Genomic DNA, 144,179 nt, shown 5'->3' on the forward strand with positions numbered 1-144,179 from the left:
TGGTAAAAAAAAAAAAAAAAAAAAAAAAAAAAAAGAATATGTTGAAGATAACTGCTCCATGATCAAACAAAAGGGGAGGAAGTGCCACTACCTCCTTTTTAATTTGAGTTTCTGTAAGCGCTGCCACATTAATTATTCACTAGCTGAGCTATCTTTTTTAAACCTAGTTAACAGCAAGTGGCGGTGGATAATGGAGGTAGTTAGCGCTTACACCGGGGTTTTACAAACCCTGCGGGGGCTGTTTAAGGGTTCCCGGTGAGCGGGCTGCGGCTGGAGCTCGGGTCGGAGCGCTCCCACAGCGCAGGCACTGCCAGGGCGCCCCGGTTACAATCTTTCCTCCCGCCGCTAGTCTATGCTGTTGTATAAAGTTCGAGCTGGCTGGGGAAACTCGCTCCAAATGCTGGGATGATCACTTTTGTCTCATAGTCTTCTGAATTCAATTTCAGAACGGTTGCTCCATTGTTCTGTTCTGTAAAGTATATTTAGCTTGCTTAATTAACCTATATTTCAGACAAGTCATGCAGGCATTCACCTAACTCCGTATATGCCTTTGTGATTAAACTTTAATGAAAGGGAGTCTAAAGTAAATTCCTCCATGCTGTGGTTCGGAAACAGACACACAAAAAAATCAAAATACTTCTGTCAGATAAATTATTATTATTATTATTATTGTTATTAGTCTGAATTTTATCTGCAAAAGAGAAAAGAATATGGATCAGAATGAACACAGGGCTGAGAGGAAAAGGTATTTCTGATTATGCTTAATAAAGGCTACTTCAACTGAAGATAGGTACGGAGATGTAAAAGTGTTCGATGTGAAATCTGGATGGGGTGCAGAGCACAAGGGCTGCTACACAGCTGTCAGAAGAAAGTTTCTATTTCTCTGTGAAATGTGTGAAAACCCACATAATTCTATATATGTACATTTTCTCCTAAACAAATACACAGTAGTGCTATTCCTAAATAAGAAAAAAAATCAATGCCAGGCAGACGAGCGCTCATAAGCAGCCTTACAATGGCAAAGCAATATGTGTCCATGAAGGAAGAAAAAGGGAATAGATAAAAAAATAGATTTCACTTTCAAGCCTCTAGTGGATTCTTAAAAACAACTGAAGGAAAAGATCATTTTATCCACTGTTGGGAGAAAAATGCTTTGCCCGGTGTCCTTTAAACTTTCAATTAGAGCAGCTTGAGGATCACAAAATAGACATTTTTATGCTCCTCTGTTTTATATTAAAAATATTTTTTAAAGATATTTATTACTAGAATGTGATGAAGGTTGGTCTGATGAAACACTGGCATTATTATGATCTTAGTACATATTAATGAACTTTTAAAATGCAAATCATTGACCCACTAGGTGGTCTCGTGGTCTCATAAATAGCAATCTTTTGCATTCCAGCATCCAAATACCTAGTTAGGAGCTTTCCAGAATGCACATTATAGGTGATACAGACCATAACAAGTACTTTGGCAAGGGAAAAAAAAGCCATTCCAGCCTATTGTGTCAATTAAAATGAAGGGATTTTTATGTTATGAACCATATGTTCAAAGAACATTACATGTAAAATTACATACAATCCTTCTGACTCTGAAGAACACAATAATCCTGGGACATCAGTGGAATGATTCTGGTGAAATTTGATACTGGTGGTGGTTTTTACTGGTGGTGGTTTTACTGGTGTGTCAAACAATCATTTGAATGGCAGCCATTCCTTCCCCTGTGCTGTGATGCCACCAAACCTCCAGGGTAGGATTAGTTGGGAGAGCAGAGCAGGGGTGAGATCCTTCTGGAAGGGACCACTCCCTTTTAGCCATGAATGAACAATTCCATTGGTGCTTCAGAGCTGGGGTTTAATGACAGGAAAAGACCCAGGTGGGCACACACAGCCTGAGCCTGGCACTGAGCAGAGATGCTCAACTCCAGGGTAGCTGCTGCAGTGGGAGCAGCCACAGTTTTAAGGAAACATTTCAACACAGTTAGTGTTAAACTACAGAAAATGTTTACTAGTTTGTAAAATTATTAATTCAGTTTTTACTGATCTACTTACCAAATTAAGCTAATATATCAAAACTAATGTCTTCCCTCTCTAATTGTTATTAATAAAGATTGCCTATTTCACCTTAACAAGAATTCATTTTCTGTCTTCAAATTAATAACAGTCTGAGGTAACTCAAGCACCACAGGGCCCGATTCCAGGCTTATTTTCAGACAAGTTAACCTGGAGTAGCTCCAGAGCTTTCATGTAGCAAGAATTACAACTCAGAGGGGGGCAGAATCTATCCCTTCACCTGTGGGCTCTTTCTTGAAAATTCTTCTGGTCTGAACTCCAAGTCAAATTCTCCCACAGTATTGAAGAAATTAAAACTATCACAGCACTATCTTAGCTTGTGCTTCTGGAGCCCATGCAGCTACAAATGCTGATTTTCACCACCTGAGCATCTGGCTTGGACATGGTCATTAGAAAATTATTCCATGCACTGAAGTAGATGCAGAATTATCAAGAAAGGGCAGAAACAAAAAAGGTCACCCTGGGAACGCTGTCTAGATTCCAGTGGATCTCAGGATCTCAGAAGGTTTGTGTGAATGTCCTGGATCCAGCCATGGGGCTGGCCTGGGATCACTGCAGCTCTGGTGGGGACTGGCACAGCCTGTGAGAGCACAGCAAGGGCAGTTCACAACCTGAAACCTCAGCTTTCTGCAGCCCTGGTGGGGACTGCACAAGCACAGCCTGTGAGAGCACAGCAAGGGCAGTTCACAACCTCTGGGCAAGGGGAAGCTGCCTGAAACCAGAGGTTTTACAGGCACAGAGCAGGGGAGACTGAAGCTCCCTGCCTGGATCCTGCCTTCACTCCTGTCACCAGCACAGTGTGCCTGGCAAACTGGGCACTGCTGCTGGGGGGCCAGAGGAGTCCTGACTCCCACCAGTCTTTTCACAACTTTCTGCCCCAGTTTGATGCAATTATTTGGCTTCTGTCCATGCCTTTGAGTGGAACAGAGCCTAAGATGAACTGCAAAGGAACAGGTTCTTTGCCATTTTGTTTGGCTGTTTTCCCTTTCCAAAGCTCTGGCTGTTGCTTTATAAATGCCCTTCTGACACACACTTGTGCTCGAGGAGGTCAAGGAACTTTTGCCTCTCAGAAATTATGTCCTCAGTTTATCCACAACCTCAGTACAGTGAAAGCAGCTGCAATCAAATACCCTCCTGTTACCCAGCATTTAGCACAGCCCTGACCTGACAGTGCCATCCTCTCTAGGGAGGAGAGGTAATTTAGACTCCCCGACAGCTTTCTGCTGCCCAACTCTATAGTACTGGATGTTGCCTAATTATATGTGGGCTGTGTTTGCTTTGTGCTTTTTTCCAAATTAAAGCTCCCCTCATCATTTTAGCACAGCTTTTGTACTCCTGCTTTGGCATCCCAAAGCTGCATCTGTACAGCATCTTCACCCGAGCATCATAAAAAATGCTAAATGACTTATGTAGGTCTTCTCACTTAAGGTCATTTCAATTATGGCAATATCAACAGATGTATATGTTCATTAATAAAAGTGTGATATGTGTTTGTGTCCCTCTGAAAGTTCAGTCAGAAAATTATAGATTATACTGAGACACTCCAGGAATTGCTGCTCTGTAAGTCAAATGCTCTATTATTAAAAATGTCATCCCATATGAATTTCATAAATAGCAAAGCCAAGAACAGAGTAACCATTTTAAAAAGTCTAGAGGGGATTCCATAACAACATTTAAATGCATTACTACTCAAACAATTTGATTGGATTATAAAATATTTAAAACTGCAGCTGTACTTGTGGTGTTTAATGTTGACTATTTTGATTTCTGGAATATCTTACCTAAGAAGTACAAATTTACAAAACTAGTTATATAATTAGACTATAAATATATAAGAAAATCTATAACCCATGAAAACACAGAGTTTCAAGACTACTGTGTATAGCTGGATTGTTCTACATACACAAATAGAAGAAAACTGAAAAAAGGACATTAAGCATTAAAGTTCATTTAAGACATGCCCCTGGAATTAAGCAGGAGCTTATTTTGCCAGAGGTATCCCAATGACTAAAAATAAATACCACAAGAGATGTAGGACAGTGTGTGCTAAATAGATATTATTGGCCAGATTCTCAGGTGGTGTAAACTGGCACTGATCCATTGTAGTTAGTGATTACACTGACAAGTTTTGGCTTTAATTTCTTCCTGTGTCCTCTAACATTTTTTCCCCAGGATCTCTCTTACATATGTATTAGGTATGTTTGGGTTTATAATTAAATCTTCATTGACATTTTAAGCAGAAAGGACAATTTAAAAACCTATTTTTCAGGAGAATAGCTATGTATTAATCCACAAATATATACTGATGCCCATATGTTATAGATATCCTTTCATATGCTGACTGTACCCCTTCTGCCAAACTATCTGTCATCTGCGCTGCTTTACCTGGACCAGTGTCAAGACATAATTCATCCACCAAAGTCATGTTATTGGTCACTGAACCTGCACAAAAAGCAGCCTCATTTCAGGAGCACGGTGACTACCCTGAGTCCCTTTAGTAATGGCTGCTCTTTTGGCTGGGGCTTCCTGCGTTAGGCTGGGGTTAGAAGCCCAAAGCTTTGCAGCTCTGGGATCTGTTCTGTAGCAAGTGTTAAAACACACCCACATTCTTTGTGCCTGTACGGGACATAGTGTGGGGTACCTTGGTTTTGCCACAGCTGTGCAAGGAATACTCTACTGTGGAGGTTGCCACAGGGACTTTGTTGCTAGTGTCCACATGTCTCCTGCAGGACAGCCCAGCTCAGGAACTCTGGCAGTGCCCAGCCCTGTTTGTCCTGCAGCAGGGGACAGTGGATGGAGCCTTCTCTGCTTGGCACTACTGCAGAGGGACAGGCTGGAGGTGCACACATCTCACCAAGCCACAGGGAATGTCAGAGCTGTAGGGATTACCCAGCAGGCTCATCCCAAAGCACATTCCTCAGGTGTATGTTTTAAACAGCAGCCCATTTTTGGCCAGAAGGGCACAGCTGTGACACAACACTTCAACTTGAAGAGGCACAGGGACATTGTCCCACACTCTCCATTCCTTTATGTGACTCTCATTTCTCAAGACATTTTGGTTTAGGCTGTCTGATCTGCACATACACAAATTCCAAATGCCCTTCTGAAACTTCTCTAATTGCGCCCACCATTTAGGCTTGGCACAGAAACATCCACACGGCTCAGCAAGCCAAACGACCTTGCAGCCCCTGTTTTCCTGAGGGAGAGTCACCTGTATTTATTTCTATTAAACAGAAATTAACTCGGACCTCCATATGCAACCTCATTTGGCATAGTTAATTCCAGATTCCAGAGTTACCATTAAAACAAAAAGCCCTTCTTAGCCATTGAAATCAGCGGGAATTAGGCTTCAGTAAAGTGCACAAGGCTATAACAAAGATAATCAAATGGCATAAGGATAATCCACTAATTGTTGAAATGAGGCGGAACATCTCCCTGGCTTCTCAACAGCTCGCCCTGGGCTGAGCTGTGTTTGGAGCTCAGGAAGTTTTTATCATTTTAAAGTATGTCAAGCCTGTGCACTTGAGGGCACAGCAGGGAGCGGAGGGAGGGCTCTGCCTGCCCTGAGGTTGGCAGTTCTACTCAAGGAAATGAAGATCACCCAGTTCCAGGCGAGCAAGGGAACGCTCCTCGCTCCAGATGAGGGCATGCAAATCCACCTGGCCTTCAAAACCAGGCCAGTGCCTAACTGGTGCACATTCTGCTTCCTCACATGGCTTCTGAAAAACTATCCAGTCTTTAAAACGACCACAAACTTGAAGTTTCTGTGATTTCCTTGGTTTCTATGAGATACAGAGGCCAAAGGCTGCTGAAGCAAATTAGGATCATGCTCTCAGTATATCTTTAAAACTATTTTGTTCTCAGCCTGAAAGCAGAATTTGACATTCAGTAACCTCTGTAAGTCCAAAGAAATGCTATTGACTTCACTGCAACTACTATAAATTTACACTCAATAGAAGTGACAGTGGAACTGTGCCACAATTTGGTCATTACTCTATGAATTCATATGACCCAGAACAAGCCCAGAAATTATTTGTGGTGTTTGTATTTTAAATGCCTGGCTTCTTGGCACATGGTCATTTTCATGAGTGGTCCCTGCCCTTGATCATTTCAAATAATGTTTGAAGCATTTGGATCTTAAAATTCTCACTGACTTGTAGAAATATCACCTTTCCTCTGGCTGATTCTGAAGTTAGAGCTGAGCCACTCAAGAGAGAAGTTCAGAAAAAGTTGCACTGTAAATTTGTGCACAGAACTATGTCCATAGGTGAAAACATCACAAAATTCAAGAAAATGTAATGCTAACAGAGCTCTTAACTTTTGGCTGCCTTTACTCCTCACACTCTACCTATGTGTGGTCTTCTTGGAAAAATAACTAGTTATTTGAAAAATACATGAGCAAACATTTACTTTCAGGTGTAGCAAGACAGAACCTGCAATACTTTTCTCCCTTACTACAATTGTTAGGAGGATCTGCCAGCTTGTGGCACAGGGTGGGCAGTTACACCTGGAGTAAGGTCAGTGCCCTTCTGCATTTATTATAATATTTAGGATATAATGGACAGACATCTCTCAACATTACATACTTAAAAGTCTACTATACTATTGCAGATGATCCTGTAAATCTAAATTAGTCCAAAGACTATTTGAGAGACAAAAGGATCAGATACAAAAAGGCACCCAGCTTAACTCTTCACCATTAAAGAAGGGTTTAAGACTCAAGTGTTAGAGTGGAAGGGCTCTATTTTACCTCAGTGGAGTTATTCTTGATTTACACCAGCTTAGAAATAGTCCTCACAACTGGAAAAATTTATTCTACCAGGCTGGTGATGGAGGCATTGATCCCAAACAAATAAAATGACCTTCTCCTTCAATTACTTTGGTCTTCACTAATTAAAATAATTTTGCTAATGAAAGCTGCGAAAATATTCACACAATCTCATGCAGTCAGTCTGACCTTCTGCTGATGCTTCTGATGATGGCAAATACTTTACCCACCAGAAAATGTAAAACCTGTAGAGCCTCCTCTACAATGTAAGAAGACAGAAAATCTGAAAATAATTGTTCATTAAATACTTCAGTATCAGTGGCAGTTTCTGGGGACCTGTGCATGGTGACTTCAAGGTGCCAACACATCCTCTGACCCCACGGCTTCATTATTTCTCCTGACCTATGGATGCAGTCCATGGGTATGATTTGCAAACCACACCTGCAGATCCTCTGCAAATACAGGCTATTTTTGTTGACAAAGTGTTCTTAGGGATGAAACCACTCACTCAAACAGGCAGACAGAATTTATGCAGAATCTCTTTTGAAATCAAAATATTGAAATCAGAGTACTGAGTGAAAATTGGTTTTTTGAGAGATGTATTAATACAAGTATCTGTAATGTATGGCTTAATGCTGGAAAATAATGCCAGTCACATGCTTGTTCACTTTATACTGATAAAATGTAAACGTTTCCATACATTCTTAAGAGTTACAAATGGTAAGATCTCTTTTATCAGCACTAGCACAGATTGCAATGATGTTCTAAACAAAAGAGAGCATTTTGTTCGAGTGGACTTCACCATTCCACACTGGTGAGCAAGAGAAGCACAGAGATCATTACAGAATTCTCACACTGGTCATTTCAGCATCTGTGTTCTACAGGTATCTCATTCCAAGTCCTGAGGAAATACTGTCATACTAAAGAAATTGTGTTAGTCGAGCAGCTCTTCCAATACTCAGTTCCTATTATGATATTTCAAGTGTTCTGACTCACTGACATGCCCCTTTTATTTTCAGCCTAAGGTCCACAGCTTCCCCTTAGGGTTCTTCCAAGACAAAGCCAACCAGCTGCTGGTTAAACCATGCACATGGAAGTTCTTCCCAAAGTCAAAGGAAGGAAGACACAATGGAGGGGACTAGAGGTGAGGAAGTCTTTGCAACACAGAAAAATGCCAATCCCCACAACACTTTACATGCTGGAAGCAACAGTTAAAAGTGCTTCAAAAATAAAGTTGGAATTAAAGAGAGGATCACTGAAGGGATCAGCACTGACTCCAGAGTTATCAATGCCCTCCCTACAGCTTTGGTTACATTTCACATGAATCTATACCTTCCAAAGATTTAGCTGTATGTTTATCACTATCCAGAATGAAAAATGTGTGCTATACACCCTGTTCCACTTTGAGAATTTCAACCTCTTACTTTGTGCAAATTCAGCAATCACAATATTGTATTTTAACAAACTTCTCCCCAGAAAAGTTCAGATTCCCCTCAAACTTGGCACCACTTGCCTTGCAATAGGGAGCAAGGATCACAGCCTTCAAAGTGCCAGGATTTATTACAGAGTGCATAGAAATGCATGCATAAAATTCTTGTGGTCAAGAGACATTGACACATGGTCTGGTTGGCAAGGTGGTGATCCATCAAAGGTTGGACTTGGTGATCTCAGAGGTCTGTTCCAACCTAACTGATTCTGTTATTCCGTAATTTTTCTTCTCCATTTACCAAAGTGAAGAAAAATGAAAAATATGTAAGATTGGGAAGATCAAGGGTGCTGGTGTACTTATTATCTCCTAATTTTTTATTGACAAAGGCTGTCACCAATTGCTGCAGGCAGAGCTGCAGTCAGACCCCTCCCAGGGGTGATCATGCATATTTTCTCCCCAGCCCATGTTAAGTAATGTCTGGCATATGCTTTGAAGCAAGATGGTTTATTTCCCTACAAAATTTTTTCCTCCTGTCTTTAAATATTTGCCATTAGAAATCTGGATAGTTTTGTTATATTTATATAAATGCCAGTCCTTAGACTTCGCTGATATCTTCTGGCAATGAATTATTTATTCTACGATCTCACTGTATACTCGTTTTTAATGTACAACCCTTCAATTCCATTGCAAGTTCCTTTTGCTCACATTATAAACACTGCGTGGCTGAAAATCAGCAGGGAAGAATCCCAGAAACCCCAATCCTAATAGATGCAATATTAACTACACATCCCTGAACAAGTGTGTGGTTTCATACAGTGGGGTGTGTATTTTATCCCTATTTACTATTTGTACAGCTGCAGCATGCAGAGAACCACACAACAGCGGATGAGGGTGATGTTGTTCCAGGTACTCTGCAAAGAGATCCACCTTGCTAAGGGCCTGGTGCAGCACAGGACAACAGAAAGTCCAGGAGATTGGCCAGATGTGCTGTCGTTTACAGCGCCCCTTCCAATGGCCTTATGCTGCCATTGCTGTGGGAATTCATATTTTGAGTCTCACTTCTCTCCCTGCAGATGCTGAACTGCTTTGATTCAGAGGCAACAGGGCAGCTGTTATTTGGCTAAATTCCCTGTAAACTGGTGTGCAAGGAAGAGGAATACAGTGAAGGCAGAGGAATGCAGGATGAGCTTCCAGCAAGGCTCCTCTGGTCCTTCCCTCTTTCACAGGAGCCCACTAGGAGCACAAAGGCTGAGGGAGTACCCTCATTTTCCAGGGGCAGGGCTCTCATCCACTCGCATTCAGGTGTTGGGGCTGAGGGGAAGAAAGGGGTTTTGTTTGGGATACCCCTCCGTGTTTTAAATAGGAAAGTACAGGAATTGCTACCTCTCTCCAACTGGCTCTACATAGCCCCACCGTTTTCTGCCTTTCTGGCATTTACAAAGAAAGGATTGTGTGAGGCTACATCCTCCCTAAGCAAAGCCTTAATCAGTTTTCAGTCAGCCACTTTTTTTTTTCCTGGCAGCAGATATAAGGCCACACAGTCAAATAATGAACTTGTCTTTCATTTGGATATAGTTTATTAATGACAAAAACACTAATCCATTAATCAATTTAAAGCAAGTTGGTAAATGAAAAAAATTCTCCGTCTCCTTTAGTAAGAGGATCACATGCATCTTAAAAGGGGGCCATTATCTCCATGGGTTTCTCAGCTGAAGTTAAAAATCTAAAAATGATTTTCATTCATTTCTCATTAATATGCAAAATTATTCAAATTAGATAGTAATTAACCATCTACTCAGTAGAAAACCTTTTCATGATAATTTATGATAAACTCAGTAGCAGCTTTGATTGAGATTGATTTTTGGTGTTGAGAAGCTATCGTGAATACAAAAAAGCACCTGAAAAAATATTTTTAAACACCTAACTTACAGCTCAGCTAATTATATGGGAACCATGTTCACAGATTATTTCAAAGGAAGGCCTATAGGCAAGATACTAATGCTGAATGAAACGGGCAAAACATCCTTTGGAGTTTGTCCTACATTTCATCTTAAAGCTCAGCTTTCTTCACATCTCCCAGCCTAATTCATTTAGAATGTTAAATGTTTAGCGCTGTTTAATTCAGCAAACGGCTACAGTGGAGCCAGGGCTTTGCTTGATAAGGCTTACAGGATTGCTTTCAAGATAAAACTGGTTTGAAAATCAAAATGCATTCAAGACAAACTGTTGTTTTACAACACAGTGTTCCTGGGAATACCACAATGATTTGTAAACAGACTCCAGGTCTGGTTTTGCAGATGGTGACAGGAGGTCAGTGGGTTATGGGGAGAATATGGTTTTGTTCTCACTAGCAAAGATGAGCTGCAGGACTGGGGACTTGGTAGCTCTAAACACTGGGGACTGGTGTGCAGTAATGTGATTCTCCTGAGGTGGGAAAACCAGAGGGAAAGCAGCAGTGACCTTGTGCTGCTGAAGTGGTGTTCAGGGACAGAAAAAACCCCATTCAATACCTACTGCTCCTAGTGGGAATTGCTGCAAGCACCCATGCCAAAGAGGCAGGACTACAGAGGCAAGGAAAAACTGATATTCCTAAAGGCTTTTCCTCTGAACTTGATCACAGAACTAATGCAACCAACAACTGACGATCTCATAATTCACATTCGGGGGATTTTGTGTTATTCAAACAATTACCAACAATAATGGGAGAAATGGGAACCTTGATGCCAAACCTCTTGAACTCTGTCATCAGGGAGAAGGAGGAGGGGAAGGATCAGGTTTCAGTTATGAGTTCTGGGACTGTCCCCGAGGTTTAGCTCCAGCCCAGATCCAGAGCTGTCTGCTCTCCAGGGTGAAATCAAGGCCATGTGTAAGCTGTATCTCACCTCAGGTAAATCTTTCCAGTCCTTAAACCAAGACTCGGAACTGAGTAAACAAGTAACTGGCAGCAATAATAAACATGTAACTAGCAGAGAGAGGAAAGCTGTGAGCAAATCTCCACTCCTTTAAGTACAATGGCACCAGCATCCACACAATAGGTCTTGGCTGAGTTTTATTTACTGCCCCACTGCAACCCCCCAAACTCCTTTTCTCCATCAGTGCACTCTATAAACGTCCTGGTTCATCAATAATCCCCAAGTGGGTTTCTCAGCCCTGCATCACTTTTCACACTGCACTGTATTTGCCATCTCCTGACCTGGTACCTACACAAGCCAAAGCACACTGGGGTCTGCCTGCATTGTTCCTCGTTATTCCTCCTGCCTGCAATTGCTTCCAGATGGCGCCGTGCTACAATGGCTCCATTCATTCCTCCCTAGAAGGTCCAGCGGGTGCCAATGGAGAACCTTTCCCAAGAGCCCTCCTTTCTGCAGGCATGGAAGGGACCACATTCATCCTGATCACATTCATCCATGCTCCTGACATGGGAATGTTTTCAAAGGGCAATAAAAAACTCTGTCAAGAAGTTACTGATGACACCCAAGTTAGTATTTCCTCTTTCAGGGAAATGGTGAGAGTCAGCTCAGATGTGGAACAATGGTTTTAGGATGTTGAAACCAACATTCCTGCTCAGGTGACATGTCACAGATGGGCCTAAAAAAAAACCATTCTAGGGAAGAAAATATCACCTCTCAGCTGACACATTTAACTACTGGATCAAAGAGAGGGGAGTAACACAGGGAAAGATGATAAAGAAGAATTTCAGAGGGACTGATGCAGTTAACTGTGCTTTCTGAGACAGCAGAGACTAAAAGGAACAACAAATTTGTTCCAAACTTCCACATCCATTGCATTTCAATGATCTATTTTTCATACATTTTGAGATTCGAATAAATTGAAGGTAGGCATATTTTTGACAAAAGCAGAAATAATAACAATTCTCTAAGCCCTTATAAACCTCTTATTTTTTCCCTTCCATTGTAGTATCTTAGGGGATTTCATAAGTATGAACTTCTCATGTGCTGAACTACTGTTCAGCTTATTTTACTGCTGGGGAAATTGCAGCAAAGGACAGGTTTGGTTATGTGTCCAATAGGTCACACAAGAAGCTTTTGTCAGAAGTAGAAACACTTACTTAACATTAACCTGCAGCCCTCAGCATTGGTCACTGGATGTTTTTTGTGGTTAGGAGGGAACAGATGCCAGCAGAGTTTAGCCAATGAGTCTGGAATGAAACAAACCCTGATAAGCAGTGCTGATAGGCCATGGTGAACCACAGGAGCAGTAACACCACACTTCAATGGGATGTGCACTTTGTAATCTGACAGACAAGAGCTGAACAACATCCAGTGGATGGCAACAGCTCCTGAGGTCCAGCTGGAAACCAAGTGGGATCTCTGTGATCACTTTGCACCACTTGAACGAGACCAAAGCTACCCAAGCCAGCAAGGCAAAGCCATCAGACCAAAAAGAATCCAGCTCAGAAATGTTCTGCCTCCTCAGGAGTGCTGGAACAGCCCTTTCCCACAAAATGCTGCACAGATCCTGGTGCTCAGTTTCCCCAGTCAAAGAGGACTCAAATGAAGTGGGATTGTGCACGGCCCAGCTGTGAAACTGGGCAGCAGGGACACCCCAGTAGCTACACTGGGCAAAACCCCCTCAATGTCAGCCTATTTACTCCCTGCCAGTGAATGAAGCTGGAGCTTTGTCCTTGTGGGTTTCCAGCTTCATTTCTTTCTGCTGCTTGTGGAAATGTGAAACAGTTAACAACCTTGTTTCAATAATATCCAATTCTGAGGGAGGAAAAATTGGGACCTAAGGAACCTGGCTTTTTTTCCTACCCTTATTATAAAGTCATTTTTCAAATCACCTTTCTGACACATTTGTCCATATTGATTAGCTGCTTTTAGAATGACATTGTCTGACCTGTCTAAATCCATCAATTGCTCTCCTGCTGATGCTTCACTCCCAGGCTACTTTAGCTTCTAATGGTATGGTATGAATATTATTCATAAAGTCTTTTTGCTGAAAAGATCAATAATCACATACATCTTAGGTTTGCATTCTGGGTGTTGTTCAAGAAGCCCTTTAACTGGCCACAGACTCCTCTATTTCCCTTTTATCACCATAGACTGTAAATGTTTCATTAGTAGCATTTAGAGAGTACATACTTGATACTATATCCCCAGGAGTTTCAAGTGAGTTATTAGGAACTTGTTCAGCATTAGGATTAATGCATATTCCCAGTAGTTTTCACTGCATTTCCATTCTGTGTGCCACAAACTCTCCAGTTAAGTATGTTTTGTCCACTTAGAAACTGTTTGGTAGGGAAGGCATGCCTTAATTGTTCCCAAGACATTGGGTAATGCTCCACTGATGGGCCTAAGGTTGAACTAATAGGCAAGTAAGATGCAGTTTAGCTTCAGCAGGTTTTAAAGTACTAATGAGGCACAATATAATGAAGTTAAGAACTTGTCAAGACAGGCAGTTCATATAAAAAGTTGAAATAACTTTTACATATTTTTTTCTTAAAAAAAAAAATCAAGATTACTCCATCACTGAGAGGATTTATTCCACTAAAATATTTTCTGGACTAATAGAATTTCTAGAAAAGGCTTTTTAAAACTAAATGCTCTGGTTGGGCAAGGGGCAAACTGTGTCTGCCTAAATATCAATAGCTCAAATATACTTGCAAAATACAGAGTTTTTTGCTTGAAGAAAGAGTGGGCTGGATCTCCTGTATTCCAAGCTGCTTTTTATGCAACTGCTTGTCTATATTTAGCAGCTTTGCAGGCTGGGAAATTTTAGAGCTTTAAAAGAACAAATACTGACTAGTCACCATTTTAACTTTATGACATTTTCCTGGAAGCCCTCTCAGAACAAAATCACAACATTCTAGGTATTTTAGTAACTACAGGATTGATTGGAACTTCATTGGATTTTAACTACTGCATGCCAGGCTGTTGTGCTCAGCGACATAAAATATTTCATTTTCATTTTCTGACATAAAAGTCTAAGTGTCCTGCTGCTGAGATGTATCAATCAAATCAGAGGTTCAAACAGAATATTATCTTTATGCTGGTATGAGAGGGAAAATGATGCTTTAGTTCCCAGTCAATCGGTACCAAATGTCTTCACAGTCACTAACAGACTTCTGCACACACTTGTGCAGAGCCATTACTTCAGGGTTCATAAAGTGGAACACGGCATTTCTGACAAAGCTGTAGCTTTTTTTTTTTATTTTTAGAACATAAAAATCTTGCTTGCATCAAAAAGGAAAATCCAAACTCATTTTTTGAAGGTTCATTTTAAGACAGGCATTGCAAACAATTAAAGCCCAAGTGTTTTGTGGAGAGAGATATTTCAGAGATGTTTGAAGAATGGTTATAATCTGCCCAAGTCCATTTTTTATGAAGACCAGTGGAGAGCTGCAGCAATAGGCAGGGACACTGTAGGCTACAGAATTTTTTATTTTGTTTAATGTGACCACCTCTCTGGCCATGATGCACGATTGCTGTGGATAGGTGGAATGAAGTATTCCCTGCACTTAAAAAGCCCAAAGTATTTTAACGCAGAATGATGAACAGAAATGTTTAATTAGTAAGTATTTTGGCTTATATTACATTTACACCCTAAGTGTGATTTTTCCTTCTAGCTTAGCTCACTACTCAATCTTAGCACAGGCTTTACAAATTTAATTTAAGACTGTACACCAAATACCCCTTCTAGTGGCTCACTGAACAGTGGCTCACAGACACTTTTCTTTCATGAGACCTATCCAGCAACATGTTAAATTTCCTGTCAGCTGAAATATTTAAATGAAAGTTGCTGCTGCAATTAGAGGAAAAGAGGAGTTTGGATTTGGTTGGGGCTTTTTCATGTCTTTCTGGTAGTAAAAGAATAAAAAGCTGGCTTAAGTGCTTAAATGTTAGAAAAAGAAAGTATGACCTGCAGGTAGAAACCAGGCCTGGGAGAAAGAGAAAGAAAAGAGCAGCTCCAGAAGATGAAGTGCTCAGCCTCCAGGCTAGTCATGATTTCCCATGACTTGGTGTGGGAATGAGCACACACCTAAAGGCCTCTGTCAGACAACCAACTCAAATTTGACTTTTTTCACCTCTCAGTACCAGAATCCTTCAGTTCCATGCTGTAGACAAGCAAATCCTCAATTCTGTAGGAATTCAGCATCTTCTTGAGTGACTCTCCCAATATTGAGAAGACCCTGGCTCAGCACTCTGTGCTCCTGAATAAAATCAGTCTGGTTTTATTTAATCAGTCCTGGAGCACAGTGGGGCACAGGCAGCTTTTTGCACCTGGAAGCCACAGAGATCATTTCTGGCCATGCTTTTGCTGCTTCTCCAGGCACAACGCCAGCTCTTCTCCATCCCTGCATACAGCCAGGCTGGGTAGGATGCCTCAATTTTCACAGACCAGACATCTGAGACTGCTCTGCAGGGAGGCATCAGGGAGCAACACCCACCCAGTGAAAATGTGCAAACTTTTGATGGCATCAATTGCTTCTTATTGTTCCTTAACAAGTTGTCCTTTTCTAAGGCAGATGTGAATCAGAAACTTGAAGAGGCACAAATGATGCTCCCCAGGACTGGACACTAATTGTTAGTCTGGAGAATATTCCCCTTGGTACCTCCAAGATGTGAAACATTTCCCTCCCACACACAGAGATAACAATAACACTTCACTTCTGCTGACCCCTCACAAGATCATCTTCTCTGCAGCTTCTCCTACTCACAAGTCAGTTTGAAAGTGCTGCTGGCCTGTGCTTAACCCTGACCCAAAGGACAAAAATCACTGCACTGCAAGGAATGCTGCAGCACTTGTGCTCACTTCCTCCTTATTCCTCACTTCTGCCGCCACATCATGGAGCTTTTCTATGAAGCACCAAGGAAAAGAGGGAGAAATCCAAGTAAAGGAGTTGTTCTGAAGCTTTGCTGCAATAGAATTTATGATGTCTCCTTAGCAAATAACTGAGTAAGGCTTCATTAAATGTTATTGTCGAGATTTTCACAGTAATATCCTTTTTCATCTGAGGTAGATAATATTGACAGTGTTGCCAAGTAATTACACCAACAGAGCAAATATATGGCACTGTGCCCTTACAATTCCTCTTCTGGCTGCCCAGCATGCAGCTCAGCAAGCAAGGCTACAGGCCACTGACAGTAGAAGAAATTGTTTTATTTCTTAATTGTGAAGCTCCAGGTTACAGAAATGCCACTCAGACTTGCTAAGCCTCTCAAATAAATAATTGATTATTTCATAGCTCAGTACAGTTACTGTACAAGCCCTAATGCAGAGAGGAACTGGCATTTGTTGGCACTTCAGAGTGTGTTGGCAATCCAGAGGAAGCCAGACTAAATTTGTTCATGTGGTTCCTTTTTTCCCCAAACATTTGATCAGAGCACAGGCTCAGTGTGGTTGTGGGAGCTGCCAGTCCAATCAAAACCCACCTGTAGAACACACCAGCACATCCTTTGCAAGATCATCTTGCTCTATCATTGCCAGTATCTTGGAAATCTGTGGAACTCATGAATGTCCCTTCAAATGGTGAACACCTTGTCCCACCTTGAAGGTCAATCAGCCACATATAGAAATCTTAGTCCCCAGATTCTGTGCAATGTCAAACCAATTTCCAATTGGAAGAACAAAGAGCATTCCTCAACATGAGACACTTTTTTAAGATCCTTCATCTCAAATAACATGACAATTTACTCTGGTTAGAAAAGGTAAGGATTTTTTACTGTTTACTCTGGAAAAAACCCAAAATTACAGTTATCTGCTCAGTGGATCAGCTACTTGGGTGATTTCTCCCACATGTGAAAACTGCCAAGCTGACAGCATGGAAGTCTAAATCCCCTATAAGACACACTTGTACAGTAAAGGAACCAGCAAGTTATGTCTCCCCAGTGCTGAACCCCAGTGTTTCAAGGCTCCTTTGGAAGGACAAGCACAGAGAGCTAGGATATAAATCCCTGCAGTGCCATTCCATGCCTGGTCTGAGGCTCTCACTGCTAAGCAGTGTCCATTAGTCCAGCTGTAGCAGAGGATTTGCACTACAAACATTCTTAGCTGGGAACTGGACTGCAAACCCATCCTCTCATTTCCCACTGCAAATCAAAACAGTCATCATGCAGCAATAACTTTGGTCACTGCCAACCCATACCCCATCAAAGCAGTGACCTTGAAATGAAAAGGTCTCATCTCACTCCCCCTCCTTCCATTTCTCCAGCAGAACAGCAACACCAAGAGTTCTTAGGATTGGAAGGAATCCAAATGCAATGAGTATGTCATTGAACCTTGAGCTCTAAACTGGAAGCCAATGAGAATTATTCCCTACTATTCTTCTCCAGGAAGATTAAAAATAACCCAAAAAATCAAACCCCCAAGGATTTTGTTTTCAGCAACAGGTCAGGACTGAGCAATACCTATGAAAATCATCATCCCTGACCTCAGGACATCTCTCACCACCAGCTGATAACATCCAACATTTCCTTATGGCAACCCCCTTTGCTACATTCTGATTTATACGTAGAACATTGTAGATTTTGGAATCGGTCCACTGCAACTGACCACCTAAATTATTGGGCCCTTATTTATTTGAATTATTAGTTCAAATTAATTGAAGAGGTTTGTTCCTGAGCCAATGCTGCTCTGTTGGCCCTGTACAACTTGAGTCAAGGCAAGGTTGTTTGGAATAGCAGAGATGAAATTTTGGTTTGGTTTTTTTCATGTCTTTAATTTTTACTTTTAGAAGTTATAAATATTGCATTAACTGGGTTATAATACAGATAGTGATCTCTTTAATTTCCACTCCTTATGGTCTGGTTTTTGGTTGGCTTTTTTGGTACAACACTTGCTGCCTTTTCACTTTCAGAAAATCAAGCCCGAGAATTTAAAGTGAGATCTGTATATAACTATATATACATATATATATAGATGCTATAAAAATTACAGCACAAATATCTACATATGTTGTGGGTTTTAAACACATTAATCTAAGGCTCTGAAAATATCCAGTATGTGAGCATTCTACTTTTAGGTCCATGGTATTTAAAATGGCCAAGGCGGGTTTTTGCATTGCACATAAGGCTTTTTTCTGTTAAAAAATAATAACTATAAATCTGTTTTCTCATGCCCAAGTAGTCCTTGATGAGACATGTGAGGAAATGCAGTGTGGATTGTCATGAACGGAGCAATAATCATAAAATTAGAAACAAAAGAATGAGACAGAACAAAGCTTTCTTTTTTTTAAGATTCTAAATCACACACAAAACATTTGTTCTGCTCCAGCTCTTTGTGAACTAATTGGCTCTCCTGGAGGGACAGGTAATTGTACTTGACTACACAAGCTGTCCTGAAGCTCCCTTGGAAAGCTCCAGTAAGCTTCCAGTGTTAGCAGCCATCAAGGATTTCACAGGTCAGGCATCGGATCGATACAGCTAAAAGCAGCAGGGACTGTAATGTCGACAGCAGGTTTCAGAAAACGCTGCAAGTGCCAGTTTGTTCCCCTTCATGCAGAAGCTCAAGACAGCTTAATTAACCCTTGGAAAATACAATTTATCCAGAGGCTCTGCAGGTCTGTACTGGGCCTTATTGGTGAGCTGCTGGCAGAGATAGTGTAGCTGGCAGCTCTGAATTCCCATTTCCCCCTTTCATGCTGTTCAGTTAGGATGCAAACAAGCCGTGATTTTGGGAGGAGGTGCCCGCCCTGTCCTGGGGAGCGGCTGCTTTGTTAGAACTGCCTGTGCTTGCAGCAGGAGCGGGGCCCAGCAGGAGCATTGATCACTCACCTGCGTGTGCAGCTCTGTGTGTGTGTGAGGAAAAAAGAGAGAGGGGGAAAGAGTCATCTCCCACAGGTCTAAATGCTTCTTTGCCCTCTTGTAAAGATGTTCCCTTGTTAGTTGTCTACTTTTACTGTCTTTTAATACCACATGGCCATGAAAAGTACAGACAAGGTAATTTTCCACATCCCAAAACACCTACATTTTAGAAGACAAAGAACTTGCCAGGGGTGACAGACCAGTAAGAAGTTAGCTCGTCTGATGTGATATTCAAATTTGTGTCTCCAATGTCAAGCCAACAGGCTGAAGGGTTTTCCTTCCACAGCTCTTTTCAAGCTAAGGAAATCTTCTAAGACATGCACAGAACAACTGTGAAAAAATACTCGAATTTCTGAGGTTGGCAGTTTTAACAAAGAAATCTGCCTGTGAACTCAGTTAAATTATTTATAATATAATCTACTTTAAAACATTAACTATACTTTGATTATTTGTGGGTTTAATGTCTATAATTTCAATTAAATCATGTAAATGTATCTTGTTCAGTTTATATTTACTTCCTTTAATGAATGTAAACCTGCTGCTTTTGTTCTGGAACAGTGAACTCTCACAGGAGAAAACAAGGTAGACACCACTTTCTGTCTACTGGTTTGTTCCTGTTTCTGATGGTAAAATACTACCTGAGTTGAGTAGGATGAGGGAGATAAAATCAAATTAGAAATTTGATTTTTTTACATGAGTGCACACAGATCATCACACAGACTCACTCAGAGACTTGTGGCATTAACTATGCAACTCTGAATCCATATTTTCATCTTCAATAACCATTAAAGACATCAGAATTTACGATAAAATACAAAAATTATGAACAACAAGCAACAAGGATTCTAAAAAAAGCCAAAGCAGCCCAGACTATATCCGTGCTTGTTGTATTAACACCCTCACAAAAATGGCACACTAAAAGAACTTGATAGAATTATTTAATACATCTATGTCACAGTCCCCCTGTCCAAGAAACTAGATATTAATTTTTCAGGATACCTTGTGAGAAACACTCTGCCAGAGGTAGTGAAAGATGCTGCTTGAAGGTCTGCAAGCAAAGGGGAATGACAGATACTTGACACATTTCAACCTGGCATATTGCTACCTACTGGGGAGCCAGAAGGTTCTCAGGTGGGCCCACACTCATCCACATTTGTATTAATGACAGGCAGGAAAAAATAAACCAGTGCTGGAATGACATATGCAGGAGTGAGGAAGGGCTGGGCTGTGCCCAACAGAAGTGTACAAAAGCAGAGGAAGAACTTGGGTTTATTCTTGCAAAGGGTGGTTTCACATGAGTATCTTAAATACAGGCACATTGCACTCTCCTTGAGAAGAGGGGCTTGCAGAACAATCAGCAACAAAAAAAGACAGAAATAGGTGACAGAAAAGAAGTTTTATGGCTGCTTACACCAACCGTGAGTCTGTCTCCAGAACTGGAGAAAGAAATCCATCATACTGTTTTCAAGTCTTTACTTGCAGTTTGGACTACAAGCAGCATGTGCTTGAAAAGACCACAGAATCCAGCTGGCTATCTCTGATTTGTGAGATGGAGCAGGATAAAAGAAGCATTGCTAAACACCTTGCCCCAGTTCTCAGGACGGCTTGAAATTGGAATGAAAAATGTGCAAGATTTTGGTAGATGGTACTAAGGGAAGGAAATGTGATTACTGCTAGAATATCAATTAAATAACAGAACCTTTCTGACTCCACAGCACTGGAGTCCATGGAAAGATGCTGAGGTACACAGATATGAAAAAAAGAGCTGAATGATTTTACCTGTGTCACTATTCTCCTGCAGTTTCTGTTTTTCCTGTTACTGTATCTTTTTATTTTTTTATCTGCACTTACACTTCTGTTTTTACTGGTCTGGGGTTGAGGTTCTTATGCAATATTACCACTGTAAGGGCCTGACCTGTACTGGAGCTCCTTGGTGCCACCAGCAACATCTGACCAGCTGAGCAGTGTGGGAGAGCAAAGCAAGAAAAATAACATGATGGAAACATTTTCTTCAGGAAATGCAAATGATTTCTGGTGAAACTGAAGTGCATCTTAGCATTTTCTGACAGTTCCAGAATATGGGAGGTAAAGATCCTTAAGGAGGGCTCTGCTCTGATATATTCTAAGCAGGGTTATTCATTAGGACCTGGAAGAGCAAAATCTAAATCTGACACAACTCAGGAATTCAATTTTAATAATATCAACAAAGAGCTTTTACATTCCCACAATACAATTTAAAACCAAAATCCTCCTGTTAATTATCAGGGAGTGCAGGCTCTCCAAGGTTGAGTACCTATCTCTGTTTAAAGGTCGGCACTTTAAGTGCTCTAAATAAAATCCACATACTTGCTCAAATTGCCTTGAAATTTGGTGTGTCTCATGGGGAGCCAAGGGAAGGTTGGAGTCGTATGCTGAGGGTCACATTTTCCTGGGCTTTTCAAGATATGCTCGAAAAAGCAGCTTTTTCGAAGTGATAAAATTCTGCTAAACTCTTTTTTTTTCTATTCTTGCATATCATTAGTGGATCAAACCACAGTTCTATACAACCTTTAAATGGTTGTAACATTCAACATTTGTCACCCTGAACAGGGAAGTGTCCAACTTCCTGATCCGAAGAGACTACAGAGCATCAGTATTCTGAAATCAATGGCTCCCACCTCACTGGCCAACTTCCAAATGAGCTGGAGAGTACAGGAGGATGTGTGATATTAACCTGCTCTGTGCCTGGTGGCAGTTTGCACTTGGTCCTCCAAAGGAATTCTGAAACCAGCTGAGCTGATATTATGAGTGATGGAAAAATCAAAGACATTTTATCATGTGGGGTAAATACAATTAAAATAGGTTTTTTTTTTTTTTAAAGCAAGTTACACATATGAATTATTGGCTTAATGAGACAGGAGAAAATGCTTGGAAATAGTGACTGGGGAGACTTCACTGTTTTTAGGAAAGTTACAGAAGACAAACTCACTCATTAGTCTTATATGACACATTTAAAATTCCTGTAGCCATCCCACAAAAAAAAAAAAAAAAAAAAAAGCCCAAATGTTGGGCAATGTGGCATATTTGTGATTTCCCTGTTAGTAAGCAGGAATTTCTGATTACATAAAGCATCTGCTTGCTCATGGTGTTGTGAGGAAAATATGGTAGGAGCTGCTGACCATACGCTTCGTTATTCCTGCAACAATTTGGTGAGGGGCTGTCTCAGCTCAGGGCATGCGGTGTCAGCCTCACCAGGAGACTGCAAACTTCAGCTTTAGTGCTGCTTAAGCTCAGAAATCTTAGATTATACATAAAAGGCGGGCTTTGTTCCTGCTCCATGCCCTGGGATCTCTTTGTTTTTACTGAGAGCTTTGGAATGGCAGTTTGGAAAAGGCATTTATAGTCCAGTATCTTGGGCCTCTCCTTTTCCACTCTAACATGCCTGTAATTTTTGAGGCGGGCAATGCTACCACAAAAAAAAACCCCAAAATCTTTAAAGACCTTCTACAATCTATGTAGAACAGGACCTCTATTTATGTTTTATTGTGATTAATCAGTAAAATGTTCTGAATAGTAATTGGCTAAATAATAAATGTGGTTTAAATTATCTCCAACCTGTCAGTGTAGTCAGGGTGAATTAACTTAGAAGTTCAGGTGAAAAAAGTACTTGAAGAGAAAATTCTTATTGTGGTATTTTCCAAGAGGAAACTTGGCTAACACCAAAAATGGGTTGTTTGAGGTTGTGCTTGTACAAAATTTAGTCTAAGAAACTCCTGATAGGGGTATCACTTTATTATGTGATTTTTTTCTGTCACCGTTTTAGAGAACAAACTTTGAAACTATAACCTTTTGGATTTGGTCTAATTAGATTTTTAGTACTTCATTCATTTATTTCCCTGATGTATCACATAAAAATCATGCAAAATACAAGCTTATCATGTCACAAATTTCTTCCTTTTACATTTTTCCTTTTTTAAGTTTAGTGATTTAACTCCTCTCACCCCTCATCACTATCACTTACATAAGGCCAAATGATTTTGGAATGCCAAAAGGAAGATCACCAGAGCCATGAAAACTGACAGCCATTGCTCTGTCCCAGAATCAGGAGACATAGAGGAATGGTTCAGAATTCCTCTATGCACAAATTCAGGTCAAGAAAATTCACCCTACTGCTCCTTTTGCTCACAGAGAAAGAGAAAGAGAGAAAGAGAGAAAGAGAGAAAGAGAGAAGAGAGAGAGAAGAGAAAGAGAGAAAGAGAAAGAGAAAGAGAAAGAGAAAGAGAAAGAGAAAGAGAAAGAGAAAGAGAAAGAGAAAGAGAAAGAGAAAGAGAAAGAGAAAGAGAAAGAGAAAGAGAAAGAGAAAGAGAAAGAGAAAGAGAAAGAGAAAGAGAAAGAGAATTTTGGTACTTTTGAAAGGAACAATGGCCCTTTGCAGCAGTTTAGGAAATCTGGCCTAAATACTCCAGGTGAACTAACTTTTCAAATTTCACAAAGATATTCCTGAGAAGTGAAATGGCACAACATAAAGCTGTCTTTAGGCTTCCCTTCATTGCAATGGGGTGGCTCAGGCAGTCTCTGACAGAAGGTCAAGGAATAAAAAAATGATGATAATGGGATGATCAGCAGTCCGCTGGAGAAGTGACCAACACATTTCTGTAGGGACAGAAGAGGTCACAAAACAAGAAGTCTCTGCTTACCACAGAAATGTGTTACTCTAGGTAACCACCCACAGGTGAAGTTAGTCCCAGTTTTCTTTTTAGAGGTGTTGTGGCTCCATTCTGTGACATTTTCCAGGCTGCCCCTGTGAAAGCCATCCTGGGAAACAAGCATATGTAAGAGGGGTTTTTTGCCTTGCTAGAAAGAACATAAGTACCATATGGTTAGAAAGGGACAGGCTTCAGTTTCTTTGTCAGCATGAGGACTGTGCACACTCCAGAACAGAATAAAGCTTCTGAAAGCTGTGGGAGAAAATGGTTACTGTTAGCTATTAACTCTGTAATTTTCTACATGTGCTGGGCAAGGATCCTGTGAAATAGCAGGAGTCTCTCTGCGGTCACAGGGACTATAAAGCAACCCTCAACAACTGTTTAGAGAGGAACCTGGTTTAAATCTTGAAAGCCTGGAATCACTTTATTTAGTCAGCAGTGGGGCAAAAGATGATTTAGAAATAGCTTCCTGGTGTGTCTGGAAAAACATCTGTATTTCATCATATAATGGAACAAACATGGTGCAGTTCAAATACAGGAATGGGTTATATAGATGATGTGTTCATTATAGGTACAAATTAGGAAGCTCCTTTGGGAAGATCAGTCTATTCTGAAGGTCACTGTCAGGTCAGATTTATTCCAAAGCAGCTTCTTTTTTACAGAACCTGGAACTAACATGCTTCTTTAATAGACTCAGCTTTTGTTCAGCTGAGTTTTTATTTGTGTTTTGCTTTCTAAGCTCAGAAAAGCTCTAAACTCAGATATTGCTGCTGTCTTTCCAGCATGGAGAGGCTTCATGCTGCAGTGTTGCACCTGGTGAGAGCCAACACTTACTGTGCTCCTGCTGCTGCTCCTGAGCCTGCACTGAATCCTCTATCCCTGCAGCTCTGCTCCAGCCACAGGGGACATTTGGGAGCGCAGCAGGAGCAGCACATCTGTCCCCAGCTGGATCTCACAGCACAACAAAGCAGCACCACAACTTACAAAAGAGCTAATGCTCAGCATGAGATGGGACTGCAGAGCTTTCCTGCAATGAAGCGAGAGTGTGAGTGGTCTAAATAAAGAATAACTGAGAGGCAAGGAGGGGCTTTTCCAAGAAGAGGGGAGTGCAATGGAAGGGAAAAGCAAGGGAAGCAGAGGGTGAACATGCTGGCAGAAAGACACACATGGAAGGGAAGGTCCATACATTTCTGGCTGTCCATACACATCTGTTGGACTTTGATATTGGTTTCCTGTGGGACCCTGGAAGAGCGCAGCTCCCTGTGCACACAGAAAGTGAAGACAGGGATTCTTCTGCCCCACAAGGGACTGGCAGGAATTTCAGCTCCTTGGCAGGAAACTTGGCTGCTTATGTGGGCACAAACCCCAATGCTTCCGTGCTAAAATCAGGGAGTGAAAGTAATCCATGCAAAGTTGAAATACTGCATTGTGGCAAGCTAGGCTGAGGAAAACTATACAAAATCCAATCTTTCCTTCTTTGAGCATTTACCCAAAAGCTCAGAAGTCTTAAGAGTTTATTCTGTCTAGAAGGCACAACTGGCAATGGAGCTGTGCTCTGCCTCCAAGAAATTCTGTTCATCTGCAGAGCCTGGAATGCTCCATGTCCATGAAGGTGGCAGGACTCAACAAGAAGCACTATTTTTTCTCAAATTCTCTAAGTCCATAAAACAGGCAGTAAGTTTTATGGCATGGTCACAGAAGATCTTTAGACTAACAAATATAAGACATTGGAACATGGCAAGAAGCTGTGGACACCTTCAGCTCACACTTCTGTTAGGATTAGAATTTAAAAATTCTGATTTTCAAACCTGCTCTTGTGGATGACTGCCTATCATATGAATGTATAATAAAAAAGTCTTGTTGGCATAAATGCTTGGAAGAATCTTTGAAACCTTTCACAAGAATAAGTTGTGCAGGAAAGCTTCCTTTTGTTTAATAAACTAAGCTTTCATAATACTGGGCTGAACAGATTCTTTAGATATCACACAAACATTAACTAAATTCAAATTATTCTAGATATTCTCTTCTAGATGTTACAATTTACTCTGTGTCTTTGTCATAGAAAAATGACAAATCAATGATAATTGTAATCCTTACATGACAAGTTAACAAGGGGTAAAAACCAGAAAAGAAAGCAAAATGGTTGAAAGAATTTTCACTTGATTTTAACAAATTAAACTCTATCTAAAAAGTTGGTTTTGTAGTGGGTTGGAATATTACATATCTGTCACAGAAGATACACTTCCATGAATTAAAATATGAAAATATAATTTTTAATTATATTTTAAACACTTTTGTTGTTATCTAGAAATCATCTGATACATCCCTACTTTCTTGAACGACTGATAGCACTGACTATTTCAAAACCACAAAGCAAATGCACTTTAAGACAGGCTTCTGGTTTGCTGCTTTTCTTGGAAATCAATGGTTTAATTTCAACAAAGCAAAACAAAAACTACAACAACAAAACCCCACACATACAAATGTCCTGTGAAAAAACCTGAATTCTTACAAATGGTTATTATGTACCTTGGATAGGCATCTGTGAAACAGATACAAGGTTCATGAAAAGCTAAATACTGATAAAGGTGAGTTTGTTTGGTTCTCTTTGCTACACTGCCAAATATTCATTAATTATGTCATCAGAGTAATTTGTCTCTGGTACCTGAATGAAGCAGATACCTGTGTTTGAATTACACTCAAGCCCTGGGAGTAACCAGTACTGTGATCACACCACAAAAAGCACATGCTTGTACTCTCCCTTTAACTGCTTCCTCTTGCAAAAGTCCTTTACCAGGATTTTCCCCTCCTTTTTCTGATAATCCATAATCTTCAGCCTGCTGCAGACAAAAGACTTGCACCTCTGTAGTTTGATGCCTAAACTACAAAGCTTTTGCTTCTTTTGCAAAGCTGCAAAACCTTCAAATGACTTCATATATGAGCATCGTGTGTCACTTGGGACAGTCCATCCCATACCAGTCCACAGCACATTACAACACAGGAGTTGTTTTTTAAAAATCAAAAACCCCAAACTTGAAAGCCTGTTGTGTGCTTTAACAGAAGAATAAAATTCTGAAGAGTACCAGAAGGATAATGCACTTGGACTTTTAAATGTTTTGCCTACATTTCTATTTCATCTGCTTGTGTTCTTTGACTCATTCAAATATCAGCAAGAAAATGGCACTGATAAACACAGCCCTTTCTTTAAGCATTTATGGGTCTTACTGTGCATTTTGAACAAGGATTTTGATATTTTCATTTTGCAACCAATTAATAAAAGCCCACTCAGCTATAAAGAGAAAATAATGCCACGTTCTGAAAGATGTTTTACACACATTCTGCATTTATCACAGCGTTTTCACTTTAAAGCTGGAAAGAGTGACTGCAAAGCAGATTTTGTTTATGCATTGCACCTTAAAAATACATCTTGGGGAGCCCTCAGGAAAATAAATCAATATCATCCCAAGACACTGAAAACAAAGTTCCTGGAAGGTACAGAAGTCTGCAGCATTCCTGCCCAATAGGATATAAGCAGTGAGTATAAGTTCTTTCCTGATCCTCTTTTACTTCTCTTTTTACAATGTCTTTAAACCTGCGATGTAAAATATCTGTTACCCTTTTCCCACTTACTACACTTGGATGTCCTTTGCCTTCTGTTCCCTGGATTTCACAGCAGGAATCAGGAGGTGGATGACTGTCACCAGAACCTTCTCCAGAGGCTCAGCCTGTGTCTTTATCCCCGTGATTATTGCTTGCAATACTCATTAAGCTGTTTTGTCCCCAACTACAGAGTTCAATTGAAAGGTGGCTTTTATGCTTTCTCTGTTTAGAAATAGCCTCTTGTCTAATCCATAAAACTCCTCCTTCCCTTAAAAGTTCTTTTTTTTAAAAAGCTATTATCATTCCAGTAATTCTTGGAAAAAGATCTCTCTTTGCTATCACAACAAAACTTTAAAAATCAAGTTACCCTTGAACTTTCCCAAATGGCCTTGTACAAAACGTCCCGGGCTGGCTGATGAAAAGAACATAAATCTTTTAACACTCAGACACTTGAGTTGTGCCTTTCCCAGCTGAAATGAGAATGACTTTCCCACCGCCGTGCCTGGGAGTGCTGCATTACAGCGCCACACAGCCGCAGTGTCACCGAGGGCAGCGCGGCTCCAGGAGGACACAGCTCAGCTGAGGGATTCCTTGGGGAGCTGCAGAGCAGTCCCTGGTGCAGCTCATCAGCAATCCCAGGCACAGCTCCATTAGGGCTCTCTGCACTGACAGCAGCTGCCTGCTGAAGGAGATGAGCACAGCCACGGGAGCAGGAGGGTTCCACAGGGCAAGGCAGCCTCTCTGCTATGGGCTGACACCAAGATTTTGCTCAGTGCTGCCAAGAGCCTCTAGAGAGGCCCTTCTCAAACAAGATCAAAGGTGATCTGGGCAGTAACCAAGCTCTCACTCTCCTTTAATCAGGAAGGATGCACAGGAACACTGATAAAATTAAACCCTTGCATTAGACAAATACAAAGGCATGACAGTGTTGAGGAGTGCTCAGACAGGGTGGTTGGAATTACCTTACTCTCCCTTTTGCCAAAAAATTAAGCCTGTAATAGTACAGAATAACTGGGGACAATAAATACCTCACGAGAACTAGAAATGAACCTCACTCCCTTGTGCATTTAGCTATTAAAAAAGAGATTTAAAAGCCACAGTGAAACTCCACTATAGAGTCAAGGAACAAAGCACATGAGAGCTAGAGAATGACAAGATCATTGATAGCTTGAGGGAAGCCTTGAGAACTTAGAAACAAAGTGAAAATTAAGCAATTCCAATTCACCCAATTGTAGGGAACAAGTACCTTCTTGCAGGGCAGCAATACAGACTGAACTGATTTCTTTTTGGATTACAAAATTATGTTAAACTACAGAGCACAACTGCTGTGAACCCAAAAACAATGCATATTTCTGATTAACAATACAATGTGTGAAAGGTGTAGAAATTCCAGAGAGATGTGAAGGTTGTGACAGCCAGCGTGATCATCCATTGTAATAATCACAAGTTATAAAACCCTCTAATGTCCACGCCAAACCTACTTAATGAGGCCAAATTTGTGGCCTGTCAAAACTTGGTAGGATGGAAGAGCCGACAGGAATTGACTTGAAACAAGATTACTTTTATAGTTGGAGAGAAAAACATTCATTTCACAAGACCCCTGCAAATTTCCCATACTTCATATTTAACAGTCACCACACACAGCAAACCAAAATGATTTAATGACATTTTAAAGTCAACCCAGTTTTGGAATGCTGAGGTATAGATCTGCTTCCTAGGACTTGAATTTCATCTGGAATGGCCTTTTTCTGGCTGTGGTGCTCCTTATCCATATGTTCCTAGCATACTGCACAGTACACACAGCCCTTCTCTGATGTTAGTACTCTGCAGGCTCCTCTGCTGTGAGGGTAACATTTACCTTGGTTGCATTATTGCTCCTTTACTCACTTTGGGAACACACTTACAAAGAGCTTCTTTATAGATTTTCTGCCACCTATTAGAATAGGGAATGTGAGTCCATTTTCTTTATGCAGATTGCCCCTCTCATTTGGATTCAGGTGCCCTTCACTCTGAAAGAGTAGGGTCAGCTCTTTAACACAAAGTGCAAGGCTGTTCTCCTCAATCCAGACTGGATGAGATCTGGGCTGCACCAGGGGAGGTTTCCATTGGATATTGGGGAAAATTTCATCACTGAAAGGGTTGTCAAGCACTGAACAGGCTGCCCTGGAATGGTGGATTCACCATCCCTGAAGGGGTTTGACCCTGTAAATGTGGAGCTCAGGGATGTGGTTTAGCAGTGAATTTGGCAGTGCTGTGGAAATGGTCAGACTTGATGATCTTGAGGGTCTTTTCCAACCTAAATGATTCTGTGATTCTATTCTGTGTGAACAAGGGGATGGACTGGGATAGATCATTAGAGCTTAATGACCCCTTGATTAATTTGTTGTTGACATTTACTCAGAGGAAGCAGCAGAACAGAGAAGAGAGCCATAATCAAGGGGAAGGGAGTCTCTGGAGACTGTCTGGGGCTTGGTGTGCATAAACAAAGTTAGTCCAAGCTTTCAATGGTTACACTAAACAGCTGCTTCATTATTTATGTAAAAGTAGTAGCGTATGACGACTCGGATTCTTGGAAGGAAATCTTTTTTCTTTTCCTAAAGACATGCCTCTGGATTCCTGCAAGTGATATTTATATCCTTAAGGGGTTTCCTCAAATGCCTTCCCATGGCAATCTACTTTCCATAAAGGCTCGATCTGATGAACCACTCAATTACAGTAGGTCACTGTAGTGATGTAATGACAATGTCAGGCACAGACACACGAGGCAGTTTCATCTCAGACAAGTAGAAAAATTATAATCATATGAGCTGAATTTCCACTTATTTCAGTCACAGTGCTTAATTCTGGAGTCTCTTTTATCCTCTTGGTGAAATTTTCTAGGTGGAGCTTGACACAGTTGCAAACAGTGCAGTCAGCACCAGGGTCTGTGCACCACTGGTAGAGCTGCTGGAAAGTTCCCTGCACTACTGAAGATTTCCAAGATGGTCTAAACAACATCTGCTTCCCAAATTTGTCTGCTCCCAATGCCAGCAGCAAGCCCCTTCCTACCCAACCCACTGTGGGTACCCCCCAGGCTACTCTGTGACCATGGCTGCAAGGTGAGCAACACAAAGCCTTGAGCACCTGCTCCCTGTGTCTGCCCCTGGCCAGGAGAGAGTTGTGTAATCCACACACTTACGATGCCTCTTGGGATTTGGGCACAGTCTGTAAAACTACATTGAGCTCTCCTTTGCTCCCTTGCTGCCAACTCTCCCCATTCTCATCTTTGGGAATGTTGCTGCCATTAGGACTCTTTTCTGAGTATCTGATTGCTCAAGTCCCCTTTGACCTCACACATCAAACATTTTTGCTTCATTCCTGCACTTCAGAATGTATGGGAGACCTCAGAGAAATGTCCAGAGCTGCCAGAATTATGGACAGAGAGCCACAGAATGGCCATCACAGCTCCTTATTGACCCTCAAACACATGGCAGTGTCTAAAGAAACAGTCACACAACTTTCTCCTGCTCAGTAATTCCATGGCAAGGTGGCCTCAGAGTTAATAACTGCTTTGCTTTTCCATGGGAGCAAAATTCATTAGCATAAAAAAAAGACTGCCAGACAAACAGCCCCTCAACACTTACTGCCCCTGGCACTAAATTTTGTAGTCCATTCATTAGCAGGTACAGATGAGTTATGAATCCAGAATGCAGAGATTGTCTATGAGGTGCTGCACAAAAAAAGCAACAGAAAGGTGTCTTCTACTGCCCTGAAACATCCCTGCCTAGTGATCATAAACTACATTCCAGATAGCTGACACTTCCCCCTCCGTGTTTCTGCCATGTTTGCTCTAGGAAAGATCCAGCCCTCACAAAGACCTGGGGATGCCACCATAACATACATCTGTTATTAGTGCAGATGAAAGCAATCAGGAAAAATGTAAATTGTTATAAAGCTGCCAGACATTCAATAACAAACTGTTACAGCACTCAAATGACAGGAAAGCTCTGGCCTTGAGCAATCTGATTGAGCTTTGAAGACTAATAAAGCTTCAGAACTGGTCCTGCTTTGTGTACTGGTGTTGGAACAGATGACCTCAAGAGATTTTTCTTGGCCTAACTTACACAATTTTATGAAATTGTAGTTAGCAAAGTGAAATATAAATAGTCTTGAACTTTTACACAGTATTAATTTACTCTTTTGAACTGTTACTTGTATATATGATACAATTAATTCCATGAGCAATGTAAAAGCCTTCATTAGATGTGCTGCATCACAAAAATTTATGTATCATCTAAGGAATCAAATCCCCAATAAAGAAATTAATATAGCCCATTACACCCTAAAGCACAAAGAAATCAGATATTTCATCCGAAATCTTTATAACCACAGTCTTTTTATCATCATGTACAACTCACAGACTCTCCTGTCTGGAGATGGTGGTTTAATAGTAATTCTTGGATCTGGACCTGTTCTTGCTTCTCTGGACCTTGCTTTCTTCTGAACTAGGGATGCATCTCCACCAGTATTTGGGTTATACCTTCAAAACAAAGCTCCTGATTGTCTCCCTTACCATGCTTTGCTTTGTGGTACAAACAAGTTGTGGAGCAGCAGAAGTAACTCCATTTGGAGTGAGTGAAGCCATGTGAAATTTGGAGTGAACATTCCTAGAAAGGCATTTCCTGGTGAGCTCTAGAGCACTGATGCTGTACAGCTGAGCTGTCTTTTTCAACATCGCACATCAAGCAGTACTGAAAAATACTCCTGTGCTTTACCTAAAGGGTGAGTAAATCTGATCCATATAATACTGAGGATGGGCAGAGAAGCTGAATGTCATGGCCCACCCAGCTAACAGCAGAGCACTGGCACAGCAGCTGACAGAAAGCCCAACTCCCTCCTCCCCTCCCTCCTTAGGCATCAAGATGGAACTGGAATGTCAGTGAATGAGAACTAATGCAAGCTCCTGCTCAGGGGCCCAGGAGTTCTCTGAGTGCCCCAGCACAGAAGGAAGAGTTTATGGCTTTCTTACAACCTCTGACACCCTATCTGCAACTTTGAGAGATGACTGCTGTAACTTGTCCTAATGCCCACCCCCTGGCTTGCTCAGGAATTCACAGTTTCACTGCTGGGTCTATATAATACCTTAAATATTGGCAATCCAGTCTCCATCCAGCAGTTACAGCAAGTCTGGAGTGTACTGTAGTAAAGCAAACAGCTGCACCCCACACAGAACAGTCCAGGCCTTCAAATGAAGCACTGAAATGAATCTCTCCAGTGCATTTTACTGCACAGGGGGATGGCTCCAGGAAGACTCAATACACAGAAGCATTATTTTTTGATGGAAGGATCATACTCAGCTTTTAGAAAAGCAGTGCTAACTGGTTTTCCTGTGCTCCACCACTTGTAAGCACCATGGGCCCAGCTGTCCCTCCCACACAGCTTTATGTAGCATTCTATGTATTATTTATCCTTGGAAGATGCAGAGCCACACAGAAGTCAAAACTTGTTTGCATTTCAGTTATGGAATAAGCTATTGATTCTATTGCATCAAAGTTATTTCTGTTTTTTCAGCAGTACTATGATCCACACACAATGAAAATAAATTTTAAAAATAAAAAATGAAGTTCCAATTAAAATAGAGTTAAGATAGTTCCCCTAAAATGTATCAGAGTTCTGTATTGATTTCATGGCCTGTTACTTTTAAAGTGACTGCTTTTAAAACTTTTGCACACAGTTGACTTCACATTACAAAAGCACTGCCAAGTGTAGAAGTATGGAATTAGTGTACTTATGCTAAAGAAAATTAAGGCATGTTCTTAACTTTATGTTTCTTTAACAGACACTCATTCTTTATATTTTCCTTTCAAATGTAAGAAAGCTTGAAAGCTTTAAACCAGGTTTCATTTAATAAGAGAAAATAAGAAGCCTGCCACACAGAAAATTACTAAATTACGCTCAGTTTAGGGGTTCCACTCTTCTCTTTTGCCTCAGGCTTTTGGGACATTAAGGCCATGAGATAAATCCTGGTCAGTGCTTTTTTCTAAGTAGCAGAAATGAGAGTTTATTAGCATCACAGTGGTTGCCTCAATAATGACAAAACAGTTGCTCATTACTGCTCATTAGATTCATATTAGATTCATTTGCAATAGCAATACATCTTCTATTCATACTGGATTGCAAAACAACAGATATGATTTGACACCTGCTGTAGTACAGAATTCATTAGAAAGTAATAATACAAATAGGATGGACTTAGTCTTATGTCTCTGATGGGTCTAAAATTTGTCATTTAATGTAGAATTTATATAGGATAAATATCACAGCAGGCAGTCAGCTTCTCCAAATCATGTGCTCCAATAAAATATCACACACAGAAGCAGGGAAGCAAAGAGCAGACAGACACACAAACAAGCACATTAACAGTACCATATGCAGGAACAGACATTAACTGTTTCTTTTGATATCCCTAATAGATACATGTAGTTACTAATTTCTAGAGTCACAGAGAAGTGCAGAAACCTGCATTTTCATCAAAAGATTAAGTCAACAAGTAAACATGTTCGATTTTCCCTTGAAAACTTCTGGGACAAAGAGCCCAGGATGCTCCTGAAACACTTGTTAAGTGCCATTGTCTTAATTTATTTGCATAGTGCAAAACTATTATTGTGTCTCTATGCCTTGGAAGCACCAAACTAATAACAGTGTTTAAATGAGCTGAAAATCTCTTTTTTTTCCTAGAAAATCCTATCAGGAAAAGACAAAATTATCTCCAAACTCATCAGTTCTTGCCTCCTTTTTTTCCTGTGCAAGGCATGAAAGTATATGGAAGTAAAAGGTCTCCACATCATGAAGCAGAGAGAGACAGGCTGATTGCACAATGTAGCACTGCATATCATAAAATAATTCATATTATAATAAATTCTGCCTCATTATTACCTTTCCTGGTATTTCTGAAGGTACAAAACAAATATCCTGTTTTTGTCTTCTGCCCAGCTCTTAATTCAACTATCAAGTTAATTAATTCCCTACTATTTACAGCTTATGCAAAGGAGTGTGTTCCTATCCCCCAGCACACCTAACATCTGAAAAAAACCCATAATTTTGCTTATTCTGCCTCTGGCAAGAAACTTCTTCACAACTCCTTATCAAATCTGTTTCTTACACGAACTGCTTCCCAGCAGATGGGTTCCTTTTCCACTCAATCCAGCTCTGCTCTCCACAGAAAAACTGGGTTTGGCCATTGCCCTCTGCATTGTTTGACATAAATCTCACGATTTAACCCTAAAGGACTGTAAAGATGAATTCTCAATTGAAGGCTACCACACAGGTATTGTGAATTTCATAATAAAACACTTCATCTGATACAATCTAGAATCAGACCTGCCCTTTCTACACTTCTAAAATCACATTACCAGCCCATGGTCCTCCTGTGCTTCTCCTCTTTTTCCTCCAAACCAGCAGTTTCCAAAGGCACAGACTTATATTTTGTACCCTAAAATTCTGTTTTATTTCTCTAACCAATACCCCAGTACCTCACAACTTCATATTTTTCAGCAAATTGTTTAAGGACACTTCTCTTTTGGTTTTGTTGCTCATGAAATTGGTAATACTGAATTAAACAGGGTTTCAATAGGCCCAGTTTTCTCAGGACCTATAGAAAATGTACAGTACCATTTAAAGGTTATTTCAATGTATAACCTCTTATCCCTGCTCCTTTTAAAGCAGAATTTATAGAAAATTCACCTACAATTACTCTGTGAGGAGTATTAAAAACTAACAGACTTGTCTTGGTTCAGCCAACCGTTAGAACAAGCATTTCCAAGCCTGGATTTTCAAGAGTCACTATAAACACAAAAGAGAAGGAGGGAAAAATAAATAAAGTCACACACATAGGGTAAACCTCACTTGAATAAAGCAACTGCTTTTAAAAATCAGCTGCTAAGAAAATGACCAGCCTGATTATTGAAATGACAGCCACAAACCATCAAATGATCCCATTTCTCGTCCTAGAACTGTGATTCTGCACAAGGAGTTGACAGCACGGCAGTGGGAAGTGGAGCATGGTCAGGTTCAGACAGTGCCTTGCTTTCCTGGACAGGCTGGAAACACATCCCAACACATCCCATCCCCATCCCCATCCCATCCCCATCCCATCCCCATCCCCATCCCATCCCATTCCACTCCAGTTTTATCTGATCTTTTATACACTCTGTTTGTCACTTCACCACTGGTTTTAGTTTTTTAATTGAAAAAAAACCCAAAACACACCTCAAACCAAAAAACCAGAACACAACAACATATAGAAAGGAGTCTCAACAATCAGGACAGCCAATGGCTCCCTGATTTCTCCTGGGAAAGAAGGCATTGGCACCTTGCCTCTTTTTTCTGGTTGGGATTTGAGAAATAACAATGCAAATATATTAATATTGCATGGTCAGGGCTACTTTCTATTAATATGCCATTAATGTAACCACCTTTGCACTACATTTAAAGATCATGAAGATCAATATTTATACTGAGGTCAGGGAAAAAAAAAATCAATCTTGCAGTAAAATGAGTCATATTTAATATATCCTATCAGCATAATTAAGTTTATATATAAAAAGTAGCATTGATATGTGAATAAAGAATGCCATGACAGATGAGTTTCCCTTCTTGAACAACTTCATGTGGATAATCTCAGAAATGGAATGATTTCCATGGATAAAATGAAAGAAATAGGAAATTATTCCTATAAGGTTAGGCAGTGGCCAAACCAGGATTAGGATCCCAGGAATTACTCCCAGGAGGGGAATCTTCCTGATCCCCTTCTCTGCTCTGAGCACTACACAGTCTGTTCTCCCTGCAAACACAACCCATTCCCACAACACCTATAAACTTACATTACCTCTTCACATATTTCTGAAAGAAAATAAAAATCGGTAAGAAAACACTTTTTCTTCAGTGCTCAGCAATAATTGCTTTCTAAAGGCACGAGCAATAAAACCTCTGACATCCAAGAGATGAGAACATGCCCAGGCTCTGACCACCTCTGCAGTTCTAGTGACAGGAGCAGGGAGTACCAGCTCATCCCAACAGCCATGAAAATGATGAGAGAGCAGCATTTTAAAATTAAAATAATTCCTCAGTGAGAAGAATCCTGACCCTGACTGGGCACATTCTGTGGCTCATTCAAGAGCCAGGCATTCCTTCTTACCTTTCTCAGGGCTTTTGGGTGCTTTTGTTGCCAGGAAGTTTGCCTTCCTTGTAATGGTTTCCTGAGTGAGTTCAGGGTGTAGAACTGAGTTCAGGGTGTAGAACTGGCTCACAACTCCATGGGATGGGTAGCAAGGGGAGTGTTAAAGGAAGGTGAGTTCCAGGGGCTAAAGTGACCCCTCTGGAAGTGTGGGAGTCATTCATTCAGGCTACTTTACACTAAAGCAAATGTCACCTATTGCCACTGTCACTGTACTTTAACAGCACTTCTCAAATAATCTTTGTTTATTTCAAATGAAAGTTCCCAGATCTCCAATCTTTTGTATTTTCTTTAAAAAGAGAACTAATTTCTTACCTGCCTTTTTCAAGTCTCTGCTTCTTTCTTCTGATCTTCTGAACACGTAAACACCTCTAATAGGTTGAACTTACCGTGAGATGCAAAGTACAAGAACTGTCTGAATGAAAAGCCTTAATCAGTCATGGATTTGGTAAATGATGTCTCCATGCCATCCATATTGAGTGTCCATTACTGCTGGACATAGCACATTAACTGACTCATTAGCTACTGCAAACCATATGGACATAGGTTTGGGTGGGTTGCTCTGAGGTGAGCTTGCTAATTATTGTAATTATGTGATCTCAACCATGGGGCCAGCCACACAAAATAGAGTCAGGAGGCTCTGAAATGGGTGTCAGTGCACCCAGCAGTGACTGAGCTGAGCAACACGGCCCCTGGGTGCTGGAGCTGCCCAGATACTGCAGGAAGAAATTTCTCCCAAAGTTCTGAGGACCTGGCAGGGAGCAGCAACAATGGAGCGAGCCCAGCAGGAGCCCGGGATCTGCACAGGGACACAAACAGATCTCCCAGCACAAACTGGGAAGCACTTCTGAAACTTGATGCCTTCTGTCAATGCTCTTGATATCGAGTTGTTACATGTCTGGAGTAAATTTAGCCATGATATTTTAAGCATCAGTGAGATGTGGAGCAAAGCAGGGAAATTGAATGTGGGAGTGCTAAAATGTCAGTGTTAAATACCACAAAAGCATCACAATGCAGTGGTGAGAGAAGCTACAAGTGCTCACCTGCTGTAGGAAATTTAAGGGGCTTTGTGCATGTGACACTGCAAGATTTCATATAATTGACTGCAATCTTTTGTATTCAAGCTTAGGTTTGAGCAAGGAGTAGAAAAAATTAAAATAAATGGAAGATGGACCAAATGTTTAATTTACGGTGCTTTAAGACAAAGACAGAAACAAATACAGCTTCAGGACAGGTTTGCTGTCTTATTAAACACTTAAAACACTGCCTCCCTGAGAATCTTTAAATGAAGCCCATGATAAGCCAGCACAGCTGATTGTTACTCTCCAGAATATGTGCTTGAAAGAATTTGATACTGGTAGGATTTGTGCATTTTTACTCTTATTATTCATTCACATTTCTCCTACCAGGATTTTTGAATTTGGCAGTAGTGGTAGCTGTACCACCTTGAAGGGAAATCGCTTCCATGATATTTAGGCTTTCCTGAAAAACCCAAACCCCCACATCTGTAGTTGTTATGGTCATTCATCCCCTTTATCACCTCCCCAAACTGCTAATTTGTAGCAACTGTGAAGAGGGCACTCGGCTTTATTTGATCAGCAGAAATGAATAACAGTTTGGGAAGGTTTCTAATTGGTTGATTACAAACAGGGGAAAAGAAAAAGCCCCACCTCCAGTTCAGTCCAACAGGAAAAGAGGATTTCTTAGGCCCACCCACAAAACACGTGCATGTGCTATTTAACAGGGCCAAAGGCACTAAGCAGATAAGAGCTTGTCTCAGTAAAGTCTTTGGTCTTTATTAATTTTTAAAACTATGTATGTATCAATTTAATTTTGAAGTGTCTGAAAGCAAACCATCAAAACTTTGCTAGTAACACACACCTTTTTGTGGGCCTGCTGGTTATGGCTGTTTATTAACATAGATCTGGATTTAAAATAGGAGCTCATTCTTCAGGAACAGCCTGGTATGTGCAGGAACTTTTCTTTTAATGTTTTCTTTTTAAATATGAGTCATATGACTAGTTTCTATTACATTCCTGTGTGGTTGTCTTTGAATGATTTTAACTTTTCATGACTGATAAAAGCTTGAAAATCTTTAACTTTGCATCTATTCTCTCATTAAAAAAAGAAAAACCCAAACAAAACAAAAACCAAAAAACAAACAACCACACAAGCCCTCAGGTATTTCTCACAACTTGTAGGATAAATACCTTAAACCCTCTTATACCACACATTAACATTAAATTGCACAAGTTGTGATAGAGCTCTAAGTTATTAAAGATGGTTTGCTATTCCTCAGAACTCCATGAATTATTCATACTTAACTTGTTTGGTTTTGTTTTTTTCCTCTACCTCATCTGACTTCTTTCACTTTCTTATGAAACTTTGTCACTTTCTAGGGAAACTTTGTGGGCAGGGAGAGCCTGGAAGCAGGAAGCCCTTTGATAATGCTTTCATTTCAGTTTAATCATGTGGATAACTTCTTTGCTCTGCTGTTGCAAAGAGGTTTCTCCTTAAACAGAGGTTTGTCCTCTGATTCCCAGGCAACTATTTTGAGGTAATTTTCTTCTGGAAAGATCCTTTACCCAGGTAACACACAACACTGATGATGATGATGATGGTTTCTTTGATGCTGAACTGGGCATCTGTGGTTGCTTTTTTAAATGAGCCAAACAACCCCAACACCACCCTCCTACAGTCTGTTTTGGCATTTGTTGCAAAGGGGAAAAACTCCACAAAATGCTTCATGAAAATTTTTAATTTGTTCCCTTTATGGCTGAGCTTTCTGCTGGTGATTTTTCAGCTGGTCTTTTCAATAATGATAAAACCACAGAGCCTGCAAGACTGATGAAGCCAAAAGGGTTGTTACATAAAGGCTTAATTTACTGATGGCAATGCAGGCTTTGCAGTTGTAATATGTGTTACTACTTTTAAGTTTACTTGCAAATTATGTGGTTGCTGAAGTTTTGGATTTTGATTGTTCTTTTTAAGAAGACATGAGTCTTTAAAAAAAAAGGCTTAAACTTTTAAGTTTTGTACCCTTTTTTTTCTAGAAAAGGACTAATAGTTGTGGTGTGGTGTTTTCCCCTCAGGTCTGCCTAGGTGGTGTGTACCTGGGTGAAGGGACCCTATCAATAAAGCAAAACTTGTACAAAATGGCGGCTCATGATCAAAGCTATGCCCTGGGATCTTGGGGATTTAAAACTCACCTCACTCACAGTGTCCTTTACTGCAATTTACAAGGGGATGGGCCTGATGGACTCCTGGCTCAGCAGCATCTCTCGTCTGTCCCTGCCTGGAACCAGCCTGAGGTGGCCATCACCTCCTCCACTGAGCTGCTCTGGGTGAGTATGTGTGTTTCTGGGTGGGAATAGTTACCCCTGACCGCTGCCAGGAAGGTCCTGAGGGAAAACCGACGTGGCCTGAGGGAAGCGTGGGACCGCGACAGTTCTGTGACTTCACTGCACCTCCCAAACGCGCCTGGAGAACAGTTCGGCGGTTTTTTTACTCCAAATCCTGGCAGCTGAGATTTTCTTTTTTTATCTCAGGCAGGAGGCCATCTGATCTCCTACTTCTCAGTGCACGAAATAATTTTTTAAAAGTTCCTCCCTCGCGAAGCGCAGCCTCAGAAGCGGGAGAGCGGGAACGCCTGGGGCTGATGGCAGCGGACGCCATCTCCCTCATGATCTCCCTGCTCCATCTCTCTCCTTCTCCGTTCCCCATAACGTCCCTGCTCCTCCGCGTCCCTTCTCCCGGAGCGAGTAGCCGGAACTCCCGGGACACACCGACTTTTCGGTCACCATCTCCCCGCTCCGCACCCCCGAGGGGAGGCGGTGGCTGTGGCGCCGCCTCAGGGCGGGGCTGAGGGGAGGCGGGAATGGCGCGTGCCCCGCCCCGCCGCGCTGAGGGCCGTGAGGGGGCGGCTGCGGGAGTCCCCGGCCCGGCCGGGGCTGCCGCGATCCCCGCCCCGGGTTTCCCCGCCCCGGGTTTCTCGGCGGGAAGACGGCGTCCCGCCAGCCATTCCTCCTCCTCCGGCTGCTGCGGAAGTGCCCGGCTGGGAAGTTTGCGGCCGGCGGCGAGGGGAGGCCGGGGGGGCTCTGTGGAGGTGGGTGAAGGGGAGCGGGCTGAGGGACATCGCACCCCCTCCCTGCTCTGTGCTGGAAGGCAGAGCGCATCGAGGAATGTTGTTACCACCTTCTGGCAGCAATCTTTCAACAAGCTTTCTCTTTCGTTTTCCCCTCCCTCAAGGTACCATGCCGCCCAAAGGTCCCGGCAAAGGCAAGCTGCCAGTCCCGCTCCCTAAAGACATGATCCTGAAAGACACTGAAGGAAAAACCTGGAGGCTGGGCAATCAGATCGGCCAGGGAGGATTTGGCCTGATCTATTTAGGTAAAATACTGCTGATAATTAAGAGCGTGACTTGCAAATTTTTTTGTAACTTCCTGAACTGGAAAAGGCAGTAATTTTTAAAAGCGTGGTTTGCATGCTTTTGGTGATCCTTGCTCCAAGCGTGGTTTTCTGGGCTGTTGTTCCTGCTCCATTCCTGCAAGTGATGCAGAGTGTTCTCCGTGGCCTGTCCAGCTCATTTTGCTGGATACTAACACGATTTTCTATGGATCTTGAGTGGGGTAACCCGGGTGCCGCTGTGTCAAAGCACCGCCAGTTGATGCTTTTCAAAGTAAAAGTGCTTTTCTTAGGCATGGTTTTGGCCTTATGTTGCCTCATGCTCTGTAGCCCGCTTTCAGTTTCTGCTTTTTGGAAGTGTTATTTTCTGCCCAAGAGTAAATTAGTTTTAATCCAGGAATTGAAACAGTAACAATACTTAGCTGGGTGCTGCCTCTGAATTCACATCTTTTCAGCAGAGGTGGAAACAGTGCTCTGTGTTTGCTCTGGCCTAGATAAGTTTCTGTGACTCCTTCAGAAGAAGCCGCTGCGTTTCAGTCAGTTTGTGCTCTGTGAGAAGTGAATAGCTCTGAAAGGCAGTTTGTAAAGCATTCTGGGTCACTGCAGAGGGTGTAATGTATGTTGCTGTTGCTAGTCTCTGAAAAAGAACAAATCCTGCGTCCAAGGCAGTTATTATGAGCTTGGTTTTTCTTTTTTTTCATGGCAGCATATAGAAACTAGTTCACAGTGTCTGTTTAGAGCGAACTTGAGCTTGTATGGAGCAGTGAGGAATCAACTAGAAGCAGTTTACTGCATTGTCCATGAAGCCTAACATGATCTCTTTGAGTTACAGTAATATTAACTCTATTTGGAATATTGAGGCTTAAAACTTAATAAGCAAGTCACTCCTATACACAATCCAGCTTCCTTTTATGCAGAAATCAGCACACAATACAGTAGCAGTACATCCAAGAAGTTCCTGTGGTGAAGTTTCTGGTTTGGTTTCCTCTGGAATTTTTATGGTTCACACTGTTCCTCACTGCTCTGCAGGCAGAGCCAGTGGGAATGACGGAGGTTTCAGGTAACAGAGTTGCCAAAGGGTAGAGCACTTGTTAAAGTATTTTCTTTTTCTTTTTGGTACATCTTACTACCTTGTTATGACCACCTTTGAACCATTAGTTGGTTACGTTTGAGAGGTGCTGTGAGCTGGGCACATGAGGAAATGGACCCTAACATGGGCTAAGAAGTAAAGGTGTCTCTGGGACCTTCCATTCCAAGATAAAGCACAGGGAGATGGGAACCTGCAGAAGTCTCCCACAGACAGAAGGCTGTGAGGGAGCTGGGGATGCAGTGCAGAGAGCAAGTTTGTAGTGAGTGTAGCTCTCCACGTGTAGGACCAGTAGTGCTGTGTTCCTGAATCCCTCAGAATGTGGCTCTGTCATTCCCTGCTGCAGCCAAATCGCACTGGACCTTGAGGGTGGCTTAGCACATGGCATTCAGACATTCCAGGCAGATTTGAGTTTTCTGCCTGATCACAGAGCCCACCAAGGTGATTTCTTATACTGAGGTGTTTGTTGTAGTTTGGCTCCCACTGAACTGAGGTGGAGAGCAGTCAGTGGATTAGAATGAGAGTCAGGGACTCTTGGTATTACTATTCTCTGTTTTTTGTAAGTGACAGCATGGCTGAGGAAATGCAGCTGCCACTTTTGTAATGGTATTTGTGTTCATTTAATCCCTTCTTTCAGCAGGAACGGTGAATGCTACCTGCAGCACTGCACTGAAGGCTCAGTTCCCCTTGTAGCTCATCAATTAAAGAGAAAATGGACATTCATCCCTAAGTATTGACACTGAAGCTTTCTCTTTTTGTTGTCCACCTCTTGATCTCTGATGTGTTTATATTAAAGTTTACCATTCAGCAGCTTCTTGATGCTACAAAATTCAGTTGTCTTTGAGAACCAGGGGAAGTGAGGTAGATGACAACTTTTTGTGGTTAAGATACAGGTGTTTGAAGAGACCTCCTTTGCTCTGTGTTGTTCAGACCTGTTTCAGAACATCCAGAGCAAGGTGTGAGAGGACCACTAACTTTGAGAGAAGGAGCTGTAGAGAGGTGGGGGACAGGAGGTTCGATTGCCTGCCAGGTATGAAGAGCACAGCCCTTTTACTAAAGTAAAGGTTAACTTTGCCAGCTATATCTTTTAATAAGTACTTTTACAGTAGCAGTGTAAAGATTTTGATGTGGTTGTTAGAGCTTAATTTCCCATTAAGGATATTCCATACTCCATTAATCTATAACAACGTTCTTGAGAAATTTTACAGTATCTCTGCAAAATCTATTTACTAGGGGTGCATTTTGTGGAAGAGGGTTCTGTTCACTAAATCAAAGCTGCTGAAAGCCATTTACTGACCCTGAGTCCCAGGATGCAAATGTAGGGCTTCAGAACTTCTAATTGTGGGCATGAAAATTCTTCAGGTTCTGCCCTGCCTCACAAGTGCTTTCCCTTGTTCCCTGATGATTCTTACTCTTTCCATTCTGTTCCAAATTGTTGTGTTGCTGGTGCTGCTTTGCTCTCAGGTAGAGCTGTTCCCCCTTTGGTAAAGGGAGCAGAATGAAGAGCACCTGTGGAAGGCTGGGACATTGGTGCTCTCACAACTCTGGTTTGTAGCCCTGTGGAGAGCAGTGGAAAATGAACCAAGAGCTGAGGAGCTTTACATTCTCTCATTTATCTCTCTGATCACAGCCAGTAATTAACACCAGTCTTTATATAAATCATTCTCTAGTCCTGCTGCAAGCACTCTATTAATGCACAATTTGGACTGAAAATGTAAATGCAGAAAGGTCACACAATGTTTTGTTAAGGTTCGTCTGTCACGTGGAGCCTGCTGCATCCAGTGCTATCTGCTTGCAGGCTTCTTTCTCATGGAAAGGGATGGTTCTGATAAACAAAAATATTTTTTAAAATTTATGTACAAATGTTTGTTAGATGGTGGTTTTTATGACAGACCTTACCACATTGTAAATGTGTTTTAATTTTATGAAGCTCAGGAAAGTAAGTATTGATAAAGTCAACGTTGAATTGTACCCTGCTTGGAGATCAGTGTAGCCAGTGCACCTTCCTCTCCTTATGAGGTTTTTTTTCTCACATTTTCAAGGAAGAGAGAAAAAATTTCTTCCTGAGCAGTGATTAAATGAGTGAATATTGTTTTTTAATACCAGCAGTACAGGGAGCCCTGCTTCTGGAGGAGGTCTGCTAGGTCCTGTTCTTTTAAGCTGGGGTTGTAGTGCAATGTAACTGCAGATATTCTGGGAATCAGGCTGAGGTGGGAAAGAGAGTTTGTTTCTGTTTCAGACTAATTTCCATGGATAATTTGTATAGTTGTGAGCAAGGGATGTACCTGTGTCAAGGAAGAGAAGCATCAATGGAAGCACACTTGGTCCTGTTGTTCATTCCTTGGTTTGCTTGGGAAGCTGCTTTAGCAATTGCTTCTGGAGAGACAAAGTCCTTCAGCAGTTGCCTAAATTGAAATAATGCAGCAAGTTAATTAAAAATGCAGTAAAATTATACCAAAAGATAAATTCAGTATGGCTTTTATTAGCTCAGTGGAAGGACAGATCATAATAGCAAAGCCCTGCAATTAAAAGCACTGGCAGGTAACTCAAGTTAGGGATGGATTTTTCTCAACTTCAAGGTGAAAAAATACCTGCAGGTGTGAAAATAAATTTGTGAGTAGACAAACACCACTTCAGGTAGGGTCTTTTTGTCTAGTCACTAATAATAACTATACAAATAGAGATACTGCAAGTGCCCTGTTTGTAGACAGACTAAATTATAAACTTAGTATGATTTTGCTACTCAGAGGCTACTTAGGGCTGCCTGACCTGCACTATCTCAAAAAGAGAAAATATTCCTTACCTTTACCAGTTCTTGCTGGTGAGTGCTTCCTCTGGAATCTTCCCCATTTCTTTTTTTCTTTTGGTCCCCTGTAAGCTGACAGTCTTCACTTGGAATGTGTAACTCATTTTTGCACAGTAGTGGAGAGCCTGCTACAAAGCCTGCAGAGGTCATTGCTCTTACACTGCAGTGTTCTGCTACATCATGTGTTGGGATTCTTCTTCCATATGCTGAGTAATCCTGGGAGGTCAGGAGAGCAGTTTTGATGGAATTTATTTATTATTTACCTTCAGTGGGGGATGGAGGAGGAGCTTTGGAGGACAGCTCAGGTACCTGTTGCCTCACAGAGGGCACTCCTTCAGTTGTCTTTGGCACCTGTACCCTGCTGAAACTGGCATTGTGTCTTCTGAGTGGGCACCATGTCAGACCAGCAGATGGGCTGCAGCAGAATCCTGCCAGAAAACAGTTTGTGCATCAAGTTTTAAATATTGGAGGCCTGGGCTCCCATCTGAGAGTGCTGTAAGAGCAGGCCACGCAAAGCTTTTCTGCCTGGGGTTAAAGGATGTGTCATCCCTATTCCAGCTTGAAGTAATTAACTTTGAAAGTCAAACAATTGGCTTCCATTAGTGTGGCATACAAAAACTCTGGTGAGTCAGGATTAAGGTTTCACAGAAACACAAGTAAGAAATGTTGTGAAATTGCTTTACCAGTACTGAATGCTCTTAACTTGGAGGCATTTGGAGTTACCTGCAAAACAGTAGAGCAATTGAACATTATTTTGTCCCAAAATCAGTTTAGTTAAGTCTTGCAGAAGGTGGGTCTAGTGGAGGGTTATGTATCTGTAATCTGTATAAAACCTCTCTACACACTTAAAGCTAAAGGAATAAGAATCTTGAATAAAACCTGGTCAAAACCCTGCTCAGCAAAGAGTCTGTCCAGGAAAAGATGCTGCATCTATAAAGTAACAGAGAAGCAGAACTTCCTTAGGCTGCAATGAAAGTGGGGTGTAAACACACTTCAAACATGAAATGTTTCAGTTTTTGGGAGATACTGCAGTGTCAGGGAGGGGGAGGCAATGTGCTTTGTTTGCCTTGGCACCTTCCCTATGTAGGAAATAGATGAAGTTGTGTTTAATAGCAAATGCTGCTTTTTATTGTGTGCATTTTGTTTTTAGTAATTCTATTGCTGCAGCTTGTGTCCTTTTTATCATTACACGCTCTGAGCAACACTCCTTCCCTGCTTTTACCCAGTGAATTTAACAGCTCTTGGCTTGACTTGAACAGAGTCAGAACTTCTCCAGCTTTCTTTATAGGTAGCCTGTAACTTCAGAAATGTGGTATTTTTGAGATTGGTTTAAATTTCTGCAAAAACTAAGCTGATGTATCACTCCTCAGGATTAGCTAATGAATGGGACAAAGCAAAAATAAAATAGTAGCAACTAGAGAACTTCTGAAAATACTTTTATTTGTGTTTCCCAAACAAATCCATCCTCAAAATATCCAACAGTGGCAAAGACACCAGCTGTGGACAGGAGCAGGGCTGTTTCTCCAAACTGCCAAATCAACGTTGTTTTCTTTTCCACTGTGTAAACTTTGTCAACAAAAGTGGTTCTGTGAGAGCCATTGAAAATATTTCACCATATTCCAAATGTGACTGCCACAAATTAACTGCTGAAACTACAACAAGCACGTTTGAACTGGCAGAGGGAATTGGCACGTTCCTCTGTCAGGCTGCAATTGTGCTGTGTGCTCGTAGGAAATGGCAGTTCAGCCACAAACACCCTTTTGTTACCATTGCTGGTTAACATTTAGAGAGTGCCATTAATTAAGGATGTGGCATTCAGCACCAAAAAGGATGAAATTCATGGTTAAGGTGGATGATAAGGCCATAACTGCTGTGCTGGGTGCAACTGGGGAATCCTGGGCATGGGTTAATTCCAGGTGAGGTTTTAGTGCAGGCACAGCAGTTGGGAATCATGGCTGGGATGTGACTCTTACTGCCCTGCTTTATTTCAGAGGGCATTTTAAAGCTGTGTGCCCCACTCTGGTGTGCTGGCTGTGACTGTGGATTGAAGGGGAGGGAGGGAAAGCAGAGCTGTGCCCTTTGCCCTCTGCAAATGTTTTGTGAGACTCCTCTTGGCATGAGGTGAAAGCAGCCCCAGCCTCCGTCACAGCTACATCCTGCACCAGTGCTCCCAGTCATGCAGACAATGGTTTGGGTTGTGTGTGCCTGCCTACACCCCCTCCCCAAATGTCAGGGGTTGTGCATCTCTGGTTGGCAAAAGCAGCAGAAGCTGGGAACTTGTGCACTTGTTATGTTATTTTAAGGGCTTTTTTGCAAACATAATCTCACCGTATAGTGCTTCTGGTACCCTCTGTGAGTGCTTATCTGCCATCAGGGACCTCCTGCCTATCAGCACTGCTCTCCTGCAGAGTTTCTGCTCACTGTCCTGCAGTCTGCATTTACTGATTGTAATATTATAAATAGCCATGTGCTACCACACAGAACGAGGCTAGCACATGGCTAATTACGAGTGTACAGTAATTAACTATGAGCTAAACTCGCAGGAGAGTATGTGGTGCTGGTCTATGAGGTATGTAATCAGACTGTTTGTTAAACCTTGGGAGCCTTTCCAGTCTGTTAAATAACTATACATAGTAATGAGACAATTTTTTAAAAACCATTTATGTTTATTTATGGACAAAAAAATAGTCTGTCTTTTTTCTGAGTTGTGACTGGAGTATTGCTGGTTGGCATCTGAATGGGTGGTTAAAGTGGATTAGCAAAAGGTGCACCTACAACTTCTGCTCACCTGTATGGGTGAGACTGACTGTCCCAGCATTGTCTGTGTCAGAGATTTAGTGCTATTTGTGGGGGCTGTAGTGCCTTGTTCCATGTATGTGCAGTAAAAATACTTTTTTTCCTTTTGTACACTTGAATGGAACTCATTTTGTGGGGCACCTGTTCCAGTGTCCTGTTGAGCTATGACTTTTCTCTCTTTTCACTTTGTAACCATTGCTGGTTATGTTTGGGTTTATTTTCCTTCAGGATGTGTGACTTTCAGTGTGACTCCAGAAGCATCCAAGCCAGCACAGTGTAAGAACCACGGGGGTGAAGCCCTTTTGCTGGGCTACCTCCTGTTAATTGCTCCTCTTCATTACCCTGACAGCTGTTACTCTGTTCCAGATTACCATGAACGAGGCCTCTTTTATAAAATGTCAAGAAGTCTTCAGGGAAGTTAGATCAGCCTCTTTCAAATACATTTAAATTTGATACTTGCCTACACCTATCAAACCTCTGTTAAGTAACTTGGTATTGAATTACATTTTCTTATCCAGAGGTTTTTTTCTGATCTGTACCAGTGAAATGAGCACATCAAATTCTGTTTGGGTGATGTGATGTTGTTGAATGCAGTGAAAACATATGGGATGTGCTCCTTTTACTAATGTCTTCTATTAACACATATTCTATATGTGGCTGAGAAAAATGAAACACATAAATGCCTGAGCCTTAATTCCCACTTCAGTGCAAAAATATGGTAAGAGCAAAGTGTACCAAAACTTCCCTTCTAGTAGATTTAATGTGTGTTCTGGATGTGACTGTTACTTGTGTGAGTCTATGGACAGTTCACACCTTCCAATGCTACTGTTTTAATATTTGAATTTTATTTTAATGTGTTATTAGCACAGCAGCATTCACATGGGGAAGTGCCAGTGGGGAGCCTGTGGGTGTTTAGGGTGTGTACCCTGCCAGATTAATCCAAGATGCTGAATAGAATTGAAGGAAGATGGCAGCTGAAGGAAGCAGTTCATTGTAGAAGTATTTTTATGCCCTGACCATCAAAAACAGTAAGCTTGGATGGTTTGATTAGATCCAAGTTTACTTGATTTTTATTATGTGGTTAAAAGAGCTCTATTTTTGTGTGTGCTCATGGTTGAAGTGTTTCACACCTGGACTGTTGTTGGCATTTGATCATTATCAGAAGTTTGAAAGGGACACTTATTTCCTAGGAATTGTATTTTTTCCCTTTCTTCAGTGATGATTCTAAAAGATGATTTAGTCTCATTAAATTTTAATCCCAGCGTAGCTCTATGTAGCCTCAGTAGTATCAGAGAGAGCTGATAGTTCTCTCAGGGTCAGAAGAAAATAGGATTGCATTGTCTGTGCACAGAGGTTCTGTCTCCTGGGCTGTAATTGGCACATGTGGTCAATTATTGTTTTCAAATCTCTACTTGCACTGAGAGGCACAATCCTTCAGCTCCCCTTTAGGCAGGTGGTGGCTGTGCTATCCCCAACTTAGGCCAGTGTCTAAATAATGCCAGAATAGAAATCAAGGTTCTAGGGCCAAATTAATTTGTGATAGAGGAAAGCAGACAATCGTGTCTAGAGGCATAATGTAGGTCAGAACTTTAAAGTGGTGTCTTTGTCACGACAGCAGATTGACAGCAACCCAATACAGTGGTTTTCCAATTGGCTGGAATGGCTTAAACAGGGTCTAATGGCTTAAACAGGGTCCTAATGGAATGGCTCATTGTGGTGCCAGTGTGCACTGAGGACATCCTGCTTACTCCTTAATTAACATCCAGGGGACACTTCTGAGAACAGGGCTTCAAATTGCTTCTCTACTTGTTGATTAAAATTTCTCTGTGTGTTGGTTTTGTTTTATATTTCTTTGAACTTGGCATAGCTCTGACCTTTAAAAGCAGGAATCCAGGCCATCTTTTGGTGTGTATTTTTGGTTGCCTGACTCAGTGTTAGCACATTCTTTATTTGCAATTACATTTTGTTGCATACAGCTTGATCTCCATCTCTTTGTTCCTTTACAGCGTCCCCTCAAATTCAGGTTCCTGTAGAAGATGATGCAGTGCATGTCATTAAAGTGGTAACGTGCAGATCTCATTTATAAATTATTAACTTGCATACAGTTCTTTCTCTTAATTATCCACCCTTATTTTCAGCATTTGGTCTTTATTGCATGCTTGTTGCTTTTGGTGCTCTGGGTTTTTTATATCCTTTGCCTGCTTGGGGATATATTTGGCATTTCCATGACACACAGTATTTCCTTGACTTGATTTTTTTCCTTGATTACAAACCTTCAACAGTGTAGTAAGGAAAATTAGACTATGATCTCAAACACACCTGATCTCAAATATTTCTGAAAATAGTGTCTTAAATAATATCTAAAAGAATCTGTGTTGTTTATGAAAATGCATTGCCAAGCAACTTTGCTTTTTAGCTACTTAAATTAAATTTCAGGTGGCATGGAATCTGGGAGATGGGAGATAAAAGGGGTTTCATTCTCTTGTTATTTCCTTTATGCTTCTCTTAAAAAACTGTTGTCTTTCTAAGGCCTTTTATGATACCAACTTTATTTGTTTCTCAACAGGAATATCTTGAAAATGGCCCCTTGTTTTCTGAGCTGAAGTTTTACCAGAGGGCAGCAAAACAAGAGCATAGTAAGTAATGTCTCAGGTAGAGGTAATGACAAGTCTGGGTTTAACTACTTTTGTTAAGAACTGTTGCTTTAGAGCTTGAAAGCCAGAACCAGTGCCAGCTCATGCAGTGGTACTTCTGGATTGCTGTAGGTTTTGTTATTTGGGTCTTGGCCTTGTCCTTTCTGGTCAGAGGAGAGAACAGAAGCCAAGCAGCCAGAACAGGGCCACATTTATTGTCTGTACACCAAGGAATGGACTCCAGAGACAGGCCAGCCCCAGGACAGAGAAAACACCCCAAACCTAGAGTTCCCAGCTGCCTTTAACCCAATGTTATGTTCTTCTTGTTATTGCAGTAAGAAAATGGATGAATCTCAAAAAAATAAGATGTTTAGGAATTCCAGTGTTTTGGGGATCAGGCCTGGCTGAGTACAAGGGAAAAAGGTAATGAGATAAATGGTAATTAAGCCTCAGACTGACTGATGACCCATTTTCAAAAATGGAGATTTAGTCCTTTCAATCTAACTCAAACTTGCAGTCATGTCTTAAAGGATTCCTCCCTTTTCTGCATTTCCTCATAGCTACAGGTTCATGGTCATGGAGAGACTGGGGCAAGACCTCCAAAGAATCTTTGAAGATTGTGGCAGCAGGTTTAAGAAGGAGATTGTTCTGCAACTTGGGGCACGGATGGTATGCACAGAGAGAGGAAATTGCTGTGTCTCACATTTGCTGAGTTCAACTAGAGAATTATCCTGCTAATACAGCTCCTTTAGGTGGCTGCTGAGTTTAGACTTAAATGTGTAAATGCTGTGTATTTTCTTATTTCTATGGGGTTTTTTAGGGAAAAAGGTATTTAGTGGAAAATCAAGACTCCCATACAGACTGAAATTTGGTCAAACCAACTTTTTTTCTAATGGGTTAAAGCACAGACCATCCACTTCAACCTGTGTGTCTAGACTGAGATGTGTAAGCCTATTCTCATGTTTCAGCATGTATTGATTTTTTTTCAGTGTCTGAAGGGTATTGTATTAGACATCCATATTTGTCAAAGTTCACAATTGCATGCCTGAATGCCAAATTTTCACTGTGTTTGCTGAGCACACTGATTATACAGGCCAGGATTTGGCCAGTCTGCAAATACCAGCTTTGTTCTCAGATGGGTGTCACTGGCACATCCCAACAGAAAGTTACATACTTGCTCCTTTGTAATATGATTTGTGTTGTGAAACTGTGAATACTGCTGAGCTCAGGTGGATAGAGAGTGGAGTAGAGGCAATGGTCTTAAGTTAGAGATGAGGAACTCTTAGACTGGATGCATCCAAAGCATCTCTTTAACCTAAATAATTTTTTTTTAATTGAAGAGCTTTCATAGTCACATAATTGATAAATTTGTAACACTCCAAAAGTCAGGATTGGCTTGTCCTTTGGATGAGTTGCCAAGTGCAAATGTATTTTTTAATAATTAGAGGAGCTGGAGGTGTTGATGCAGGGGGCTGTGACATGAGATGCTGGTCACGTAATAACTGGCAGGATCAAATGTATGCCAGACCTTTAGAGCTGATGGAATATGATCTTTCCAAGAGCTTGGTGTTCTCAGCATCTCCTCTGGTGTTTGTAAAGTACTGGTTTCCTTCTGGCTCTGTGATTTAGAAGCTGGTACTCAGGGAGTTCCACATGGATATCTCAAGCAGAGTATGGCTTGTTTCTGCTTTGCCATCATTAGTCCCAGCAAAATTTGTCAGCTCAGTCTGTGTAGCCCTTGGTTCCTCTGTCTAAATGAGAAATATTTGGGGGCAGAGTGGAGAAGATGATGATGATGTTCTGTCCTCTGTTCTGAACTCTTTCCTAGTTGGATACTTTGGAGTACATACACGAAAATGAGTATGTCCATGGGGACATTAAAGCAGCAAATCTTCTGCTGGGCTACAGCAATCCACACGAGGTGAGCATGTTTACTTCGCTACACTTTTACTGTGTTTATAACCATTGAAAAGTTTTAAGTTTTGCAAATGTTTTGCTTTCCCAATTCACATATTAAAAGGAGTTTATGCATGAACATTCACATCCCCTCAGAGCAGATCTGAGAGTGGCTCTGTGGAGCTTGAGGGCTGTGAAAGAAGCAGGACAAAGCTGGGCTTTGATCCTTCTGTGTTCTGCTGACTGGGATAGTGCTATGGATGAGTAAACTAATGAAGAGGATAAATTGTGGGACCTAATTGCTGCTCTAGGTTATACCAGTAAAGGATTGAATGTGGCCTATTGTACTTTCATTCTGGGAAATTCTAGATTTCTAATATTGCCGTGAATTGTTTCCATGCCCTAACTCTCCTGTCCTGCTCACTGTAGTGGATAGAACAGGTAAGTAGGATTAAAGTTGCTGTTCTCTAGCACTCTGAAGCCAGCCTTGAAATGGAAGTGTTTGGGTGAAATGTTTTAAAACAAATCTTTTGGTCCTGTCATATTCCACATGCTCTTTTGATGTCTTTATTTTCTTCAGGTAATAAAATCTAAGTATGCTTTTTTAATTGGAAAAAAATCATTTAGGAAAAAAAGGACATTTCCAACTTCACTTAAATATAATTAGCTGTAAGCAATACTTCTTTCAATTTTGGTTTCTCTGCTGCTGTGATAAAGAACCAGATCTTGCAAAGTGGCTCACTGCCATTGGAGGTGAACATTTGAGTATATCTGCTCTTTTTAAAAGCTTCAACTTAAATGGCTGAGTCAAATTTAACTTGTCAGCTTTCTGAAAGACATCATTTGAAACACAGCATGGCTGTTTAAGACAACCCTCGTTTATACAGTGGGAGCAGCCAGTACATAATCACAGTTTATGGTGTTCTGCTGAATCCAGAGGAGGAGGCTCTTTAGAGCCAAATTGATCTGCAACCATTAGCATAACTCAAATGACTTTTCTTTTGTCTTGGCTATTGTATATTTTTACGAGAGCAGAAATGCTGCTGTTTTTCAAATTGCAATCACTTTGGAAGTGTCCACTTCCAGTAATCATAAAATGTTAAGACTTAGAGCTGACTTGGAATTGGGCAGGTTGCTGGGTGATTTTCTGATTTGTTTCATGTGTTATTTGTATGAAGACTGCGCTGTACTTTAATTTGCTTTAATGATAGTAAATTCATTGACAGGTTAAAAGTAAGGTACTTGCGAGTTACTGGACAGCAGTTTTAGTGTTTATTTTCTAGAGTTTATTTAATAAAAGAAATCAGTAGATGCTCCAGTTTGAGTAGCTCCTAACTCAACATGTACAAAGTGTACATCACTGCTGGGAGGTTTGCTGCAGAATTTTGTTTCACCAAAATTTCTGTTCCATTGAAATTATTCTATAAGACTTTTTACCAAGTTCCCATTCTAGTTCAGAAGTGCTAATGAGGAGAATTTCTAATATTTGCTTGCATTTCTATGGTATGAACTAAATTTTAATTCCTGTATGTGTGAAATGTTTGTGCCACCTTTCTCACTCTGCCAACCCAGTGAATAACTCAATTGCCTTGGTCTTGGTTGTTTTTTTTTTTTAAATGTAAAATGATCAACATAATCTCATAAATAGGGAGTGAGAGCATCTAGCCTGTGGCAAACTCCAACTCAGGAGTACAAGCCCAGGGGCTTCTCTAGCTCCAGTGGGAGTTGGCATAATAAAACTGCCTGACCTAATGATTTCTGTTATGAGATTTTTCTAATTTTTAATGCCAGTGGGTTCTTTCTCTTTAGGGTCTAGGATTTTACGAGAAAATATATTGTAAGTGTAGAATGTTGTAAGTATAGAATTAAAGAAACTTGTTTTTAAAAGAAACCAAGAACTCATCTCTTAAAAATAATATTAATCTCTATTCAAAATATAATTCCATATTCTGTTTTGGTAAAGAGAGATGAATCTCTGTTCAAAGAAGCAGGTGTACCTTTATACTGAATTCTATCTTTTTTTGCAACTGCAGAAAGTCAGTGACAAATTTGCATCTAGGAACACACATCAACAGTCACTAAATGACAGAAAAAAATGCAATTTTCCTGTGTTAAACTTCCTGCTGCTGGTCTCTCTCTTCTGTAAATTAACCTGGTAAATTTACACCAAAGCCAATAAATAAGAGTCCCCTTTCTCAAAGGGCATGTGGAATCCATACTGCTCTCCCCTGCTTTCTGTGGCACGGCAGAGAAACAAATAAAGTCAGGGTGCTGTCAGTGTGTGACCTCCAGATGATGGTTAGAAACGGGGAGAGGCTCCAGTGAGTGCCCTGAGAGAGCTGCAGATGTGCTCACAGGGGCAGCAGGGCCATCCCTGAGTTCCAGGTCACAGGATCAATTCTGCACTCAGTGGCTCTGAGCAGGGACTGCACAGCCCATGAATCTCACACAGGCCTCAAAGGAAACTTGGAGTCATCAGAACTATCAATTACAGGTGAAGCAGTCTCAGGGCTGGGGAGAGTTAAAGATGACTCATTGCATGGTCCTAACTGTATGATAAAGCAGAACAAGCAGCATTGATGGACTCTGAAAGAAATTTAAATCCACTCATCTCATTTAAATGGTGACGCTATTAAGAGGGGCAAGTGGTCACCAGACAAGAGCTTAAAATCTGCATTTTAAATAAATGAGATTTGAGAGAGCACCTCCTGCAATCACCTTGTAGCATTTTTCCCCATGGATTTTATGGGCAGACATGTTGCAGACTCAAGTTTGGGTTTAAAAGCTGGGAATTTTAATGGTATGTGCACCTCAGTCCTGATTTTAAGTGTTTCTTAGACCAAGTCAGTTACATTATAGAACTCTGACTTGATTATCAGAGATAGAAAAATACAAAATTGTTTCAGAAGATACAGAAATCATGCGTTGATCTTTTGGGAAAAAGTTGCGTGAAAGCAATTCTGACTTCAAGCTGTTTTTCATTGTGAGGTGAATCATCATGATTCCTGCTTTTAGCCCACTGGGACAGACTTGCTGAAGTGCAGGCGAATTGAAAAAAAATCAGATCTTCTCTGTTCTCCTTCAGGGCAGAGATGCCCTGTGCCCCTTCCCCTCTCTCTGCTGGTAACCACCATGGATCTGAGTCTGCCTTTACCCTTCTTGTGGCCCAGTGCCCAGCTGAACCTGACAGCACTCTGGCCATTAGCAACCAATCTGCCTCTTATTAGCAGGTATCTACTTAATTATTTACAGGCATGACGTAAACTAGGATTGGAAACAGAGAAAATCACTGTACTTCATCCTTCCAGCAATAAATCTCCTGCTCTGTCCTTCAAGATAAAGGGAATACCACGAGAATCCAGAGGGCCAGGCTAATAACTGCCCAGCTCAGTGCAATTAAATATCATCATGGGTCCAGGTTGTAAGAATTGTGTGTGTTTAGCAGATATTTAGCACTTCAGACACCAAGCACTGTGAGGGAGTCCTGCACAGAAAGGGCAGGGAATGGCTGAAACTGTGGCTGGCTTCTCATGCTCACAAATAATTATTTGTGCCTGTGATGATTCACTTGACCAAGAGCACATTTATGTGTGCATGGAATTAAAGGTGAAGACTTTAGAAATCTGGCTAATGGTTGGGGACAAAAATCTATTAATGACAGACTGTGCTAAGCACTGCAGAGCCTTTTGCAGATAGGGCTACTATGTAAAGAAGAGAAACCTGAACAAAAACAAGAGTTAAAATAAGTGAGTGGGAAGGAGTGTATACTGTGCCACAGCTAAACCCAGCTGTTCTAGGCTTTTCCCTGCTACACTTTCATAATCTACAGCACCTTTTCTTATTCCAGTGTCCTGTTTGTCTTGGTTGCTCTGCTCTGTTTTGTTCTTTTTTTTTTTTTTTTTTTTTTTTTTTTTGTTCTTTGTTTGCTTTTCCCCCAAAAAAGCATGCAGATAAAAAATATTTATGGTATTGAAACACATACTAAAACTGCCTTAATTTTTGTCAGTATTCTCTAACACTCATCTGCTTTTCCCCTTCCCCATACCCTGAAAAAATCCACAACAACTATAAACTCTAAATGAACTACCTCTACCGTGTTCTGAGCAAATTTGGAAGGGCATGCAGTATTACATTATCAAAAAGTGACAACTAGCTATAAAGAACTATATATCTTTTTAATGATGAAAGGGTTATAATGAGAATTGATGAAATGAAATTAATGGTAATTTAAAATAACACAGTCATTCTGATAATGGTTGTGGCAAGGTTGTAACAGTGCCTTGCTGGTTTTGTACAAGCTGAAGGGGATTGATTTTTGTTGGTGGCCAAGAGGCTTTGCCTTGAGAGGCTGCCATGTTTGTGGACAAAATCTGATGTGAACATTAAGGAAGTGATAAATGGCCCAGCTAGAAAGAAGCTGACCTGGTACACTCATGGCCAACTTTTGAGGAGAACTGCTGTCAGGATGACCCTGCATATGAGTTGCTTTAGGAAGCAGTTGCTTCTTTATTTCCAGGTCTTTCCATCTTCAGTCAGTGCAGGATAACTTAAAGTTCCTTCTCACTTCTAGGGTGTTTTCAGTATAAATTGAAAACTGCTCTGCTGATATGGCTACTGAAGGTGTTTTATGCAAATCCATTGGTTAAAAATGTGCTGCATTATGGAGCTACCTTAAAAATAAAAAATTACAAACTGACTGTGATAGGATAAGTGGTGGGGGGTTAAGTTTGACTAGCAAATATTTGTGGCTGCTTTCTGGGTGGCCTGGTGTTGGTATAGTTTGAAAGATCACCAAGGCTGGGCTGTCACATGGGAGTCTCTATCACATAAGCTGGCATGCCCAGCCCAAACCAGAGAGCTGCCACAGGTGCTGTGGGCGTGTTTTCTTTCCTAACAGTTGAAGTCTTATTTTAATGTAGGCATAGCCTTAATTTTTAAAGGTATTTTATCTTCCTGTCTATGTCAGAAACCTGTAGTCAAGCAGAACACAGCACAGCACTGAGTCTGGAAGAATGCACCTCCTAGGCTCCTCTCTCCTTCCCAGCCCACAAAGGAGGCAGCAGACTCACAGAACTTGGTTTTTAGGGTAATTTGAGTGAGTTCTCTGGCTGTGAGCTCAGTTAGGGCAGACCAGAGCATCAGGAATGCACCAGAGAACGGATGCAGGAGAAAATCAAATCAGTCAGCCCGACCGAGCTGATGCCCTGTCCCAGATTTTGTAGCCATCCATGCCTCTGGTCTTTGATCTTGTATCCAGTTTGGCTGGGCTGTCAGGTGAGAAACATCATCAATAATCTTAAAAGCCACCCCCCTGCAGGAAGTGAGGGCTGCAGCCTGGCTTACACGCTCCAGATAAGCTCAGATCCTGCAGCAGAAACAGTAAAACCAAGAGACCAGCAATCCCAGGATTTGAAGCTGCCTGCAGCACAAACAGGAATCAGAAGTTGAACAGAATGTGCTACAAAGTAATGTGTTACATTTTCTTGAGGCTTTTTTGTTTGTTTGTTTTTGCCTTTTCCAGGACTGACATAATTAAATATCAAGTGAGTGCCAGGAAAGTTTGTTTTAGACTTTTTTAGGATAAACTGTTTTGTAGCCAAAGAGGAAACTAACGTTTAAATAAGATGTTTTTCTTTATCATATAATAAGATTTAGTTGCAGTGATCTCTATGCCTTCAGATGATTTTCAGCTTTTGCCCCAAAAGTCCGTGGATGGAATGCTGATTGTGGCACTATTGCAGTACACACAATTTGGGCCAAATGTTTTTTTTCTCTTACATTGATTTAACCCCATGTGTTTGCTTCAGAGTAACTGAGAGACCACAGTTTGGTTCTGTGGCTTTTTAAAATGCTTTCTAAATTCAGTTTACTGGGTTGGGGAGGGCTGGTTTGCTTTGTTTTAGCCTACTTTGAATAGTTGATGTAGGAAGTTAGTGACAGTGGCATTCCAAAGAGCTGGATTACAGGTGGCCCAGTGCCCAGGAGCCTCAGTCCAGTCCAGCTGGGGAAGCTGCTGCCTCTTCCTCTGGCCTTGAAGGTGCACAGAAGAGTTGAATTGGAGGAGTCTCAGCTGCTGGAAAACCCAAATGGGGAAGGGAGGGAGTGTGCCTGCTGAAGTGAGGGGAGGAAGGGGTCCCATAAGCAACGTGAGGCTGCATGAAAGGCATATTGCAGTTTATGATGTCTGGATGCCCACCTGGAGAGCAGAGAGCTCAGGAACAAAATGAAATGACTGAAATCCTGCTCGACTCTGAAATAAGATAAGAGTATAGTAGTGGAAGGATTTAAATGGGGAGGGCAGCTGTTATAGCCCCCAGTTGTACATATTTTATCCTGAGGCACCATTTGGTTTAATAAAATTTAGATCTAAGGCTGTCCTTAACCTATCAGTTTCTTAAGACTTAATTATAAAGGTTATACTTTCAAAGGACAAAAGCATTATTCATTTGTCTGTTCATGTCTTCCAGGTTTATCTTGCAGATTATGGACTTTGCTACAGATATTGTCCCAATGGGAACCACAAACAGTATCAGGAAAATCCTAGGAAGGGCCATAATGGGACAATAGAGTTTACCAGCATAGATGCCCACAAGGGAGTAGGTAGGTTTCTTTTTTTTATTTCAGATGAGTGATTACAGAATGAGTAATCAGGCTGTGAGTGCTGCTGTACACAGGAGAAGCAGTGTTGGGGATTGCTCAGCCCCTGGTGTGGTGACCTCCTCGTGTGCCTGGGAATGCTTCCCCAGGGCTGGGGGAAGGGCAGCAGGACCAGCCCTGGGAAGCTCTGCACACACAGCACTGGACAGCCCAGGACAGCCCTGAGAAGAGCTCAGCATCAAACTTCACTGGTTTATGTTGGGAGGGCTGGTTTGTGCTCACTGTGCCCTGCAGAGGCAGGATTTGCTAATGCTGCATTGTCAAGGAAAAGGGTTTGGAGTCTGCACTGTCCTTTAGGGAGAGCTGTGGCTGTGTCACCATCTGTGTTATGGGAGGGTATTTCAAGATGACATTCCTTCTGCAAGGAGAAAAACCTTTTCTCAAGCCATAAAGTGTTAACTTTTTGAAATCTTTTTCCAGTAGCCTTTCATGTATCTTACTTATTTAAACTCACTTTGATGGTATTGGAAACACATTTGCAGGTAAATTACATACATAGTCCTTTTATTGGATATTGATTGTACTGCCTTGCATTCCAAGGCAGACTTAATTCAACAATTCCCTAATTAGTTAAAGTCATAACCTATGTCTTGTATTCATTTACCATTAATTAAACCTTAGCTGTTTATTACGCTGCAGTCCAAATCCAATAGCAGACCCATAGAGCCATGGAGAAGGGACTGGGAGGTCAATATTGAAAATATATGGTGTAAAGTCCCACTGATGGCTGCATTGTTCACAATCAATATGGTCAATGCAACACAACTTTCTTAGTTGCTATGTCAGCAAGACAAAAAGTCAATTCTAATGTTATGCTAGTGAAAAAAATGGTGATTATTGAAAAACTTTGACTCTTGCTACAAAAGAGTGTTTTTGTTAACTTTTCTTTCCCCTTTCCCCTCCTTCACCCCCAAGATCAGCTCAAGCAGGAGGGATGGTTTGCTGCTGCCAGCTTGGTGAGCATCAGTGTCACCAGTGATAACTGCAGGAATTTGTGCTTGTTAATAGCTGCTGAACTGTTACCTTAAACTAATACTTTCTAACGAGTTTTAGTTGGCACAAACAACTGTATATTATTGCTTTTTCTATTAAAAGGACCATTGACCATGTAATGTAAAGGTTCTTGATAATTTGCTGGAGCTGTTAAAACCTGCAGTCGTTTAACTCTGGTCATTAGGAAAAATGAAATAAGACTGGCAAGTATTTCCTGCTAAGACAACTGCACTATTTCACCTGCTAGAAAATATTTTGTGGTGAGGAGAGCATCTGTTTTGGACTCTTGTGGCCCTCCCAAGCTTGCAGGCTGCTTTCTGGAGAGCTGACTCTGCCTGCTTTGCCTGGTAGAGTGAGTGGTGTGGCTGTACATTGGTATTCAATGTGGATGCTCTTTGAAGGGTAGGTGGAAGCTGGGATATTTGGGATTTGGCTGTTGGGTAGTTATAGCAGCCAGTTTGGTAGTGTTTGTGGATGGGTATGTGGTTACAGGACAGAGAATTCCTTCTATTTGAAAGTGCAGGGAAACTTTACAGGTGTGCAGAGGAAGCCTGAGGTAAGTTTTGCAATCTGTGTCTCAGATAACCTCCTGAAAGAGCTAAAGTTGTGATGGAATTGGTTAAAACCAGAGGACTCCACCAAACAAAATATTCAGAAAGATAGTTTGAGGGACCTTACCCCTCCTCTTACACTTGAAAAGTGTTTCCTTGATAGCTGCAAACAGAAAATCCACTGATTTTTTTTTTTGTGCTCCTGCCAGAAGAGACTGCAGAACATGATGTGGGACCTGGTATGTTGCAGAGCATCCAAACTCTTCACATGGAATGCCAGCTCTGACCTTGTGATGTCCTGCTTTTGTGTGGGACAGAGTTGATTCCATGCCAGCAGCTGGTGCAGTGCTGTGGTTGGGTTTAGGGTGACAATGACACTGACAGCACAGGGATGCTGTAGTTGGTGCTGAGCAGGGCTTCCCTTCAGGCAAGGACTGGTGAGTTCCCCGTGCTCTGGCTCTGAGGAGCTGCCCAGGGAGCTGTGAGGGACCTGGCCAGGACAGCTGAGCTGGCCAGAGGGATGTTCCATACTGGGATAACAGGGATAAACTGGGGGGTGGCCAGGAGGGGTCAATCACTGCTCAGGTGCTGCTGAACAATTCTGTTGTGCATCACTTCTCTCTCAGGGGGTTTGTTCCTTTCTTTACCTTCCTTTTCATTATTATTATTTTTAAAATTTTAGTTCAAGTATTAAGCTGTTGTTATCTCAACCCATGGATTTTAACTTTTTTTCTCTGATTCTCTTCCCTGTCCCTCCAGGGAGGGGGAGGGGTGAATGTTTGTGTGGTGCTTTAATTGGTGGCTGGGGTTAAACCACGACAAACAGCCTGAATCCAGGAAGAGCAAACTGCCAGAGTTTCCCCACTTGCAGCAGAGCTCTCAACATCCCAGGAAAATCTGCATCTGCCGGGACTTCTGTTGGAGATTGCAGGGGCACAGCTGGCAGAACACAGCAATGGGTTCCTGCTCTCCTGGTGTGAGGCTGAGAGGCACAGACATGGCTTAGGATGCTGAGAAACTTCCAGCAGCTGGGGCAAAGGGTTTCTTTGCTCAGCCGTCTCCTGGATTCCCTGCTCATGGTGCAGTCTCAGCACAGTCTCCTGTACAAAGTGAGGTGGGATGTTCTGAAAAGTCTTTAAAGACTGTGGGCAAATGGAAGGTGCAGAGACAGCCTTCATTCTGCTGTCACCCAGCTTTTCAGAGTGGAGGGCTTTGTTATTTCAATGCTTCAGGAACATAATTCTCATTTTTAAATGTTATTTTATATAAATGAGATCCTTTCCAGAGGGCATTTCCTGCATGTGTGTAGCAACATAAGTATCTCAGCCCCCCTGAGCAGCATCAGTGGCTGTGCTGAGCCAGACAAATGAGAACATTTTGACTAGTTCATGAAGCAGCTACTGAATACATGCAGTGATTTGAGGGACATGCTGAAGCTTTAACAAAATTAGGAATTTGAAGTTTTGATTCAAAAGTGCCTCTTGGCAATGCTTGGAGCTGATACCCTCCTTGCACAGAGCCAGTCAAATGCATTCCCTTCCCAGTAATTTAGGTCAGTGCTGGAGTTTCTGTGGTTGAATGAAGATTTAATGGGAGGTTATTCCCCAGGATCTCCATGGAGCTCACCAGGTGTAGAGTGTGCAGTGCACTGAGAACCAGGAAGGTTCCTACCAGTGACCACTGCAGGGAAACACTCTGGGGTGCTGGGATTGGTCTGTGTTCTCCTGACAGCCTCTGGAAAGACCAGGTGGGATGGATGTGCTGTTCCTGTGGAGCTGCATCCTTGAGCTGTGTTTGGAGTTCTGGAACCAAGTAAGGCCCAGCCTGGCCTCTGCACAGGATCCAACCTGCACCATCAGCATTCCTGGATGTGTGGCAGGATCCCATCCCAGCCAGGGTGTGGGTATTTGAAATTAAAACCCTTTTTATTCTGATGCAGATTTCTCAGGGCACAACTGCCTCATTGGTTTTAGTGTCTCATTGGAGTGTACTCACTGTATTCATTTTTAAAGACCAGCCTGTATAAACAGTATTGCATTTTGGTTTGTTGATTGATAATTAAGGAGAATTATATCTGTACTCAGTGTACATTTAAAAAGTTGTTACGTAGTTAGTGTTAAAAAGTAATATTTGGATCAATGGCTCCTATGGATTTTTGTAGATTTTCTCCTCACTGAGGCATGCAGTCAATACCTAATTTCTCTGGAGATTTACTGCACTTAACATATTGAGGTTCTTTTAAATACTCCAGTCCTGTGCATTGAGTGTGTAAGCCCAGTTTTAATTTGCTATCATTGATGAACATAAGAGTATGAAGTATCTATGCTGAATTCCCTCCAGCATATATTTGTGTTTGCCATCGATCCCAAGCTGAGTCCTCTCCCTTCTCCCAGCATTTCACAGGAACTCTGAGCAGTGATGCCATCTCTTGCATCAGTAGAGACCCCACTGAAGTCTGTGCAGGACTGATCTCCACATCTGCAGCAGTAAAAGCTGCTTTCCCCAGGAGTGGGGACTTTGGGCAGGCTTCTCTGTGCCCCTCACGGGGGTTATGAGCTCCTTGAGCTCCGTCAGACACTGGCTTTGTCCAGGGCAGTGCCAGCCTTGGGCTGCTGGCAGGGAAAGCCCTGCAGCCCCTGTGCTGGTTTTCCTCACTGCTCAGGCAGAGCTGTTCAGTGGTATTAAAACCACAGCTCAGTGCTTGGCCATTTTTCCTGTTCTGCTGACTAAAATATGTGCAGGGTTCATTTTGTGAGGAAGGATGTGCAGGAATATAAACACCTGTGCCTGGAAACACATTCTTTGGGAGCCTGCTTCCAGAGAACAGAGCTCTGAGTGCCTCTGGATCAAGAGGTTGATTTGGCATTTGTCCATGCATAGTTAGGATTCAGAGGGAGCCTGCAGGAGTTTTCTTTTTTTTTGTCGGTCAAATGAATTATTGATCTGCTGCAGTTTGATATGTGTTTCCCAAAGACTGTGTACAGGACAAACTGTAAATCCTAAATAATAAAAGGAAAATATAACCAGTCTGGCAAAAAATGGGTGGAACTTTGCAGTGGGAAATAAATAAAAAGATGGTTTAGTTCCTGAGAGTTGGGATTAGAAATGTGTGCCCAGCAGAGGAAGGAGCAGGAGGTGGTTTTAAGTGAAAGAAGAGTCACTAGCAAGGAAAAGATTGGATGGGCTTCTACAGCCACCTCTGAAAGCTGCCAGGAATGTTCAGAAGCAGCAAAAATAAGAAGAGAAGCATTTACAACTCTGTCACATCTGAGGACCGTGCCTGGGGAAGGGCTGTTGTTCTCTACTCCAGGAATTCAGACAGGTAGTGAATCTCAGCTGCTTGCCCACCCCCACTTGTCAGGCCCTTACCTTTGTGATTCTTTTTTCTGCCACACAGATGTGAAAGAAGAGTTAAACTTCTGCCACATGTCCTTACTGCAAGCCTGGAACCTTTTGCTTCCGACCAGGTACCGGCATCTCCTGCCACCACCGTTGTACCTGCCACCAGATCTCATGGTGACATTGCCCTGCACCTCCCAGCCTTCCCACTCCATGAACTTCTCCTATCAGAGCAGAATCCCAACCCTCTTTCTTTCAGCACATCCCATTCCATCAGTCCTGTTTCCCTCCTGGCAGCTCTGCTGTGTGTTCCATGTCCACTCATCCCATCAAGTGTCTGTAGGATCCCAGTTGGGACAGAGCGTCCCAGGCTGGCACAGGAGGTGTCCCTCTCTGCTATGTCACAGGCTGGCTTCTCTGGAAGAGCTGTGGTGGTGCCGTGGGTTTTTCTTTCCAGCAGTCCATGGTGGTGGTAATTGTCAGGGAGTCTTTGAGCACTGTGCCAATTTGAGGAGAGCAGAGCTGGTTCCTGGCTGGCTTTTGCCCTGTCTGAGGCTGGATAACTCTGTGGAATGGCCTCCAAGCACTAAAATGTAACATTAATTTAATGTATTTCTCTAAGCTCTTCTGTGGAGCCACCCACTATTCTATTGGTCATCGTCCTGCTGCAGGAGCTCCTCAGACTGGCCAGGACCTGGGGGAAGCAACACTTCCTTATCTGCTTTTGGGGTTTTTTTGTCTTCTCATTCTCCTACTCCTAATAGCAGCAGTGATTTTTGTAAAGTCTTGTATTTGTCTGGTTTTTAATCATCTCAGCCTTGGGTTAAGTTCTATCACTTTGTGATGATACATTTTAATCACAATTGCATTTCACCATGATTAACCCTCCTTTCCTTTAAGGGCTTTTGCATTGCTGGCTGTGGTGTGAGTTCTCTTTGCTTGTGAGTTACCATAAATTGGTGTCCTGTAATGCCAGTGAGAATTGGAGGTGCCGCTGCCCATCCATGCAATATGAGCAACCAAAATGATCCAAATGATTTTCATGTTTATGAAAAGCTTCTAATCCAAACAATCACTAATAGTGAAATTATCACGTAGCAGTGCTAATTAAAAATAAGAGAATATTTCATCTGTCACTTGTTAAATCTTTACAAAAGGCTGGAGAAAATCAGCTAAACAGAGGCCATAGAGAAACCTCCCATTTTTACTTCTGTTTCAGAGGAGTTCCTGGGAGCAGTGGAGTTTTGAGAGCATATTGTGGCTGTTGTGATATCCCTGATCTATTTGGAAATAATAATCTGAATATAAATTAGAGTGCAGATAGCTGCCAAATTCAGTGTACAGAGATAAATCTTCTATTTTCTTCTAAGGTGAATTGCTTCAGTTATTCTGAGTTATTGGAGCCTGTGCCTGTGTGTTGAGTATGTTTGTGGTATATTTAAAACTCTGATTTCATTGATGTGGTTGTGAGTTCATCAGCTTCAGTGGAGTTGTTCCTGATTTATCTTGGCAGGACTGAGAGCAGAATCAGGCCTTAAATCTCCAAATTAAAAAATTAAACTTTAAAGACATTGTGAAATAAAATACCACCAATATGTTCCCATTAAATACTATTTCACATGAGACTAAAATAATAGTAAAAAGATCCTGTGAATAGAAAAGCAGAAATCAAACATCTATTAAAAAAAAGAAGAAAAAAAGGCAAGGTTTTTTAGCAGAGAAGTAAGAATTTGATTTAAATAAGTACTGGTTGGAGTGTACTCTCTTGTAACTGTGACAAGTTATCAAGCAGAATTGTTTTATTTTCACCTGGCTGTCATATTTAAAGTGAAGGCAGATTGATTTCTCTCCGTTGATGTTTATCAAGAATTCCTGTAATCTTCAATTGTGGGAGCAGATTTATTTTTGCAAGTAAACATATCATTGAAATTTATCTGTTAGTGCTGAATTTGACATGAAAATCTAATAATTCCATTGTCCATAGATAATAGTAACTCGTTAAAGATTAATCAATTACTTTTTAACAAGAATCTAAATGATTTAAAAGCTTGAGGGATTTCGCTTATATGGAGCAGAGGGAAATAAGCAAGTACAGGCAAAGAATCAAATGCTGACATTTTCAAGTGGTTCTACAGAACCTCCATGGAAATGTCTGCATGTAGCAGCCCTTGTGGTGGCCTGGGAGATGGAAGGATGGGGACTGACTTACTGTCTCCTGTGGGACATTTCCTGCTGCTGCTGGGCAGAGGTGCTTTGGCTCCACGGACCTTTTTGTGTCCCTGTGCTTGCTGTGGCTTTGGGCAGGTGTCAGCCAAGGCTTTTGCTTTGTCCCAGGAGCTGCAGGTGAGAGGGAACATCATTAGTCACAGCCAAACTGTGAAGAAACTTTAATCTCTGGGACTGTTTTGTCAGAAAATGACTTTTCTTTTGGTACCTTCTGAAATCTGATTGGTTTGCTGTTTTTTATAGATGCACATCAATGAATCCCCCCCGTGGAAAAAAGCTTTTCATTGGAATTCTGAAAGTTTTCCTCAAAAGGCCACTTTCTGTAGCCTCTCTCACCCAAACAGGTGCCAGAAAGGCATTGTGAAAATTAGAGGATCTGCAGTCAAAAATGCTGGCTTATATGGATCGAATCTGGAATTGCCATAATGGAAAAAAGAGTTGTGAACACGTGTGTGTGAATGGAATTGTTCCACAGTTACTGGGAGATTTATGGCCAGAGAAATCACTACAGAACAGCAAGTGGTAGAGATTGTGTTTTTATTTTAATATGGGAGCCAAGTCTTGCATTAGGACGTTGCTGAATCCAGGGCAGGAAACAAACGACGCCCAAGGGACAGCACAGCGGTGTCGGATCCAGGGCCTTTAATAATCCCGAGCCTAAGAGCAGTTAAGATAGGGAATGTATAAAAACTAATCTGCTGCTTTTACAGTAATGTGTGTACAGCAGTGAGGGACAGTTATGATGTGTTGGCACCGTGGCTTTTAGCAGATGACTTCTTAAATTAAAAGATAAGTTCACCGAGTGACTTTCTGGAATTTATTTAATGAGGGCTCATAAAATATGATATCTGTTTACAGCTGGATTAACAGCACAGTGCTCAGCTACTGGTCTTTACGCTGGATAAAAAGTGCCAAACAAGTCTGAACTCTCCTTTCCTTCTTGGAAAGCACAAATTCATTTTGGAAAAGCATAAATTTAACTTCTACATCTGTCTGTCTTTAATCACGACAAGCAGTTTCTGGTTTTGTAGATTCCATGTGGTTTTGACGTGCAAACTGCAGGCTGCAAGTCAAAGAAATCCTGCATTATTCCTGCTTGTTCAGTTTTAGCAAGTTGGGTTTCCTCTGGGTAGCAGCAAGCACTAGCAATTCTGTTGATATTGCACTTTTTCCCTCCCTCTTTCTCTAGAAAGATTTAACTTCAGTTTATCTGTGTAGATGATGCTCAGAGACAGGGTTAATTTTTGTTTTAATTTTGTCTCCTGTATTTGTGTCTGCCTGGGGTGTGCAGAGAGTAAGTTGTTCCTGAAATAAGTTCCCTTTTGGAAGCAGCAGTGGGAAGTTCACCCAGGACTTTGCTGAGCAGCGAGTGCACTTTGGGCAGTGCAGAGCTCGGCAGGCGCTGCTGGAGCCGGGAGCAGGCTCTGGTGAGGCAGTGCACACTAGATGGCACTTTTGTCCCAGCATCCGAGTTCAAACAGCTCCACGGGAGAACAGGAAAGGCCATCAGTGTTTAGTCTGCTCTCACAGAGTCCCTGCATGACCAATGTGGACCCCATGGACTTCCTGGAACATGTGTTAGCAATTTAGCAGCAGACATTTATTTCTTTGTTTTACTGCTTGGCTCTTTGAGAAAGTGTTGGTACTCAGTTATGGGCTGTCTGGATCATGTCAGAGGCCATGGGGATCAAGTCCATGTGACAGGCCAGACTGAGGAAGGATGGAGTTGGAGGAGGTGAGGAAGCTGACCCTCACTTGAGCAGGAACAAGTCACTGCCTGTCTGTGGCCTGTGGCCAAATGCCGGGGCGGTTCAGGTCTAATACAGCTGAACAAACAAAACACTTTGCCCATTTGGCTTCTTCATATTTCATCAGCACCAGTTCAATCAAAGTCTTTTCTATTTCCTAAGAAGAGGTTCCTATTCTTAATTGTAATTTTTTTTTCTCTTTCCCCCTCCCCCTTTCCCACATTTTAGCCCCATCCAGACGAGGTGACCTTGAAATCCTCGGCTACTGCATGCTGCACTGGCTGTGTGGGAAGCTGCCCTGGGAGCAGAACCTCAAGGACCCTGTAGCTGTCCAGAGTGCGAAAACAAAGTAAGGACAAAATCTCCCCACACACGACACACCAGCCTGGAGCCCTGCAGCATCCTCACTGCTTCCCAGCCCTGGGAAACACAGCTTTGCATGCCGTAGAACAGCACCTTAGGAGAAAGCTAAAACAATTTTCCTTAATTAAGAGAGATGTTGGAAGCAGTTAAAATGGGAACTTTATGTGCATGTCTACTCTCCTTTGCATGTTTATGTCTATGCTGCTGTGAGGAGAGGATGGATTCCAGTGCATAGTACACAGGCATTTTGTCTGCTATGTATTTTTCCAATACTCTTTTTTTCCCAAGAAATCATTTGTAAATTAGCACGGGCCTTGGTGCACATACAGAAGGTTGTTTTGTGCTTCCATTAAACTTCACGGGCGCTTTGCAGAGACCGTAGTACAAACATCTTGTGGAGGTTTTTCCACATGTGCACTCAATTTATTTAACTTTCTATATGATACTATTTTTCAGATGTTATTCTGTAGGTTTTTAATGTGACATAAGCCTACTGCCATTACAAACAATTAAATTCCAAAACACTAAGGAACTTGGTGAAAATCTTTCCTTTTTCCCAGCATGACTTGGAGCTCACTGGAGCAACAGTGCATCAGTGTTTTCTTCCTCTGCCCTCCCAGCTGGGACAGGAGGGAGTTAACTGCACAGGGTACCTGTAGCAGGCTCCACAGCAAAGTTTCCCAGAGCTGTAGCATCACAATAGCAGGAGCAGCAAACTTTGAAGTAGGGCAGGTCACAGCAGAGGTGCCTGCTGGGGCTGGCCGATCCCTGAAATCGGTGTGGGACAGGGAAGGGTGGCTGCAGCTGGGGATGTTGACACCCTCTGCTGTGTTTAATATTTCTCCTTTAGAAGTTCTGATCATTACACAGCCCCCTGCAAGGTAACACTTATACAATTCAATGGGAAATCAATTTAATCAATCAAGCTGCTCCACTGACTCTTCCCTTTCTGTTAACCCTTGGATGGCTCATGTTTCCAGGATGCTGAGCAAAAAGAGACTTCAAAGAAATGCACACAAAGAAAATTACACAATTTCTCTTATCAGAAATATCTTCTTACTCTAATGAATTGCATTCCTAGAATTAGGTATCTTGCCCAGGTTATCCCTCTTATCTGTCTTAATTTTCAGCTTCCTCTGGGTGCTGAACTGCCCAAGATGAGGGCTGGTGTTATTCCTGTTTTTAGAAATTGATGCTGAGCTTCTTTGCTGTTTCTGGATGGACAGCAATTCCACCTGTGGCCCTGCTGCTTATGAAGTGTGTGGGACATTGGGTGATGTGACCTCCCTGTCCCCTTGTGGCCCTGCCATGCCTGGGTGTAACTTTGGCAGCCATGTGCTCCATGGCAGAGGGGAGCTGATGCTAAATGATAGAAAGGCAGAGCAGAACTGCTGCTTAAATTCCAAAATAGAAATTGGAATCATCAATCTGAAATCAGAACAAGCCACTTGGCTCAAAGGGCTTTTGTTTTTCCTTCTAGAAAGCTTAAAATATGTGCAAATTAAAACCTAAAGTGCAGTTTTAGGTGTCAGCCTGGTCTTGGTGAAACCAGCTGTGTGCAAAGAGTTAAAAATGGAGCTGGTGAGGGGAGATGTGGGTTCAAAAGCAGTCCTGTGAATCATTAGCTCTCCTGGAGGTCCACTCCCTTTGGAGCTGAGACTTGCTGTCTTCCTAAATCCCAAATGAGGAATCACCTGCTCTGAAAGCGCATTAAACTGTTGCACTCTGGTGTTGTTGCAGACTTATGGATGAGCTCCCAGATTCAGTGCTGAGGTGGGATCCTCCTGGAAGCAGCTGCAGTAAGTGTACTTGCACCTGTACCCTCTGGCTCTTCAGCCTCTTCCTAAACAGAGCTCAGTGTCTGACTCTGGGGGGGAGCAGAAGAGAGGGGAAGTAACACAAATTGAACAAAGTCTTTGGAAAAAAAAAGAATCTTGCTCAGTCTGTGCTGTATCCCATGGAGTGACATGAGGGATCTTGGCCATATGTAATCCAAGGTGTTGGGAAGCAGTGACTAACTTGGAAACAGAAGTAGCTGTTAGCATGGAAATAGTAAGCAACTGTCTACCAAAGGTTTATTGCTCATTGCTCAGAGTTTGAAAAAGCAAATGGATGCACAGTTTGTCTTGTCTTGTTTCTTCCTTCCCTGAAATACAAAAGTAACCCAGGGAAAACACCAAAGGTCAGTATCTATTTTTGATTTATTCCCTTATTTTCCTAGCACTTTTGTATTTGAATTACTGGAATGCAGTGTGTATTAGGTGAAATTTATTCATGATGTGTATACATATTTAATAAATCTTTCCTGCTGGGATTTGACCAGATGCTAATATCTGGTGTAGCACTCCAGTTTTAGGATACACTTGGGTCTTCAACTGAAAGAAAAGTTTGAACCCCCCCATATGTTTTTCCTACTAGCATTATTTCTGCCCATTCAATGGTTTCCCTGTTTTTTGAACCACTTGATGGAAAAATGTTGCTGCTGTTGGACTGTTTTGGGATGCAATCAGAAAAACAATAGTAGCGTTTAAAGAAAAAAAAAAAAGTTTTATTTTTCCAAAACATTCCCAGTATAGTATTTATGCAGATTAAAATAATACTGTTCAGAGTAATTAATATTTGAGGGGATATTGTGATCTATCAAAGACTTTCTTCTTTTAAACAGAGCTATCAATCCTTGCTGGTAAAATGTTTTAGATTTTATCCTTGGATAGCTGTCAGTGCTGTGGGAATTAGTGCATGAACATAAAGAGATGGAGCACTTCAAGTCTGGCTTGTTTATCCAAGTCTGTCTTTTCCTTTTCTCCTCCCAAAAAGACAAGACATTGTCAGTTCTGTGTTTTGAGTGTGCCTTCAGCTGAAATTGTGTTGTCTCGTTTGGCATCCGTGTTGGAATGAGATCCTTTCTGAACTTCTGGGGTTGCACTCAGTGAAATTCACACTCTGATCTGCTCTGCAGGTGAAATAGCCAAGTTCCTGGCCTCTGTTTCTGGCTTAGCTTATGCTGAGAAGCCCAAGTATCATGTGCTGAAGAAGATCCTGCTGGATGGGCTGGAGTCGAGCGGGATGCGCTACGACGGCCCCCTGGAATTTTCCACAGCAGCAGCAGCGTGCGCACGGAATCACCTCGCTGCCAAGCTGTCCAGGGTGAGTGAGACAGCTCTGGGAGCACTCTTGACACCTCCTGCCTCTTGCCTTCCCTCTTGGACAGGAGGAAATAGTTAAAGCTCTCAAAATGAGACTGACACAGCAGTTCTTCTGCCTTAAATACACCATGTTTGTTAATTCCTGTTTCCCCTGGCTTTGCTAAAAAGTGGAATGTCAACCCTCAAGGAGGAAGAACTGCCATGAGTCCTTTTGACCCACAGGCTCTCACTTCAAAGCAGTAGGTCTGTGGAGAATGATTTACTTTCAGGATAATGGGGAAGTCAAGGACTTTGTTCACTAACATCTTGAAGACAGGCCTGAATGCCAGGTTTTTCCTTCGTCCCAGATTAAAAGCAAAGTTACCTTTATTAGTGCCAGCATTTAATTCATTTTCTTGCTTTCAGGCTGTTCTTTGTCATTTGCCTTTATCCTCCTGCAGCCCCAGTGTGGAGGAGATGTTCCTGTGACTTTAGCTGTGCTGTTGGTGTGCACTGGCACAGGGTTTTCCAAGTGACACAGCTCTCCTGTGCTATTTTCCTGCAGTGCTGTAAGTTAATAAAGCCCAGCTTCCCTAAGCAGAGAGGGAGGTAATTAGCAGTTTTGCTGGGAAATGTCAGTGCCGTTGTTCCTGTGGAAGTGCCCGCGTGCAGCAGCCCCGTGTGGGGCTCTGGGGCGTGTGCAATAAGGCAGGGTCAGGGTCCCATCCATTTTTAATATTCCTGGTGAACTTTGGACCATCACAAGTGTTCGTGAGCCAAGAATGCAGGATGCAAACTAATGTGACTGATAGGCTGCGAGATGAATGGTGATTCAAGTATCAGTGCACAGATGGTTCTGATTTGCTGAGTTTTGTAGCTGCTGCAACTGAAGACATAAAATATCCTTCTAGTCATAAATTAGCTCTTTGGAAGCAAAACCTTGGCACCAGAGCTTTACAACCTTCAATTAGTAGGGAAAGAAGTATTTGAATGACTGTGGTATTGACATCTGTAGGCCTGCATAGTAATCATTCCTAATAAAAGAGAATATCTGTTTGAGGGGGTTTTGCATGGCTAATTAACCACCAGTGAGAATATGTAATTTTTTCATGATCTCCTGATTGTCACCTTTCTCTCATGATACAATTAGATTTTATTGTAGCAAGTGCCTCACGAACCAATTGTCAGCACTATTTACGTATTGTGGAAGGCAGAACAAAAGTTCATGTTTAATGAAAAGGTACTGGGTTTTGATCTTGGTAATTACAGATACTTACTTTAGCACTTTTATTGACTTTTCTGGTTTTACCTCCTTTTTTCTTTTAACAAAACCAAAGCTATTTTGGTGACTGGACTTGTGTGGCTGTGACAGTGACCACTGTGCCCTCACTCATTTGAGAAGTTCTTTTAAGTTTGCACTGTTTTGTGAACTGACTCTGAGCATCAGGTAGCTGTTAACTGATCTCCAGCTGATCGTGCTGGATCTCTGTTTCACAGCAGTCTTTGATTTCTCAGAGTCAGACGCTAAATAGTAAATCTGTTTCCTTCTTAAGCCCGGACAAAAGCTCGACAGTCTGTAGCATAAAAGATTATTCCAACCTTACAGGCTGCAGGAGCTGCTGCAGCACTGGATATTTGCAGGTCACACCCCCCTGGAAAATCCCTGGCTGAGGAGTGAATGGTTGTCACCATTCCTGTGCTGCAGGACTCAGTGGGATTGGGTGTGATGGCCAGGAACAGGATCAGGGGGATGCCTGGGTGTTACTAAATCTTGGCACTTGTCAGCACTTTCTCAGGGAAATCTGTAATGCTGAGTGTCTCACTGCTTGGAGCAGTGAGAACACCAGGATCACCTGTGTATGACTGCAGCCTGTTCCTTCAGCCAGTTCTGCTGCTGACACGAGCCAGTTTCCTGTAGGCATTTGCTGCTAAACAGCTGCAGAAAGGCAATTTTAGGTTATCCAAAGGATTTAAGGAGTACTTAAATACAAGTAGAGAGGGCAGGTAACTGAACTCTCTTGAAATTTATTGCTATTTTCAGCAAATGCAATGTTTCAGTGGCCTGGTGCACTTGGTGCTGCAGTCGTGACAGTGCTGGGTGACAGGCAGCTCTTCCCAAAGCATCTCTTCATGGCACTGCCTGGAGTGATCCTAGGCCTGACTCTTTTCATCTGTGTTCCCTTTCCCTCTCTCCTTTTCTTCACCAAACACTTCTCCCATTGAAGAGAGAACCTTGGAACAGTGGGAGCCACTGCAAACAGGCCTCTGTCTCCTCACTTGTTGCTTGTGAGCAGGATCTGACTCCAGCTGGTCTGATTCCTCCTGTACCACTTTGGTACCCAGGAAATGAGGGGATTTGGGGTTAATTCCCTTCTGAAGAGCCATGAACACCTGTACCAGAGGCTCCTGTAGCACCAGCTCCTTGATGATGTACAGAGGACTGCATGGATTTTAGGATATTGCTCCTGTGTAGAATATGAGTCTAATCTTGAGATGGCATCAAAAGTGTAGCAGTGGCTATATCCTGATTCTTGGTTCCAATGGCACACCAAAGATAGGTGATAAAATATTATTTGCATTAATTCCCATATTTGTTTACCATGTTTTTGTCTCTGGATAAATATTTTCAGCTTTTCCTCTTACAGTGAAAGTGCTGATGTTGGGAAAGGAAAGTAGGGTGAAAGTGGGTGGAAAGCCAGGTCACTGCTTGTTTGATCTTGTAGAAATCAGACTAAAAAACAATTGCATTAATACCAACCTGTAATTTCATTAGGATGAAATATGGTCATTTTCAGATGTAAATCCACTTATTTTCACTTCTGGAACTTTAAGTAAAAACTTGGTTTTGCTGTAAGTCCTGTTTGGAAAGTGATGCAGTTGTTTAAGATGTGTATATATGGTGAAGATCATTCTTTTTCTGTGTGAATCTGGGCTTTTTTTAAACCGTACAAAATGCTTACTGTGCACCCCAGGTTCGCCTCCCAAAGCCTCCAGCAAAAGCAGCTCAGCAGAAGGGAAAAAAGCCACAAGGTGAAGAAGCTGCCTATCAAAACCAAGGCACACAGCTCCTGGAAGAAGGAAAGCCAAGCACACGGAGCAGGAGGCGTCCCCAGGCAGAGCTGCAGCAGGTGAGGATCTGGGGGTGGCAGCAGCACCCAGCTCTCCCTGTTCATTAGCTCCATGTCCATCTCGTGGGGTGGGTGAGGAGAAACAGGGCTGGGAAGGAGCCATGGCAGAGGCTTGCTGGCTTCCAGTATTCCAAACAGGAACCTGAGTCTCTGGCAGCCCAGGGCATAAGTGCCAGGAGGGCAGTGCCTGAGCTGCCCCAAGCCTGGCACCTCCAAGTGCTGGATCAGGACCTGGGCTAACTCTGAACTCACTGAATTCCTTTCAGCAAACACAGTTACTGTCTGTACCTCAGTGGACTCCCTTGGCCAGGCCTTCCCTAAAGCCAGAGCAGCAGAAGGAGGACATGGGGCAAGAGGAGCAATCCAGCTACCTGGGCAGGCCCCAGACCCGGGGAACACGCCGGCAGCTCCACGTGGAAGAGAAGCCACTTCCATTTTACACTACACAGCAGGAGCCTGAGCACCCAAAAAAGGTGAGGGGTTTGGTGTTGCCATACAACAGTCACAGTGCCTTCAGAAGGAAAGATCAGCTTTTCTAAAAACAGGAGCTCCAAAAACCCCTTGAGGGCTCAACTATGTGTAGACAAACTCTGTTTGCCACAAACACTAAAGGTTTGTGGGCAATTGCCTGTGTGCACTATTGGCCATCTACCACTGCAGTTTGTGTAGCTGCAGAGCAAAGCCCTGCACAAGGATGCAAATTGTTATTTCACAACTCTTCTGTCTCCCTTTGTGGACCCTGTTGTTTGCTTGGTAGAAACTTGGTTCAGTAGTTTCCTTCTGTGTGTAGTGGAAAACTTCACAGCACTCATTACTTAAGTCCTTAAATTCTGAGTTTTATATCAGAGGATTTTAGCAGTTAACAAAACTCACCTTGAATATTGTTTATTTGGTGCATAAAAGGGCTGAATGAATAGTTTGTCTTACTCTTCAACCATACAGGGAAAAAAAAAGAAAAAATGAATCAGTTTTAGTACAAATAATACAGCCCCACGTCCATCTCAGTGGTCACTCTGTGCTCCTGTTCTCTGGAGCGCTGGTGATTTTAGTGAGTGGATTCCACCCTGGTTTCCTTTCATATAAACAAATAACTTGGTTAAATGAGGACAGCTTCTAATAAGCACAAAAATGCAACTTCAAAGGTAGCTTTATGATTAATCCAAAATTCTTTGCTTCAAGCAGTCTGACCATCACTGCCTGGAGACTCCGGTACAAGCTGGGAGAGGGAAGCAGCAAAAGCACAGCTGTACCTGAGAGCACCAGGCAGGACAGTGGTGAGCAGAACCATGGGAGATGTTTTGGCTGCCAGCAGGGGAGATGGTGTTTGACAAGTCAAACACAACTTTGAAATAGGAAAGCATTCCGCTGTTACTTCCTAGTCCTCAAATGTAAAGTTTTTTGCAGAAAAGGGACGAAGCACTGGGCTGGTGGTTAGATGGTATTTGTGTTTGGATTTAGTTTTTCTAATGGAAGTGCTGCTATTCCAATGGGATTAAATGTGCTGTTTCTATGTAGAACCATTCTGCATAATAGGGGGGACTTTAAATGGGTGTCAGATAACATTTAAGCCAGCCAAATGAGAAAGTGGAGAAGGAAAAAAGGGAGGATTCTCTTAGCTTCATTTTGCAGAATTCCTCTCGCTGATTCAGGAGATTGGTAATGGAAAGCTCTGTAGGAAACCAGAGCTGTCCCTGGCACTAAGGGACAGTTGAAAAGAGTCTTGGCTAAGAGAAAAGTGGGATTGTGGTGTTTGGGGATCCCTTTCAGAGGCGGAGGACAATGCTGGCCAAGGACAGAATTGCTGCTGGAGATGTAGAACAGCCCTGGCACTCCTGGCCAGCCACACAAGCCCCGCTCTACAAGTTTACGTTCCTTGTGATGGGCACAAGTTTGACTTCACTGTGAAATGCAAAACTTACACAAATCAAACCAGCACCTTCACCCTTAAAATCATGTCTTGAGTTTCCAGGATAAACCTTTATTACACAGGAGAGACTGAATATATTAAACATTTTTGGACACAAGTCAAAGATAAAGAAGAATTTCAGCTGTAGAGTTCAATAGTAAATATGGATATGTCTCTTCAGGAGGTGTTTAACCATGCCTTATGTTACACACTTACCATACAATATCCATACAAGTATCAGTTCCAGAGGTAAGACTCTGTAAGGATTGCAATGCTTTCTCTAGGATAACCTAAATACCCCAACAGTGTCTCTGGTTTTTTGATTCACATCTCACTTCATATTAGCTTTATAATCACGGCTATTTTTCCCCTGCAGGAAGACACTGCAAGAGAGCTGCCACCATTTGACCCCTACAGAATACTCTCAGAATCCCGAAAGAAACTCAATCACCTTGTTACTCCAGTTCCTGCAGCAGTGTCCCAGCCTGGTGCTGACACCACTCGTCCCTCTCTCTCTGCTGTGTTTAAGCTTGCATTTGCTGATCAAACCTACCCCTACACTGCAGCTGTTCTGGTGCTTCTGGTGCTCATTGTCCTGTCCTTGTATCTGCTTTGATGTTGCTGTTCCTGTGTCTTCAGTGGGAGTGCAGTGGTGCTCCCACAATGCAGCATTTTCTTAGAATTTCTTCATTGAAGATTTTAGTGTCAGGGGCTTGAAAAAGAAGTTTTTAAATAATCCTGTCAGTACAGGCCTTGTACAGGCAAGTTCTCATCAGCACTCAATAGTTATGGATTCTCTGAACTATTTGTGTTGGCTTCTATTTTAAATGTTGAGATTTTTTTTGTTGTTTGTAACTGAACCTTTTGTTACAACATTAAAAAAGTATTAAATACAATGGAGTATAGTCTTTAATTACTCTGGCATTAGTGTGGGGCTGTCTTTATACTGTGTCAGAAAACTTTTAGTTAAACACTGATGCACTTGCCTTTCCTACTCTAGTTCACTCCTACTCCATGGCTTTCCTTACCTTATTACAATAGGGACATTCACCAAAGATGACATTAAAGCTCTGTCTGCTGGTAGGAAGTCCTTGTAGCCACTGCAACACAAGAAGTGGTTTTAAAGTCACATTGGTTCCATCTCCAATTTAAGAAACATCTATTAATTACCAGAGTTCAGCTGATGAACATCTGACAGGGTACATGCAGTCAGCCTGTGGTTCCCTTTCCCTCATAGAGACATAGCTGTGCCCCATGTCCCTTTACCTCATAGAGACAGGCCTGGTGGAAGGGCTGCCCACATGTTGTGCATGCAGAAGGTGCCAGCCAGCTGCTGGCAGCTGTGCCCCATGTCCCTTTACCTCATAGAGACAGGCCTGGTGGAAGGGCTGCCCACAGCGGGGATCGTCGCACACGTGGTCGGGCGCGCTGCCCTCCAGCCGGTAGGCATAGCAGATCCCACAGTCCTTGGCAAAGTCCTGCAACAACAGCAGGGCTGAAAGGCAGGCCTGGGCTGCTCACACACAAACAGTTTCACCTCTGGTTTTGCTTTTGCAGTTTTTGTTGGCTGGAATTACTGGTTTTTTGCCTTTAAGACATCCATGTTTATGTCACAATGGCTTAGAGTGACACTGGGTTCCAAGGGTGCAAGACTTGACTGGGTTATATTTCATCCCTTACTGAATTACATCTCATTCAACAAGTATTTTCATACTTTTGGGTGCTTTTTGTTTATTAACCACTATGATTTGTCATTAGACACAGATCAGATCTTAATTTAGAAGCTTCCTGAGTGAAAGCAAAGCTCGTAATCCAGTGTTAAAGCATTGTCAAAAATTAGTTCCCAGTTTGTTTGAAATGCACCAGTATTTGGATGGCCTCTTGTCCCCTCTAAGCAGCTCCACCCAATTAGAACTGAAGTCATCAACATCCATAACAGAATGTTTGGATTTTCCACATTTCATTAGCCACTCTGGAACATCCTCTTTTCCTTTTAATAGTGGAGCCTGTTATGAATGCCCTCACTGCTATGAAGGCCACAGGGAAGTGTGCACCTCTAATCAAAGGTTAACAAGCTCTGACAACTGTTGCTTGAAGTTCAGAAGTCCTTGTGACAATGAATTAATCCAATTACCTCTCAAAAGTCCCTGATGGTCACTTTCTAAGAGCCAGGGACAATTTAAATGTGACTTATTCAGCAATAACGACTGATCATTAACCAAAACCAACTTACGCTTTTTTCCAACACAGCACGAGATGGAAACTCAATTCCTAGGAGCTCTCTCAAGTTCTGTAACAAACTGACTTCTGGGTCCCTGTGGGTGGGAGAGGGGAGAGAAAAATGCACCTGAGGAATGGCAACACCATTTGGGTTTCCAGCCTGCTTTGCCAGGGACACTCACCACAAGTGCATGTTGTTGTTGAGTTTGGTTCTCAGGGGGTTCACTTCTGCAAACAGACAGGAATGATGGCATCACCCCAGTGAACCTCCCAGGCTCCAGGTGGGGATTGGGCTCAGAGATCTGAGTCCAGAGGAGAAACCAGTGGAATTTGCTGCCTTACCATGATCTGCTCCAAGGAAATAACACTCTGGAAGCATGTTTGGGTGGCGAGGATCAACCTCTATGTTCACTGAGACATTGTTCCCTGCAAGGAGAAAGCAAGGCCATGGGGAAGCTTTGCAGTCAAGGATTTGAAAAGGGAACCATTTTTAAAGGCAGTTTTAAATTGGTTCACTCAGGCTGGGTTTTGTTAGGATAAATAATAACAAAGTTGGGGGGTGTCCAAATGACTGTACAAAGTATCAGTATATAGCAAATACTTAATTTCCACAAACTGTAATTAAAAGTAGCAACTGATTAATTAAACCTGTCAGGCTTGTGTTTCTTTCTTTTAGACTTGGCTTAACCTTTACACTTATTCAGAAAGAAACATAATCAACCCAAGCTAGATGACAACATCCATCCAAAATCTTGGTGAAAATTTAAAGGTAGAGACACGTAACTTACTAATTCATTTTCATCTTTTATAGTCAAAAAGAGAAGCCCAACCCCAATATTAAGCAGCAGAAGTCAGTCCCCTTCCCAGCAAATTCCAGGACTGAGACAACAAAGCTGTATTTTTGAAACAGCAAATATTTGGCTTTACAAGACCCCCCAGCATCCCTGGAAGGGGATGTTCCTCAGAGGGAAGCAGCTCCAAAACATCACAGCAGAGTCTTCTCTGAACAAGGCCAGGTAAAACCCAACCTTTTCTGTAATTAAAGCTGTGTTAAGCTCTCATCCTGGAAGAGGTGGGAATGAATGAAATCAAAGTTCAGTGGTAGCTGAAGGTTCTCTGTGCCTGATAACAAAAGGCTCAAAGCCCTGTCCCTCCTCTGCTCAGCTGCTCCAAGGCACTTTTTGAGGCTTTTCTTCCCTTTTCCTTGGCCTGTGGCAAAGGGCAGCAGGACCAGGACAAAGCCCCTCTGATTGCACACAAAGTGGTGCCTGACCCACACCATTCCAGCCACTTGCTGAACTTTTCCTGTCCTTCCCTCCAGCTCCTTCCTCCCTCCCTCTACAGCTGTCAGGGACAACATGGGTCCACTCTGTATTCTCACATTTCAATTTGCTATTGGCGATGTGGATTTAGTATAATTATAAAATTCCTTATCCTATGTATGTTAAGACCTTAAAATGCCAGACATCAGCATATAAACTGAAGTACATTTTACAACTGAGTTCTTGACAGGGAAGCCACATTTCTTTTTATTTCTGTTCTTTCCTCCTTTAACCCCCTTTTTCCCCTTGGGCTGCACTCTAATATTCCTTCCACTCCAGGACAGGATGAATCTAAAGTTTAAAACTCTGGAATTTGTGATTGAGGTAAGGGCTTCGCCTAAGCTGTTTTTTTACAAATACTGATTTTTCTGAGGTTAACATGTAAGTGCTCAGCTTGACAGTTCCATGTTCTTAATTCACAAATACACAAAGTTTTCCTGCAGAAATTTTCATTTATCTGACACCAGAAAGTTGTAATGAATTTCCCAAACAGGATCAGCATTCTGTTACGGAAAATTATTTTTTTTAATATGCAAAAGAAAAGTTCTAACTTTGGTTTTAAGTGCTGCTTTTCCTTTCCCAAACCCAAAGAAGCACCATCTGATAAGACAAGCAAAACAAACCAGCTCCCTGAGTTTTACTTCTCAAATCCACTGTATCCTTTTAAATCTTTTCCTACCTATTGCAATTCTCCTGCTTGTAGCGCTCCTTGTGGGATTTTCTGGCTCCAGCACCCACGTCTTCCCATCGATTTCATCAAGGGCATCCCAGAATTCCTTCAGCGACTCCAGTGCTGCCAGGAACTGGTTGTAAATGTCTATTAAGGAGTTCTAAGAAAACCAGAAATTTAAACAGATTTCATTGAGTTTCCACCAGCAGCCTGAGAGTATATTTTAAAACCAATTTATTCATTTAAGGAGTGTTGAAATCCATGTGTGTGTCCCAGTGTATCACGATAGCATTAAACATGGAATATTACCTAACAACCTGATCATTATCTCAAAATGAAGCAGTATAAAAACAGGTGCTTAAGATCAGCTTTCAAACCCTGTAAATAAGGCACAAAAAGGAGAAACCATCTAATAAGCAGAGGATTACACGTGGGGGATTTCAATATTTGAGAGTGGATTACATGGAATCAGAAATATCTTTCATTAGACAGGACAATACATAGGATAGCAATGCTAAAGAAATCTTTTGAAATTATCAGTGGGCAAAAAGAAGTCACCATTTCCCCAGGAAAAGACTTCTGCAAGAAGAGAAAACACTTCGTGGTCAAGAGAATCCTTTGCAGATGCAAATGCCCATTGAGGGACAGATTTCAAATATTTTGAGGTTCAAAAGAAAAAGCAAATTAAACATTATTTTCTCAGACAGGTATTTTTCTATGAATTAAACAAAATACAGAAGGAATGGTTTCCTTTAATCTGTAGTGATTATATTCTTCCTTTCTCACCTGGACAAAGAGCAGCAAATTATCTGAGTGTTCTCAGATGAAGAAATAGAATTTTTCCACATAATAACTTTTTATATTTTGTGCATGTGTATTTTAGAAAGAAACGGTGTAGCTTGGAAATAAAATGCTACATTTTTTCCTGCTGTTGTTAAATTATATTAAAGTAGGAAAGCACCTAAGCAGAGAAGTGTGAATTCTGCCAATCTCAAAATGTAACGCTTATTATCTTTAAAAGCATTTTGTTACTTTTATAATACCTGAAGTGATATAATAGTGTCAGTCACTTAACCACATCTTAGAGTATAGTATCTTCATCTTAAGTACTATTATTTCCAGTATTTTAATAATTTTCACACAGTCCTGAAATGTGATCTTTTGTGCTCTGATGACACTTAAATTAATAGCATAATTTTCTGGTACTTGCAACAGTTGCTTTCCATTTTGATTTTTTACATTTTTCTGTATCACATACAGATAAATCCTCTAATAATCATTTTTATCTTTATCTTCCGGGAATTCAAAGGGTTTCACTAGAAAAAAGAAACATCAAGGGATTATAACCCACAGATAAGTTTTAAAATCCAATTAATTTTAATACTAATTGTAATTTTTCAATGATGTTCCTTAAAAAGGTAGTTAAATCTTTTTCTTTTTTTTTCTACACTGTTCATTTGATCTTATTTGCATGCTTCACTGATGTTGCCAGCTGTCTCCTGCTCTATACGTAAATGCATCTATAGCTATTTAAATACATCACCTGCTTGTCATGCAAACCATGAAAACTCCAAGATTCCTTTTTATTTGATTACCAACTAATTTTTGGTCGCTGCCCAGCACTTTTAGAACAGCCTGAGATCACACTTTTCTTTGGTCTAAATTACACCAAGACCATTGTTAATAATGTCAAACAGCACAACTCTGTTCCCTGGCCCCCCTTGTACAAATGAATTAGAATTTGTGTGAAATATGTCAAAATTCCTTGGAAAACAAGACATTCCTCATTCAGGCTGTCAGTGCTGCTCACTCTCACAAAGCCAAACTGGTTCCTCCATCCTCCATAACCACCCTGGCTTTGGTGGGTCCCAGGAACTGTGACCCCAATGTCACCTCTGTTATCAGATCCACGGATCCCACATCCATTCCCACCACAGACTTTGTCCAGGGAAAATCAGATACTCTGAACCTCCAAGGGGAACACACCTTCTCTTTCACCAGGAAAGGATCATGAGGTTTCTCAACCTCTTTATTTCCATTTCTGTCCTCTGCACTCTCATCTCCCCCTCATCACCAGGACCTCTTCATGCCAATTCCTTTCTTCTTTCAATTCAAACATTCTCCCAAGCCCACCCTTACTGCCCATACACCATTCCCTCCAATCAAAGGAATAAGAAAAAATGGGAAAAAAATCTCACTCTAATCTTGGTTCTAATTTCTAGAGCCACAGAGGCTGGGAAGAATAAAGACAAAATCTCGAGTCTGTGCCTGCCAAAAAACCAATGAAGCCTTTCAGGAACTTCTAAGAAGTGCTGTAACCTATATGGCTGTTCTGCCAAATTTCAAGCATCTGCTCCAAATCCTGGATGAACTAAATAGTGATCAAATGGTAGTAAAAAAAGTTCCAATTAAGATAAATACAGAACAACTGATTGCAATTTATTTTTCAAAAACAGATAAAAATGTAATCTTTATTTTGATATTTTTTGGCTAAAATTCTTCCTAACAGAAAATTTGCTTATCCAAAATTAAAACAACTGCAAAGCCCCCTAATAAGAAAGGTGGAATAGCCTAAACTATAGGTACCATTACCTTCTTGCCCTTCATGAATTAATAAATAAAATACAATTTAATAAAGCAAACAGTCATTAAATGGAAAAGGGATCACCTAAAGAATTTATGATTCTGTAGATTTGTTTGGAAACAGTTCCTCATCAACAGCAGTTTAACAATTTCCCCTCTCCTTAACAGAAATCAAGCCAAGACACAAGCCTGAAATCTTTATAGTGTCTTGTCAACCATCTCCATTTTCTGCATTTACAGCTGGTGCCTGTGAAGTTCCTTTGCCAAGAAAAAGCACAATTACGATGCTTTTTATTGTGTTTTCATCTAAATAACCCAAGAATAATCTCATTCCCAGCAGTCCACCTTCTGCACCTTGCATTCCTGTTTCCTTGCTGGCTGCTGCACGACCTCATTAGTCATTAATTTCCACTCCCATGACCTTCATGTAGCCAGCCAGGTGGGCAGTGGTCAGTCTGGAAACCTCACCCTGACAGGAGACACCCTGATTCTGCAGAACTGCACTTCCAGCGTGTGCTAAAACTGGAGACAGCACATTTATCTGCTTCTTTAGAAAAAGGCTATAACAGAAATAAGTAGATGTTCTTGCACTTGTCATTGAGAAGCACTCTGCATTTATTTGGCACTTAGAGCAGGAGCAGCAGCAGCAGCATTGCCCTTGGTGCTGATTTCTTACTACTCTAAAACGTCTCCTCTGAGCCAGAATCCACTGGCTGTTGCTGCTCATGCTGTGAGACACCTGCACTGGCTACTGGGCTTGTCATGACGCACAAAACCCCACCATCTTCAGCTTGACATTGTGCAAGTTATAATTATTCATCCAAATGAATATGTCAGAGCAGCAGCAGCAGACCTCTCATCAGAGCAAAAGAAAAATACATCAAAACATTATCAACCCAGCAGGAAGACAGGGACCATAAGGAAAATTACCCATTTTTAATATGGATGCCATAAAGCCATGTCTATTATTATACGGAAGGGGAAAAAAAAAAGAAGGAAAAAAAAAAAAACCCAACAACCCCTCAAGTTTAAAATCCATGAGCCTGAAATAGGCAGCAGCACACACAAGGGGTGGGAAAGAAAAATCAATTACCTGCAATCTATTTATATTTTCTTTCATAGGAGTTTATATTCTAATGGTGCCATTGCACCAATTTAGTTAAGCCTTGTCAATTTATCCTTTAAAGGCGCAATATTAAAAGTTTAAGACCAATTGGTACCAAAACACCACGCTATTTCACTAGAGAAGAGGTGTAGCCTGTTCTTTTTCCCTTTTAGGAACCAAAATTTTCATGCACTTGAGTACCTGCTGAATTCTGCTGCCAGTGGTGTTGCAGCATTATCTAAGCTTAACCCATACTTTATCACGGTGTGAGGGCTGCTCGCCACAGTGATTCCCACACATTTGGAAAATAAACACAATTTACACAATTACCAAAGCCATTTGTCCCCCCAAGTGTTGGGTTCCTGTCACCCCCACACAAAAGGTCAATTTGCAAAAGCTGCTGTACAGCTGAAGCATTTCTGTCTGCTGGTATTTGGTTCAGGATTAGAGCAGGCTCTCTGCAGCTGGAATTATTTCATGATTTCAGAACAGGCTCTTCCCTTACACACAAACACCTTTTGTTCATGTTCTCAAATAGTCCCCAGGTAATTCTAACTGGAAGAAGATTTTAAGCATCAGAGTGTTGTATTTTTAAGAGAGGATTTTTCCTTGGCTGTAGTGCCAGTATCAGTATATCCACCCCCATTTTTAACTTGTCAAAGGCTGCTCCATGTCAGGTTTTTCCAGAACATTTTATTAAAACACAAGTCCATCTTTAAAATTACTAACAGTAAACACAGAGAAGGAGTCACTGTCAGGGATGTTCAAAATGTTGTTAATTTGAGGCAACATAAATTGCAAGGCTGTAAATTAATAAAACACTGTTCAAAATATGTATTAAGTTTGAGGTTAAAAACAGCACTTGAAATCCTGGCCAGAGTGTAGGGACTCCAGTAAAATTCAAGGGAAAAACATTTATTTAAATTGCTCCAAACCATATCAGACAATCAAAACCTAAACTTACATAAATAAATACATTTTTCATTTGCAGTGGTTGATCTTTGCAGTTGTTTCCTCTCAATATTAGTGGGCCTGAGGTAACACACAGAACCTTGAGTTCTGCAGAAAAATTATATGCCCAGCTTAAATTCATCCTGCTGCAACCTCCCAGCCATGTTCCCCATGTAAGTTGTTATTTATTGCTGGGTAGAAACCCTTGTGAGAGTTAAAATTACAGGTGCAATCATTTATGTAAAAACTATTTTCTCAATTTAATGAAATATGAATTATTTTCCATATTCAAATTAGCTTGTATCTGAGCAGTGACATTTAAATTCATTTAGTAAAGCACACATGCACTATTCAGGAAGAAAGGTACATGAAATAATGTGAAACACCCACAAAAGACAGTGTAGTTCTTCATAGCAGCAATATCAGTTAAACTAAGAAATTAGAATTTCATTAAATACTTTCCTAGATTGATTATAACTGGAAAAGTTTTATTAAGTTATGAAAGCTCTATAGGATAACAAACTGGGGAAAACTCTATAGGACAACCAACTCCTCTTTTCAATGTCTGTCAGCTTTAGAGGGTGTTTCTTTTCTAGAAACAATAATTTTTTCTACATTTCACTTTCTTTGCACTTTCCCACCATAATTCCTGGAGAAATGTTTGTCACATGAACAGCTTAAAAAAAAAAAAAAAACCCAACCAGTACATACAACATGCAAGATAAATCTCATGGCAAGGAAGATATTTAAGGTACTGTGATAAGGAATATGGAATTCAGTGCTATTACATTTTTATGAGCATGTACAGAAATAAAATGCACGCAGGGAGAAAAGCTGGAGTTAAAAACCAAAGCCAACCCTTTGTTACCACCCCTCCATTGCATATGTATTTTATTTAAAAAAGCTGCCTAGTCCAGCAGTTACCTGTGGCATCCAGGAAACAGCAAATGGAACAGGAAAATCCACAAGGCAATCTGGTGGTTCTGTGGGATACTGAGGGAGGGAAGGAAAAAACAGTTTGGGATTTTTTTCTCTTAGTGATTTAAAGTCAGACTGATACTCAGCTGCCAAATTTGATAACAAAATATGAGCACTTCAAGCATCTTGAGAACTTGGCTCTGAGAGGAAACAGTATGTAAAGAATTTTCAGGAATAATTATGAATGTTAATTATCATTTAAAGAAGAAAGCTACATGTAAATGTTTTATTTATCAGTATTTAGTAAAGGCAGGAGAATCCCAATTTTCTGTGTTCAGTGGTCACAAAGGAACATTAAAGAAACCTTAGGAAACAAAGCATGAAATATTTTTTTAAAATTTCTCCTCAATTATACATATTAGAAACCAAAGTTTAAAAATCAAACACCCCTTCCATGAGTTAAGAACTAATTTTCATTTAAGCTGAACTATTTGTTCTGAATAGTAACATTTTGTTTTTTAAAACTGAAAGTAATGCAGAGTACTCAACTCTTAAGAAAGAAATGAGTGAACATAGACCAAAATAAATAAAACAAAACTTGATCCAAATTAAGAGACAACAATAAGAAAAATTTTTAAAAGACTGTATTAAAAAAAAGAAGCTATAAAATGTTTGATAACTCCATGACATCTTAGCTTATTACAGTTACAATCAAATGTGTGTGTCAGAAGTTATCCTATTTTTCTTAGGCAAATTTAAGTAACTATTAAATACAATATTTAAATTGGTTTTCTGAGCATGCAGCTAACTTTATCTAGAGAAAGCATTTTCATAGCCCTTGCCAGATCATTCAGATAATTACCAAAGTGTCTTAATTACTACACATCAGGCAAATCCTTCCAGTGGCCTGTTTGAAGCCTTGGGGTCTGAAATGCTCCTGCACAGATCTTAATCAAAGAAACAGCATAACAGAAATAAACACACTTTTATTAAAGCATCTTATCAAAAGAAATGCCTTCCCAAAAAAGACTTCAGCCAAGTCTCCTCAAATGCAGTGTCTGTGTGTATGAAGGCAAATCAAATCCCCAGGTCACCAGAACAGCATTTCACACACAAATTTTGTCTGGCAAGTTTAAATGCCAGACATGGTTTACAAAGGACAAGAAATTGATCCTTCATCATGAAAAATACTTGAAAACAAAATGAAAAAAATAAAAACAAAAAGAAAAAGGATGATTACTTATTAAAACAGATAAGTCGGATAATCTAATCTTTTTGTTACATATATCTTTAATTGTTAGATGATGTTTTTTCTGCTATGAGTATTCAGCAATTTTATTACTATCAAATGAGGAATATTCAGCTATTTTATTACTATCAAAAAACCCCACAAGTTTGCACAAGGACAGAAACTGGGAATCTCCATTCCCTCAGGACACTGCTAAGTTAATGCTGAACAGAATCAGCCAATGCACCAGTGTCAGTGTGACCATGGCAGCTGCTTGGGAAAAATGAATGTTTCACTGTAATTTGTTCTGCATTTTTATACTTTCAAATAGTTAAAATATTTCACTTCTGTTGTCCTAAGAGCAAAAAAGCCTTAGGGCAACAGGTTGCACCAAATTTCTAGTGTCACACAAAGCATATTTATCCCTTATAAACAACACAACCTGGTTCCTCTCCTTGCACATTAAATAGCCCATAATTGCACTTCCTTCGGTGTATTTAATAATGGACTGACTAGCAAATTAATTATGCAGTCATTACTCTCTGCATGTAGGACAGTTCTACTCTTTCTAAAAATCCACTGGAGCAACACTCATTCCCAAACAGTATTTTTCCCCTACAAAGGTAAAGCTTGTTCATGTTAGGCAAGACTAAAAAAATTTTAAAAAACCTCCTGGTTTGTAAAGGAATACAGGAGGCCTGTGAAGGTGGGATCTCATCCTACAATACCATGTCCCTTCCTCGTGCTTTCAAGATTATAACTTGAGCTGATGGATCACAGGTAGTTCCAAACAACAACATCCAGACACTTTTAGATCCCTTTTTCCCCTGGACTGATTTTCTGAAGACAATTATTGCCAGGCAATTGTCACCACACAGCCTGAATATTCACAGTCTCTGGTGGGAGATTTATGCCTTGAAATGAGACATTCTATGAAGAAATGTTGTAATTTGAGTTCAGTGATAAGTACCAGGAAGAATTAAATTTTTTCTCTTTCTGCAAATGCCATGGGTTTGATTTGCAAGTACTGTCAAAATGAGACATTTATTTAGACTAAAAAGAAATAATTTTTCTGACTGACTTCAGTTTTTCATAAATCTTTACATCTCTGACTTTAACAGCAAGACTTGTTAATAACCAACCCAACATCCTCTAATTCTTGTTCTGTGCACAGTCTCTGGATGGAGTGATAATGAAGGAAAGTCTCCCAGATGGCTTTGTCAGTAATCCAGTAAAATGAGTACAATATCAAAGTGTTTTTCATGTGATGCACAGATGCATCTTACAGATAACCATAATCCAATATTAATTTTAAATATAGCTAGTCTGAAAACTCAAGAAAAAAAAAATTAACTGACCTATTACCTTGCAGAACAGACACACCAGCAAGCACACTAACCCTCTAAAATCCTAATGAATTAAGAAAAATCAATATATTGCAAGGAAGCCTCAAGATATCTTGTCCCACATCAATTTACCTTTGCATTTAACTTGAGAGTGATGAGATGCTGCCGACCACAAGAGTCTTCAGCTTTTAACTTGACTGTGCTCAGCCCAGTGTCCACATAGGCCACTCTGGAAGAGAGAAGAAAACTCTGAGAGCCCTGCAGTTTGCAATACCCTGATTAGTCTGTTACAAATATTAATCAGAAGGAGCCCTGTATGCCAAGCATTTCTGCTGCTGCAGATTTACTGCTGTTAATACACCAGGCTGGTGCTTAATGCAGCCATATATCTCAGGGTTATTTACAGAGTGTGTCAGGGCTCACGCTGTGGTCAGTGAGCACCGGGTTGCATTTTCCATCAGCGGAACCTTTGACACACACAGCGTGTTCCTGTCAGCCTCTGCTTATGTACACATTAAACTTCCTGTCAAATCTTTGATCCATTTCTGCAGTTTCTTACTCTACCAGACTTTTATGCTCTTGATTTGCTTTTCTCTTCAATGAAGTTCTCTTTTATTATCAATGCTATTATTGTGGGAAATTCAGTGCATATTGGTTCATATTCCAAAATTGATTTTCTGCAGAAAATAGTACCAGAACAGGTACAAAATGAGTTATTTATGATGATTTGCCTTCATTTCATGACAGTTTTACACTGTATTCATGCACCCTAGCAAGAAGAAAGTATATACTAAATGTGAAAAAGAAGTTTTAAAACTTCTGACTCTTTGCTTAAGATGTCACTGGTTCATGTCTCCCACCACAATGAAGATGGATACAATTGTAAAATACATTGTTCTCTACAGGTGGATTCTGCTTAGTAGCATCAACAATTGCCAAAAAGGTTTAAACCTCCCCATATATTTACCAGTAAACTGGGCATGTGGATATTTTGGCATTTTTACTATGTCATTCCTGCGTAAAGATAAAAAGCAGTCCAAGGTAATTGCCCAGCTTATCACCCAGACTGATGGAAAGGCCTAACAGAGTTCAGAGGGAGCATCTGCTTGCTGGCCTAAACAACATTTATTTTTTTAAACCACCACATACTAGAAAAATCATGTGGTTCTCGCAAGTGAAGCTGGCAACAGAGTTGTAGAGGCCTGTGGAAGAAAAAGCAGATGTACCCTAAAGGGTTGTACACCCCTGGGAAGGAAGTGAAAAGAAGAAAATTGTCTACAAAAATGAAATAGCCTCAATAGGAGGGAACTGAAAAACACTCATGGAAAAAACAGTAGCGGTAATAAGAAGGGAGAGAGAGATTATTTCATGTTTAATGCTGATTAATGCAATATTAAAGAGACCTGCAGATTTCTGGGAGCATTTCTCCACAACAGCTGAATGAAAAGACAAGTCTTGATAAAATGTAATTCAACTGGAGCCAGTTAAACTTGATATACTTGGAAAAAATTAGAGGATTCTTCCTTGAACTGGGGGGAAAATCATCATTACTCCTGCTTTGTTCCAACTTTACCTAAAAGTGTATCAGAGTCCTATAAAGATGAGAAACCACCTCTATAGCACCCCTCCATCTGCTGCTTCCTGGGCTGGGGGATTCCTAAAGCAGCAGCTAAGGCCCAGCATGGATACTGCAGTGAAAAATGCAGCAGTGTCCACAGCAAAACACTGCAAAGAGCCACAGCAAAGGAAAACAAAAATGAAATTATTAAATTAAAATTAATGGGATGATACCAAGGTGTCTGGGATTTTACCTGTTCTGACAATCATCTTGTTTGGACCACTTCAATCTCGATTTATAAGATAAGGATGGATTCTTTTAGTTTAAAGTCACACTTTTTGTATAACCATATAAAGATTTGCGTACATAGGTAACATTTCACTTATACAGACTTTTGTTCCTCTGTAGGCTCTGTCATTTTATCACAGAAAAAAAATTAAAAAAGGAATAAAAAGAATTAGCATAAAGATGGAAAGCCTTAGGTAAATCTCTGAAGTCCAGCATAACAAGCATAACACACAAATGACTGAGAGCACAGGAGCAGGCAGGATTCCCTGGAAATGGAGAAGGCAAGAGAAGAAGATACTTTGTATGAAATAAATGGGAAAGTATCAGACATAAGAGCTTTGAGACAACATGGACTTCAGAGATACTGGCAACATTTTTGAATCCCCATGAGGGTTATAAGAGGTTTTTTATAGTTGATAATTTGCCTTCCACTCCCACTGGCTCAACCAGCTTGAATAAGGGGAAGTATTAGAAGAGCCTTTCCTGTAACTTTACTCCTGCAGTAGTATCTCTCTCTCCCCAGTTCAAATCTTTCAACTTTTTTTTTCTCAGTTAGATTTGGGTGCAGTCAGCTCCCAGCATGACCAAAAACTTGCTAGGAATGAGTAAATCTGGGGTACACAACAAGCAAGGGTTTTTCCTAAGAAAAATCCTTAACTAAAGCTCAAGGTGTGAGCAGTGATTGCTCCTCGCTGGCAGCACCAAACACAGACAGCTCTGCTGAAAGATGATTGCAGGATGTTCTTAACTGCCATGCAAATAAAGCATCACCTACAACTCAAAACCAGCCTCAGTTAAGAGGCTTCCTCAGAGAGTCACTTCAGTGCTAAAAGCACTCTGGAATCAAAGGTGTGACTTGCTAATGGACTCCACATGGCCTGTCCAGGTTATTCTCCTTCCAAGCCAGAGCAAACCTGATGTGATTCCCTATGTGCAGCACAGTCCCTTGATCAGGGACTGATTTCCCCAAACCTTCTTCAAGATTTTGGGGTTTGTTTTTTTTTCACTGGTGTTTTGTTTTTTATCCATTTTGGGAGAGCAAACACAATTGAAAATTTACTTCTCATGTGTTTAGGAAATTTTACCTAATATTCTCGGACTCGACTCTGTGAAATTTGAGTATGGCACAATTTCATATTAGCAATGGCAACCACTGACAAAAGCTTCAGCTGATTTCTCAAGGGTGCTTTCAATCTTTAAATAAAAGTGGGCCTCGAAATTCCCACTTAGTGTTAATCACATGTTGTTTATCTATATAGAAATCAGGTGAGAAAACTCAAAACTATTCTTACACCTAAGGCTTCTTTATTTCATTTAGCACAAGATACACCTGTTAAAGTTTTGGGTTGAGAGCTTTTCATATTCTCCCCTCCACTCATGAATTTTTTGGGTAGATTTAACTTTCTGTGGAATAAATAATAAACTCCTCTAAGAAGACCCTTGTGCTGAAAGAGCAGGTTCTTTAAAAGTTATTATGCTAATTCTAAAAAAAGTATGAAATGTTTTTAGGAAAGCATAAAGGTAAATGATGATCAACCATAGGGTTAGTCACAACCAGCTGTACAAAATAGGGAAAAGAGAACTATAAATATTAACATTAAATATGTTTAATATACCAGTAGTTTATAGGTCAAATAAGAAATGATTTCTTAGTAGTGTATCACCTTTCAGCTCAGTTATTTGAGACAGAAAATATGCCTAGAGCTGATACAGGTTTTTTGGGTGTTTTTAATTTAAAAACAAAGCAAAATCAGTTTCTGAATAGGGTAAATGAACAGAACAAGTACATTTGATGTGTTCAGCTCACAAATACAAAAGAGGAACAGATATTCTAAAGATGATGTTTGTTAAGAACTAAAACAATCATACCTATTCCAGCCCAGTATTTCTAGATCTCTCACAAGGCAGGAGTAGTATTCTGGAGGCCTTGGAATGTGCAGGTCTTCTGTGTTCTTTAAAGCAATTTCCTGTTTAAAAGAACATTAAAAACATCATTAAGAGCAATTTCAATATTTTTGCATCTATTTAGCCATGTGATTTTTGCAATTCATTTGGAAATATTAAGCTTATGTAAAATTAACTGTACACTGCATTTGTTTTGTTATAGCCTCCAGCTAAAGCAGACAAAGAAGCTGTTTGGTAAATTACTTCAGATACTGGTAATGAAAACATCTGCAATTTAAAAAAACCCCACAGATGTTGACAACGGAGTCTTCAGATGCAAATATCAAATGTGCCTCTTTTTCAGCTAATAAATCTGAAGTCAAGCATCTTGACTGAAAGAACGTTTCAAAGGAAGGTTCTATTAAGCCCACAGCTGTCTCCTGGGCTCCACTGCCACAAAAGACAAAACATCTATGATATTCCCCATATTTTATATATATATATATATGTATATACTTTATATAGCAATCAAAAAACAAAATCAGTTTCTCAGTTTTAACAACACAGGATCCCTTGGAGTAAGTTTTGGTGCAGACACTCTTCAAGAATGCAGTAATGTTTCAAAAAGAACTTTTTATCAAAAAGTTAATGTTACTGTGAAAAATAAGCCCTAACCATGTGTTTCAGCTGTGTTGTGCTACTTGTTCTTTGAAAGTGCATTTGAGCTAAAATTATGCTTACAGAACACATACATTGATGACATTTAAAGTTATTAATAATTTAAATGAAAATATAATTTTTAAGACAAGTTTAACAATAATTCTTGCCCAGGTCTCCTTTACTGTTGTCAGTGTTTTCACTCTCTGCAGTAACTGAGAACCACTATTTTGCTATTTTGAATGAACTATACTTTGACTGCATTCTCATTTTCTGAGTGCTTGTGTAGGCAGGCAAATAGATTGGAACAACTATTATAAAGCTTTCCAAAACAGACATTCTTATTTAGGTCTATTCCAAGCATAGCAGAGCAGCAGTGTAATGCCAGGAGGAATTTCTGCTGTGGTTTTGAAGAATACTTCCTGTGTTTTATTCCTCAAGTAAAGTAGGTTGGATGAAGTATTCATCAGCAAGAATGCTCACAGAAAAATGTTTTACTAATAGATAAGAACTCCCAGTTACATGTTGATTAAAGGTTTGCTACTCTTCAACCCCAGACCTGAAAGACTTTTAGAAGAAGAATAAATAGCAGCCTCTGAAATATTAGGGGAAAAAAAAAAAGCTTCTGCATTTATTTGTCAAATTGTTAGTCAGGTGAAAGCACCTTCAGCAATCCACTGACTTCATAGCCCATTGTATAATTACAGGCCTGCTTTACCATCTAGACAATAACAGGAATTCCAAGAATATCGCTGTAAAGAGGATGGCTTACACTGAGATTCCTTGCTGGGTTTTAAATTTTTTATAGCACTCCAACTTCCAAAGAATAAAGTCACTTAAATCCTAAAGGATATTTATACAGCTATTACATGAACAGCATAAATACAAAATCACCTCTTCTTAATAAATAAATAAAAAAGAGCTATATATCTATGGGACAGTAATCTATAAAACACTGAAAGTGAAACCCAAAGCTCTAAGAGCATCCCATGTCCCACACACATATTCTGCCACTCACCAAAACAGTTTTCAGCTCCACCATAAAGCTGACAAGGTCTGGGCAGCTGTGCAGCCGCTGGAGGAAAGAGAGGATTAGCTAATTTTCTGCAACTTCTGGTGCTTCAGCCCAACTGTTTTTCTGGTATTGTCAAACCAAACATAAAAAAAGACCAAGTGCATTCCACATGTTTAAATTACAGAAGAGAAATTCCAGGAAACTTAACTGAGAATGAAACATCCTCTGGCAGCACTCATTTATGGATTTATTGAGATACAGTGTCTCAAGCAGCACCTGTGGCAAAGGCTCCTCCTTGGAAACAAAGTATTCCTTGGGACTCCAAACACGCTGCATCCTCACTCCAAAGCTTCCTTTGGATACTGAGATGCAATTTAGATCCCAAGAATGAACTGAGTCTATTAATAACGTGAATTCTCTCCTTTGCATTGTGAACAACTTGTAAAAAAGTAAATAGATTTTTAAAAAAGACAAAATCTGTTCTAATTGAGAGACTAAAGAAAAATTCCAGTAAAATGTCATAAGTCATTTATTAAAAATTGTTCTAGCCTGATCTCAAAATAAAGAAGTGTAAAGGTTGAATAAAAATAAATATTTACTAAATTCTATCCATTTCTCATTATATTTACTTGTGAATCCTCAGACATTTAAAAATAAATCTTGGCTCTAGGGTGAAAGGAAGATTCTTTAACCCTTTTAGAATAGGTGTGCAAGCACAAGATGTCACAGAATCATTATAAACAAAGATTTAAGACTATTTAATAATAATAATAATAATTAAATAAGTGGTTTTAAACTTGTATACCTGCTTCAAAATGTGCCGGTAGCTGTGCAGGATCCTCTTCAGCCGCCAGCTGCACTCTATCCTGGACAAACAGAGTTTGTGCACATTTCAAACTCACACTACATCATCTTTCAAAGGCAGAAAGCCTTCTAAACACAACAGCTTTTCTTGGAGAAAAACAAAGGAAGGAAAAAATACTTAAAACTCTGTTCAAAGTTACTCAAAACTTCCAAATGTCACCATGCTAAAGCCCATTAAAAATTAAGCATCAACCTGCAAAAGCCTGCTCTGTGCTGAAAACAACAACATCATTCTTGCAAGCGAGTGTAACTTCATAAAATACACTAATATTTAAAAGTGATAACCTGCAAATGTCAAAGTTACCTGTAATGCAGTTTTAATTACCCAGCCTAGAATGCAATAAAGCCATGGAATGCCACATCTGCTCCCAGTTTGGGGCTGGCCTAGGCAGAGCTGTGGAATACAAAGTTAAAGCCCATCCATGTACATGGATTTGCCTCTTTCACCCACTTCCCACAGACTGCTGGGATAAACACAGAAATGAGAACAGGGCTTCTAAAGAAAGTTGGGTCATACCAATTAATAGAAACAGCAAACAGAAAATGAAGTTAAAAAGCTCTGTTAACCATCATTGCTTAAATTGCTTACATAATTGCTTAAATTTACAACTTTGCACTGAATTAGCTGTTTCCCAAATGGTGACATAGAAATTATCTATAAATACAAATTATATAAAAAATATAATTTTTCCCAAGTACATTGCTTCATATATGTAAATACAACCAATTAATTACAACATGTTTCAATGTTAATTAACAACTAAATATTTTGATATAGGCAATGCTTATTGTCAGCATTTATTACCACTGATGCTGTGCAATTTTGTTGCAAGGTTAAGCTGAAACCAGAGAGAATTAATTAATAACACTGATATTGGAAAAAATAATAACTCATTTTCATATCCATTATTGCTTTTATCAATATTAACTTTGTTACATCACACTTAGAAATTAGTAGCATAAATTCTCTTACCTGGCATTTTTCAATTGCAAATCCACTGGTAGCAGTATCCTGATGTGGAAGTTTCTACCCTTGAAAAGAAGTATTTAGTTAATAGGAAGGTCAGAAAAGAAAAATATTAGACACTTGTGGGAAGGATTCCTCATCAGATCAGCTACTAAGAAAGAAAATTTGTCTTTTCTGTCTTTCAGGAATATTATTCAGAATCTCTTTCCTTAAGGATAAAAAGCAGTATGAGTGACAGGCACAAATAATGTTGATTTTAATTCTGAAGCTGAAGTACTCTTGACCTTTAATTCACAATATTCAGTAAAAAGTCTTCAGCACATCACATTTCATAAAGCAAACATAACACCTTTCAAGAGAAAAATAAACCTTATCCAAATCTGGACAAGACAAAAACATATCATTTAATCCAAAACATGCTACTGTACACGAAAGTTTGTCTCCAACTCCAGTAAGACAAAACAGATGCTTATCATAAAAGCAAACACACTAAAAAGAACCTTGGGCACTGATCCACAGCACATTTCAGCAGAGTTTTACAAACTGTAAACAAAAGCAGCCCCAAGTACATAAATTTAATTTTTTTTCTTGTCAGTGCAATCCACATGAGGCAGTTTCTAAATACCCCCTACTTGTATTTTCATTCCTTATTGAGGTTCTCCCTCTACTTTAATAAAAGTGAAATAAAGTCAGTGAAGCCTCAAAGCAAAGGGGGCAGATAAGTTATCCTAAAACTTTTATTCCAGATACTACCCCAGCTCAGGACACCTTGAAGTTGGGGTACTGGGTCCCCAGCACAAGCAAGACATGGACATGCTGGAGTTAATCCAGGGAGGAGCTCTGAGGGTGACCAAAAGCTCAAAGCATCTCTCACGCCAGGAGAGCCTGAGGGAGCTTGGACTATTTAGCCTGGAGAAGAGGGATCATGGATGACTACAGAAGGTACAGCCAGATCTGAGTGACACACAGATAGGCGACAGAAATACAGGAAATTTCATCTAAATGGAATGGAAAAAAACCCCTTAAATAGTTAAGGGGGGGATCAGAAACTGGAAGAAGCCATCTAAGAGGTTGCACACTCTTGGTCGGAGATATTCACAACGCGGCTGCAAATGGTCCAAAGCAACCACTTAAGGCAGAGGACCTCCAGACGTTTCTTTCAATCTCAATGTCAGTTACATTTTTAACAATGCTAGTGGACACAGCCCACGTCTTGTGCCATCTACTTAGAGGAGTAAAGCCCCACGCTATTTCTAAATTAAAATGCACCCGTTCAGAGCTCTTTGTACGTGATATTTTAAGGAGCCACAGCTGCACAGGGTCAGTGCAGGCAAAGCCGGGCTCCTCACGCTGCCTCAGGCGCTGTTCTGCCCCTGCACCGCGCTTTCCACATCCCGAAGGACGATGCAGCCGCTTCAGCTGAAGCCTCAAAAGTAAATGAAAGGAAAACACCCATCACCAGTCATTTATGTCAACTTTTACCACAGGCCATGAACGCGGGCACATTCAGCCTTGCCCCAAAATCACTTTTGTCAGCACAACTAACCCAGCCCAGAAGGCAGCAGGAAACCATTCCCGGGGCAAACCCGCGGGACGGCGGCGGGAAACGGCACTCCCCAATTCACATTGCCGGCGGCTCAGTCAGGAACCCCGGCAGGCTGAACCCCTCAGAGCCGGCAGGGCGGGAAACGCTTCCCCCTCAGAGCCAGGCGCGGCACGGCGGGAAGCGGTCTCCCTCCCAAGACCCGGCAGAGAGGGAAGCACCCTCCCTCCACCTCAGAGTAAGGTCCGCCGGCCGAGCGGCGCCCGGGCCGCGGTACCTGGGCCGTGACAAAGCCCTCGTAGGCGGTGCCGTGGCGGTCCTGCGGCAGCAGCAGCGGGCATTGCCGGAGCAGAGCCCGCGGCCCGGCCATGTTCCCGCCCGGCGCCGCCGCCGTTCGAACGCGAGGCCCCGCCCCTGCCCGCGGGCGGCGCACGCGCCTGAGAGGAAGGAAGGCAAGGGGCGGGCGCGTGAGGGGCGGCCCGCCAAGCTGAGGGGAGCGCACCTGAGGGGACGAGCATGTCACTGAGGGGAGGAGCGCACCTAAGAGGAGAGCACCCGAGGAGAGGAGCACACCTGAGGGGGGAGTACACCCCAGAGGAGGGTTGTGTCGCTGAAGGGAGCACACCTGAGGAGGGGGGAGCGTACCTGAGGGGTGAGGTGCCGCTGAGGGGAGCGCACCTGAGGGGGAGCACACCTGAGGTGAGGGTTGTGTCGCTGAGGGGAGTGCACTTGAGGAGAGGGAAGCTCACCTGAGGGGGGAAGCACACCTGAGGTGAGGGTGTGCCGCTAAGAGGAGTACCCCTGAGGGGACGAACACACCTTAGGGGACAAGCGTGTCACTGAGGGGAGGAGCACACCTGAGAGGAGAGGAGCACACCTGAGAGGAAGATTGTGTGGTTGAGGGGAGTACACCTGAGGAAGGGGAAACTCACCTGAGGGGGAAATACACCTGAGGTGAGGGTTGTGTCGCTGAGGGAAGTACACCTGAGGGAGGGAGCACACTTGAGGGGACAAGCGTGTCACTGATGAGAGGAGTGCACCTGAGAGGAGGGTTGCGTGGCTGAGGGGAGTACAGGTGAGGAGGGGGCAGCCTACCTGAGGGGTTAGATGCCACTGAGGGGAGCGCACCTGAGGGGGAGCACACCTGAGGTGAGGATTGTGTCGCTGAGGGGAGTACACCTGAGGGGGGGAACACACCTGAGGGGACAGGCGTGTCACTGAGGGGAGGAGAGCACCTTAAAGGAGGGTTGTGTCACTGAGGGGAGCGCCTCTGAGGGGGGAGCACACCTGAGGGAAAAGCACACCTGAGGTGAGGGTTGTGTCGCTGAGTATACCTGAGGGGGGGAACACACCTGAGGGGACAAGCGTGTCACTGAGGGGAGGAGCGCACCTGAGGTGAGGATTGTGTCGCTGAGGGGAGCACACCTGAGGAGGGGGAAGCTCACCTGAGGGGGGACCACACCTGAGGGGAGGAATGCACTCGAGGGGTGACGTTCGTGCCACTGAGGGGAGCGCAGCTGTGGAGAAGCAAACACCTGAAGGGAGAAGCACACTGCGCTGAGGGATGAGAACCCTCAGAGGAGGCACGCATGTCCCGAGGATGGGAAACCCTGAGGGAGAGCCCCCCGCGGCTTCCAGAGTCTCAAGGAGCAGCCCTGTTTTCTCGCACAGCAAGGACGGGCTCCTGCTACTTTGAGGAGCTTCTTTTCCAGAGTGCTGAAGGAGCACGGCTGCCCTAGAGCAGAGCCGGGGATTCTTCGCTCTTTAGCACATCCTGAGGAGACTGAATTAAGTAAGGAGTAAGCTGCTAAGTAAGGATTAATATTATGTAAGGGTCATAGTAAGGGTCATTAATATTAAGTAAGGGTCAGCTGACTGGGTCATGGAGATTTTTGTGCCACCCAGGGCAAGAGGTTATTCGATTTACGCATTATTTTCTAGTGGTCAACATTTCCTACCATAACACTTTTAGGGCCATAATAGCTCTTCTGCCCTCTCACACAGGTACTGGGATAAAAACCTTCCTCTCCTTTCTCGGTGGCTTGCTGCCAGAACATGGCAGCCACAGTATGTGGGAAAGCCTGAGGAGAGAAACTTAAAACTTTGGGGTTTTTTGCATTTTTGGGGTGTTTTGGAAGGCATTGAAACTTCACACATCACTGAGGCTGAGCATCATGCAAGAGTCAATTTCCACACAAATAGGCATGTTTAAGAAAGAAAACACTGATTTTTGCCTAATTAGATGATGGTAAGGAATATGTGCTACTAAAAATGTATTCTCACCAGTGTTTAACTTTTATATATGTCACTGGTGATTTCCATACTTCCAGCAAACTATCAGTGCCTCCGAGAAAGAAAGATTTGTTTCTGTGTAACAATGTTGCTTTACTCACCCTTTTCTGCTCCAGAAAAGCTCGGACAAGATCATTACCAAGGCAAGAAACACTTTCTAAACATATGCACCATCAGGTTTAAATACCACGGCGTCCAGCCCTTGTGTAGTTTGCTCCCCTGAAGCTGTTCCTGTGCATTTCACTACCCAGCATGGCTCACCACGAGCAGTTAATCCAGTGTTTCATAGCAATTTGTATCCCTCGTGTTATCTATTAATTTAATTTTGACCAAAACATTTCTGCTCTTGAGCTGTTTGCTCTCAGTATGCATGGCACTAGAAATTACCTTATTTAATTGTGAAGTAGCTCTGTACTTTACCAGGTCCACTGATCATTTCTTAATTGCATCAAGTGCAAAACTGAAGGCAGGGGGTTTTTTTCTTCTTTTTTTGGCCATGCTTATCTGAATCTCTGGCATTAAAAAAATGTCAAGTCCCTTTAGCCAAGTGCATTTATAGAGAAATGCATCTAAATAAAAATACTGTAAGATCAGAAGCATAAAATATTCTACTACTGGAGTCCAGAAAACATTAATCATTATCTTACACTGCATATGCTGCACACTTTGAAACTTTGTAAAAAAAATGCAATTACTTGAAGCATCATGTTACTTTCAGCTGGCATGCAGACCAGCATTTTTAAAGCAGCAAAATTGAAAAACAAGATCAGTGAGAAGGTGGACAGCACTGCTCCTCAAGGGAAGGGAGCACTGATCTGATCTTTCAGCCACAGGCCACATAGACCAATTTAATTACAATTATTGCTTGCCCAAAGAATCATAATGGAGTATGTTATTAATTACTTGTCCACTCAAATATCATATTCAGCCAGTTAAGCCATCAATAAAATCATGGCTCCAGTGGCAAAACAAGCAGTGTACAGAGCTAACATTTGAAAGCACCAATTTCTGGGCTAAATTTTGTTAGTTAAGTCATCCCACAAACAGTCAGAAAGAAAGTGCATTCATCAGTCAGAATGCACATGGAACCACATTGAAATTATGTGGATTTTTTAAGAGCTGGGTTTTTTTATTTATTTAAGGATGTTATGAAAGGCAAGAAAATAACAGTGCATTGTTCTCCAGCATTAGTGTCTCCAACAAAAAACAATCCATTTAAACCCATGCAAAATGGCTAATACTGTTATTGCTGTCCCTTTTCATAACTCAGTGTCATTTTATTCATCTCACCCCCAAGAAATGACCTTTTCTGTGCACATCCCCACCTTTTCCCACAAATCCCCTGAGTGACAGAATCTCATCCTAATCCCATTTCCATTTAGATGTTACAGGAAAGCATTGTAGACCTTGGAGGCAATAAGTAATCATAATGGAAAGATAATAATATGTTTATGAAATCTGGATTTTAGAATAGTAAATTGAAAAATTACAATAGTATTTCAAGCCACTGAAGGTCAATGTTACTAAGAGCAAAAAGCCATCGATCAAGTGTTCTCAAACTTTTCTAGTTTAGATTATTTTTTGATACAAAGCATCTCTGTTTCAGAGAGCAGCACCTCTCTCCTGAGGTGATTCCTCATCTACCTAGCAGTCGCACAATATGGTGTTATAAACAGGATTTAATAAATTTTACAAACAACTCTTTTTTTTTTAGCATGGCTTTATCTTTTAAGCAGACCTAAAAAAGAGAGAACAACTTCCCAGGCCTCTCCAAAGTGCACTATAGACCCCAGTTTAAAAATTCCAGCCCTTATTAATTCCTAAGGGTAAAAAAGGATATGTTAGAACTCATAACTAAATATACCAAAATAGTACTTTGAGTACTGTGTAGTTGTAGGCTTTTAAAATAAAGGTAAATTTGCTTCCTTGTTTCTAAAAGCTACAAAGTTGTACATATAGAAAACCACTGCAACTTAACTAAAGCACTAGACAAAAAAAACCCCAAAAATAACAACAAACAACTAAAAAAGAAACAACACTCCAGCCTTGTCCTCAGCTAGTGGAGTTTTCCTCTCTTCTGTTTTCCACTGTTTTAAAGCACACCTCAGACTCACCAAGAGCCATTTCTGGGACTCTCAGAAGTTTTCTGTCAATAAAGCAGCAAACCATGGCTGTTACCTGGAAAGGGTTTTATTGGACTGCTGCTCCCCCTGAAAGGCTCCCTGCTGCTATCAAGGACCCTTGTGCTCTCCCCTTCCCCTGTTCCTGGCATTCCTGGCCCTGCAGCCTCTTCTCCCTCATGCCAGCTCTGGTTCCCATGCAATGCCCTTGTACAATGGGCCAGTTTGGTCACTGACCAAGAGCTAATGTGTTTTTCTTTTAAATTCCTTTTAAAATGGCCTGGATTGCTGGAGCTGTGACAGAGGCACTAGAGATGACATGAAGAAAGCATCAGGAGGGCACATCCACGAGCCACACCACCTTTTTGGAAGCAAGATGTTAGATCAGACAATGGAAGAGCACATAGGTGAGAACCACCAGGCTTCCCCTTCTACCATCATCCTCCCAGGCCACAACCTCTTAGTGGCACAGTTTCCACAGACACTTCTTCCTTTGCTTATCCCTGGAGTGACAGGAAAAGGGAGAATGGCTTCAACGTGAGACAGAGGAGGTTTAGATGAGGTGTTAGAAAGAAATTATTCCCTGTGAGGGTAATGAGGCTCAGGCACAGGTTGCCCAGAAAACTGTGGCTGCCCCACCCCTGGAATTGTCCAAGACCAGGTTGGACAAGGCTTAGAACAACCTGAGATAGTGGAAGGGGTGCCTATTCATGACAGGTTTTGGAACTAGATGGTATTTAAGGTCCCTTCCAACCCAAACCATTCTGTGTTCCTATTTGCATAGAGTTGTCTTATACTCTACGTTTATTTCTGGCTATTTAAAAACATTTTTCATCGCTAACAGCTCACAAACTCTGGGACTCTGGACACCTCCCTCACAACACCTCAGTACAAAGCAGTGCAGCTGTTCACAGTAGTGTCTAAGCAGCAAATACCTCTGTTCTGATGAGTTTGAATGCAATTATTCTTCTGTATTTAAAGAACTTTACTATCATATCCAAACCAAGAGCAGTGATTGATCTATTAACAGTATAAAATGATTAAGTAAGCATTGGCTATTTTAAAAATGTCTTGGGACTAGAGGGCTCTCAAAGCTCACGTTCATCTTTGTATATATAGGCAAAGTCTTGGCACTCTTTTTGGCAGATGACCCAGCAAAATGACTGATGTATGAACATTAATGCATTCACATAAATTAACTCTGCACATAAAAAACACAGAGCCTTTAAGCCCAATTACATCTTCCCCAATTGTACAAATACTCCCTTTGCAGTCAGTGGCAGCTCAGGAAGATGAGGCCAATCCATATGTTATATTGATTCTAAAGGCACAAGAGTATGCAGTTAATCCCTTTCAAACCTTGCAGAGCACAAGCTCTTGGAGATCTTCCAGGCAGCCAGATGAAAGTTGCCTTTCAGAAGCAGGGGCTGTGTGCTGTTAGAGATTCCAAAACATGCTGGGCCAAAATCTGGCCTTGTTTTACCAGTGTAAAATGGGACTATTTCAGGAGAGTTCAGTATATGTGCGCTGATATAAAACTGATCATTATCTTGCAAAAAAAGTGTATAATACTAAAATGCTTTCCTCTTAATGGCCAAGAAAAGCAAAGCAAAGATCAACAAATGAAAATGTTTTCTTCCAGCTAGAAGTGTTATAACATCTAAAACATGTCAAGCAGTTTATGATAGTTTTTAGGGTCTGTTGTGATCCTAATAGGTTTTATGTGAAGATAATTCAGATACCAGAGTGATGACTGATGTGTAAATCTTCCCAGGTAAGTAAAAAAGGTAGGTTCAAAATTACAAACCCACCCATGAATCTCCTGTAGAGATATGGCTTAAGCATCCAAAAGAGTCATTAGAGATGAGAAACACTTTCCTGTAAAGGTAAAGGTCGAGCACCTTTAGATGCATTCACATTGTACTTCTCTCCATCAGCAGCTACCTAATCTGAGTATTTGGAACTTCTGGTGTTTCACCTGGGTGTTGGCACTGCCTTTTTGTGGGATTTTCTAACTACAATACCCAAAATACAAACCCATCTCTCCAGCATAGCTCAGAATCCAGGCTGACACCCAGAATCCAGTGCAGAATCCTCACATTTTACAGCATAGCTGGATCATGCAAGGTTGCATGAGGTTGAAATGAGCCAATTTACAAAATAAATGTATCTGTATGGTGTTGAAGTACATTGTTATGGCTAAGTTACAATCCTAGTGCCCATTTTAAGTCAATGTTTTCTAGCAAAATAAAATGAAATTCCTATTATCCCAAAGGAGGGAAGTCATTAAGACAGAACTGTATCACCAAGCAGCAGTTTCAAGGTTTCTTCAGCACACTTTAGAAAACTGGCCTAATAGAAACAAATTTTGAAGCAAAACTAAATATGTTCTTTTAAAAATATCGCAGTGAAATAAGCATGAAAACCAAAAAGGACCTAACGAGTCAGAGAAAAAACCCAGCCATTATCCACAAATAGCAGTTGATAAATTGGGGCAGATACATTATTTATCTTAGAAACAAAGGAGATAAAATTTTAAATCTAGACAGAACAATAAGTACTATGTGATCAGTGGCTTAAAAATTCATTGTAGATGCACCTTATGAAGAAAGTTGCTATTTGTCTAGATCACTTTGTGAGCCACAAGATGCAACTGCAGGGATTTTGCACTAAGCAAGAAGTTTACATTATAGCACTTTATACCATTTAACTTTATAACAGTCTTAAGTTAATGCCTAAGAGGAGCACAGACCATAAGAGTAGAGAATACTGTGCAGAAATTAGAAAGAAAAGAGGAAAATACATAATGTATGATGTAAAAAGAAACAGATAATGAAAATTAAAAGGATTTTACTAGAGGAAAACAATTTCATTTTATTGTAAAGCTCTAAATGAATAAAATAAAGTCTTTGAATGTGAAGATGATTAAAAAGACAAAATCATTAGCTAAAGATATTTACAAGTTTAGACTTTCATTTTGATTGTAATTTTAATTAGCTGGACACTAGGGGGGATGAAAATGAAAGCCTACATCATCTACTTACTCTTTAAATTGCATTCCACCTTAATTTTCTGCTCTTCAGTTCTTAATTTTCTCTATTTTTGTTCTAACTAATCCGGTTATCAGAATAAAGTGATTTTCTCTCAGCCAGGTTTAACATTCAGTATTTGAGTCTGTGAACCAAAAGTTCATCCCACTGCTTCAATTTTTATTCTTTCAATAGCAGTAACTCTCCAGGAAACTTTTCCAGTCTTTTGTCTGTACAGCAGGGTGCTTTATGTACACACGACAGTTATGCAGCTAATAACAAAGGATTCTATTTTAAAAATAATTATGTTCCATTTACACAGTTTCCCATGAAATTTGCTCATAAAATGCAGGATGCACCAAAAGATTAAATGCCATTTTCCTGTTCATTAAAATAATTTTTCTAAATGTAACCCAGTTACTTGCCTTTTTGTCTTGAAGGAACCACATGTCCAAGCAGCAGTCAGTTTATTCTTAAACAAAAGAACTAATTCCCTTTGGGGTGTCTCTGCAGTGCACAGTTATCTCCCAGATTTGTGCCCTTGTCTCAGGCCATAGACAGACAGACAGAAACCCTTTCATGAAAAGCTACACTGAAGCAGATCACATGGCCTTTTCCTGAAAAGTTCTGGAAACACAAATCCAGAGCTGAGGTGGCAGCTGCAGGTGCACCAGCAAGGCAGTCTAGCACTGAGTGACCATCCCCACTATCAAGCCTTATCTGTTTGAAGGATTCCTCAGCTCCTGCCTTGCCCTGAAGATGCTCTGCTATCAAGCCACATGGAATTCTGCAAGTTGACCTGTAAGACACCTACCTAGTTGAGGAAAGGCTGTAATGGAGCCATCAACACTGGGGATTTCATCTGCACTGACCATGGAAGGTGTTCTGTAAAAGGGAGCAAAAGCTGCATTGCAGCCCTTAACCTTGCCAGGTTAGCTGGTTTGGGCTAAAAGTAGCTACCCTGCAATTTATGTGCTCTCTTAAAGGTCAGCAGGAGAGTTAATATTATCTCAGTATGTCCTTGTTACTTTCTGAATAATTCCATTTAGGAGAAATTCAGTACTAGAAGGTGTTTTATGTACCATTCTTCTATTAGGTGGGTGAAACCCAGAAAGGATAGTTTGATCTTGACAAGATAAAATTATCTTTTTGTTTCAAGCAATTGATTCACAGGCATTCTTGCCATGTTTTCTTCTAAAGAACAGTGAGGATTCACTCATGGATTTTTTGTGAGTGTCCACTTAGAGTATAAACAATCTTCAGCAAAGCCTACAAACAGCTCTCTGTACCTGGGAGTTCTTATTTTCAAGTCATTTTAGTTCAGATCAGCATTGTGCTTTTGAAGTGAATCTCTGATTTTCCTCATGTTCTGTGCTTTGATTCACATCATGATGTGGTATTGAACCACATGAACCAAATTCCTTTTGGATTAAACTCAAGTGGAAAATGCTGAAATGCATCTAATGTACTCCAGCTGTAAATGTCCAGTCAGTCTTTTAAATTCAGTTACAGCTTTAAAAAAAAATTTAAGAAGTGCCATGGATATCACACTCTCATCACAACATATTTTACTTTAAATTCACATTTCCTCCTGCTCTGCTAATGTAGATGGAAGTTTAAGGATAATCTACTTCAAATTCAGCACTTTTCTATTTGCAGTTTTATTTCTCTCTTTTTTATGGAAGTTGATGTTCATCATCTAGTCACTCTCTCCCAACTAATTCTAATAGGTTCAGAACTCTGTCAAGACACAGTTGTCTGTTCCCTGGGCAGAACAGCCAATTGCAAATGTTTTATTTAAAACCAAAGGTCCAATTACAGGACCAATTTATGATCTCGGTCGAGCCAATATAAATCTGATCTAGTTCATTGACTTTAACCTGACTGCAGTAACTTTATTCCAGATTTGCTCATGTGTAATGAAATTGAGTTCAGACAATGGCTCTGATCATTACTTTTTAAAGAATTAACTAGTAATATAAGTTGCAATACAGAGTCCTTCCACCTTTGGAACAAGGCTTCATAATTATCCCTTGTGGGTCAAAAGCATACATCCAGTCCAACACTGCTTTAAGGACCAAAGTGCTTTAAAGATTTTGCTTAAGAAGGCACAAGGTGGGCATGGCAAGACATGAGGATTTCAGCAGCACCACCTGAAAATAAGGAGAGAAATTTTTTTTTCATTCCCTTATAGAAACATAGTAGTTTTCTGATGCATCATTAAATAACTGGTAGAAACCTGTATACATTTTGAGTTGGGTTTCTTTAAACACAGAGGAAAAAAATACACTCATTTCTTGGCCACTCTGCAGCATGTGGTTAAAAAACCCGAGCAGGCACATATGGCTTCCATAACGCACACTACTGCACAGTCATTTTCCAAATCAGAACTCAAAGTATGTCTTCAAGTTTTAGGTGATATTTAGCACTTATACCTTCTTTTATCTGTTTTTTCAAGTTATTTAACTTTCTGGAATTTCCTTAACAATCACAGACAACGTAAAGATTTTTATTCAGTTCAGGGTTTTGATTTTAGGGCATTTTTGTTTGGTTGTATTTTTTTTAAACTTTATGCAGTGGAGTAGTTTAAATTTCCTTATTTCCTCAGTGGGGGGGAAAAAAAAGCAAAAAGCTTTAAAGACAAGACAAACTCTGCCAAAGGAAAAATATGGCAGCGATACTCTTCTGGGCTTTCACAATCACTCTAGTATCCTGGTTTCTGTGACAGCTACTTGTGAATTGAATATAAAGGAATAAATATTCCCCTTTTTAGACTTACAGGCTTCGACTAAGAGGGAACAGAGACAGAAACTGCTGACTGCAAGAGTTGTGGACACATCAGAGAGGGACTAAACACAGGGTTAAACAAGGATTCAGTTGCTCACACCCAAATTACACTACATACCACATAGTAGATATATAATTATAAAATATATACTATAAGCACACATGTTGGGGCTAAAAGTGAAAGATTCGATTCTGACAAAATTGTCCTACCTGAGAACCAGAATCAATAGCAAAACCTGGCATAGCTCTATCAACTTATGAGCTTATGCTGGCCCTGGCTTAAGTCTGTCTTTGAGTGCTTGAAATTAGTTTCAGGTGCAGTAATCACAGAAAGAAAACATGTGCAGGGACATAACTTTTTAAAGAAACAACAAAACTGAAACAGGTTCAGAGAATTATCCATCAAATTACATTTTTAAGAGTGGCTATTAAAATGTTGATGAAAGAATATAAGATGATGAGTCAGGGACACTAAAAGACCAAACACATGGTTCTCCAAGATATTACACTGAGTAGTAAGAATTTCACTTTATAACCCAATGTGATTAAACAGCATACTGCTGAAAATGCAGATGTTATACTGCTACATTAAAAAAAAAAGTTTTACAAAGATTTTCCTAATTAAATCATGAAAGATCACAAAGAATATAGGGAGGAACTTTGCAAAGAGTGCAGTCATGTAGAAGGACTAGGATTTAGGGGTGGTCTTTGAAGTTTTCTTTTTCAAACTACATGGACTTGAAGCTATTGAAAGCTTGAAAGATTTTTCTGGTGAAATTGTGCAATGTTAGACTTATGTTGTACTACTCAAAAATATGTGTGAGCTGTTTGTAAGGAAGGATTATTTTTAAGGAAAATTGTTTTCATATTGACCTTGGATTCATATTTCTAAAGCAGCTAAAGCGAAGGCAACATTCCCAGCAGCAAAAATTCCTGCCAGGAATGTAACATTCAAATCTCAATTAATGTGTTCAAAAATGGCAGTGGTAGTGATAGAGAGAAAAAGCACAATAAATCCCCAATTTTTCAAAACAGAGGTGTTAATATGAAATAAGTTTTCAGCAAGGACAGCAGAATTTATCAAAACATCTTTTGTATATGGGATGTTTTTTTTTAAGTAATCCTGATTTCTTAGGCATTATACAAGAGACTTTCTTAAATAAGTTTGACTATTCTGTACCATTTTTTTAGGGTTACAAGCAATGTCAGTAAACATTCAAATAGTCCATAGTTGAGATTGCAAATGATGCTTTTTCTTAAGACATTCCAGTACCTGCAGAATTGTGTCTCCTGTATTCCAAAGATTTTCTTTCTGCTGTTCAACCTGCTGCCATTATGTATTGCATGAAGGAAGTGCTGAACCAGAAGAAGTCATGGATGAATATGTTCAAGTATTCCATGCACACACTCAGATCCATTTGTCAAGTCTAGCTTTCTGCCACTATTTCCTTCGGTATAACCAAACTTCTCTGAACAAAAAGTGCATTTCTGTTGACTCTAATCTTTCCCCTACAGAAATTCCACATTCTGATTTGGGAGCTGAACTTCCCCACTGCTCAGCAGGTGAGTAGTAATTACTTGATTCCATGCTGTCCATACCCTTCAATGTCTACAACAAGATACTGCTAAAGATCAGATGAGGATGGAATTGAGAAAAATGTTAATTCTTGTAAACCTCTTCTGAAAAGAGCTGAAGGAATAAATTCCTTATAGAGTTAGACTTGCCAGGCTCCTTGGATGATAGCCAAACTGAAAGCTCTCTTGTGTTTGGGAGTCTAAATGTGATCCCTTCACCTCCTGTTCCAGGGAACCACTGTAGGTTGTTTGCTTTATTCCTGTCTTTCTCATCTCTAAAGCTCTTGTAAGTTTGTTTGTTGTTCCAGCACAGTGACCATACTATTAACCCAGGCAGAAGTGTCTGAATTAACTCCAAATGATTGAGCCATCTGGAGAAGTTCAGTTTGTATTAAACTCTGAGAGTTAATTGGGTTTTATGTGGCAGAGCTGCTTCAGGAAGCTCACTGGGTCCTATAGCAATGTGATATAGATGTAATGCACCCCTATGTATTAAAGCCTCCATCAGACTCATTAGCTGTGGTTTGTACATCCATTTTGGTAGATAAATTTGTTTAATCATATGCATTTGCAGTGGGCTGTGATATCTAAGTGTGCTTCCCTTTCCACTGCTCGTAACTTTAGCCAGTGGCATCTCCAAGAAAGAACACTTTGGCTTCATCCCCTTAACATTTTAATTGCTCACAAATTAATCATGTTTAGTATCTGAGCATTGGGTGGCTGTTAGTTTCTCTGCATATATTTACCACTGTGGCATTTCAAACAATTTGCAAAACTATTGCTTCTTCTAATACCATAAATTATTTCTGAATTCCTTACTTATGATCCTTTAGAGATTACAAGTGTTACACAGTCTTTCTCCATAGGTTTTGATTCTGGAATATTTTTTAAATGTTTAGTCTTGAATTTTGTCTTATTTGAGGGAAACTGATTTCTTTTTCCTGACATGCATTTCAGTTATTTTCCCAAAGTTTGCTATTTCAGTTTAGAAATTCTTTTTGTTATCAGTGTTATCAATTCACTGCTTTTGTAATATCCAAATTACTTGATACAATAATCTTGTAAAATTTATAGGAAGATATGCACCCTCCAAACAATTACATGGAACCCAAAACGTAGCAGATTTTTAAAAAATATTTTATGAGAATATTTGTTTTATATTTATCTAGACTGTATTTATTTAAAATTTTGTTGTAATAGTGTTTTTCTAGTTATTTTAAGAGAAAAACATTGGCAATTATTCTTACAAATTTTCTCTAGATTTTATAAAGAAGGAATGACATTTTTATGGAAAAATAGACAAATAAGCGAAGAGTATTGTCTTCCTTACAATACTTATAAGGCTCAATTAAAAAACAAACCCTGAATGAAATTGTTTTAGGCCTGTCTTCTGAATGTTCCTTGAGTAGGATATTCACATCTTAAACATTCTGCATTGTCACATGTATGTTTAAAATATCCCTCAGTGATCTTTCTATGCTACTAGTTTAAAAAGGAAATATTACTGCTCCAATAAATTTGTGGGGGGAGATAAATGTTTATTTGACTTTTTTTCCTAACTGCCCAGCAATTTCCAGCAATTTCTGGCTGCAGGGAAATATACAATAGATTTGAATCCTCTAGGTTTATGACATGCAACAGTGTACATGATTTCTCTTTCTTTTCTCTTATTGTTTTACAGTTCTCCTCCCAGGTAAATTTGGGAGTGCTTCAACTGCTCTCAGGGTTGCAAGATTCCTTCCAGCACGAGTAACAAAGGTAAGTTCATATTCTCTACTTTTGTCAAGATCCCATTTACTTATGACACTTTATGATTAGGACAAGTGGATTTTCAATTAGAAAAAGTTCTCCCCAAAACCAATTTCCTGCTCCCATTCAAAAGCAGGGATCAAGGCCATGACAGCCTATGCTCCTCTCACATCTCAGCATGTTCTGACTCGCATGGACCCTCAGCAAAATTCTAGAGCTGATACACATCAAAAAGGCATTTCTTCCATTTTTGAGACAACCCAAACCAGAAACCCCAACCATTTAAACAGAAGCTAATTGCAGAAATTACCTGTGCTCAACATACATCATCCTTAAACACCTGATATTTTAATTCTATGGAAAATTTCAAGAACATTTTTACAATCCTCCCTGCATTACCTCACTTGGATCATTTGTCTTTCAAAGGACTAGTAAACCTTAATTTGCTTTAGCAGCTTTGAATGGATTTTTTATTGTTTCTTACCACAGCCTTTCAACTCTAGTAATTTGAAAACTAAATATGAACTGCAAAACTCAACCAATCCTGTAGTATTCTTTTAATATCAATTTCTATATAATTAGCCCCCAAACTGTGTTCAATTACTGACAATTATTTCCATGCACTTTGAGGGACAACACTAATTTCACAGTTAGCAGCATTTAAAAGGAAGGTGATTCAAACACTATATAAAAAAGTCCCTGTCTCAAGAGCTACAGAGCATTGTTGCAGACTTTGTGGGATAAAAAGGATTGCACTGGTACAATATCAGAACTCAGATTTTACAACCCCACACGTGTGTGTGATTCTGTCTGGCAGGTAGTTTGTGTCAGTATTCTTTAAATGCAAACTAGGCTTATTATAACTTTGGCTGTGTCCTTTTAAAACCAATAAAATTATGGAAAAATCCACAAAAACTGATGCACCAGATAAAGACTAATGATTAAAGTGATGTAATCAGGATTTCTCACATCCAGATTTTTTCTCTTAGATTGTCCTACAGATATTTAAAGCATCTCTCTTATAACTGTTACAAGGTGCCTTCCCTCACATTATAAAATCATGTTTTATGACCTTCAGCCCATTTTTTGTCCCTATCATATAAGAATACAGGTGGAAGAGATTGGTGATGTCATGATGGTTCTATGGTAATGATGTACAGCTCCTGTTCCAGTGAGGTCACTGGAACTATCAGTCACTCTGTAGGGACAAATTATTTTTGTTATATCCATTTTTTTGTTGGGCTCTGATGGACCTTATGACAACTGGAAATTGTATTTATATATGTGCATGCTTAAAAGGTTATCAGTAGAGCCCAGAGCATTGACTGGGTACTCTTATTATAGAGTAGTAAATATCCAAATAAAGAAATAAATCAAATGACACCTTTCTCAAATGAGAGTTACAAAATGGAGCTAACAAATATTGATAGGCAGCAGTCTTCAGAAGATCTTCTAAATTATCTTGTAAATGCTATGAAGTTTAAGCAGAGGAGACAAGGAAACAGAAGAGTTATTGTCAAAACAGCACACAGACACTTAACAACAAAAATAACAACCTTTTGTTGGTAAATGACAGCCAATCTTGGCTCTAGTGTATATCTCAAAGATCCGAAGGAAAGTTATATGATAAATAAAATTGTGTACATTGTAAATTCCAAACACACTGAATAGCTGAAGAATAAAGACCAATAACTAAATTCATGCAAAGGACAGATAAAAGGTTTTTTATGGTTTTTTGGGTAGAATCCTGCAAACACCAAGAAATGTGTTGGTTTGTTTTTAAGATTCCATTCTTTATAGAAGTCTCTAATTTCAAGTGAAATGCTGATTTAAACCTTTAGATTTGTGATTTTAAGGTGAATGAAAACCAGCCCACAGTACTAAAGTACTTGCAGGTTTTTTCAGTATTTTTGTTGGGTTGGTTCAATTTCTTTCCAAAAAGCTGAACAATAACTTTCTTTGCCTTTATGGCACAGCAATGCCATCATAAGTCACCAGGAAAAGGTCAAAATTTTATACAACCCTAAGAGTCAACTACAGATCACACCAGTGACTACTTGGGTAAACATGAGGGTCAAGATGAGAATGTGACAATAAAAGAAAACTCCAAATCATGCTCAGACAGCAGCACTGGAAAAAAACAAGACCTAACTTGGGGGGAAAAGGTGACCAAAATGCAATGGGGTCCCTGAAGGACACAAGTAAATGATGACTCATATGCTGAGTAGGACCTGTCTTTGGGGACAAAGGGGAACTGTGCATGTGTGAACCCACTGGGAAAGATGTGTTAAAATGTAGAATAATCCAAAGCCCAGTGAAGGCTATTCATTTTTTTCTGCAGAGAGAAAAAAGGGGGGGAGGCTTTGGATAATGATCCCACAGGTGACAGGAGCAGCCTCAGAAGGTTTTGTGGACTAAGGAAAGGTAAGTTTTCTCCAGGCTTCCACCACTTGTACAGATGCAGGTCAAGGAAAGGTAAGATTTCTTCAGGATTTCACCATTTCTACAGATACAGCACAAGGAAAGGTAAGATTTCTATAGGATTCTTGCACATGTAAAGGATTGTACATGTACAATCCATGTAATTCTTGTACATGTAAAGGATTGAAAATCTCAGTGCAGGCAATGACACTGAACAGTCTACAACTTCACAGCAGTAGTTATCCTCTCTAAAGTGAATAATGGCTATGAGAATTAGAGGCAAAAACTATTAATAAAAAACTGCAATATTTCTGGCAAGAGCTTGTACACTGTATCAAATAAGAAATAGGCATTTTAAAATTGGGTTGCACTAATCTAGCTAATTGCAATGATGTTTTTAGCATTGCAGATCTAAATAATTATGTGAATAATGTAATTTTTAAAATTTTAAAAATATTTAATGCCTTTGCACAAGGGATCACTAAGGATATTTTGTGCTGGGTCTTGTAGCCTCAAAGACATTTTAAAATTGAAAAACTGAAACAGCAAAAGATACAATTCAGGTTTCCAAAATTGAGCAAAAGACAAAAGGTCTGGTTAAAACAATCTTACAGGGAAGACTGAATTGTATTTTAAGTTCACCTGCTTTTGTTTACCTATTGCAGTGATCCTGGTATGTACCAAACAATATGTACAGCAATATCCAGGCACAATATAGTGAGTTAATAATGGAGCTTCAGTCTTAACTGTGAATTCCCTTGCATTACTTGGTATATTGCTGATACAGATAGGGTTTTGTGGCTTAATTCGTGGCAGCACATAGGGTGTCAGCTGGAAATCCATTTTGTCGTTGTAGAACAATATACAGAATATAATAAACCCATTCCCACCTTCCCATTCTTTCCTTACAGTAGGAAGCCAACATTTAGAAACCCATAGCAAACAAACACCTGCTAAGCATAAATCACAAGCACAAACACAGCGCTGGACAAGTTCAGAGAGATACGATGGGAGAAAAATCCATGGAAAATCTTAATAGTCATTAGGAAAATCTAACATTTGTTTCACAAACTGACAGGTGGCTACTGAATCGACTTCAGAACAACCATAAAGAGAGAGCTGGTTATTATGCCAGTAAAACTTAAACAGCAGAGCTTTTTAATAAGCTGCACTCTGTTAGGAGTACACTGAGGGAGCCCAAGCAGGAAAAAGCAATAATCACATCTAGCAATAACAAGAGGATCAACTAATATCCATCATAATTTCTCCCTGTTTTGCTTCTCTCTATTAGTATGAGATATAGTAGAAGTAGAAGCAGCCTAACAAGATACTGAGCAGAACAGGTGCAGAAACTAAAGCGTCTTCCATTTAGAGAGTCAGCATTTTTCTTTGAAAAAACCTCTGTGCGCTGTGCAGGTTGGAGCCTGGGTTGCCCATTGCTTATACCCATTGTGTGATGTGTGCACTATTTTATCTCTTCCTGCAGAGTTTGGTTGTGACATACATAACACATGTGCCCATAAAGTTACCCAGAAAGGCACTGAAAAGGTTCAATATATGTCATGGCAAGCATATTTCTTTGTTAATTCCATAAAGACAGTCTGGAGAAGCCAAGTCTCCTACAATTTTTGTGTCCGCAGTGGGGAGAAACCAGCACATTGCATGCTATCATTATCACAGAATTATGGTGCACTATGTAATACTTTCACTCTTGCCAGAGAATGATAGTGGAAATGGCATTGCCCCATTACTAATGCTTAATGTATGACCAATCAGAAGCTGAAAATCATATGACCAGTGGCAGCTTATGCCATCCCATCAGTTCGTAAATTGGATGCAGTTTGTCAGATGGACACAATATCCCTCCACTGTAGGTGGTCTCTGTTTCATTAGGTTTCAGATTGATGGTAGTGAACAATAATCCAAAAGTGTGCAATAGGTACATCAACCTCATTTTTCATTAACAGTGCTTCCCAGACGTATTGGGAGCAGGTACAAAACATAGATTTTGTTTGGCTTACCTTGATCCGTGCAGAGACTATTGGGTATCTGACTTCGCTGTCGGAGGCTTATGGTTTCGGTTAGCAGAACCTGGTACAGCAACTGGATGAGGTGTTTTTGATATAATCTATTCATTTAGGTGTGATGCAAAAATAGTGGGTGGCAAAGCTGCTAATTTATTTTTTTTTATGTAGTAATGAGCAACCAACAATTTATTTACATACAAGGTACTGCATACATAGGGGACCTTTCTAAATTACGGGGTAGATATAAGAGTGGTAGTGATTTTTTTTTCTTTATTTCCCAAGAGATTAACAGATATGTTGGTGCATTTTTGCAGCTTCTAAAAGAAATTAAAAGACTGAAATCCTTTGCCAGGGTCACTGAAATGACAAACAAATCAACTATGGCTCTATCTTACACAGTTTTGACTTATAGGGATGTGTTTTACTTCACAGTGAAATAAAGTAGAATGCAATGTTGTTCAAATAGTGAGTAATTGAAAAGCCATTTTTAAAGCAGAGACTTTGAATCCCTGCAAATGATATAATATTTATAAAGCTGGCAGAAAACTGATATTAGACTCTGCAGCAGATGAGTAAAAACTGCTATCATCAGGACTGATCAGGTACCACATGCTTTCACTATCTTCAATACAGTTTTCTTCCTAATTTTTATATTAACAAAGTGCATGTACATTATTAGCAAGTTAAACATACCTATTTAAAAATAAAATCAAAGCCCTAAGTAATATATTATGCAGGAAAAATCATGTTTTAATGTTCAGATAAATGGATTTCATTATGCAGAAGCACATATGCTGTTAATCATGTAGCATCAAGCTATACATGTAGTCAAGATAGGCAATAAGGTTTACTCTTCGGATGTACCTCTTATCTCAGTGTATGAAAAGTTTCCATCCACAATATTTCATTGTCTCTTTCTAAGAAACGTATCTCTAGGCCCTGAAGATTTAAAGAATCCTCATCATTTGCACAGCACGAACACGAGCTCTGTTCTGTGTGGGGCTGAGGGGGGGAATTCTGTGTGTGCGTGTATTTGGCATGAATTTCTATGGAATATATGGACTCTCACATCACGCCACTTTTCCAACAGCATCTCTTATCATTGTTTAAGAATATCTTTTCACTTTCATGCTTTTCTCTAGTTATTTAACATAACTGGGCAACTTTTCTTCTGAAGTTCTAAAACATGTGTCCATTGCTCTGGTTTGCCAGCCTTGAGGAAATCTCTTTAACAGATCACTTTCAAGATGATGATACATTGATATTCAGCTTTAATTAGTGTCATGAAAGAGAAAAAGCCCTTCAAATGTCAATGGCTTGCAAAAGTTGTTGGAGCATCTTCTTAAAGCAAATCTGAAGGCCTGGCCCGCAATAATTTTTTCTTTCTTTCACATGATCCTATTACAGGAGTTTTTTTGTAAACTGGTGTTATAAACGATTATTTTTAGTTAAGAGAAGCACCAGGAAAGATTAAAAAATGGATATAAAGACATTCTGGTTCTTGATCTTCTTTCTTCTCATCTCAACCTTTAGAAAGTCTTGCTGGAAGAACACAAGGAACAGCGGGAAGGTTTCTAACAGATCTTTGAGACCTCCTTGCAGTCAGATCCCAGGGGAGCTAGAACAGTATACCTCTGTGGTTCAAAAACTCTTTGGGCCAGAAAAAGGGGCCTTTATCTGCTGACATTTCAAACATATTCAATCAAATATTGATCTAGAAAATCAGCCACTTTTTCTCTAGCAAAGAAATTAAATTAGTGCTACCTACTGAAGATCTACAAATGGTTCTCCTGAAGATAATGATAGTACCCTAGGCTGTTCCTAGGATCAAAAGTTTTTATGGACACCAAACTGATTTAATATTTTCTGTAATGCATGGAGAAAAAAGGGTGAAAGATCTGCGTGCCAATAGTAATGTGCTGGAGATTATCTCATGTGGCGAGTCCTTGCATCAAGGAGCCAGGTAGGTTTTTCAAATCCATCTCATCTTTGAAATAAAAGAAACAGAATGTAGCCCATTTCACCTTAGACAAAGATTTTCATCACCAGAAATATCTGACACCTCTTAAAGTTGGTGCTGGTAGCACATGCTTCTCTAAGTCATAAACATTTCCTGTTCAATTTCAAGATGTCCCTTCTGTTGCTTTGGAAGAAGTGAGAAGTCTCTTCTTCAAACTCTAAACACTAACAGGCCATAAAACATGTCTAATGTGCAACAATGGGAGAAACATTTCTTAAACTATATTTCAAGTCCCATTGTTGAAATAATGTCATCATTTGTATTATGAAAAAAGGTAGGCTGTACAGAAGAGCACAAGGGTTTAATGATTTAATTAGTACTTCATTCTATTAATTTACTGGAAAAAATAATGAGACATTAGTTCCTATTAAAGCATTTCCCACATTCTCACCCACAAAATCATGTCTTCGGGGTTTAACTACAGTGAGACAAAGATCTGAGTTGTTACAGGTCAGATCAGTCAATGGTGGATTTATCCCCTCTCTCACTTCTTCATGAAGTGCATCCAGTTGATGATGTCTTGAAATTCTGACAGTTTGCATTTATTGCTGGACATATATGACTGGACTAAATCTATGCACAAAGAAGAGGCACTCGGTATACATTTTATAAATGTATCAAAGCATCGCAGAGGTTTCGAAAGACCGTCTTCAAATGGAGTTAGTTCAGTGGTTTGGAAATTCAAAGCTTCACCAAAGATTCAACCAGTCCCATCTGTTGTTTGGTTTGTCTGGTTTTCGATTCATAAGAATTTCATAAGAATTTTTCTGTCAGTATTTTGTATGCAGCAGATAATCCAGCAATGAGGTAGAGACTCCTTGTAAAAGGACTCCTTTGTGTAAAAATATTTCCATTCTTCATATTGAGCTCAAAGAGCTCTACATCTAAATTAACCTCATCTGGTAAATAAAAATTGTCTTTCTGGCTTTCCATCTATATCAGGGCATCCTTTTACCCATTTATCTATTAGAACTCATTGAATATGTCATAAAAATACAGATAAATGTAAACTGTCTGTTCATTTAAGTCTAACCTTTCAAACCTTCAGGAAATTTGAGGATATTAAACAGTCAGAAAGCTGGAAACAAAACCAGAAATTTCATGTCCAACAAACTTCCTGTATCAGTCAAAAATATTTAATTTAATTTTTGTTATGGATCAATCCAAGTAGGAGCTATAAAAAAGAGGAATAAATGAATTCTCTGTTTTCACCACAGTAGAATTTGACATCAAGTCTGTGATATTCTGCAGCAGGAGTGGTATAGTTTAATATATTTTTTTAATGAACTGGAAAAAGGGATGAGCATTGAGGTGATAAAATTTGCAGGTGACACAAAATTATTCAGGTTAATCAAATCTGGAGAGGGTAATAAGAAACTTCAGAAGAAAATAAACAACTTAGGTGAATGATCAATCTGATGGCAGATTAAGTTCCATGTTGATATATACAAATTAATGTAATTTACAAGGTTGGGGTTTTTAAAATCTATTTTTACACCTTAGTAAGTTCTAAATTAATTGTATCAAAGGAAAAGGACCTAGAGAGCATTGTCAAGAGTGCAATAAACTCCTCCATTTGGCATGCAGCTATAGTAGAAAATTTTGCTATTCTATTTTGGTACAGGAAGGAAGAATAATATGAAAAAATCTTTAGTGTCATTAAATTGGTTGTCCTCTGCATTTCAAATACCATGTGCAATCCTGGTCACCAGCTGCAAACAGAAGGTTTGCAGAAATAGAAGCAGCTCAGTTCTCTCTGGCAAAAATGCAAAGGATAAAGAGGATAGACTGGAACAACTGGCATCACCAGTTTCACAGAAGCATGGTAGAAATGATAAAAAGCAATGAAATAATACCTTGATAAGGATAGTTAGGATCTTATCATATGAAAAGAATACTCAGGGAAATTTAAAGCAGAGGACATACTCCTCAAACAATGTAGAGCTTGTTGCAGTGGGTTGTTAGTTTGGCAAAAGTAAAAAAAGAGATTGGACATTTATATTAACTCAGAGATCTTAAACTCTTGAGATAAATTTTTCAGTTTGCTTTTTTTGCTTTGCAAAGACTGTTCTGCAGGAATTGCTGTTACCTAGTACATTGAGACTCTTTAATTGTAATTTTCCTCGAAGTTTTTCCTCAGGATGATAATTCCTGATTAAGGAATTCATGATTAAGAACATCTGTAGTTAAGATAGAGATGACTAAACTGAGAGTGAGTGATAGAGAGGAGAAGAACTGTTAGGTAAATAGAGCCTAAATGCAGGTAATGGACTTTTAGTATGGGTCAGCTGTGCTTTAATTGTGAGCTAAATATAACTGAATTCATAGCCTGCAAGCAGTGACACAGGTGGCTAAAGAGCCGTCCTTGAGGTAATTCAGCAGCACACCAGCCCTTCTGAAGAATGTTCAGAGCATTTCTTTAAGGAGAGTTTTCACTGCTCTGTTTAAGGTTGATTGCTATTGAAATGGAATCCACAGGAGCAATTAAGAGTCAGCAGTGCTGCACTGTAACCAGGGAAGAAGCCCTATACAGAAGAAGCCACTATACAGAGTGGTGCACATGAGGTTTAATAAATAGAAATTCCAAGGGATTTTCACAGGTTTAGTGGAGTGGTGACATATGTTATCATCTGGCTCATCATAGGCTGGGATATGATTTTACACTGTCATGTCACATCGGCCCATGATAACCAGAAGTCATTTATTTCCTAACAAAATAGTAACTGGATATGACAACCTGTGCTGCCTCATGGTGAGGTTATGGTAGTATTTACTGATAATGTGAAGTATAACTTGTGCCATCCATTATATTTTTCAGTAGAAATTCAGAGCATTTCTAAAGTAAAAAGAACATCCCAGCTTTTTTTAGTGTCTTTTCTTTTTGCTTGGTACTATAATAAGAACTTCCATTACTTGCATATAGCTTACACTAAAATTGATATAGCAGTTCTCAAATTAAGAATTAATATATCTTCAAAGTACAATAAGTAATTCGATCATGCTATGATTATAAAATTCCTCACTGTTTAGCTCCATTTTTTGCAGGAGTAAGGTGTCTGTCTGTGTTTCTGCATATCTATTTGGTCTCTTCTGCTTTTATTTCCCTAGATAAGATATACTGGTTATATTTTAATGCTACAAATCTAAAATAAGCCCTCCATTGAACTAAGAATGCATAGTTACCATTCTGCTCTTATTTTCCTCAGAAAACATAAATAATTAAACTTGACTTCAAATAAAAAGATGAAGTTAGCCTTCCTACTGTACCACAAACATTTTTCCTTTATGGTTTGTCTAGAGGGATGGTAATCCTGTACTCCTGCTAGAAATTATCACATAAGAGTTCTCTTCATTTTAGTCCTTTTGCAAGGTGGATGCAGTGGATGTGTACACCACAATTTAAAAGGCTTTTCATCAGGCTTCATTCTTGATTTCTATTGTAAATTCCACAAGCTACAGTAGTTTAATGCAGAAGCGTAGATGTCCATAAAAAGCTGGAGGGAATGGTGTAAGTTATAATGCTGTTATAAAACTGTCTGTGATATTAACACACACTGTATATTAAATACACAAAACTGTTACAATAACTTGAAGGTTGAGACAAACTCATGAAAACAAATAAATTCTTTAGGACAGTAGGCAAGAGGTTGTTCTTTGCAAAAAGATTTAAATACAGTTGTACAGCAATCCAAATTAAACCCCCCAAATAAAAAGCTTTTTCCACTCCTCATGAAGTCTATGCACAAAAATCCATCCACAAAATAGATTTTCCAGGAAGGTCACTCCCCTCCATGCAAATTTAGGCCCCTGATGTGTACTGGGGGGAAGGCAATATCCCTATAAATGAGCTGAGTGAAAGGACCCTTCACTGAGCAGTTCAGAGCAGAAGCCAGATTCAGGTACTCTCCAGAGGAGCCTGTCTTTCCACGTGGCTTTTGCAGGAAGCTTTGGAATACTGACCTCCTCACTGGGACATTGTTCTCAGCTATTATCAAATATCAGGAGGATGAATATTTCCCTGTTGCCTGCCACATTCATACCACTGGCCCTCCCAGTCTGGTAAATCATGTGAAAACAAAACTTTGAAAACTACATGTAAAAACTGAGTAAGACACAAATTCATGCTCATACTCTGCTCAGTTACATTATTGTGAATCCAGAATAACTCCTTAGTTTAAAAAACAATTACCCTATGTCACGTGAGGTGAGAGCAGGATCTTCTGTGACGATAAGTAAGAACTTCTCTGAATGGAGCAGCTCAAGACAGACTGGTTATTCCATAAACTAGATGGGGTTTGCAACCCTTGTAAATGTTTTAGTTTCTTTAAGCAGAAACAACCTTGTTATTGAGTGTTAGGTACCATGAAGAACCAAAGAAAGGAAGAAATCCAGTTGGTTCTGTCTTGGTTGGTTAGTTTTTTCTACATTACACCACTGTAAGCAATGTAAGCACTTCTCTCCTGTGCTCTGCAGCTCTGGTCAGTGCCATCAGGGAAAATGAACTGATTTGCTGTGCTGAGCTCGTTGGTAATGTTAGAGCAGATACCAATGCAGCACTAAAGGATGTGCAAAACCTCACTGTTTTAACATTGACTTCTCAGGCACACATTACAGGTCTTTAATATGCAGCACTGAGACAGACTTAGTTCAGGGTAGGACAAAGCACTCAAACTTAATTTACTGAATTATGAATTTTTTTCTCCTCAATTTATAGCATTACCAGCTGCGTGTAAGACTATTTTACATGGTAAGGTCTCTCATTTTTTGGCCTAGCATAGTGCCTGGTTTTAAAATGCCTCCTAAAACCACTCCACATTCATCTTTTCATGGGTTTTTTGTCTCTTGAAACATGAATAGAGGGAAAGTACAGATGTGCTTAGGTACAAGTGCATTAAATTAATTAAAGGTGGCTGCCATTTTAGGTAGTCCCAAGGTCATGAATAGCAAAATATGAAAATTTCATCTTTTTACTGTTGGTCGAAACCTTAAAATGTTCCATGACCCTACACTAGATTCAACATATAAAATGAGAGCAGCTTAATAAATCTGTCACTGTAACAAGTACTACACATTATGAGAAGGAAAACTTAGATCAAGCTTCTCCTTTGAAGTTTTAATGGACACTCCAATTTGATGATAGCAACTCACCTATGCTTGTAATAGGTTTGCAAAGCCTGGAGCAGCTCCAGTCATCTTGGGCTGTAGCTCTGGATGACAATGAACTCAGGCAACTGCAAGATTGGGGCTTATTCAAATAGTGCAGGTCTGGCCTTACCAGGCATGGCAGGCAAACTTTTAAATACTTTTCTCCCTATGAAAGAGTATTTCCAGTTTGAGCTGTTCATAAGAATTTTGTCCTGTAATAAAACTGCAAAACCTCCCAGTCTGAAAAGGATAGATCAGTTTATGCTCCTTTGTTCCACCCTTGTGCAAGCCAGAAGAAGGGGAAGGGGGAAGAAGAAAAAAAAAGAGAGAGAGCACAGCAGGGAAAAAGGAATGAAAAACTGGATCTTGGAGCTGTGTGTTTCTCACTGCTCTGTGTAACTACATCAGGTACTACCTGAGAAGTCCACCATACTGGATGTTTCCTTCTGTGGAGAAAATTCTTTATGAAATCAGGGGGTTTTGTTTAAAACAAAACTTAAATATGAGTTTGCTATTATGATCCAAATCTTGCTAAGATTTATGCAAATACTTACCTCCCTGCACTGCAACTCTCTTGATTTTGGTAGAACTGCCAACCATGTGTACAGACAATAATTTGTGTAAGTCTGTCTGATAATGAGCATCTAAAGGTTCAGAACTGAATTCGTTCTCTCTTTGCATAGGAATGATGAAGACAAAGTAAGTCTGTTTGTCTGGCAGTGTGTGGTGTAACCACAGTGTTACATACACTGTAGACATGAGTCTCAAGTGATTAAAAGTGCTTTAAAAGGCAGGGAAAAGTCATTCAACATCTGTAATATTAAAAGACAAGGCAGCCCTGTACATTTTCAAAAATCAATTATGTAATAAGGATGTAGTTTACCATGAGAAAACATAAGGCAATCATTTTAGCAAGGCTGTTCTTCCTGTTAAAACATGGGAATCTGCTCCTGTCCAGGCACAGATCTCCCTCTCTTATCCCGTGAGTCAAAGACAACTTTGATTTCCTCAATGAGCCTTCCTGGGTGAATGTGACACCACATTATCTTGGCTTACATTTTTCATTCCCAGTTTAACAGTTATAAACACCTTTCAACATCAAATAAGAGCAGCAAGGTAATCCAGATAAAAGAAAATTCTTCAACCCTAACAGCCTGACTCAGATTTATATGCCTGTTTCAAATTTCTGTTCCACATTCCAAGACTTGCAACATTTCACAAGTACCATATAATGTGCTACTTGATTGGCCTTTCCAAGGATACAATGTGCTGCAACACATTGTTCAGGAGTTTTATAGGTAGGCATCCCCACCACTTCTGGTATTCATTGAAAAAATATATCATGGGCTTCTCTTTCTGTGCTCTACAATCTTGACGTTTCTTAATATAAGGTTGTCTTCCAAGATGTCAAACTGGTTTTGAATTATTTTATGGTGTTCTCAGTTAAAACACTGTCATGTAAATCAATCACATCCTCAGTTCTCTGTCAGGGAACTGCAATCTTGAAGTACAGCCTTCAAATGGAATCAGTACTGCTACCAGATTTCACTGTAGGAGAGCAACCATCAGTCTGGGATTTACTTGTTACTGTCCCAGGTAAAACCTTTGCCAATAAATTACTGCAAAGGATATGAACATTCCAAGTGAGGTTTCACTTGTTTAACCTTGATCCCAGCTTTGCCACTTATCACTGTTAACCAAGCAAATATCACTATTACTGTCCTGAGCAGCTTCCAACCCCCCCGTGAGGTGTCTTGTAGCTTCTTCTCCCAGCTTAGCTGTTTTCCCAGCAGGTTATGGAATTGCACCACATCCAAGCTGTAAGGTGGAAACAGCTTAAAGCATCATTACTGATTATTTTCTTAATGCTACAAAGTTTCTTTAAGGATTTTACAGAAACCCATGCTTTATAAATTATTTCCTATGTCCCAGAGCTTTAAAGTTTACAGCTGGTAGTTAACCATAATTTCTTAAACATCTTTTGAAACATCACCCATATGTGTTTCCACATATTGAAACATACCTACAATAACTTAGATTTGAAGTAATTTCTATCAATCTTGTAACATTAGTTAAATATTTATAAATGCACCTTTAAGTGTCACCAATTTATTCTCAGAAGTCAGTAACTGGTGATAAATTACTGGTGAACAATAATGGTGCATTAGAGTAATCCACAGTTTTGGAGACTTCAAAGCTTCAATGCAGTTGTTTCTCCTTCCACAGGCAATATATATGTAATTTTGCTACTTTTACCCCTTTCAGATTCATAATGTATTTCCTGTTGTCTCTTTCAATGCCCTCAAATCCTGAGGGGGGCAATCTTGTAATTATATGCATTAACTCTATTATATTGTGAACTTGTATGATTCTGCACCCACAGAATGAGGAGCTGCTGTGTTCTTAAATGCCAGCTACTCTTTAACTGTAAAGGCACCTACTATTTTATTGGAACTATTCTTGCTTTATTACTGTAAACAACTTTGATCATAATGATGCCATTTGAAAGAGCTGATCAAGCTGAGAAAAATGACACCACAGTCATAAAGTCACACTAAATTTTGCTATTAACATTTTATAGTGCATATAAGGAAGGCGTTCCAAGTTGCAACTACAGACAAAAGAGAAAATTAATTTTACATAGAAATGTAGATTTAAGCATTAGCAATATACTGGTACAATCATTTGCACCATATTCTTAAGCACAACAGATGACCCTCTCTGTAGATAAGAAAGCTTGCTGGTTGTCACATCTTAGTTGAATCTGTGCTTGCTTTGTGGCAAACAAGAGAATATATTACAGCTCTTATCCCTGCAACAAAGATAGGATGATTGAGTTAGGAGGAAAATACAGAAATGTCATATAGAACAATTTGAAAAGTTATCAGAAAGAAAACTCAGTTCACAGGAGAGCTCTTGATAGAAAAGAAAGCCTTAGCTGAAGGCTGAAACTTTTTCCAGCAAAACTGATCACCTGATCAATAGGACAAGTTTGCTTTCTGAGATACATGCAAAGCATGGAGTTTGGAAAACAAAACTGCTGAAGTACTATTCTTTGGCCACAATTGAAAAAATAAAATAGCCTGGCATCTGTACTGGGAAATTTTGTTTAAAATAGTTTAATTTGGGCTTAAAGGTAAAACAAAGGGATTTTGATACAACATATGTTGTGAATTCACCAAGGAACTGCAAGTGACAGATCCAAACAGTGAAGTAACTGCTAACTGTGCTGTAATACAGAGCAAACTGTAACAGGGTGAAAACAAGTGGCAGTTTGTAGGAAAGATAGGCAACTGTTTAAATGTCACTTAATGAAGTTTGATGTGCAGGGCTGGAAGCTGCCTTTCATTAGGGTAATTTTCTTTTATCCAAACACATCCTTAAGCAGCAGTAAGTGGGAAGTCCTTGGATGAGGGTATCTTGGTGTTTCTTCTTTGCAATAAATGGCAGGGGAAAAGCAATGTCACAGGAGCACTCCTTAGTCCTTGTGGTTTCCAGCTGCAGGAGCAGCCTTTTTTACACCTTTTCAGTTGCCCAAAGCTATGACAGTGATTGCAGTTTCATGCAGTGGGAGCTCTTGTTGGCCTTGTCTTATTGCAGCAATCTGAACTGGAATGAGGGGGGCAAATATCCAGCAGTAGGAAAGTGAAGTAGAGGAGATCCAGTTCCAGCAACTCTTGGATCTCTCTTTGAAGGGCAAAAAGGGCTGGAAAGGAAAGAGGATGAACTTCCAAAGATCAGCAGGCAATTTGAAAGGAGTCCAGGTTCACAAAGCAGCTTTGGTGGACATCATGGTCTGGAGACAGAACTTGGAAGTGGAATAAAATAATCTCACTTCAACCTCTGACATGGGCTATTTGCCTTACTGGTTTCTGAATACTATAAATTTATTTTGTATGCTTATTAATATAAACTCTGAGCTTTCAAGTTAAAAGGGCTATTTAGGTCTGTGTGTTTTTCTAGGTGCACTGCCTTCACTTGGCAAAGCCAAAGATTCAGCACAAAGTCAGTGCATTTAACATTTAAGAATATCAGAATTTAGGAGTATCATTTTATGGACATTTTACTTTTTCCTAATAATGGAGAAACTTCCATTGTAGAAGTGGAATGTAGAAAGTCCACTGTTTTAAGAATAGATTTTTGGTTTTATGCTAAAGCTTGCTAAAGAGAAAAGGTATTTTAAACAAATACCTGGTGAACTATTAAACTTCCTAAGTTACAAAATCTCTCAACCCCAGCTGCTGAAAGTCCCTGACCTAAACCTATTAAGTAAGTCTGCTGAAGAGAGTGTCTACCAGTGCTATACATTAAAAATAGCTTATGTAAAAGAGTGCAAGGTATCTCTGCTAGAAGTGAGACTGCTGTCCACTAATATTCATCCAGCAGCACTGATCCTCTGCTGTTTTGTAACTTTTTTTTTTTATGTAATTTTCTAGATAATTTTGCAATTATCAGTAATTTGGTGATTTGGTTGCTGCATTTTGGAGACCTGTATTTTTCTACTGTTAAATGCAAGTGTTGGTATCTCTGGCTTTGGGATCATCCTCTCCCTGATAGCTTAAGATTTCTCTATGTACCTAAGCAAGTGAAATAGCTGACAAACAAAACTGTGAAGATTTTACTATTTATGTTTAGGAAGAATTCTGTGTTTGAACATTGATTAATGGCACACCAAAGAGAACATCGATAAGAAGGAAAAGGAACAGCAATTTTTGAAATATCAGATATCTTACAGAGAGAATAAGAAAAATAAAGCATGGGGGCTGAAAAGAGAGGAAAAGAAATATTTTTTTCTTAATTGGGATCTAGGGGACTTGAAGTCATAAAGCAGGAAGCTTTGCACTGTTCCTCTGACATTCAAGTTTGATAAATGGCAGCTTGATTATTCCATACCTCAAATGTTCCCGTTCTATATAAACAGAAAGTTACACATAAATGTGTAACAAACCTGAGTGTATCTAAACTGAACCAAATCAAACCAAACCAAACCCTAAGCAGGTCTCTCTAAAGCCATGGTAAGAAATGTGCTGATGCAATGTGGAGAGACCACCTGATTTCTTACTGACACTTTTATTTCTGTAACAGGTTTTTGTTTATTCTTCAGGGCAGAAAGGCTGGATTTTCTCTTGCCTTGAGCTAAATTCTCTAAAATTGCTAGGCAGGAAATATAATATCCAATATCCTACTATTTCTCACTTCATTATACTAATATAGTTTCACATACAATGAGGCAGAAATAATGAAGAAAATATGCTGCAGCAATGAGTCTTTATGTGACTACTTTTTTAATAGAGTTTTACACAGTGCATTTTCAGGTCCCATAGATGAGATTTTCTTTCTATATCTATTCTAATACATTTAACTGTACTTTTTAGGGAAGAATCTAAAACCCAGCACCACAGTGGCCCTGATCCTCAGCTGTCACAGGAGAGCTCTCAGGCCTGCATGAGTGGTGATCAGGGGGTGGAACGTCTTCCAAGAAAAATTTTTGCTAATGCCACAGAATCAGTAGCTTGGGCCGGTGTAACTGTGCATTAAAGAAGGGCCTCATCTGAAGGACAAAGTTTTAAAACCACTGTTCTAAAACTACACTGCAGTGACCTTCACTTACTTTACATCCTTGCTGTAAAGGTGGTTTCAATACCAGAGTCGTTTGTGCCCCATGACAGGCACAGACCCGAGGCTTTCACAGCAAAAACCCCTTTGAGGACTATATCGACTTCAGCAATTGCAATAAAGGCTGTTCAACAGTGTCACAAACAGTTTCCACAACAGTTTCCTTTTTCAAGGAAACAAATATGAAATATTTTTTTATTCTGTATTGCCTGTATTTCCTGATACTTTGCTCCTGTGAATACCTGAAGCCCTCCAACAATCCACAGCTTTTAGGAGCAAGGAATCCCAGCTGTAAATGGGAAATCCAGGCTGAGAAAAGGCCCTGACTGGCATCCCTGGAGGCTGATGACCTCCATCTATCTGTAAGTGGTAGAGCATAGGCAGGAATTCTGTTTGTTCACTTCTGCAGAGCTGCCAGCATGACCCAGAGGAGCCCACATGACGCTGCCAGCTCTGTTCATTCCTGTGCCCACTCAGTCCATACCTGTGTGAGACTTTCAGCAAGGATGCTAACCTGAATCACTCCAATGGTAATTCCTGCAGTATGAATACTGGGGAGACAGAAATTGAATTGACAGAAATCCAGAAAACTCACTTAATCTGGGCCACAGACAGACTTGTTGGATAGTAACTCCTCTAACTCCTCCTCTAACTGCTAACTACACCTGAATTCAACCCAAATGCTCAGAAAGTTTCTTGTAAAGTATTTGTTAACTCAGTCCAGCTGGTCTCCCTGGATATACTTTTCTACAGCTTCCAACCTAGTTGTCATTATTCATGAGGCTTTCTGGAAGTGCTGATCCTTGCACTTAGCTTCATCATTCATTTTCTCCATTATATTCCATCTGAAATTGCATCTGCTACTTGTAGATTGATAAACACTGGCTATATCTCCTAAGGGCTCCTACGGTTTCAAAATCAGAATGGGTGCTATTATTATTTAAGGCAAACATATCATTAAAACACATATACAAATAGTGCAGACTAATATATTACATATGAGGAAAACATTGTTTTGCTGCATGAAAATCTTATTCCAAATTTTGCAAACTCTAAGCAAGCTTACAAACCTTTAAACCATTCTGTTGGGTGTAAAACATAAAAGCTATTTGACCATTACAAGTACTCTTTCTGTCTGTTTTCCATGAACTGGATTTAAATATATTTATGTTCTTGTGTGGAACATAGTTTTATAATTGTGTGGTTTAAGGATGATTTTTGTGCAGCACAATGAAACAATTACATATTTTAAGGTTGTTTTTCTGTTGACTTTAAGAATTTACTCCCATGGATTAATTTACCTTGCTTTACTTTCTCCACTGTTGACTCCTTTCTCCACAAATAGTTTGTCTTTGAGGCATTTTTATCCTTTTGTTTTCAATACTGTCAGGTCACAGTACCATAAAAACTTCCAATGAATCCTGACAATTAAACAAGGCAGTTTAGACTGTATTTAGTGATTATTTGACCTACTGGATTTTATCAGCACTACTCATAGGGAAAGAGGTGTGTAGATGAGATCTCCAGATGTTGGTGGGTAAGTCTCAAATGAAGAAAGGGATATTCCAGAATGATGACACTGGTTCTGCATCATGTACACACATGGTTTAATGCAGAAATTCCATCTTCATCTGACACTCTCTTTGTTGCAGCTTTTTATGTAGTAAAATGGTACAGTAAAACTTGATAGTAAATAACAGTAATAGTAAAACTATATAGTAATAGTAAAATAGTAGATAGTAATAGTAGAAAAAAAAGTGATAGTAAAAAACCCCTAGATGGTAATAGTAAAATAGTAAAACTAGATAGTAATAGTAAAACTTGATCATAAGATGCAATGAATGAATTAAAAACAGGGTAAATGGCAGAGAACAAACCATAAAGTCATAATAGATGCAAAAGTATCTCAATGGCATCTCATTTTTAATATATTACACAGTAGGAAAAATTGGCAGGTTTACTTGTCTTTGCTACAGGCAAAGCACCCCCAGGAAGTAACTGAGTATCTGACTGATTTTCCAGGATGGGTAAATTAAGGTTCCTTCCTAAAATAATCTAACCTGGATTGTTACAGTACTAGTACAATACAAGACTGGAATACTGCTTCCTTAAGACATTGTTTCAGGGTGTATTTCCCACTTGTGGAGCAAGTGAAAAAAGGAGAAAAAACTGTCAAGTGAACTATCAAAAGGAACAAAATAAAAAACAAAATAGATATAATAACACTTCAGTAGAATCACATGCTCTTTTGACTATCAGTGAGTCTCACAAAAGGCTTTCCAGAACTTTGAAGGATAAAACGCTCTCACATGTTGGCGTCAGACAGCTCCGCGCAAGCCGGGCTTGATGCATTTCAAATGGAAAAGCTGTCCTCTCCCAGAGATGGAACTTGATCCTGGCCTGTCTGTGTCACAAATAAATACATAAGTAACTGCACAGTAATTGCCAGGCAGCAGGGAGGTCACAGAACAGAGGGAACCATCCCTTTTGGAGCAGAGATGGCTTTCCCAGCCTCATGGCAAACACACATGGAAGTCTGGGAAATGGAAATTCCACACTGGATCATATCAGCGGTCCAGTGCTCTGTCTCTACAGTGAGTGGCCAGGACCAGATGCTTCAGTGAAATTTGCAAGAAAACCCATAATGGACAATTATTGAATAATTTGCTCATAGGGGAAGTTTCTTCCTAATCCCAGACAGCTAATGATTGGTTTATGCCCTGAAGCATGAGGGTTCATACATCTCCACCCCCAACCATTTTTATCCTATCTAAGGTATCCCTGGGCGCTCTCATTATCCAAATAAGTGTATAATCCTTTTTGAATCCTACTAAGCTCTTGGGCATAATGATAGCTTGTTGCAGTGAGTTCAACAGGCTAATTATGCATTGTGTAAAAAAAGTATTTCTTTTTATCAGTTTTAAATTTGTTTCTTTTCAATTTAATGGATGTCACTTTGTTCTTACATTATGGGGAAGAGTAAATAGGAGCATTCAATTGACCTTCTCCATACCATTAATTATTTTATATCTCTCTATCATGTCCCCACTTATTAATTTCCTCTTCCAACTGAACACTTCTCATCTTTTAAATCTCTCTTAATATGGAGGTTTCTCCTTGTCTCTGTTGCCTTCTGTTGCCTAACTTAGGGCTTCTTCTATTTCCTCTACATATTTTAAGATTGCATGACCAGACATGAATATTGTATTTGGGCAGAGTGTGCCAACAATGTGTATAATTGCAGAATTACAATATTGTCATTGTTTTCCATCCCATTCTTTCTACATTCTCACATTTTGTTTGCTTTTTTAACCTCCACTGCTCATTGATCAGATATTTAATTGAGCTGCCCGCAGTGACCCTCAGGTCCTTTTCCCAAGTTGTTATAGTTAATTTAGAAGCCAGCAATGTGCATGAGCAATTCAATCTGTTCCTTGCAATATGTGTATTTTCATATTTGTCAACGCTGAATTTGGCTGCCATTGCTGAATTTGGCTGCCATTGTGCAGCTTATTAGGTCACACCGAACATCTCTGCAGTGCTCTGTAGTGCTGACTAACCTAAATAATTCTTTGCCATCCAGGAAGTTTTCCACCCCCCCCAAATGCTTTTACCAAGTAGCTGAATTTATTTGTCAGAATCAACCATAAGACAGTGTTTCTGGTGTGCTACATGTGGTCTGCGGCTGGAAATGTGACTACTTTTGATTAAGTATCTGGTACGACACAGGGGTTAGAGTAACTAGAATTTCCAAACATAAAAGCTAAACCCTACCTGGAGTTACACATAAAATTAACTCTGATTGACTAATGAGTCCCCATTTGGACACAAATCACAACCACAGTGGATTTCCACATGATATGCAATTTTTTGTGCAGTTATAACTATCTATCAGCATCTTCTGCAAAGAGACAGAAGTTTGCTGAGAGCTGTGTGTGAGACTTTAAATAATCCTCTGCATTTCAGACTGCAAAAGCCAAAGGTGCAGACTGTCCCTTCCCAGTTTGGATTTTGCACTGGTTAATACATGGCCCCTCCCTGGTGGTAGATCAAGGCACCACAGCCTGGAGGTCAGCAGGAGATTCTATCTTTAGCTCTTGTATTTCTCTTGTGCAACAGAGACTCAAAAAGTTTCTCTTTACTTGCACATTTTTTTAGTATTAATAAGTCTTCATAAATAAGATCACATTCAAGTTTTAAGAATGACCTGAACCTAAGGATTGGACAAATTTAAAACACAAAGAAGTTTCTGCGAGTAAACCAGAGACTTAAGTTCTCAATTCCAAACTTGTACTGACAATTCAAGTGGAGCATTATCCAAAGGCAATTTTTGTTTACAAAGAATGAGAAGTTTCTTTGGAGAACTATTTGTTGTTTTTTTTTGCTCATGTACTTCTTTTCCAAAAGAAATCAAGGTAATTGCAATGGTAAAGCTTGCTTTTATTTGTGGCCTCTTGCAACCCACTCCCCAGCAGGTTTTTCTGATTTGCAGCATTTTTACACATCTCCAGCTAATTTACATTTTTAGAGAAGCCTCACAGGGCCCAATAAAATATCCTCAAACACAATGTTGATTTGAGGGGTCACTATGCCATGTTTTTGTTAATCTCTCATTTTCACAAACAACACGTTGATATAAGATCTTAGCAGGCCCATACTTTTAGTTGTGCTGATATGAAAGCTGAGGGAGACTGGAATGTACCACACAGCCTTACCCACTTTGGGATATTCTTGCTTCTTTGCATCTCTATCCCTCTGAAAGATAAAGCTCTTCTGTACCCTCTGGCAGACAAAATCAGCCAAAATAACACAAAACAGAGGGAAAATCTGGGAAAAAAAATCTGGTAATATGGCTTGTCCATCCAGAACTTGCACTTCAGAAAATTAAAGCAACAGACCTGTAAAGCTGATTTAAAGAAGAAAACCTTCATGATTAATTTATTGTAATTAATTAAAAGGCTCTTGATAACTAATATTGTTGTGGGCACAATTTAAAAAATCACAGCAGGCTGTAAAAACATCTATGTGGAATAAGATACATGAATTCCATTCCACTATTGTTTTAATTTAACATGCCTACAAGGAAATTTATTTACTCACCATAACACAGAACTTCTGGATATGCTCCCTGGTCTAATTTGCCATTTTCATGTGCACTAAAAATTAGTTGCCCTACTTCTTCCTAGTAAGTGATACAGATTGTTGCTGACAATTGCCAAGAAGGCAGCATATTAAAAACCTATCAATTATTAATTACTTCAAAATATTTTATTAAATGCATTATGAAAACTGAACACTGGACATTTTTTTTCTAATTGGAATACACCCGTTGTTTTGTAAACTTGCAATTGAAAACTTAGCAAATTTCTTCAGCTGATATGAGATCTTTGATACCTGTCTGTGCAGAAGTTTCTTGTGAGTAAATATGAAGAATAAAGAGAATATTTAGCAGTTACAATTAACTTGCATGTGACAACAGCTTTGTGAATGACACTGAAGAGATAAATTCTACACTAAAATTTCCTCTCAGGTTTTTATATTAAGTGCATTTTCAAATCAGTGTTAGGAATCTTCCAGTAAGACAGCTGATTCTAGAAGATACTGAACGACCCAAATAAATGAGTCCTTATAGGACTGAATCCTAAACCAAGTGACCAGCAGTACCAAGCAACAGAGACAGATTCTAACTCAAATTGATGATTCTCCATTCAAAAATCCTTTTGTTTGAAAAGAACTTTTTTGTTAACAGTCATGTAAATAAGCCCATTTAAAAAAAAGCCAGATAACCTGATTTCAGATGTGATGGGAATAATCATGATATATGGTGAATTGTCTCTTTAGACAATATGCCTGAAAAACAGTAAATATGCCAGTAAAACCTGCTGCCCAAGAGCACCCCAGTGCTTTACTACAAAGCACAGTTTAAGAGATTACATATATACAAGGTTAATGTGATTAAAATTAGCAATAAAACCATAAATAAAACAAATGGGTCTGCCAAGGCCTTGCTTAAAAATAAATATAACAGTCATACACAGACAGAGCAATGACGTGTTACAAAAGGAATTAGCTATTTAGCCACAAAACAGTTATAGTGCCAAAGGCCATCTGAAATGAAAGGCATTTTAAACACAAGGGGAGAAATAATTTGTGAGAATATTAACTTATTGTGTATCTCTGTTATCCAACTTTTCCTCTGTGTTACTCTGGACTAACACCTACCTGGTCAACTAAAACTCTACATGACCAGATTTTACCATTCAGCAGCCACTCTCCTAACTGGGGAAGCCAGGGGGACACTGTCTTTTAGAAAAGAAATTCTTACTTTTTCAGGAAAGGGCCTTTACATTGCCAGTTCCTAAATCTGCTTGTCTGCGTCAATTTTAAAGTTGTCAGGCAGTTTAAATTTTAACAAATTTCCATATCTAAGAAGTATGAAATCACTTAAACTGTAGAACAAAGACAAATATTGCTGGGAATTAATGAAAAAAAAAGAAGACAATAATGAAGAAATCTTAATTTCTTACATTATGGTCCATTCTGAGAGTGAACAGAAATGGTGTTTACAAACAAGGTCTGTGAAAACTGTGCTGAGATGATATAGACTGAGTGCCCAGAATAAGATCCTGTTATTTATTCAGGTTTTACTTTTTGAGTGTGTTCCTTAATTTGATGAACTACAAAATATTTATGAAAACTAAGTAACACAGTGTCCATTCAATATTGATTATTACAATTTTAGTATCACATCATGAGAAAGTCCTGGGAATTTTGTCAGGACACCAGATATTTCCAGAGTCCTTGGATGTCTGCTCAGATCATCGCTGCAAGACTGCCCAGAGGCCGGAATTTCCAGTCAAGATTTTGTCTGGCATTACCCCAATATATTCCAGAGATTTTTGTTCTCCAAAGAAACTCCACAGTCTTGGAAAAGTTAAGAGTGAATATTTCTAACCTCCACTAACAACCTATTTCAGTGCCCCGATCACAGATAATACTTCCAGTATTACCCCACTGTTCTCTTCCGTCTCCTAGCTCTGTATCTCTCTTCCTGGAATAAAACAAGGCCCAGATACATCTTCTGCCCTCTGGGCAGGGTGGATCAGCTGGCCAAGATCACACTGACCTTGGATCTCCTCTGAGCTCTCTGTCTTGCCCCCATGTCCACACAACAGAATTATTCCTGTGTGAGTGTGTCTGTGCTCTCAGGAACTGAAGCACTGTGAGAGTTGGTTGCTGTACCATGGAGACTGGCATCCAGACACAGAGAATATTAAAGGTGGGATGGTGCTGCAGGACTGGAGAATGGTGGGAGGCAAGCTTAATGCAGTCCTGTCCACACAATCATGTCCTGGTGTGGCTTCAGAACTGAGCCAGGGAGCAAACTAGATATTGTGCAAGAAAATGTAATATAATTAACAGGATAGGATAGGATAGGATAGGATAGGATAGAATAGAATAGAATAGAATAGAATAGAATAGAATAGAATAGAATAGAATAGAATAGAATAGAATAGAATAGAATAGAATAGAATAGAATAGAATAGAATAGAATAGAATACCCACAAGCCAGGCTTGCTCTCAGGCCCAGCACACAGTCTGTGGCACCAGCCACCTGGAAGGTGAACCTGTAACTGGCCCTGCAGATGACCTGCCTGAGTAACTCTGGCTGCTGAGTAAAGTATTGTTAGGGAATGAGGGCAAGGAAGTCTGTATGGGCGGGTGCCACAACGCAGACGAGAGGAGGTGCAGTTTCTGGGATAGATTTATCATGCTGCAGCTCCCACTTGCATTCATATGCATGCATCCTGTTAGAAATGTGATACCAGATGCTGTTTCCTGGCAACAGGCCCAACACCCCCTTTCTCTTAGGTGTGAATTTTGACAACTCCAATTCACTGGAGCCCTAGTTATGTTATCTTTTCTAAATGCTTAGAGACTAAAAAGACCTCTTGCTCTTTCTGCCGTGGACTTACGTGCCACTCGGGCCAATTTCCAATGCTGTATTAATCCAAAAATATCTTCTCTTATGTATAGCACAATTACTACCACTAAATAGGGAAGGATGGAAACATTCTGACTTGAGCATGGATAACATGAGTCCTTTTTTGCTGTGTTGTCAGTCAGAGCTGTTGTTATGCTTGGCATATGTCACATCAATGTATAAAAAATGCCCGTGTCAGTCAAATGCATGTTACGTGTAGATTGGATGTCAATCTAATGTTTTGTATTAAAATCAGTGCCACAAAACATGCACAACTTTATAAACATCACTGCTGAGATTTTCATTTGGAAGTGTACAGCTGCTTGCAGCCATCATCTGCACAACACCTGAAGAGCTCAGAAATACTTGGGAAATTAAACTTCAGGAGAGGGACACTAAAATTCCAACTTCACTTCTCTGTTATTACTCACAGACCAAGGGGAGGTCACCTATGCCACTTGCTTCTCCCCATGGCTTGTCTGCTGCTAGGAAAAACACAAAGAAAAGCTGAGTTTCCAACAAAGGGAACTGCAGAGCAGGGGGTGCTGGGGCTGGCACAGGCTGACACTGTGGCCCCTGTGTGAGCTGTGCTGTGCCTGCCTGAGTTCTACACACAGGAGTGGGAAAGGTGGGAGAGGTGGGGACAGGGGCCAGTCCCAGCTGAGAGCTGGGAGCTCAGCAGCACTTCCAACCCTACACAGACTTGCTGCCATGGGAGAAACTGGGAGGCTTTCAGGGCAGATGGTCACTGGCTATGTACTTGAGGTCACTGTAAAGCTGGTCCCAGCGTCACTGTGGATGTTTCCTGAGGAACTTTTTTCAGCCAAGCACAGCCCAGGTGTAACAGCTGCACATAGTTTTGTTCACACAGATGCTTTGGCCTGGTTAATCCAACAGCAGTTTTGAGAATAAAAGCTGCTTATAAGCATTAATTAATCTTTGCAATGAGGACATTGCTATTAACCCTGTTGTATGTGGGGGTCACATCTGTGGTTGGTGTAGGCTCGTTCAGTGGTCTGACTCCCCTAGGATGGTTCCAGCTTGTGGCAGTATGGATTTTGTCTAGAGACACTTTAGCAAAAAACAGACTGAGGACTGTTGGACAGATATTGGGAATTCTGGTTCTGACTGTGCTTCTGACTCTCCAAAATACTGATGAATCACATGGTCAAAGAAAGTGACCTTGCACACAGACAAGAATATAAAGCCATCTTCATGGTCATTCTGAAAACTCAAGAAATGTATCATTTAATTTGCATTTGAATGACTGGGCTCAAGTGATTATTGAATAAAAGGTGGCCTGTTCTGGCCTATTGCTTGCCCATAAATACTTATTTTCCTAGTGTGACATTCTGTTGTTAATCAAATGAAATCTATTCATGTTGTCTCCTAAATTACCAGATTTAAGCTGAAGAAACTGCTTAGTATAAAACAGCTACCCCAAAGTAGATGCATAAATTGGGAAAATGTTGTATTTTGCTGGCTTCTAAACACACAAAAGGTTGAAGATTTACCTCTTGGTTTCACAAAGCAGTAGGCAGAACCAGTGATTCCAGTTCCAAACAGGATTCTCAGGGTTCTGTCAATGTTTTCTCTTTTTTTGATTCTGAGGCACCAGATGTTCATGAGGGAAGGAGCAGGAAATCCACTCTCTAACCCCATTCCCTAATTCAAGTTGTTACTCTTGGAGACAAACCTATACATCATCTTTGTATATTAGCAAGAGATCCCATGGCAGAGATAAAGATGCTGGAGAGGCAAAAGGTCAGGATGAATAAGTGGGAAGGAGGATGCTCAGAGGGACCTGAAGCTACCTCCCTTCCAAACAAACAGAAACCACCTCAACAACAACCCTAAAAGGGACAAGTTCACAATAAGTGGCTCTGCAAGAAATGTTCCTGAATCCTTTAGAAAGGCAGTTGGATTGTGCTCCAGAAGTTCACCAGACAGTACAGACTCCCAATCCCCAACAAAAAGGGAGTTAATGGCCTCAAACCTCATGCCAGGGGTTGTGAATGGCAGCACACAGGCTTTTAAAAGGCAGAACATAATAGTATTAGACTCATAAAAGAATACACACATTTGGCATTAAAGGGATGGCATAAATATTTTTAAATAGCTCCTGGGGCTTGGACAGAGAACACTGTAAAACAGTCTCTTTATCTTTGCAAGAAAATATATGCTCATTGAAAAACTGCTGGATTGGGAAAAAAGTGATTTCCTTGCAGTGTTAGAGCCCCAAAGCCTTGGTAGCAATTTTTCATCATTTTGTTAATTTTCACTAATATGACAAGTATGCTACTAATATGATTGTTCTGTTTAAAAACTAATACCACTATTAATATGTTACAGTGATGAATTACTAACAATAATCTATCACGAAGGAAAAATAGTGACATAATTAATGCAGTGTTACTATTGTGCAATAGCAATTTGTTAACTCCATGAAAAGCACTCAAAGAAAACTTTATTTTTCATATTTTCTTCTGTAATTGCTTTTACCCATATTTACAGTGGAAAGATCTACTTGCAAAAGAGAAACTCAGCACCTGAATCTTCTCTTTTTTGGTTCAGTAGATGCAGGCTCTTAGGCCGACAGATTTAATCTCAACCTTACTTTAGAATCTGGATATTATCTTTTTAGGCAATACTTTTACTGCTGCTTTTAAGATCTTTTCTCTACTCCCTTGTACAACAGTGCAGCTTATTACAGAACTCTCACATTGCAACCATTTTATGACCAGGGGATACATTGTCATATTGCATTGATTAAAACACTCCCAGTCTACACATCATTGCTTTTTTACACACACATTTCAAATGCAATCTCAGGGAAGGTAAACTAATACAGAAAACAGCTTTGCAAAGAATCTAGTTACTTTACCATAAAGACTTATGCTCCAAACAAGAAGAATGGAGGAAAATGTGCATATTCCCTTTACTTGAGTTTTTTTCCACAATTTTAAAAATCTGTGACATTCTTTCAAACTTTGTCTGCAAAACAGCCTTTTTCAGTGCCCATTTCCAGCACAAGATACGCCATAATAGACATCATAAAGATTCTTGAGTATGGATCACATTACTGCAGCTCTTTGCACACTTTCTCCTATGATCCTTCTACTTCCATCCCCATTCAGGCCAGTAATTAGTGCCCCTCTGGCAGCCTCTTCTAAGGCATAGAAAAAGCAGCCTGGACCCTGCACAGGTGAGCAGGGCAGTCAGGACGGGCTCAACCATGGCTCTGCTGGATTTGGGCCTGCTCGCTCTCCAGACAGGCACTGCCACTTATCCCATTTGTCACCAGCACCGCAGGGTCCTCTCTGCTCCTGCTCATCACATCGGGGTGTGATGCAAGAGCTAATTATAAAATCAATCATTAGCAGCTCTGTAAAGTCAGAGCAAATACTATCATGCAGGTCTGGTGTGATTTTCCATAACTTCCCACAGCTGGAGGCAAGAGGTTGGAAAACTCTGCCCAGTCTGATTGGTGAAACTGTCTCTAACCAGCAGTTAGTGAAAGACTGCAGGATCCATCACAGGATCTCTCTATCACCTAGGCATGTGCTGTGATCAAAACCACTACCTTAATTACATTAATTTAGTACTACCAGTAGCTCTGCTGTTTGCTGGTCACTGTAATAAAAAAGGTTGTAATAATAGTAATAATAATAATAATAATAATAATAATAATAATAATAATAATAATAATAATAGCAGCAGCAACAACAATAGCAATAATAATAATAATAGTAGTAGTACTAAAGCCTGGAGCAAACAAAAGTTTGACTTGGTAGAAATATTTCTCAAACAATTACTCAGCTGGACTTACACAGTGGAATTCATCTTGGATTAAATACTGCATTTGTTTTTTTAAATGGATAAATAGAGAATAGAAATTTAAGCTATGCAATTTAATCTTGTTTAATAAAATCTGTATGTCATTACCTCTTCTTCGTATCTCCAGAGCCAACACAGCACTGCCTGAATATTCCTCAAAATTATTAACACAAACACAATTGTGCAAATCTGTTTTTCAAAGCATAACAAAGACTTTTGCCCTCTTTTAAGCCCACATGAAAACTGGCTTTGCTGTTCAGCAAGCCATATCTAAGAGTGCAATAGAAATACTCTTGTGCACCCACAATGCTTAATTTTCACAAAGTTTTATGCTGAACTAAACCGTTTTTAAAGGATTGTAAAGCAACACGTTTCTAAAGTCACATCTCCAATGCTCTGGCATGTCCTTTTGAAAAGTTAGTGGAATGAAGACAAGATCTGAAAGCAGTACAGAATGATGGCACCATTTGGAACCACAACAAAATTATTTCTATCTTCACTCTCATTTAAAAAAAAAAAAAAAAAAAAAAAAGAGCCTAAAAGCCGAGTATAGATTAAATATAGTAATTCAAATCTGGCTGAGAAGCTGCGAACTTTTATGCCAAGTTCTAGCCTGAAATGAATTTAAATGGCCACAAGTAAAAAATCCACAAAGGGGAGATTGCAATGAAATCCTAGCAGGGAAATAAAAATAGCATCGTAAGCAAACAGCGTAAGCTTAAAAAGGGAAGCAGAGAAAGCAGAAACTGGGAAATATTCTTGAACTTCTGCATAAAAGAACTAGAAAAAAGTAGGAGAGCAGAGCTAAGGTCACTGTGGAAAACCAAGTGATGGTGTTTGTTTTGGTATTTGAAACACAGGAGTGAGGTCAGACTGTGAGGGGTGACCTGAGGGCTGCTAAACTATTGAGAGCAGCTCCAAGGCCTGCATGGCAATTGCTCCCCTCTGGCCATGACCCAAACAGATTCCCAGTATTTTACTGTAAAATAATTTATAAATACCTGTGCAGGTAAAATGTAACTTGTAATGCAACCCTGTATTCCTATAGAGTGCCAGCGTAATACATATGTATGCTTTCTTTTTTTTTTTTTGCTTTGCTTACTGTACATGCAGAAGTCCTTATTCCAACAATTAACAATTGCTTTAAGAGAGATTAGTGAGACTTAGAGAAGGTTTGGGGGTCCAAACTGGTAATCTCTTTGCAAAGAGAGGACCTCTGCCCACGGCAGATGATATTTAAGGTACAAAAAGGCACAAATGGTCAGTGTATTTCCAAAGCCAAAGCAGTTGCTTGTGGGAATGGTGTCCAGCATCGTAGCAAGAGGCTCAGGGCAAAACAGATTTGGAATCTATCTGATGATTGGTAGCTGTCACAGAGCATTTTCTCTTTATTGTGTAACAGGGTGAGTAAATTGTCTTGTTTCCCTATATAACAACTCTTTATATGGTCTCTGCCATATTGCTCTTTCTACACATGAACAGCAAAGGTAATGCTGTACATTCTGTGGCATTTGAGGGTCTCCTAGAAATGATTGAGTAGGGAGACATCAGGAGGTGGTGCTCTTCCTTAATACAAAAAGGAATGAAATACAAGCCATGGAGAATTTCTGGAGTCTTTGGCACAATTCCTGAGAGATGTGGTGCCTAAAATTCCTCAAATACCCCATGGGAATTGTGGGGCATCCTTCCTGGGCAGCTGACAGGCTTGGCACACTGCAAGTCAGCCTCCTGTATCCCTAGGCACTTCACCAGAGCCTTGAGAAGCTGGGATCAGATAGGATCAGGTCTATGGAAAAGGGGTTTATTGATGAAGTGCATTGAGGTCTCTCTCAAGCAGTACTGACAGGAAATACATTGCTATTTCCAAATAGAGAAACTTGCTGCCAAAGGAGGGCTGCAGGTGGAACCTGTCATGCTGACACTTCCTGTACAGCTCCTGTAATAAACCCCTATTTCCCGACAGGGATTTCCCGCATAATAATAATAGGAAGAAGAACAGATAACAATAATATGCACGCTTTTCCTGTCGTACTTGAATTTTGAGGAAATGCAAAAAACTTAAGGCTGGAAGTTTCCACCCGTCTCCCCCTTGCACACAGCATCCTTCCCGCTGGAGCGGGCGATGCCTTTGGATCCGCTGCCTTTTCCCTGGGAGCGCCGGGTGCTGCGGGAGGTGATGCGGCCGCTGCCCCCGGCCCCACCGGCCCCAGCAGCCAAGGGAGGAGGAACAACCTCAGCCCTCAAACCTGCGGGAACAACTTCCTGTCCTTCATGTCTCTCACCGCCCTCCCATAGGGATATATATAAAAATATAAACATACATATATATAAACATTTGTAAAACCAGCAATTGATAAATGCAGCTAGTAAATAACCACCCTTTAAAAAAAAGAAAAAAAAGAAAAGAAAAACACCCCACACAAGCCATAATGATGATGATGATGATGACGGGAGGGGGGGAAATAAATAAATAAAAGCGAGCGAGAGTCGGCGAGGGAGAGGGAGGCAGGTTCAATTATCTAAACAAAGAAATCATGGCGGAGTGTTTACATTTGGCAGCCCAAAGCCTCTTGGATTACGGAACCCCCCCCAAACCCAAGCGGCCCCCCCCGGCCCCCCGCAGTCGCGGCTCGCCGGAGCCCGCCCGCCGACACCTCGCCGCGGCCCGGGTAAGTGCGGAGCTTGCGGCGGCCGGACCCGGGCGGGCGCTGGGGCGGGGGCGAGCGGCTCCCCCCGCCCGATGCGTGCGTGTGTGTGTCTGTGAGTGTGTGTCTGTGTCGCGGGGGGGACACGGGCTGCGCTCGCCGCCGCGCCGGCCGGGGGCCGCCTGTCCCCGTGCCCGTCTCTGTCCCCGTGCCCGTCCCCGCCCCGGGGTCACGGCGCCCGGCGCTGACTGGCGGCTCCGCCCCCGCGGCCGCCCCCCGCGCCCCCCGCCCGCCGCCGCTGCCGTGCCCCGCCGGGCGCACAGAACTGCCCGCCCGGGCACGGGGGGGGGGCTCCGCTCCTGGGGAGCGAGAGGAACCGGAATGGGCAGCGGGGGGAGACGCGCGGACGGTGGCGGGGGCGGCTTGATGAGGCTCCTTCTCCCGGTGTCCGAGAGCCGCAGCGCAGAGCGAGCGTGGGCACCGGCGGAGGCGGTGGGGAGCTGGCAGCAGCGCAGAACCCCTCTCCCCAAAACACTCTCACCCCCGAACGTGCCGGCTGCCAAATACCCTTGACCCAAATGCCCTCTCCCCGAAATGTTTTTACTCTGCAAATGCTCTTATCCCCCAAGTGCCATCAGCCTCCAACACCCTCACCTTCAGTGGTCCTTGCCCTTGCCTCCAAACATCCTTGCCCTCAATGCTTTTGTTTCAATCTCCCTCGCTCCCTCGCTGCCCTTGTCTGCAGACGACTTCACCCCCGAACAGCACCAACCCCGATCTTGCCCTAAAACATCTGCACTCCTAAAATTTTATCCCCCAAAACCCTCTTGCTCCCGACCTCCCTCAATAACAAACGGGTTTAGCTTTTGGCGCTGCTCAGAACTGTGTTCCACGTCCTACCCTCTCTCCCCCGAAAGAGCCAGAAAGGCGCCTGGGTCCCTCCCCCTGCCAACTCCAGCCCCCAGACTGCTGATCTGACACTGCCTCCCCCATAGGCCACTGCTGTGAAATGTGGAAATGACCCTTTCAAGCAGGCTGCAAGTGTTGCTCCCATGTGTCCATCAAAAAGTCCCCCGGCCCCAGACACATCTCAGCGCAGGAAAGCTGTAAAACTAATTTGGCACCTCTGCCCTCCTGGATGTGGCTAAGGGGCAGTGGCTTCCCCCTGGTTTTGTGACCCGAATGCACTGGCTGGGAGTCCTGCAGTCCTGCTGCACTGCACTTATCCCGATATCAGCGTGTCTGGGAGATGCATGCATTGCTTCCAGGGCTCCGCAGCAGGACTGGCAAAATGACTACTGAGGTAGCAGGATGTAGGAGCTGGGGAGGATACTTGGCTGGTTCCAGGCTTTTTCTGTCACAGTGCTGAGCCTGCAAATATTTCTGAGGCTGTGCTCCTACATGTCCCAAATTCAGAGTGCATTGAGCTATGTGAGATTGAGAAAAGTAGCAAAGATAAGTATTTATTGACTCTTTGAACTGTTTGACTTCAAAAGTTTGTGGAGGTCAAATTCATGAATGAAAGAAAAATGATTTATACTGTAGAGTTATGAAACAGTGTAAGTTAAAAAGGGTTTGGGACAGGGAGTTTGAGATACTCACTTTTCCTGCTCATCTGTGG

General features: G+C 40.5%; 2 protein-coding genes across 3 annotated transcripts; one reads left to right on the forward strand and one right to left on the reverse strand.

Moving 5' to 3' along the window:
* Positions 1–40,460: 40,460 nt before the first annotated feature.
* On the forward strand, positions 40,461–77,088 carry VRK2 (VRK serine/threonine kinase 2). Of its 2 annotated transcripts, XM_063152773.1 has the most exons (15): positions 40,461–40,639; positions 40,783–40,923; positions 49,634–49,689; positions 50,194–50,263; positions 50,596–50,683; positions 50,821–50,929; positions 52,089–52,181; positions 58,624–58,756; positions 67,899–68,019; positions 69,774–69,832; positions 70,993–71,180; positions 74,131–74,286; positions 74,553–74,759; positions 75,469–75,560; positions 76,569–76,708. In XM_063152773.1, the coding sequence occupies exons 2-14, from the start codon at positions 40,788–40,790 to the stop codon at positions 75,538–75,540; spliced, it is 1,488 nt and encodes a 495-aa protein (XP_063008843.1). In that variant the 5' UTR covers positions 40,461–40,639; positions 40,783–40,787; the 3' UTR covers positions 75,541–75,560; positions 76,569–76,708. The 2 variants fall into 2 exon arrangements, with proteins under 2 accessions (XP_063008843.1, XP_063008842.1); XM_063152772.1 differs by lacking the exon at positions 75,469–75,560 and having other exon boundaries at positions 40,463–40,639; positions 76,569–77,088.
* Positions 76,244–97,681, reverse strand: FANCL (FA complementation group L). Its single transcript, XM_063152774.1, has 14 exons — positions 97,589–97,681; positions 95,775–95,833; positions 94,743–94,803; positions 93,941–93,997; positions 92,251–92,348; positions 88,668–88,764; positions 85,968–86,036; positions 80,414–80,564; positions 78,755–78,838; positions 78,595–78,640; positions 78,426–78,507; positions 77,554–77,670; positions 77,221–77,292; positions 76,244–76,904 (listed from the first exon to the last, which is right to left on the reverse strand). Exons 1-14 carry the CDS (start codon positions 97,679–97,681, stop codon positions 76,869–76,871), a joined length of 1,122 nt encoding a protein of 373 aa, XP_063008844.1. The 3' UTR covers positions 76,244–76,868.
* Positions 97,682–144,179: the final 46,498 nt, after the last annotated feature.

This window comes from Melospiza melodia, chromosome 3 (genome assembly GCF_035770615.1).
Source record: "Melospiza melodia melodia isolate bMelMel2 chromosome 3, bMelMel2.pri, whole genome shotgun sequence".
Taxonomy (NCBI): domain Eukaryota; kingdom Metazoa; phylum Chordata; class Aves; order Passeriformes; family Passerellidae; genus Melospiza; species Melospiza melodia.

What these genes read in the sequence shown, in the direction of transcription:
- VRK2 (XM_063152772.1), top strand. Translation starts at nt 40,788, where the DNA reads ATGCCGCCCAAAGGTCCCGGCAAAGGCAAGCTGCCAGTCCCGCTCCCT. An exon ending in GGCAGCAAAACAAGAGCATA is followed by an intron (nt 50,264 to 50,595) that starts GTAAGTAATGTC and finishes TTGTTATTGCAG; the next exon opens with TAAGAAAATGGATGAATCTC. An exon ending in TCCTCCTGGAAGCAGCTGCA is followed by an intron (nt 69,833 to 70,992) that starts GTAAGTGTACTT and finishes TCTGCTCTGCAG; the next exon opens with GTGAAATAGCCAAGTTCCTG.
- FANCL (XM_063152774.1), bottom strand. Translation starts at nt 97,681, where the DNA reads ATGGCCGGGCCGCGGGCTCTGCTCCGGCAATGCCCGCTGCTGCTGCCG. An exon ending in CTCTCAAGTTAAATGCAAAG is followed by an intron (nt 86,037 to 88,667) that starts GTAAATTGATGT and finishes TCCCTCCCTCAG; the next exon opens with TATCCCACAGAACCACCAGA. An exon ending in AAGCAGGAGAATTGCAATAG is followed by an intron (nt 78,839 to 80,413) that starts GTAGGAAAAGAT and finishes TTCTCCTTGCAG; the next exon opens with GGAACAATGTCTCAGTGAAC.